The sequence below is a fragment of the Dermacentor silvarum genome, chromosome 5 (genome assembly GCF_013339745.2).
Source record: "Dermacentor silvarum isolate Dsil-2018 chromosome 5, BIME_Dsil_1.4, whole genome shotgun sequence".
NCBI lineage: Eukaryota > Metazoa > Arthropoda > Arachnida > Ixodida > Ixodidae > Dermacentor > Dermacentor silvarum.
Genome location: NC_051158.1, coordinates 70,294,705 through 70,417,355, shown reverse-complemented (window position 1 = coordinate 70,417,355; position 122,651 = coordinate 70,294,705). Strand labels below are relative to the sequence as shown.

General features: G+C 43.9%; 2 protein-coding genes and 1 long non-coding RNA gene across 3 annotated transcripts; 1 reads left to right on the top strand and 2 right to left on the bottom strand.

Moving 5' to 3' along the window:
• Positions 1–7,600: 7,600 nt before the first annotated feature.
• Positions 7,601–11,078, bottom strand: LOC125945849 (uncharacterized). Its single transcript, XR_007467160.1, has 3 exons — positions 10,437–11,078; positions 8,606–8,647; positions 7,601–7,782 (listed from the first exon to the last, which is right to left on the bottom strand). It is a non-coding gene; the product is annotated as an uncharacterized LOC125945849 (long non-coding RNA).
• Positions 11,079–34,419: 23,341 nt separating this feature from the next.
• On the top strand, positions 34,420–63,768 carry LOC119452445 (uncharacterized). The gene is made up of 10 exons (XM_049668168.1): positions 34,420–34,741; positions 37,191–37,372; positions 42,892–42,930; positions 44,266–44,298; positions 46,551–46,650; positions 49,927–50,033; positions 54,783–54,830; positions 57,155–57,190; positions 60,596–60,740; positions 63,674–63,768. The coding sequence occupies exons 1-10, from the start codon at positions 34,645–34,647 to the stop codon at positions 63,676–63,678; spliced, it is 792 nt and encodes a 263-aa protein (XP_049524125.1). The 5' UTR covers positions 34,420–34,644; the 3' UTR covers positions 63,679–63,768.
• Positions 63,769–73,345: 9,577 nt separating this feature from the next.
• On the bottom strand, positions 73,346–96,304 carry LOC125945708 (uncharacterized). Its single transcript, XM_049667959.1, has 7 exons — positions 96,298–96,304; positions 95,996–96,236; positions 92,031–92,193; positions 88,560–88,678; positions 82,322–82,493; positions 79,853–80,029; positions 73,346–73,540 (listed from the first exon to the last, which is right to left on the bottom strand). The coding sequence occupies exons 1-7, from the start codon at positions 96,302–96,304 to the stop codon at positions 73,346–73,348; spliced, it is 1,074 nt and encodes a 357-aa protein (XP_049523916.1).
• Between the last annotated feature and the right edge of the window lie 26,347 nt (positions 96,305–122,651).

The window sequence follows — 122,651 nt, the reverse complement described above, 5'->3', positions numbered from 1 at the left end:
TGCACTAGACTTTTCTTAAATACCACTGAGCTACTTTGAGTCTCATAGCATCACCATTGATGCCATATTGATGTAGTCCTTGCATACTAGAGGACAGGAGCAAACTCAAATGCAGGCACTTTTGTATTGCAGACCTGGGTCACCCAGGGATCAAAACCACTTTTAGATATAGCCTGTAATAAAACATATTATAGAGCTGCTAGCGGAACTATTATGCCAGTTTTTAAATTGGCTTAACACTCAAAATCAATACTCCTTCACGAAATCAACAGCTCAAAATTGATGTGGATGTCAAGACTTTCGGTGGACTAAGGACAGACAGGGACAAGTCGCTCGCGTAAGACAAACATTTATAATTGAAAAAAACTAACGACAAAGAAAACAGCACGAAACAAACAATATACAGCACGAGTAAATTCTGGAAATTCCCCAGAGTCCTCAGATATCAAAATTCATAAGTCCAAATATTTACATTAAGTCCCTCGACGTGGCCACGTCACCTCGTCGTCGCGGCTTCCGGCGACACGTCGTTGGGCCCGCCGATTCGTCGTAGCCTCGAAGTCGCTGTGTCCGACGTTCGGTCCACGGTTAGCCTGGTTCGGGGGTCAGGACGGTGGGGGGACCGAGGCGCCTGGATCGCCCGATCAACTCCGCTAGCCTGCGGATCGTAGCCGCAGGGAATCCGGGAAACGGTGCCGTCAGCCTGTAGCTGCGGCTTCCGGTGGAACGTCCACTCAGCTCGCGGGTCGTGGCCGCGGCAGCTGAAGAACAGCTTCCATTGGGTTGCCGCCGTCTCCGTGATCCACCCGTCCTGTTCGGCCTCCGGCTCCTTCTGCCTCTCGTCGTCCCAGAGCGTAGCTGGGCTGCTCTCTTCGGCTACGTGTCTCTTCTCTCGTTGGCCACGTAGCTGCACGCGCACTTTTGCGCTTCTTCTTCTGCTTTCATATAATGTATTCTTTTTATTCGGAAGCTCTTATTTTATACCTTCTTTCTTCTTTATTTCTACCACTGAGTCCTCGTGTCTTCTTGTTCTGGTTTTATCTTCTGCTTTTTCTTCTTTCTTTCTTCCTTCCTTTATTGGCTCATGACATATGCCCACCTTCAAGAGTTTTTCCATTTGAAAAACTGCTTCTTCCTCCTTGTATCGTCGTCTTCATACGTTGTTCCAGCACTAACTCTTGTTCTCTTCCACCATTTTTGTCATTTGCACCACTGGTTATCTTCCCCACAAATCACTTCACTTCACTTATTCACTGCACTGTACACATCGTCGAGTTCACTATTGAACACAAATAAGTCATTGTCGAACACTACTTTATCAAATCCCCGCTATACCACTTGTCTCTGTAGCACCCAGTGGTCCACTGCTTCACACCAACACTTACACCACTTAACCAACATTACTAAACTTACTACATCACTAAACACCGCTCCTATAACACTGCTCACAGTTACTAATGAGCCTTCACATGACTACACTCATCCACTCCGCCACTATATAATCTGCAACAGCGCAAAATACTCTCCGTGGTTTTCGCCGTAAGTCCCTTGTAGAAAAATTCTGCATTTTTACACACCATTATCTGAAGTATGCTCTTGTGATTTCATCTTTCACAATGCTGTCATCATATGAGTCCCTTTAGGAGCACTTTTCTATTACTGATATTTATACATGCCATGGCAACAATTTTCATAACTTTTGTGGAACCATTTCTTAAATTCTTCTGAACAAATATCCTGCTAACAAACATCCGCCCTTAAATGCAAGGTACGCTCTGACTCTTTCCGCATAAACTATTTTACGTCCTAAACGGCAGTGGTATTCCCAATCAGCTTAACTATTCGAACCGCAAAAGAATCCGTATTCTCTCCCTATTGGAATTCCATTTGATACCCTCAATGTTGTCGTAGTGCCTTCCTCTTGCGTCGCTGTCGAGACCGCCTAGGGTGCCTACTTCTCTTCTTAGTTCTTCTCTTTCCTGTGCCTGCACGGTTTCTTCCTGGCTTTGAAAGTCGCCTGTGTAGTTCAAGTTTCGCTTCCTTTTTCATTGAAGGACAATGTTTCCTGAACTCATGTTTGTTCATGCGCCATCTCGCTCTCAGCAGTCTCCTCATCTTTCGTCTGTACTTTCGGGATGTCTGCCTTCTTGAGCGATTAGTGGAGCTGCTGGTTTGGTCCTTGAACTTGAAAAAGTCACTTTTGAAAACCTTTTTCTTCTTTTGGGGGCATGCTTGGGATCTGCAGTTAAACACTCGTCGCTCTTGCTCTGAAACTTTGCGACGTTCTTCGTAGTCATCATCTTCAGATGTTCTGCTACTTCTCACCCCAAATTTAACTCCCCCTCTCATGGTTGCTTTGCGATGAGCAATGCCATAAAGAGTCGCCCATCGGTGCTTTCTTCGTGTCTTCTTCTTGGGTGGTGATTTCGTCTTTTTCTTTCCCTCGAAGCAATTTTTCGATCTGCTCTTTCTCTTATGCTTCTTTCTTTTCTCTTTCTCAGTTTTCTCTACTTGCTCTATCCCTCTGTCTACTGTCATCGCTTCCTCAATGCGCCCTTCTTTCTCGCCACTCGTAAAACTTGTGCAACTGTGGTCGTCTGCATCAGAAACGTCTTGCATGCTGGACACTAGCTTGTGCTCACGGGGATTTCTGCGGCGGAAAGTCATCATCTCTTGAAAAGCTTTGCCGCGGTCAAGCACTCTCCCTTCCTGCGCGACATCTCCAATTGCTCTGCTCTCAACACACACCGTATGCGGCGTTGCGGTATTCCCCCTCTCGTCAGTGTCCTTCGTTTCTGGGAACTGTTCGCCCTCATGAGCACGACCCTCTGGCATGTACACTGCACTACCGAAAACACACTCTTCATTCGGGTGCTGTACCATTTGCTCTCTAGTACGATGGAATTCGGTGGTATGGTCATTCTCAGCCTTACAGCGGTAGCTATTCTGTAGCAACAGTTCACTTGTGCAAGGCTTCTCTTCAGGCATGATATGACTGCTATGCATTGTTTTGACTACCTCTGGCATCTCAATCTCCCTCTCCTGGAACTGTCCCCTCTTCTCATATGCTTGCCGAAGTGTCTCAAGTTCTAAAGACCGAGCGGCATGGACACGGTTCATTACATCCTCAATTAGTTTAAGGCCCTGCTCCTTGCTCAGCTTCTTCTCGCGAACAGTTGCTAATATGCTGTCCCAATCCATCTCTAGACCACCAAAAATCTGTGACAGGGCCGGAGATGGTGGAATATCCTGGCAGGCTCGCCAAATTGTCAAGACTTTCGGTGGACTAAGGACAGACAGGGACAAGTCGTACGTTTAGGACAAACATTTATAATTGAAAAAAACTAACGACAAAGAAAACAGCACGAAACAAACAATATACAGCACGAGTAAATTCTGGAAATTCCCCAGAGTCCTCAGATATCAAAATTCATAAGTCCAAATATTTACATTAAGTCCCTCGACGTGGCCACGTCACCTCGTCGTCGCGGCTTCCGGCGACACGTCGTTGGGCCCGCCGATTCGTCGTAGCCTCGAAGTCGCTGTGTCCGACGTTCGGTCCACGGTTAGCCTGGTTCGGGGGTCAGGACGGTGGGGGGACCGAGGCGCCTGGATCGCCCGATCAACTCCGCTAGCCTGCGGATCGTAGCCGCAGGGAATCCGGGAAACGGTGCCGTCAGCCTGTAGCTGCGGCTTCCGGTGGAACGTCCACTCAGCTCGCGGGTCGTGGCCGCGGCAGCTGAAGAACAGCTTCCATTGGGTTGCCGCCGTCTCCGTGATCCACCCGTCCTGTTCGGCCTCCGGCTCCTTCTGCCTCTCGTCGTCCCAGAGCGTAGCTGGGCTGCTCTCTTCGGCTACGTGTCTCTTCTCTCGTTGGCCACGTAGCTGCACGCGCACTTTTGCGCTTCTTCTTCTGCTTTCATATAATGTATTCTTTTTATTCGGAAGCTCTTATTTTATACCTTCTTTCTTCTTTATTTCTACCACTGAGTCCTCGTGTCTTCTTGTTCTGGTTTTATCTTCTGCTTTTTCTTCTTTCTTTCTTCCTTCCTTTATTGGCTCATGACAGTGGACAAAAAGCATTTTTTTCTAGATGAATTGTTTATTGAAGCCAAACATTTGTTAACTGTACAGCCATGTGTGCCTTGAGATCAAAAAAATCCTAACGCAATCTACAAACTGCCAGCAGCTTGATACAATAACGAAGTTGAGTACTGAGAGATGTAAAGTTTGCGTGGCCCTAAAGTAAAACATTTTTAAAAATTGAAATAAATAGAACATAAATAATATACAAGCATTACAGTAAAAACCATTTAAAAAGTACTTGCTTTCTCTATTTGGTAGCCAGTAACTTAATAATCATGGCACTATTTGCATGAGCCCACTGAGATTCTTACTTATTGGTTAAATTATGTGTGCCCATTTTACTAAACGTTATCTACCTCTGAAACGAAATGGTAATTACAATAAGTTGTGCCATGGCAGCAGTTTATTGTGCTGTATTGCTTGTTGCACGATCCAGTTGCATTTTCTGCCATCATTACTAGGTTCCTGGGCAGGTCATTACATACCAAGCGATTTATTCACTATTACTAAAGATTTTTATCTGATAGACATTGGCCGTTAGTTACCTGCTGGAAGACTTAAATGGAACTGACATGGGGAAAATTTTTTTAAATTTTTGAGTGCTGCAAAACAAGTTAGAATGAAAGAATTTGCAAAAAATCAGATTTCATGCGTACATGAAAGAAAGCACATCGCTGCCTTGCCCGAGAACTGTTGTTGCACTCTGAATTTGAGCAAACTTTTAGCTATTAATTCTTACTGGTTTGAAATAGCAAAATAAACCATTACTACAAACATATGTTAATATGTAGTTTTTCTTAAACAGAACCACTCTGACAATAACACAGATTCCACTTTCCGGTGTATGTATGAAACCTAATTTTCTGTAAAATTTCTCACTGTGCCTACTTTTACTTCATCAAACAAACTTGAAATGGTATGCCGTCATGGAACAGTCTTGGCATGAAATGACCCGAGATACCTATGAAATAAAATAGTTAAGAAACACTATCTTTTGTAGAAATATATTAAAAATTTACTGTAAAATGTACTAAAATACAAAGCGCAACACTTGTGCAATTAATTATTAATCACAACACAGTAATTGTGTCTGAACCATCCAACCTGGGCTTTTCAGGTGACTAGAAACATCATAATAATAAAAAATGTTCGGGACTGCAAGTGCACAACACTTGAACTGTCCACAGACTTGAGCTCTTCTGGACACTTCAGGTCCCTTGCGAGAAGTGAGGCCAGAGTGTTCTTAATGTAGGGCCTATGTTTGTCCCAGGAAACTTCTGGACAGGTAAAGCCTGTAAAAAAAAAGGAAAAACAGCATGAGGTTTAAGATCAACGTTCCACATGCAAAACTATGACATACAGTACGCGCTGTTATAATGAAACTTTCATTTGTTTTGTTTATTCAAAGTTTTCACGGGTTCAATTTTAGAGAATGACCAGCTTTCAAAGTGGAGTGGCGCCGGAGGACTCCACTTAGTACAATATGCAGAAGGCAAACACGAAAAGCCCACTGTGGCAGAATAACTTCATGAATATCCTTGGTGTGAAAAATGTGAACGTTGCTTGCTTAGGAACAAAATGGTGGAAAAAAGACTTCATACTGTTGGTGAAAAAACTTAAAGGTAGACTACTGGCAACTAAAATTAGTTCTCTCAACAATCATAATCAAAATGTGCAGCACTTTATTGCACTTTTCCTTGCAGGAGTTGCTCCAAATACGGTTATGCGGCCAGAATTGAGTATGGTATATCTGAATTTGTTTTACGAGCTCAAATGATACTGGAGTGCACTTCTCGCATTATGATGGCCATTCTTATGCCTCTCTACTTAAAAGAAAATACTGCTTATAACGAGGATTTACTGCAGTTGCACGCCAACCTGGTTACACTAACACAAATAAATGCGAAGAAGAAATACGAAGAAATGCTCAGTCTTACAAGAGAAATATGCAAGTAGACTGGCTCTGCTAATCTTTTGAGGGTCACTGCCATGCATGTAGAGTGGCGGAAACAAATCATGTGGTCACTGACCATAAATATGAGGCGGCGAAAGAACATATAAATAAGCATACCTTTTAAGAATGAAGTGTCCCCAAGCATCACATTACAGATTCTGTAACCTTCTGCGACTTCTACAAATATCCTGATTGTGCTGTTGCCCCTTGGCTTCTTCTAAAACTGATATTTCTCTTTACCCTATGGTGCCCATCACTGAAGTAGGTTTGGGAGTATTCACCTAGTTTAAGGTTTTGTGAGTGTCAATACATTTTAAAAATGTGATTATGCTAGTTTGCCCTGCATGCTACAATAAACATGGTGTAAAACAACGGACACTAAGAAACCTTTGTCACTTTGTGACCTAAAAAATTATTTATCCATTTTTTTTCTTGAAAGGTCACTCTGAAGAACAATCCAGAATAAAAATATAACGCTTAAATTGGGGGACGTATTTCCAGAAAATATGTGATCCTCAAAGGGTTAAACATGAACACCTACAAAGCTCATTCAATCTTTGATAAATCTAAACCCAGAGTGCTTGAGCACTGGTTTATAATAACGCTGAAAACAGGCAAGTGCGTCCTTGAAGTAAGAAAGCAGGAGACATTTCCAACAATTTCAGAGTGGGAGCTGTGGACATGCCTCATGTTCTGTAACAAGCTTTATATAGTAGCTGCGAAGGGCCTATTGAGTACTGATCATTTTATGGGAACGTGAGGAAAAGTCAAATAAATACCTTTGTTTTTTCCACATCCTAGAATACAATGTGATAAATTGGATCTTAATAGGTTGAGTGCCTAGAATGAATGGACATTGCTAAACATAGCAATGTTGACAACGAAGTTGGCAACTGTTCTTATTGTTGCTTTGATCGAAACAACAAAACAATTATGCCCCGTAACTTAAGCTCCCTCTGCTGAAAGGCTACTGTCTGCCACCACATGGACCTCCTTCAAGACTGGAGCAACTTTAATTCAATGTGGTCTGTCGAAATAGGTGAAACCATTATGTTTTGCGTTACAGAATCTGGAGGGCCATTTTGATTGCTGAAATTTTGTGGAAGTGCTGTGCCTCGAGTTGAGCAGTAACTGCACTTGAGCATAGCTTCTCCACAATTCTATATTATAATCAACACTTTCAGGCTACTTAAGCACACCCGCTATACCACCAGATTGGTAGCATGTTCACAGATTCGTAGTTGCTTCATTGCAACTGTTCATTGCATGGACAGTCAAGTAGTGCAACTAATGTACCAATTCACCTAACTTTGTCAGTTGTAGCCACCAATCACTTCTGGCAGTTAAGGCTGCTTTTAAAATTTAGCACTTTAGTATGGAGGCGTTAGAGACTTGAGATCAAATGAACATTCATTCGAAATAGTAGGCTATTGTAGCACATAGTTGCAGACACAGGCTACTTGAAAGTCATTTGTTGTGCTAATAGCAAGCTGGTAATTCCAAGTACAAAATTTGAATGCAAAAATGCAATGGGAAAAAGGATGTACGGTACTTGCCTATAACAGCGTTGACCCTGATAAGGCCAAGAGCCTCTTTTTGCCTATTGGTGGTGGTGTTTTCGAGAAGTGAGTGGCCCAAGAGGTTCTTCTCTGTGAACACATGGTGAATCAAGGCCCTTGCAAACTTGCCTGGTCCACCATGGCAATCTGTGCCAGGATCATCTCAATGAGCACTTCTCCAACCTATGTGAAACGGCACATTTAGGTAAATATTAGTGAGGTAGTTTAACGATTTTAAGCACATTTACACAACAGCCACACTCCAAATAAGTCACAGAAATACTGCCTGCTCCAGACCTAAAATGTCAACTAATGTCACTAATAAAAACAAATAAAACTAATGCCATAGCTTGTTATCCTGTTAGGATGCCATGTGCTTCAGAAAAACAAGGATTTACCCAGTACAAAATAAAATAGTAAGTAAACCAAACCATCGAAAACTTTAATGCAAGTAGCATTTTTAGGATACTTCACATACTTTCGGGTGTCTGTCTCTAAGTATTTTCCAGCCAATTTGTGTCACTAGGTGGTCAATGGCCTAATGGGTAGGGCTGCTATGTTGAGGGAAGTGGGTTAATAACCATCTGATGGACCTGCTTGGATCACTGGGTATGTTACTCAGAGTATGTGCCATTCTTCAATGAACCTCTTTCACGCCATCTTGGGCAACTGCTGCTTGTGTTGGCAAGCAGCAGTAGCAGCTCAAACAGTAAGATAACTGTCGACGTTAATGCGATTACCACTACACATCAGATTCACTTGCTGTGTCCCAGACCTACTCAGCTGAATGTGTACATAAGACACAAAGGCAGGGTGTGCCAACTGCCCACCTCATTAAATAAATTAATCGACTCGCAAATCAAAGGCTATGCAAAATCGCAAAGGAGACACTTAAGGCTACCAGTTTTACTAAATCTTAAGAAGAATACCTCCCGGCAATACATTCTCCTGGAAACAGTGCATTTGATCATGGTGACGCTAGACGATGAATGGCCAAAGAATTCACCTTTCGCATTCCGGCTGTGGCGTCTCCAGGCTCATTTTGATTCTAAAAAAAGATGTCAGTATTAAAATGTGATGCCACAATAACTCAAAAGCAACAATCAAAACATCTACATGGACGATTAGGCCGACATAAATGGATGGATATAAATGACTGATTGAAAACATTAAAGCATGGCTGCTCTTGCCACTGGCAGTGTGAGGTGGGCAAATAAATTTTTAATTTCTCTCCAAAATTTTAAAATTATTTTTGCTCATCTACTGAACTGTTGTGACCACATCTTAAAGGTAGCTCGTTCATATAAAACAGTGTTGCATTTTTTTACTCCCCGTCTAACTGCTGCTACTGCAGTTTGCTTACTCTCTAAGTATTCCACAGAACTGCACCACGAACAAACCATTGTTCCAAGCTTATGTCGAGGCGTCATTTAGTTCACAAGGATACGCTCCCCTTTCACTCTCTCTCCTGTTTAGTGTGTGAATTCAAAGCAAAAATAACTTATTGACATAGCCGTCTACTTCTATCTCATAAAAAGCCTTGCTAATTTTTGACATTTGTCAATAACGCCTACATGCCACTGGAAGCACAGTGGGACGACACGGCAAATATGCCCAAGCATCTCGTTCCTTTACTGATTTTCGAACTTAGTTAAATCAATCAGTTACTGAAGGGCCAAAGGCTGAAACTTCACACGATGACGTTATTTTGAATGTTTCATCCCTCTAAAGCAGAACATAGAATCCCACAGAATCTGCCTTTTCCGCGAATATAGAGCGCCTACGCAAAGGCGTTAGCGCGAAGTGATAACGGCTGATAATGCGAAGTGATAACGGAAGGGAGATAATGGCTAAAAAAAAAGTTCACCGCGCACGTACCGGCGGAAAACAAACCACACATAACCTGATGATTTCCAGCATGCCATCAACCCTTTTATCTCACCTATCACATAGAATCACATATACGCCCTTGCAATTCTTTATTATTATCGCGCCACAGCGCGTGTCTACCGCACGGCGTGTCAGCGGACTCTGGGCACTCGATCCTGAAGCGAACAGCGCAGGCAGAATACATTCGAACGCCAAACGCCCGCGCATATTTTCGCCGATCCCGACACGCCATGTAGTAGATGCACGTCAAGGACGGCGTACGCGAACGGTACAGTTCGGATTATTTCACGTCGCATTGTTTCAACCAAAACGGCAAAGCACGAGCGCTCATTAATAAGGCTACTTTCAATCGGTGCTGGAACACCGCACCAAAAAAAAAAAAACGTGGCGCACACAACATGGCCCTGTTTTAGCTGGCTCCACACAGCTGGTCCACCAAAAACGGCAAAGCCCCCATGACCGCTCATTAATAAGGCTAATTTCAATCGGTGCTGGAACACCGTACCAAAAATCGTGGCGCGCTAATTTCAATCGGTGCTGGAACACCGTACCAAAAATCGTGGCGCGCACAACATACCCTGTTTTAGCTGGCTCCACACAGCTGCTCACCAAAACGGCAGAGCACCGAGCGCTCATTAATAAGGCTAATTTCAATCGGTGCTGGAACGCCGTACCAAAAATCGTGGCGTGCACAACATGCCCTGTTTTAGCTGGCTCCACATAGCTGCTTTACGTCGCCGCAAGCGCGCTGTGAAGTTAAATCGGGACAAAACTTCATGCTCAATATCACAAATCTAGTGCTGCACAGCCAATTCTCGCAACGGAAGGATAGTACGAGTAATGAAAACGAGCACAGAGGCGCGTGGAAGACACGGACGGGCTCTGTATGCACTTTTGCTGAAAGCGTCGCAATGAACGAGCAAGTGGAATTCGAAACACTCACTCACCTTCGATTTGGCTGAGTCGGAGGCGATCATGGCGATCTTCGAGGCAACGTGTAGCCCATAAAGAGCGAGCAACAGGTTGGAATATACCAAAGATGTCACAGCGAGGCAAAGGGCACAGAAAACGCAGCCAACTCATCACGCAACCCGCACACATACGCCGCACGCACAAAGTTCCGGAATGCGCCAAAGAGTCAACAGCGCAAGCGCGCATTCACACACAAACGCGCATACAAATCCACGCTTTCATAGACATGAATTGCAATATTTATTAGCAAATCTTGTAATATAAAGGTATTTCTTAACAATTTATGTGGTTTGCAAGAGTATGAAAGTTTTCTGCTTAGCTTCCTTGAGGAACTATTTTCTTTATCGGGGTAACGCAGTGCGCCGGCCAGTCACGTACGGAGCGCGCGGGAAATAGTGCAAAATTCAAACGTCGCAAATGTCGCGCCCTGTGTGCGCGCACAGTTTTCATCGTTTGTATTAAAAAGAAATATTTATTTTAATTCGTGAAGCAACCGGCGCGAAATGAACTATGGACCAGCAACGTACACAATTGTCGCTGTTCGTGCTTGCTAGTTTGACATCATGACAAACGGTAGACAGCATGCCGTCCCATTGATTAAACATTTGTACCTGTGCTTCTGCGCTATGATTTGCCACCGGCAAAGTATAACAGCGTAGATTGTGCGTGGTGGCCAAGCAGTTTCCCAGCACACTGGCCAGCACCCCGTCTCTACGTGTTACAGAATAGACCTAGGCTTTCATGTAAAATATGGACACCACGTCGCAGAGATCACCCAAACTTGTTTCATTCTATTGTGCGCTAAGGGCTACCAATTAAACGAAACGCACTCTTTAAAAACATATTTCTTTATTATGCTTACATGCTACTTTTCCCACCATCTTGCCCATATTGAACATGGAGGCAATGCCGTTTTCTGACACAGACAGGGCAATGGCCACTTACAATAGAAGCCGATGGGAACCAGGAGGTGCCCAATCATCGGTCATTGGTCACTGCTTGTTGGGACGTTTGTCTTGTGCTCCAATTTTGTATATATATATATATATATATATATATACAGGGTGGTCATTTTGAAGTCTTACGGAATTTTTAGAAATCGCCTGTGGCAGGTAGCTTAATTCTTATCATTGAGCTGGGTTAAGCGATGAGGCGGACATTAGTAGCAGGTGCAATCGATACATAGATTCAACTAATTAACAAGAAATCACTAATTAACTTCTTATTTTATTACTTTACGACACATATTGCGATTTACGAATTTGAGCCGGTGAGCTTGTCAGGCGTATCTACTTGGAATGAATTTCCAGAATGACACCATGGAGATATGCGCCATCAAACTCGCCGTAAAAATGCACTGTTGTTACTCTTACTTTGTTACCAAAAGGCTGTTTTATACAATAAAGCACAAAAGTAACTAAAACGCCCATGTATTTCGTCCCACACTTTGGGCAATAATATCTCGAAACTGGTGTTATCCTGGAAATTCATTTTAGGTGGATGCGTCTTGCAAACTCACCGGCTACAATTCATATATTGCAATGTGTCGTAAAATAATTAGCTGAGAAGTTCATTAGTCATTTTTTGTTAACTATTAGAATATTAGTTTCGATTTCTTGTGTTACTAATGTCCGTTTCTTTGAATAACCAAACTAAGCGATAAGAATTATGGTACCTGCTACAAGTGATTTTTTAAAATTTTCGTAAAGCCTATAATTTTGAACACCCAGTATATATAGAGGGTGTCCCAACTTTCTTGCACCGACACTTAAATATATGCAAATGCCGCGTAGCTGGACAGAACCAAGGTAATGTTGTTTGCCATCGCTTACAGATACTCAATTTTTTGCATTAGATAAATAATTAGATAATCATTATAAATAATTATTATTCAATTCATAATAAATAATTAGCTTCTCGGGTATTATATTTAGATGAAAAGTGTCAATCAGAAAATTATAGAGCAACAGGAAAAACTCCCGATACAGCTTTCTGTTGCCCAATACGCGGTACATAAAAGTGTTTTCCGAGCGTCAAAGAAGCCCGCGGATACACGCATAATGCCTCGAGCGGCTAGTCTTGCGGCAATTTTGCGTGTATTCGCGGGCTTCTTTCACGCTCGGAAAAAAAAGAAAAAGAAAAAAAAATCAATTTTCATTATGTTGCACGTATTGAACAATAGAAAGCTATATCGGGAGTTTTTAGTGGCAGGAGCGTCGAGTGCCATTTGTTCTTTGTACAGTACTTCCGGTTCACCTCCTGAGATGATCAGGAGGTGAAAATAAATCGAAAAAAATAGTACAGTACAATATTCACGAATTTCATTATAGATATGATATAGAGCATAAGTTTAGCTATAAGTTGAGTTACTGAAGTGTGTGGAATAATTAGAATTAATTAGCTAAGACGCCCGGGGACGCAATCCAAGTAAATCAGAAAAAAACGAAAAAAAAATGGTTCAGTTCAGAATTCATGACTTTCATTATAGATATGATATCAAAGCATAAGTCTTGTTGCAAGCTGACTTGCTGAAGTGTCTGGGATAATTATAACTAATTAGCTGAGACGAGATTAAAAATAAATCAGGAAAAAAAGAAAAAAAATAATACAGTGCAAAATCCATTGGTTTCTTTAGAGACATGATATCAAAGCATAAGCTCAGTTCAAGTTCAGTTACTGAAGTTACTGAAGTGTCTGGAATAATTATAATTCATCAGGAATCAATTATTACTGCGTACCAAAGCACAGAACACCAACGCCGGGATGCGAGTGCCAAAAAGAAACACCTAAGTCAAAGTTTAAGGTTGCCTACTCTTTTAAGCATGAAATGCTTTTAGCTCCCGTTGTCGGCGATCTTCAAGTGACCTTGAGCCAAAAGCCAAAGCTCTTATCCGGGCACTCAAAACGAGAACATGCCGGCAAGTTGAAAATGAAATTTAGTCACCCGTAGGCACGAGTACAACTGTGGTCTGGACGTAGAGTGCAATATAACGTACCGTACATGCAATAAATTGTACTTGATATAAACAAAACATATGAGCAAACAAAATAGTAAATGATGCCTGCTTGACACTGGCTTTGCTACACATCAAAAAAGTTGTCGCAGTTTCACCCGAAAGGCGAAGCATCAATTGCGATACCAACTTAGTAGAGAGCTATACGGAGTAAGGATAGTAGTTTTATCCGCTGTACAAACTTGGACATGCAGCAGCACCGGCAACACACAGCACTGTTGTCGACGCCGTCGGCGTTTTGCCGGCGTTCGCACAAAATGCGTGCGGCGTTGGTGACTGTTGCCGGAGCCTCTGATATAAATAGGCACTTGGTGCCGCAGCTAAACGTCGCCTCCCTTCCCTGCCCCCCCCCCCCCCCCCCCCACGGCCTTTCGTGCGTCAGAAGAAGGCGCGTTTGCTCTACATATATGGTGATTGTAAAGGAGGAAAGAGACGCCTACTTCTGCAGCCCTTAAGGGAGCACAGCGCAGAACGCGCGTTTGTTCTCCGCCGTGCGTTCACTCCCCGTGAAAGCGCGCGTCCCTCGCGCCCTTTCACTCGCACATACAGCGTTCGGCGGCGCGCGGCTACGATTTCATCTCCATTGACGTCATACGGAACCTCACGGCGACGGCGACGGCGACGGCGACGCCGACGGCAGAAATCTGCTTTAGAGTGTCCATATAATTGCTATCGCAATAAAACCACTATGACAAGTTGCGAGAACAAAACGAGATCATCCGAGCAACCAGTCAAACTTGAAAAAATGCAGTCTCTGGCACAAACCCTTTACTAAACATGCTAGTTACTCTCCAAATAAATTACAAAAAAATATTGCTTGCGAGTTCTTCCCAATGTTTCTTGACAAGCTGTAACTTCTATTACGCTGAAGTTTTATTGGTCATTTCCAATAGTAATGTTCAAAAGGCAGATAGATACAGGGGCAGATAAAGTGGGCCGATCCTGGAGGGAGTGCAGAAAGGGTCCAAGATCAATGGCACCCCTTCCATGTGGGCCGATCCTGGAGGCAGTGCAGAAAGGGTCCAAGCTCAATGTAACATATCCCCTGTGGGCACGGGGACCTGTAACGCTTCTTTGAACTGCCCCTGTCATACGTGGGACCCAAAGAGACAAAAGCAACAGCTCTTCCTGTGTCGAGAAAATGGAGTCTCTTATAAAAATGAGTATTGATATGTTGTTGGCATATTGTTGAGGAATTGTTGACACAATATCCTTTCAATAATGCCTGAATATTTATTGAACGTACACAACAATACCTCAACAATAAAGTTGTTGAGCGCTTCACAACAGTAAAGTCAATGACTAATTGTTGTTGACATATTGTTGAATAATGTTGAGTATTATTGAGAATTGTTGAGCAATATTGACATTGAATATATATCTGAAAGCAAAGCTTGTCGCCGTAAGCATCTTACGTAAGCAAAGGCATATCTTACGTAACCGAAGCTTGTCGTCCGATTCTAGTAAGCGAAGCTTGTCGTCCGATTCTAGCATGCTGATTCTAACGTGACGGCTTCCGAAGCCCAGGCGAAACGTCAGCGAAGAGCCGCCGACCCTGAATTTAGGGCAAACGAAGCGGAACGCCTGCGGCAGCGTCGTCTTGCCACAAGCTCGCCCAGTTACAACTCGAGAGATAGGCCTTTGGTTCAGGTTATGTGACACTCTATATATTTAGTGGTGGTTAAGTGAACAATAAAACAATATATATGTGTAAAACACATACACGTCTATGCGTGTGTGTTTAAGACATATATTCAATGTCAATATTGCTCAACAATTCTCAATAGTACTCAACATTATTCAACAATATGTCAACAACAATTAGTCAATGACTTTACTGTTGTGAAGCGCTCAACAACTTTATTGTTGAGGTATTGTTGTGTACGTTCAATAACTATTGAGACATTATTGAGAGTATATTCTGTCAACAATTCCACAACAATATGCCAACAACATTTCAATAGTCATTTTTATAAGGGTGTGCTTCTTCGAGACATGCCCTGGTTGAGCGCTGTTTAGAAGATGGTCATGATCCGTCTGTGTTCAAGCGGCGCATTGCCTGCTTGATCAGCTATAGGCGGTGACTAGGACAAGAGGAGCACGTGGGGCTACACTAGTGCGAGCTTTCAGCTGCTTTTCATTGTCCGCCTTAATTGTGCGCTACGTGCATCACAGGTATAATAACCGGCCCGTGTTCACAGCATTAATGCATCCTAATACATCCACTTCGCTTTTCTAAAAGCACGAAGAATAGCAGCAGAAGCTTGCATGCTTAGACACATTCTACCGCAGCGTGTTGCTCTTGCTTTCGTCCGCGAACGCACGCACACCCCGTATGGTCTCACAGCTTGAAGGGGGGTGCTCTCAGCGGAATGCACCAATAGTAGTGGCGTCGTGGCCGCGCATGCGCAAAAGGCGCACCTGGAGAAAGTCAGCAAGGTGCTGTTATGGTGAGCCTAAAATTCAACAAGGAAAGAGGGCAATGCTACCAGCTCGCTTTGCAAGCTGTTACCGTGACGCTGTTAACCGTGAGTGTGTGAGAGCAAACTTTATTGGGAAAAGCCAAAAAAAGAATAAATGAAAGAGACTCATCATTGTAACTCCCACGCACGGCTTACCATATTCTACGAATGTTTGCACTCAAGTGACCACCAGCAGCAAGGCTAGATTTGTCTTGGAGATCCTTTGTGCGGCGTCATTGACTCTACCGCGAGACAGACTGAGTGTTTGCGTTCCCAAGGCGAGTGTGCTTACTGGGGAGATTCGGAAATCAGCGGCGCAGCACTCTGTCGCAATGCCATTGTACGTTAGCACAATCAAGGCCATGGAATTACTCGAGCAGGGACGAGCAAAATGAAGCCGACCATCGAGGTCTCGAACCAAGTGAGCGACGCGACCACTCTTCGCAGACTCTGCCCTCGGAAGTTTCCGCTGATTGCGCCTGCAACGCATGGCACACTATTCCGGGATGGTCCAACTTATCATTCAAGACACTAGAATGATTCGAGACTAAGACATACTCTCACACTGCAAATGCATCGTACATATATTGTCCTTTTTTATTTGCGATATCAATTATATGGGCACTCCAGGCGATTTGCCGCTGGCGTCGTCGGCATCGCCGTGATGTTCCGCATAAGTCCAAGTGCTATAACGTCAGGGCCGCCGGCGGCATGTTGTAGGTGCCAGCAAAAGCGTGCGAAGGTGAGCGTAGAGGGATGGTGGCTAGATCGCACGCGTGCAAGGGAGGAAGGTGGGGCGAAAGCATGCGTCTTCCATTGCACGCAAGACTGCAGCGGGAGGGGCGTCTTCTTCTACGGCGTACAGCGCCGCTGAGTGCGGCCGCGCGGGCCCTACTTAGAAAGCGATCTGTAGTGCGTACAGAGTCAAGGTCCGTCGAGGGCTGGTGGCTTCATGCGCGCTGTGTTCTCGCCGTCAAGTGCGCGTTGAAGATAGTCACAGTACGAATGAGAATTCACTCACTGTTGCTGCCGTTCTTCCTCGTGACATGGTTCTGACAGCGAGTGTCCACGGTCATACAGTGAGATGTGTTCATGTTTCTCTGTGAGCGCGTGACAAAGTGCTGATGAATTTAGTTAGTAAGCGAATGTTTACAGCCTTTTATGCAGCTCATAAAACGACTGTATACCTTTATTTCGTATAGTTCTCTAAAGATTTGCTATCGTAATCGATGCTTCGCCTGTTGGGAAAGACGGTGACTTTATTGGTCTTCAGGGTGCGCGCCTTCGTCATCGTCTCCTGAATCTTGTGGTGAAGCCCAGCTCACCTAGCGTGGTTGTGGTCGAATCAGAGTAGATATATTGACAACTGCCATTGTCACAACGACTAAATTTGAGTTTGACTTGCTATGCAACATAATAGGTACCACAACCAAATCAAGCTGACTATCTGAAGAAACCCGTGAAGTTCACTGCCAGTTTTTACTCTCCAGGCACTCTTGTGGGCTTAAGGGCTATGCTACTGACGTTTAATGAAACGTCGCGCTTAGTGTTATAAAGTTTGTACTATTGCATCGTTGAAGTTTAAAGCGCGCAGAGTAGTAGAGTTGACATATACATTGGAACAAAATTTTTAATTTACCAGAAACGGAAATATATTTGATTCGAATATATAGCGTAGCTTTTACTTTACATAACCAAGTTAATTTGAAAGTTATCTTTGTGAGGCGAAGCTTTTGGAAAGCGGTTTATGAAATGCTATAAGTTCGCACACTTCATTCTCGGTCTTTGTAGAATAAGAAACTGGGGTGTGGGCATGTGATTTGTTTTGTAGCGAATGGCTCAATTGATTTAGTTTCTCTTGTAAATGGTGACCGTACGAGCCGATAGTTCATGCGTGGTGACATAATTCTTGTGCAGTTTGTAAGGTTGAAAAAAGACGTTATTCCAAGCAAGACAAATTTCTTTCCTATGTGTGGTCCTTAGGGAATGGCGTAGCAACTTGTAGTTCAGACTGGAATACGCTGCGGTTTCTAAAGCGCCTTACGTATAATATTTAAAATAAATTATTACCCGTATATTCATGCCTGTTTTGTACTTCTCATTCTGAGGAAATGAAAAAAAGTTTTTCATAAGTACACAAACGAGAAGCACATGTACTTTGCCTCCCAGTTTCGTAGCCCGAGACATGACTGTTCTAACTAGAACAACATATTGATCGTTTATCGTGCTGAAATTCATACTGACAAATTTTATGTGTTCACAACGGGACTGTCCTTAGAGTAAAAAGCTGCTAAGGCACTTAGCAGGGCCTGTTAAGGCCTATATTATAATTGACATTAAGAGAAAAAGGAATGGAGCTGGGCAGGCCACGTAATGTAGGATGTATAACCTGTGGACCAATAGATTTACAGAATGGGTACCAAGAAAAGGGAAGCGCAGTCGAGGATGACAGAGAACTAGGTGGGGTGATAAAGTTTGGAAATTTGCAGTCGCTAGTTGAAATCAGCTAGCGGAAGACATGGGTAATTGGAGGTTGCAGGGATAGATATTCGTCCTACAGTGGACATAAATATAGGCTGATTATGATATATAACAGTTGAAATAAAGACAGGAAATGACGAAGGCAAGCGATAACTGCGAAATTTGGTCCCAATGTCAGGGTTTAGAAAAACTCTGGCATTGGTACCAAATTTCTAGGTCCAATTTGCCAAATTGGGACCAAATTGCTTTCGTCATTTAGTTCTGTAGAAGAATAACTCGGGTAAATACACATCACCGTCAGTGTGGACCACCGCGACGTTGCGCTTTCTTGTGGTGGACGAGTTACGCCAAAATTTCAGAAACTCCGGTTCCCACAATGGCACCATTTTGTGTGCAATATGTGAGTTGAATTGCGGCCATCTTTTCTTCTTGTTGCTCGCTCTTGGTGGTTTCCCATGCACTTGGTCGTACAAGGACTCGCGGTACATCCGACCGTCTTTCAACCATCTGGGATGGAGGATTTTGCAAATTCTCAAGCCATTTCCGCTGGACAGCCGGAAGCCACCTAACAGACTTCAAACTTCTGGAACAAACTTCTGGAAGGAGTTGTTTCACAACGATGTAGCACGAGGGCACACGAGCACGACATATAGGGGCGGCTATCAGGGTGACGAGAAATGATGAGTGCAAAAATACAAACTCGAGTATTGGCACCAAAGTTCGCTGTCAGCGCTTGTCTTCATCATTTTCTGTCCTTGTCCTGGTGTGCACTGTAATTCACAGTAACATAGAAGACCAACTAGGCCTGTTTTAAATTTTGTTGAAATAAAGAAGCGCTGCCTAGGTAGGTTGTGCCTTCCAATCTCAGTAGTTGTAGTAGGTGCAATATATATTTCACATTGCTTCTGACATGTAATTTCGCCACCTGAATTTTAACTTGAAGCGTTCGTTGCCTCTAGCCCTGACTGTAGAAAACGCCTAATTATTATAACGAGCTATGTCCTGCCCTCTTGGTGGTGGCACTCGTGGGAGAAATTAGAGAGAGAATTCAAACTAGCGCAGGTAAAGTTCAAATTGCGCGTACAAATACATCTCGAAGATGATTTCGTTACAGTTCGGGATCCAATTTTTGCGCTGTGGCTCCCATTTAGGCGTCTTCAATTGCTTAAAATTGCAGCATGGAGGACGGCGGGTAGACTGCTTATAATCTTGCGCCGGTATTGGGTGACGGCAGTGGTTTTCTATACGAGGTGGAAGACGTCAGTTCCCTTTCCGATGTCGCACCTCAAACAGTGATATAAAGATATGTAGTCCGCTCTGGCAAGAAGTCTGTTATTTGTGAAGAAATGTCAGCCTCACAGCTGTCAGAGCCATGCCCGTCCTCACTCTCTTAGAAACAAACTTTGGCTATTCGTCCGTGTTCCTGCAGAATAAAATCCGAGGGCCGAATTCACGAAGCGTTTCATTCGTAAAGACTCTTGTCATTGGCTGGCCGGCTTCGCTAATAATCTGTTAAGCACCAGGATTACTTGAAATGTTCTGTTGCGGAAAAATTCCAGTGTCAGTGCTTTGTTTTGAATACGGGCCCATGCCTCATATTTACAATATCTCTTTGTTAGCGCCAAATAACAGGCATTTGAGCAAGAAAGTATTACTGGGCCCATAGACAGAGATAATATTAAGGTGAGTCATTAAGGCTCTAATTATTTTTAGCTATTGCAAGCTTAGATTAAATGCTGTGATTGGGCCATACGTACAAGAACGCGCATAGAGTGGCATCCTACTGGCTTTCCTCATCATAAATTTTTTCCAAAGATAACAATCATTGCTGGTTTTATTTACTATACGATGAAATGTTTCCAGCAGTAATAGCTATCGAAATTCACTGCCGGCACACTTGTGTTATTGCTCGCATTAATATGTTTATGTGTGTGTGTATTCTACATTTTGTTCCTCTGTACTATGATCCAGATATGCGACATGAAGAACCTGCTGAAAACGACAAAATATGGGCTTGCCGTCTACGACATCGATGCCGACACCGAGGCTAAACCGTGTCCCCAGGTGCTGTACACGGGACAGTACAAGCGGCTGAAGATGCTCCGCAAGCTGAACGACTTCATGGCGGCTTTCACCACAATAGCCGATTGCCAACTCGTCACATAGTCGACATTAAAGCAGCTGACGCGATATCACCTGCCATTGTGGACCTAATAGTGCATCGTTGAGGATTTCTGCCGCACACTTAGTACTACTTATGGTTTCATGCTTTGGCGTGACATTGGAGTGCTTTTCTTGTTTTGTGCTTTATTTTCGGACACGTGAGTGTTATAGTTTAAGAACGTCATAGTTAAGCGTGCTCTTGATTTACGCTTGAAAGCAGACTCTTGCATTATCCATTTATGTCTGTATCTGTCGTACGAGAGAGTGTGTTACTTTTCCACTCGACCGTATTCCGTCACCTATTTGCAGTCGTTTACTGCATGTGTACACTTATGTTTGATTGCAACATTTGCATCATTTCACCCTTGTCTGTACCTAAAGTGCCGCAGTGCATATGTGACGGTGCGCGTGTCTTCCGCTGCACTCAAAGTCAACATTAGTTTGCATGTTGGCATGGTCATCTTTCGTTTTTCTAAGTCTTTAGGAATTGAAAAAACCTGGTAATTGCGAAGAACTAAATAAAAGATGTGTTAAATACAATCGAATCAAGTAAATCTATATTTGCCTTGAAAACAAGCAAGGGTTCGTGGAAAAACGGTAAGCAAATCACAAGTTGATAATGCGACATTATCAATAAGTTTTGCATAAAAAATGCTCGCTTCAGGATTGTGTTTTTGCAAATCAGATCATGGTTAGCAGTTTTAGCTGCGAAATTGCGACAGAAAAAACGTATGCTCGGAAGTACCAATACTATAGAACTATAGATAAACAATCCACAACATTACTAGCATACAACAGACCAGTCGTGTCGCATAATCGAGGCAAATAAAAAATAACAAGGAAAAGTGAATGACATGAGTCCGTTTCCATGAGGTGGCGTTTTTTTTTAAGTGGTGTTACAAATGCCGTTGGCTTAAATTAATGGTAGGCGTGCAGCCTAAGAACTAATTGAAGTGATTCAGAATTTCTTTTCTATTCTTATCACCAAGAAGTAGTGGAGAATTGATGTCATTTTATTCTCGCAACAAGAGCGCGTTGGCCCCTTCCACAAGAGGAGACACCAGGAGCTGCTTTTCAGATAAAAATTCTGGTGTTTTTACGTCCCAATACCGGTGATCTCATTCTGAAGCGCACAGTAGTCGGTGACTCCAGATGAATTGTGACCAGCTGGAGTTGTTTGACGTATACCCGATGAACAGTACACGAGTGTTCTTGCATTCCTCTATCAAAATACGGCCAAAACGGCCACCGATATTGTAATCCCGATCTCACGCTCAGATGCGCAATGCTATAGCCACCTCGGTACCGCAACAGGTGCACCAGTTTTACGACGCCCAGAGAAACGCCGAGGGCAGAAGCCGACATGAAAATTCTTTTGCTTAATGTGAAGGTGTGCGTACTATCAGCGTCAAATGAAAGCCGAACGGCGGAGCGCGTGCCACAAGCATCAGAAACAGGATAGTGCGCGCCGTCCAGTCATCAGTGCAGACAGGCCCACACATCCGGTTTGGTAGCACAGCGCCACCCCACTGAAGTGCGATTTTTTTTGCCTGTGTTCCCACTCGGATTTTTGAAAGGAAGAAAAAAAAGAACAGAAGCGAAAATTCTGCAACATAAAAAAAAAGAAAACAGAAGCGAAACCTGCGCTTCTGAATGTTCCAGAATTTTCGCTTCTGTTTTCTTTTTTTTTTTCTTCCTTTCAAAAATCCCAGTGGGAACACAGGCAAATAAAAAAAAAAAATCGCACTTCAGTGGGGTGGCGCTGTGCTACCAAACCGGATGTGTGGGCCTGTCTGCGCTGATGAGTGGACGGCGCGCACTATGCTGTTTCTGATGCTTGTGGCACGCGCTCCGCTGTTCGGCTTTCATTTGACGCTGATAGTACATTCACATGAGGCGCATGGGAACAAGCAGGCAACTCATTAAAGAGCGCCGGATTGTTCGCTTCTAAATTTAAAATATATAATTAGGTAACGGATGCTACAAGTGCACAAAACAGTTCGTTATAAGGCTCCGACTTCTGCGTGTTGCTAAAGCTTCCTAGCGGTTATATAAGAGCACGCGCTCAGACGCCCACGCACGAGCGCGCGCACACATATACACACAAACGCGCACGCACTCGCACGTTTTTGCACAATGTAGTAGTTGATCAGTTTGCTAACATGATTACTGCAAAGCTAAATTACTGTAATCAAGTTAAATGATATCACAGAGCAAGTTGTTGCGCAAACAAGAATGCCTCATGCTTAAGCCATCTTCACAAAGGGCGTCAGCACGGTTATAATTTGTTGTCGAAACTTCTTTTGTACGTAAAGCTAAGTACCAAGATTACACGGAACTAAGGAATTCTAAGAAATTTGGGCTCCGGACTTACTTTTACAGAATATAACAGTGTAAAAATAGTGTGTTACTTCACGACCCCAATATCTAAACAGGTAAACAATCTGTCTTTTACATACCGTGTGCTGACGTGCATCACCATGTTTACTGGCTTACATCTTTCTGGGGTTTTGCGTGCCAAAACCAGTTATGATTATGAGGCACGCCTTAGTGGAGGGCTCCGGATTAATTTTAACCACCTGGAGTTCTTTAACGTGCACTACAACGCCAGCACACGGGTACTTTGGCATTTCGCCTCTATCCAAATTCAATTCCGCGACCTCGTGCTCAGCAGCACAACACCTTAGCTAACTAAGCCACGGCGGCGGGTTATTTCTTCGCTTACATCTCATCTGCAGCGAAGCATGTAGATACGTGGCCAGCTTTTTTCTTTTCACCAAAGGAAAACTCGCCCAAATGCATAACCACTTCGACTCGGTCCAATATTGGTCTGCCTACGGCTGGTTCCCAATTAAATTTTAGTTATGTATGTTAGTCGGCTGTTTTGTGCTAAGACCCCCTTGTCGTGCTCTGCGCTAGATATGTGTTTCAGCTGACGTCCAAATGCGCCCGTGCTACTTTGTTTGGTGTTGGGGCATGCGTTGGTTACTGCAATACCAGATATATATTTCACTCCGAGTGCAGATACATTATTAGCACAGATAGAGCTACGAATGGCAAAATCGCCGTAGCAGTACTTTGTTAAAGGCTCCAGGCAGCGCACCCACACCTTGTCATTTGCTTGGCGAGATGCGTTCACTGACCTGAATTGCAATTAAAACTCATACTTCGCATGCTAATGAGAAGGTAACTTGCGGTGCCTAAAATCAGAACACGCCATCACGTCAGCCGTTTCACTGGTTGAATCATTCAGCGCTAAATGTTCTGCTACATTAGGAGAAATTTGCCTTTTACTGTAAACAAGGCCATATTTCCCGAGTTCTGTTAAAATTGACAGCATTGGCTACGCGGCTAGGCGGACAATACCATGAAACACTTTCAACGATAATTGCTAATTAACCAATACATGCTAATTGTTCTTTATTACCAAATTTATTTTGCGTGTAACTGCGACGTTGACGTGGAAGAGTAGTGAAGTCATGTCTACCTAAGAAAAATCCAAATTTGAGCACCATTTTAGATGTATTCATACCCATTTTCTGCCTTGGCCTTCTAGTTGAGATCGTCCCGAACCTTTATAGGCAAGCTTTTTGGAAACGGTTGCCCAGGAATACTCACGCATTTCTTAGCACACTTTAAAGGGCACGTCGGAAGGGCTCGTCACCGAACCCCGTGGTGGCCGCTGTAGGTTATACTATACGCAACTCACCACTGATATCTCAGAGGCCACACGCTGCAGACGCAGCTACGCGCAGTTGTGTCTTGACCAGGCGCGCAACAATGACATGAGTTTGCTGTCTGTTTCAGATCGCAAATATATATATATATATATATATATATATATATATATATATCATATAAATAAGATTGACAATTTTGCATTATTGATATTGTTCTCGCGATGACGCAACACGCCACAAGCGTTGGTGGGTCCAGTTGCTTGCGAGGACACTGCATGACGACAGTATGGAAATGACAGCAAGCCCTTTTTCCACTGTTTCCTTCTGCATGCAGTGTATTAACATTTGGCCGACATGTTCGCAGCGGTCTTTACGGCGGAACAGCAACGTTTTTCGTGCTATGTTCAGAAAGCGTTTCTCGGCCCCTTAAGGGTCATATATCTCGAACGTGTTACAAGATTTATGCTAAGCTGACCCGTCTTCACTCTTCCTCGACCTCAATTTAGTAATTACATGTGTCTAAGGGTAGTAATTAAAAAGGGAACAATCATATTGCACTTATTTAGCAATACTATCGTTCAAATTTCTATTGCTACTAATGCCCGGCCTAGCCACGTAGCTTATAAATAAAAGTGGCATGGGCCTAAATGTGACGGTTTCTGTAAAAAGTGTTGCACATAAAAAGAAACACCTTGTACAATCGCTACGGAAAACGAATACTGGTCCTTCAGGCGCAAATGTAAATTTTACGATAACGTATGCATATCACAGTTCATAAAAAAAGTGAACGGTGCCCTTGATATAATTATGATGGTACCCATGCTGAAAAATTATCCTTAAGCGTAGAGTGCTATAGAAAAAAAATTGGAGCACTAGTGAGCCCAAGGCGCTATAACGTAAAATGATTCAAAACTGTTTTGATTCCAGTTTCTGCAACCAGCCTCCACGATTGGTCAAAACATTTTCGGGCCATTCCCAACTTCGCCTGTCTGTCACGCGACGTCACGAAAACTGCGATAGCTTTCCATCTGATATAACGTGTACACACTGATTATGCATGATTAAATCGCACAAAAGAAAAATAATCATTCCTGATTCGACGCCTTTTCACCATTAGCCCTCTGCAACTGGTCCAATGTTTTCTGGCTACGCCCACTTCGCCAGTCTGTCACGCGACCTCACAAAACCGCGAAAACTCACCACGTCAAAGTAACGTGTGCGCGAAAAAAAATGGAATGATATGCTGAACAAAACTGAAAATTTTTCTCAGTAGCCACAGACTGCCCCATTCCGAAAGGAGTAGAACATGGCTGCCCGCCGATCGCTCAGGCCCTCGCTACTCGCACCTGCCGGTGAGCATGTATTTATCTGTGCATGATAAACCTTTTTGCGTGGCAGTAAAACGTTATCGAGCCCTTTCTGCATGCATACGACATCACTCTGCCAACTTTTCCTTGCTGAGGATCCGTTTTAGCGCACTTTTCCTCTGCCAACAACCGCGCTCGTCGCTCGCCGCACCGTCTCTTATCTCCACACGGCTCTGACCTTTATGCACTATGCGTTCGCCGCTCAGTTTCTGTTGAAGCGATAGACCGCACATACCTTTGCCCGCTGGTGCGGCGTATATATGCGCTTGCTGCCAGCGTTTTGACAGTCGTTGTCTGCAGTCATTCAGTGTGATCTATTCATGTTTGTTTGTGCGCGCTCACACCACGCTTGTTCATTCAGTTAGTAATAGTCGGGCCACATTTTCCAACGCACGCTACACATGTAATGCTGCCCGGATCGGCAGTGCAGCGCTACAGGTGTGTCCCTTCGCACGCGCGCTGCCCACGGGAAGCGCTTCTCATCAACACCACCGTTTCACACGCGCCTTCTCGTGGTCATCGAGTCTCTCTTCATGTCGGTCTACTTACGCCGCAGCACACCTGCTTACTTAATCAGCTCATGTTTACTACAATTCATATTGTTACCAAAGCCGCTCACCTTAGTTCGTATGACATTGCTGTGTTGCTATCGCATTCATTGCTTCGCCCTTAGGGCGAAACTGTGACATTTTTTTTCACAGCGCTTGTAAGTGATCATGCACGAGGTCTTTTTTATAGTGATGATAAACATCAGACAAATTTCTCAACTGGCAGTGCGTTTTCCGAGTTCCAAGTAATGGATTAGATTTCCTCATCTGAAATAAAGGAAGCCAATATTACAGAAGAGGTCGGTTCAAGATGTCAAGACATTTTTGAATCAGGAAGGCCCTGCAACACTTTTAAAAGCCCAAATGCCTGCTGTACATGCATTTCCAGCATGTCAAAAAACGGCATAGTTTTGCTCAAAAGGCTAAGCATCGATTGGAATAGCAAATTAGTAGACAGCTATACGAAGCAAGGAAATTAGTTTTACCGGCGGTATAAACATGCAAACATTCGCTTACTAACTAGCTTAACAAGCCCGTTGTCACGCCCGCACAGGTAAACATTAACACATCTCGCTCTATGACCGCGGAAACTCGATGTCAGAACGCACTACTAGTAAGGAAGCGTGGTAACAGCAGCGAGTGGATTAAGCTTCGTGCTGTCTCTCGCTTGAACGCGAATTAAACATCGAAATTACAGTGCATTAGAAGCTACTGGCTCTGGATGTATTTGCCCACGTCGCAGGTCGCTTTCAACAATGCCCCCCCCCCCCCCCCCCCCCCGTGCCTCGTGCGCGACTGAAGACGGCGCGCTTCCTCCCGCCTTCCTCTCTCGTGCGCACGTTATTTCCCTGCGATAGTCGGCTGACCCTCCTAGCTTTCACTAGCGCATGCAGCGTATAGCGCGCGGCGACCACGTTATCGTGTTTGCACTTTATACGGAACATCACGGCGATGGCGACGGCGACGTCAGACATGCGCGTGGAGTGTCCATATAATTGCTATCGCAACAAAAGTTTCATCAAAAGGCTGTATTGTTGCCGCACAAGAACGGAAGCTACCAAAAGTAAAAACTTCAAACACACGCAAAATGACGGTTACTTTCAACTGGAATATTCGTGCCTTTGAGCCAACATTTCACTCTACAATGATGCAGCACGTTGGTGCCCAATAGCAGTAGAGCATATGTGTCATATACGTAGCGTATACTGGCGCGTCATGGTTGGCAAGCCTGTTCAGTTTGTGGATGGCGTCGTTCGTAGGTGGTTACAACACTTTTCACGGGTTCTGTCATGCTCATGCGTGCTTCAGAGTAATGCACCATTGCGTAACACTCCAAAATTGAGACGTGTTACGATGCATTTTATAAGCACTTATAAATCTACGGCAGCAGTAATGGATCCAATGCATAGATGACTAATAAAAAAATTAATAGCTGGGCTAGATTGTTTTTCGTGGCCTTAATTCAAACTGTGCCCCAGAACACGAGACACAAGCTAGGTGACATCAACATCACAAGTTAAAATTTCTGTTTTGATCGTGAAGAATGGGTGCTTGCTGACAAGAAGAGAACTGATACCCACGGGTATAAAAAAAAAAGAGGAAATGGACGTGGTGTTCATGCCTGATCCTGATACAAAGCACACATCCACATGTGATAACATAACAATGATCATGCTGACACAACATTCACCCAGATTTCTTACCTCTAGAGCTTCCATAATTTAGCTGGTCAGCCGATCTGCAATAGGACAGTTTCTTGCAATAAATGTGCGCCCCCGCCGTCTTTAGAATTCAAGTTGAGATGCACAAAGATTATTTTTCTTGTATTGTACTCGTCTACCCGGCGCCGTTTTCAAGGCTAATTTGCAAGTGGTGTAGGCAACAGAGGTACCACTGGCGGGATGAATGAAGCCAAGTCCGTTTTTATTCTATTTCCGAACTCCGTTTCAAAGCTGGTGGAGTAGCGGTAATGTGGGGTGCAGCCTAATTTGTAGAGTGTATACCTACTTACCTGCACACGAGTACACAGCATAAACAAACAAAAATGCATGCTTGCGTCTTGATCGCTTCACTACCTCGCCAGTACTATCTAACGCACACATTGAAATCTTTGTGAACGGAAGCCTGAGTCAAGCGATGTGCGACATCGTACATACAAATAACCGCGATACGTTCAATCGCACTCATTTTAATCCTATACAACGGGCAGCTGCACCTAATGTTTATGTTTGATCGTATGGTATTTGAGCGTTCATGCACTAAAGTACTCCTAAGCTATGCCACATTCAATAATTAGACCAGGCGGACTCACAGTGTCAGACTTCTACGGAGCGAAGTCACGAGAATGAAGGCGATCTATGACGATTGTGGTAACAAAAAGTTCGATGGCAAGTGTACGCACAAACAAGCACGACGCGTGTCTATATTTTAGGACTCCGCACTTCCTTCCTGTGTCACCGTGGCTTGGCCAGGAATGGGCGCAGACCCATTGACATGTAATGGTCAAATAAAGGAAGATCAAGGAGATCAAATAATACGTTGAATTAAATAAGGTTTTGCATTATCAGGTCAGTCTGCTTTACATATACCGATGAGCCGACATTATATGTTCGAGGTTTTGTGGCAGAATGGATGTCTTATGGCGCAAAACAGAGGTACGTTAAGTGGCACTATTTGTCGGTTACCATATACAAGGATTACAAGACCGTTCGCTGGTGTTTGCATTAGGGGGTAAAAATAACTGTCGTATATATGTATATTCCCAAATATATACGGCGAGATACCGACCAATCCAGCCACAGACAGCAGGAGGCACGCCGAATTCGGGAAAGGGGGCAAAGAACTGTTAGCTTTAAAACTTGCGTTGGAATTTCTATAATTCAGTTTACCCCATTGCCTCCTTGATTTCCGTTAGCTTTTATTAATTTTTTGGTTTACATTTGCATTGCCGAGTACTGCATTACACATTTCTTTATATCCGTCACGATTAGTTTTCTTCACACTTTCATATGTCTCTTTGTTCTGCGATTACCACGCTATGCGTGCTTATCCCCCGCAGTGGGTTTTGACCATTTTTGGAGATATAATATAAAAACCACGAAACTCGTTTAGAGCTTCGATTCCAATGTATTGCAAAAGTTTTTTATACGCAGAGTGTAATGAGTGTTATCCTATGAATATGAAAGTTAAATACGAGGGCACCTGCTCACATTTAAAAAAGGATTAAACAACGCCGAGGGAGGTAATGGGATGGAATGCAATCCGCATGTGTTGTACCAGGACGCATACAGAACACACGCATTAATTACACCTCCCTCCCCCCCATAAGTATCACTCGTAATAATTCATTCATGGCCTATCGCAGTGAAAATGCTATGCGTTGCATCACTGCTCTCTTCTGTGACAAAGTATAGCTTGCATAGCATTCCGTTATCGCAATACTTTCTCTGTCATGTGCAGATGGTTTTGTCTTTGTTCTTTGTTTTGCTAGCAAGAATGCCATGTTCTGCAAATGTGTTGTCTTCGGAAAGGTACTGGGTTGGTTCGCAGAACTTTGTTGCGATAATAATCATAGGGACATTCCAGGCGCGTTTACGCCGTCGCTGTCGGCACCGTCGTGCTGTACCAGGTGTGATGTCGTATAGATGTGGCCCGCGCACCATCCTTTAGAGGTAAAGTGATCTGTTGCGGCTACCAGGAGTGATGATCTGCATAGGCAAGGCGCATAGGTGCCTAATGTGCGCCGTATTCCGTGCTCTCCGCTGTTGGAGGTCACGAGAGCTGCTGAGTTCTGAGAGATCTGCGCCATCGTTGATTACGAGCATCCGCGGTCACGGAGTGAACGCCGTTCAAGTGTCCTTGTACGCCTGGCACCATATGTTTAGTTAGCAATGGAATGTTTGTTGTAGTTAGTACTATCCAAAAGATACCATCATTACTTCGCGTAATATTCGTATAATATGCTATGTCTGTCGATACTAGTTTACTCTTAGGGCGACACTTTGGGAGCCTTTCGTGAGCTTATAGGCCTCCGGCTGCGTGCCACTCCTGACAGCAACGTCGTGGTCACTCTGACCTTGAACCTGAAAACGCGACTGAGATCTGGTGCCGTTCTGGTTGCTTGGCTCTTGCAGTTTCTATTTGTAGGCGGGGGGTCTGCTGCGACGGTGAGCGGCCGGATGCCTCGGTGCCTGCGCACATGCTTTGTTTAGAACAGCAGAAGCGCTTATGCGTTTCCTCTTCTGACCAAGCCTGCAGGTTATTTGGAGACTCCTGGCTTCGGAATCGGACGAGTGAATGCTTCCAATCAAGTGGAAATTTACCAGTCTCCCATACTTCATTAATAGCCTGAAGACATGCGTCAAGCGCTACTCCCTCCATGTTCTTGAAAACCTCATGAGCAATACCGTCGGGACCAGGTGTTCGTTTCTTCGAAGTTTCAATCGCCGCGATTAGTTCGGCCATGCGGAAAGGGCTGGATACTTTGGATTTGGCAGTTGGGTCAGACTCGTCAATTTCGGGGCAATATATAGATCATGCGCGATAATACTTTGAGAAAAACGCTCTAGCAGCATGTTCTGGAAATTGTGGCATACTCTTCGTCGCTATGCTAACGCTCGCTGCAGGGTCAGGTCGCTTATGACCACGTTCCATTGTCCGAATCCGCCAAAGTGCTGTTTCCAATGCCAGATCCAGGATTCTCGCACCAGTCATACCATCGTCGTCGATAAAGTTGCCTTTCGTGCCGACGCATGTTTGCGTCGGCATGTTTGGGCGTCGATTTGCCCAATGTTGCAAAAGAGCGAGGTCCAATTGAGGTTGTTCCTCGTCAACTGTGTTTATATCTGTGTTACTCTGGAGCAGTTCTTGTGAAGCGGGAAGAATTTAGGAGGGCTCTGGGCGTACTTTATCATTCGATGATTCCCGAAACTTATCCCAATGCGTGACTGTTACTCGTCGTCGAATTTTCTTTATGAACATACTTTGCAAAACAATCACGATTGGCACATGATCACTGCCCCACGTTTCCGGTTCCATTCGCCACAAGAGATAGTACGACAACAACAGGTATTATTAACGAACCCAATATCGTCAATGCATCATGCCATGTCAATTCTATACGCAACACCTGCAAATTCTATACGGATGTTTCTATTCTACCAGACGGCGGGAGGGCATAATTCCTCAATACTACGCATAATTTCGTCAGTGGTCACCAGCGTTATTTATCTACGGAAGGCAGCGCTCTACTAATGAAACTTCAAGCCATCCACAACGCTGTGCAAAGTGCCACATCTAAGCTGCTTACAATCAAACAACGAGATATCTTCACTGATTATTTAGCGGCTATTCAAGAACTGAAGGAGGTTTACAAGGCGATGGAAATCTGCGAACGATACACACAATGAATAGCGATACAGCTACTTGAGTCAAGGTACACTGGAATCAAGACCACGCTGGGAACCCTCACAATATTGCTGTTAACCTGCAGGCACACTGCCCACCTAATCCCGATCTTCCGTCTATTCCCCTCCCACCTCAACCCCTTAACTCCCTCCGAGCCCGTAAAAAGTTTCTCCAGCTGGACACACGCGCTCTTATCCCACCGTGTTATCCCACCGTATGACTCCCCCTTCACTTTACTAGGGCGGAGCAAGTGCTTAGGAGGCTTCGGGACTGGGTGGCCTTTACACCGGCGGTGACCTCAACGTGGAACTGGTCCCCTTTACCACTGGGTGCTACGTGTCGATACTGCTCCGTCCCACTGATGACGGCAGATGCGTACCACGTAATATGGCCTTGTTCAGGCTTACAAACGGAATGCTCGCGTCTCGTACTGCAAGCCGATCTCAGCTACAGTGTCACAAACAGCAATGACCGCTGGATACATGATAACAGAATCCCCAAAACACTGCTTCAATTCATACACAACACATGCCTCACAGCATACATATGATACACATATACACATCAAGGATTATGGTTTAAGGCCAAGTCTTTATCGCAATGAAAAAAAATATATTCACCTTCTGCATGCGAGGATCTCTGTTGGACGCTTGCAGGTGCCTGCCTGGCTTTTGAATTTGTTTTCAGTCAGCTTAAATTTCTGTAGCGCTCTGCTTTTCTTGGTTTGGGGATAATTCTGCTCCCATTTATTAAAGAAAAAAAAAGATCGGTGTTGAGACCAGTAGGTAAGACACTCAGCTCCTCAGCGTGAAGTCGAAGGTTCGAAATTCGCCACCGCCAACGTTTTTACATTCGAATTTATTTTGTTTTACACAATAATTTATTTACATCCTTTAATCGTCTTACGTGACAGAAGGACGGACTGACGGATGGACAGGTTCCCTCGTTTGGCAGGCATAGAAATACTTACACATTTAAAACACAGCATACATAAATAATTCCTCAGGCTGTGAGCTCATTTTTTGTGAGAGCAGCAGACGTTCATCGCGGAAACAGTGGTTGTTGTTACCACGCAGCATGGCTAATACTCACTACTGGAATTTGGTCACACTGGTGGTGGTAATACTTTCATAGAGCAAGAAAAAAAAAGGGTGACAGAAACGCAAAAAAGCATTAGAAGAAGTAATGAATGATGAGAAATAATGAGATATTATAGTACAAAAAAGGTGCACCAGGACTGGCGCCCCTATCAGTGCAGTCTCCCAGACGCTAGAGCCATCTTGTGAAGAGATCATACCATGGTTTGTACTGAATTAAAATGGAACACAGTACAACACGGTGTAGGTCTGTAATGTTAGGAGGGAGATTGTGTGCAGATACTATCCAAATACATGGGGACGAAGGTCTTGTTTAGCTCAGTATCTACCGCACAGTATTCGACAAGCCAATAAAGAACCTAAATCCACTGACTGTTTTCTTTAAGCTAGGCCTATAATGTCTGCTAAAACGTAGTTAAAACTGCAAAAATATGTAAAGTTGAAGATTAAAGTTTACAATTCTGTAACCTAGCGGAAAAAGAAATGATATCATAACTGCACCCACTGTAAAATATAAAGCGGGCAAAATTGATGTGTTATTCAGAGGTCTAAAATGCTCTGACCTTGCTAATAAGACCTTTGCAAAACGTCCGTATGTATTGCGACAACTTCACGTAAGCTGTAACTGCATGCCATACTTGTCCACCTTTAGATGATCTAACAGATGTAGTTTACCAAACTGTAATATCTCTTTTGAGTGTAGTTACGGATGTGTACTCTTCGTGCTTCATATTACAGCGTTTTAGCGCAGAATCAACAACACGAATAAGTTTGGATTACCAACTAGCCTAAACCAACGCTTTTTACTTTAGTTTTTTTTAACCTGACCAAATGTCGGGGAGATATGTAAAAAAATGTAATGAAATAAAGGCCCTAACTCAAAGTTGTTCTTCATAAACACAGTAAGTAAAATTCACATTTTGGTTGTAAATGGGACAACTTCAAATCAGTTCAGCGGTTGTGTTATTAAACCATGTTTGCGTTACACATGCAATTGGAGTGGGGAAGTCGGTGCTGGTCCAGAAACGACATCCTTTCCAGCCTAATTTGAGTTCCGACAAACATTTGAGGAAAATTATGAAGAGGGAGAAGTGGCGGCCGGCAAGCAGGAAAGTTCCTGTCAAGAGCAGCTCAATCGCACTGAACACAATATCATTTACGTCCGCTTTCTATTTGTTCACTTTGGCTTTGGAAATACTTTTATACAATCGTTAGTACTCTAAGAGTTGGCGTGCACTGTAAAACTCCGCACAGCAGCAAAGTGGCGCGAAGGCATGAATCCAAATCCGAATGGCCGGACCATACGTAGAGTTGACTCAATGCCCCAGATTGTGAGGTTGAAAATGAGGATGTGAGCCGGTGACCACGCACGGACGCAGCAAGCTATATAGTAGTTTTGAGCTTTTAACTGCTGCCACGATAAGCGTGCAGTTGTTATCAAGCGAATGCATAAAATGTTAAAAAAACACAATGAGGGCCGAATGAAGTGAAAGGATTGTTGTCTGAAACAATTTGTGGAACGCACGTGTCACTGCTTTATCAGTTGCAGCATCGCAAACGACGTAGCTCCGCGGCAGATTTGCTGTAACAGCTTACGTAAAGCGCTGCAAGCGAGAACAGCTTCGAGACCTACTGCAGGAAGCAGCCGCCTCTACATCTCCGGCAACAGTTCTGGCAGGAAGGCATCTTTCGTCAGAACGTAGAGCACCTCGTTGTTCATCGTTGGATTCCGGTAGAGCCGACTAGACGCGGCATCGTGTGACTACAAGAAGCGTGGCGTTGCAGCAGGAATGGCGCAATGATAACAGATAGCGTGTCAGACTTTGTTCGTTTCTTTTTTTTTTGAACTTATGATAACACTTGTAGCCGCCCCTGCAGCTGTTTGTTCTGGTTGGCGGCTGCGATTTGTTTCTTCATAAGTAGATCTGGAACAAAAGAGGAGCGAAGGCACTCACTCGTTGCTTGATGTTTTGCGCCTGTCTGAGTGGAAGCATGAGTGTCCTGCCCATTCTCGTGGTCGCGACAATTTTGACATCACCGTTCTCCGTTTGGGCCAGCGATGGTAAGGTTACTGTGAACTATTTTTCGTCGATTTTCGTAGTGTACAAGAGACCTCTCCGTAGGAAAGGCTTTGAGTGTAGCGCTCATTTTCAAACACGGTGCTGTTATTAAACTGCTGTAAGAGGATGTTTGACTTTTTGTCACACTTGTTTATGGATTGACTTCACTGAGTGTAATAACTACTCACGGACATGTTTAGTTGTATGCGTATTTTTCCCTTAGGGTTACAACAATAGTGTTTTATTAGGTGCAATTCATTTTCCTTAGTATTACTCGCAGAGTACAATCTGTTACATATACAATAGGTAAGATATAAAAATAAGTTACATTTTATATGAAGTACATATATTTTACGAAGCACACCTAAAACCAGTTGCATATAGATTTCTCGTATTATTTTATAGATGTATAATATAGTGTGATTGAAAGACCTTGATCAAGCTGAAACCGAATATAGGCTTTGTTTAATTCACGGAAGCATATGTTGTTAATGCGTGGAGAGAAGCATGAAGTTAAAGCACTTTTTTAGAGAATTGTCACATCTGCAATGCATTCCTCATATATTAGATTGATTAGCATACAATTTACAGGTCTTCATTTAGCGGCGCTTTCTCCGGTGTAAAAAAGAAAGGACTCAAGTCATTTTAAAGACATTGATGACCATAGAAAGCTTTCGCACTCGTATTTGTTGGAGACAGAACTAAACGTGGCATGGTTATACCGCTGGTTTACATCTTAGGACGCCACGATTTTTCATGGGTGTATCTTTAAGTGCTAACTCTATACAACATGTCGAAGAAGCGTAATTTAATAAAGAACACGAAAATACGAAACAGTTTTCCTACGCATGCCATTTTTCTGTGTTCTTTGGCACTTCTGACATAGCGTAACATTAACAGTGTGTGCAAGTGCAAAATACAGGCTAACATTGCTCAGCTATACTCTAGCTGCCCTTTCTTTATATCTTTCGAGTCGTTTTTCAAGTTTGTTTAAGCACGCATTTTTTGTGTAGGTGAAATTCCACTTTAAGATGCTGGAGTGGATTAAGGCGCCGCTGGCTCTGACACTTTCTGACAGTAAAAAAAATCTGACTACTCAGGATTTGTCAGTATTTTCTTTGAAAACGGAACGACTCGTTCTGAAAATAATAAAAAAAAACTGTTCGATGGGGTCATACGCCCGAAGCTCTGTCTAACTATTTATTTTCATTTCAGTTTATCTCATATTTTCAATATACCTTTATTACTTAATGAAAACCGAATCATATATAAGGCCATGTCTTGAAGTAATTTTTTGTTTAAATATAAAACATACGTTACAGCACCACTTGGTCACATCATTTTCTTTGGGGACGTTGAACTTGGTACCCGGAAGGTGTGCTAAAGGTTACGCTATTTTTGTATTTGTACAGGATTTCAGCAGTCTCATCTGAAGTATCCAGCCGTATTATTTAGCCGGGTAGACATCTTAATCCTTCATTAAACTCTTTCCAGCTACCACAACCGCCATACATTATTCACAAATAAAACTCTTTGAATTAGTTATTGACACCTTTTGCGACATGGATCCGGCATTATTTTTTTCCCTTCATGACAGTTTGCTCTTCAAGGCGACCTGGTAATAGAAAAATGGTCACATTCTTTGTCACATCGTTTGACTGACGACGTGTCGCTAATCCCATTATGCAGTTACAACCAGTGCTAAGATAACATCTCTATCTGTAGGCAATGAAATTGTCCTTATAGAGAACTCTGCGAAGAGATCGACTACTACGAGTTCTGGGAGTGGCTCAAGTGGTGAAAGCGGTGAGGTCATTTTGTGGGAGGCAAGCTCCTGGGACTGTTCTTTATCCTCCTAAAACCTTTTGTACAATACATTGCCCATTGCCTTTAACAAGTTTTAGAAATTCACTCGGACGTGATTACGCAAAATATTCATTCTGGGTATGAAGCATTGTGCATGTGTAACCATAATGAATTGGTTTACTCGTAATCGTTTCATCCGCTTTCGAGAAAGTTGACACTAACTTGACCTATACCTTTGTGTCGTCGCAGACGGTCGAAAGCAAGCTTGAGATGTGTTTCGAAATCACTGAGATTGAGCGAAAATACCGGACGCGGCAGCAACATGCCAATGTAGTACACGTAGTTCCATCTTCATCTCAACGTTTAAGCAATGCAGCTTTTACAACAGTGAAGATGAGGAGATGAAGGAGATACTAGAAACACGGAGACGCAGCTTTTGGCACCTAACCGTTGTGCTTAAACTTCTAAAATCGTTTTTTTTTTCATGTTCGTAACATAACAGTGCACAATAAAAACCACATTGAAGAGCGATTACGGCCCATACTGGTTTTCTGGTCTCAGGAGGATATATAGCAGTACCGTCGATGGTTTAGATTCGCCGGGTTATGCAGCATTTAGCGAGTAACAATTCAAATTTCCTTTTAGGAACCACTGCGGACGTAGGCGGCCCTTCAAGTGCAGGAATGACCACTCGCTCCGCGGAGACCACAGCTGGAAGGGCAGTACCAGCGAACAATGTCACCACCATGGAACCCGAAACAACAAGACTAGCTTCAGACGACGGCTGCATAGAGAGTGCGATTCCCAACATTATGAACATTGGGCAGGTAAAAACAATCACGTCACCGCTTCTTCGATAATATTCGCTTTAAACTTCCAACCAACCAGATATGCATAGTACGTGTTGTTTGGTAGTTTCATAACCTGCCAGATATATTATCGAATGTGGATTTAAGAATGTGGCGGAACAGTAATGTCGTTATCTCGAAAACATAGAATGAGAACGCCACTTTTCCTCCCACTTCCTTTTTACCCTTGCCACATGATCTGTCAGGTGTAACCCAATAAGCCGATAAGCTGCACGAACATAGAAACTACGCAAAACAGCAGTGTTCTTACCTAAAAGAATATGTAATGTGAGAAATGTATATCTCTGTATTATCAATAGCGAATATTAGCGAAACAAAATCACAACTTGAAGTCAAGAACATTCACGCTAATATGTCGATGTCTTATGCAACATTTCGCGAAAACTGTGATGACGCAATGTTTTTAAAGCGGTATGCTGGCAGGTTTGGCGTGAGAAGTACTGAGTGAAACGAATTTTGCGCGCAAGAAGCGAAATATTTATGTAGAGCAGAATTTTTGCCATTGGATAACAACTTTTCGAGAAAAAAACGCATTGAAAAGGGAACAATGAATGAGCTCTGAATGTAGGGGTGTATTATGAAAACGGCAATTAACACTTAGTACGAACGGTAATCACACAGTTTTCATGTGCCCAATTGACTTTTATTTCCTTGTGATATCCAATATATTTGCATTTCGCCCTTCTCCTAATTCATAAATATGATTCTCCACAAAGTAGGTTTTCTTTTTTGCGGAACTAATGACGCCTGCGATTGTCGTTTATACAAAGTTCTATCTATTGGATCTAGGTAGCCGCGGAGGCCACGTTAACATCGTAGACCGCGTAAAACGTAGCAGCTGCGCCCATAACCAGTGAAGGGGTTGATGGCTGAACCTCCATTAGCTTCGCTAACAGCACTGCGGAAAGATTAGGTGTAACGGGTTAGAGAAGGATTTATTACCATCAGTTCGCACAGTGAATTCCACCTATATAGAGTGGGCACGTATGTAGTCGTAGTATTTGGGACAGTTGTACACGTAGATAATATCCAGGCTTTCCTATATGAGAAAAACATTTTATTAGGATGCAAAGTAAGGGGAGATGTAGGTGTGTACAGCTCGTCCTGCGTATAAAAATAAATCTTTTGCAGCCACTTAGTTGGAGCTCACTCTTTGTGGTTGCCCGAACCATATTTAAAGTCGCCTTATAAAAGCCACTGTTTATGCTGCAGCTGCTTTACTACAAATGTTATGGGAGTTTGCATGGGTTGCATGATTCATTACATTTAGTGATATCCAATTATTCATGAATGAGTGTGAGTTGTCAAATATCTATGGATGCATTATTTCCCTAAATATGCGTGAGGACAATAGGAGTGAATTGTGGAACACGTCAAACGAGCACTGTCTTGTACTAGTGCAGCTGGAAACCTCATCAGATGATATATCATCATCATCATAATATACGTCATCATAATAAGCCCATTTTCATGCCCACTGCCAGGACGAAGGCCTCTCTCAGCAGTCTCCAATTACCCACGTGTTGAACTAGCTGATCCCAAGTAGTGCGTAAAAAGTTTCTAATTTCATCGCCCCTCCTAATTTTCTGCTATTATAGACCGTGCTTCCCTTCCAATGGCACCCATTCTGCACCTCTAATAGACCACCGGCTGTCTTCCCTACGCATTGCATGGCCTGCCCAGGTCAATTTGTTTCTCCTAATGTCAGCTAGAATAAAGGCTACCCCCTTTTCTCTCTAATTTAGAACACTGTATGCCATTCTCTTAACGTTACGCTTTACATCTTTAACGCGATAGCGTTAAGGGTCCCGTGTCGTAGAAAATGCAGCGTTGGCGTGGATGTGCGAGAAAACTTAATTCCGTTACGAGAAAATTCAAACACAAAGCCCTTTGCCGCATTTCTACCACATCAACAGCGGCGCGCCCGGGTAGGCTACTCGCGAAAATGTTATCCAGATGGCACTCGCATCCTCGGCAGCTCAAATTGGGACTTGGCCTGTCTAATGCGTTTTGGACACGCGCGCGCGTCGGGGCAATAGCAAACAATTTAATAAAAAGAGGTCCTAGGGCCTTCACATTTTAATATAAGACGACTTAATTTGCCCCTGGAAAAACGTCTTCCCAGCAATGCCTCACTGTTGAAAAGTGAAGCCGACTTTAAGGAGATAGGTGTAAGCTTGGTCTTTGTAAGCTGGCTTTCCCACGGTACGGTTGCAGTGAACCCTACTCAAAGAAAAATGTGATGCGAACGGGGCCGATAACGCTATCGCGTTCCAATCTTCAAGGCGAAGCTTAAGCGTCCTATAATTTTTCATTGAATCTCTACTTTCGTGGCCCTGAATTTATTTTGAAGATGTTTTGCTAACCCCCAATTTTCAGCTTCACATGTTGGCACCGATAAAATGCAATGATTGTACACTTTTATTTCCATCGATAGGGATAAGCTCTCGGTCATAATCTGCTAATGCCTACCGTACGCTCCAACCCAGTTTTATTCTGTGAATTTCTTTCTCAGCAACCGGGTCCCCTATGACTAATTGACCTAGAGCAGACACTCCAGAGGCTGACTAGCTATGTTGAATTTTTGTTCCCTTGCGAGGCAATTGAGCATTGCGTTTGTCTTCTGCATGTTACTCTTAAACCATACTGGTACACTTTCTCGGTTAAGGTTCACAATCATTAGTTGCAATCTGTCCCCATCGTTATTCAACAAGAAAATGTCATCTGCAAACCGAAGATTGTTAGAAATTTTCGCCGCTGATGTTCACTCCTAAGCCTTGATTCCAGCCTAAGAGCTGGAATACTTCTTTTGTAAGCATGCAGTGAATAGCATTGGAGAGATTGTCTCCTTCTCTGACTCTTTTCTTGATAGCTATTTTTTTCACTCTTCTTGAGGAGAATTAAGCTAACTGTGAATTCTTTGTAGACATTTACTGTACGTTCTCGTATGCTTCTTCTACTTCGTGATTACGCAATGCTTACAGAACTGCTGGTATCTCTACTGAATCAAATGCTTTTTTTCATTTGCATTTGATATATTGCGCCCTCGCCCAGATGACACATTCACACATCACCACATCGTTTATGGACATCTCTTTGCCCATCCAGTGAGCGGTGAAAGCTAGCGACGTAATTCGTAATTTTACTCCCTAATGGTGGACGCTGATAACAGTCGGTAATGGAGAGGGAGAAAATGTTCTCCGTTCATTACAATAGGGCGCACGAAAATAACGCGAATCTTGTATTATCACTTGCGGTACTTTGGTCATTATCCACCACGTTTCAATTTCTTATCTACGTCTAAATGATTTACGTTACAGCGCTAAACATTTATCAGGTAATAAAATGGCCTCCGTTTCAGGTGTCGTTCAAGCTGGGAGGTGTTTGAATGTGTTGGCACTGATGTCAGACGCGAGGTGGCAGTGAGGAAGCGAGGCTAGCGCCCAGAGCTAGAGCACGAGTTTTCGCATTTACTTACAAAGGCTTTCTCAAAATATGTGCTTGGGGTTTGGCATCGAAGAGTGAATGGCTGGTGCAGCACTTGGTTTCTTGTTGTGAGCCAGTAGCTCTATTTACTAATTTTATGTGTTAATATGGTGTAGGCATTCTACCTCAAGGCGATGCATATAAGATTGGAAGAAGCTTTTCACACAAAATAGAAAAATAATACTTGGTTTTTCAAAGCAACGCTTTAGAGCTCGATGTTGTCGTCGTTGTCAGTGGGCAAGTGACGAGGATTGCCCAACCTCTCAGAAATAAACCCACTGTGCGCGGGCAATGTGTTTCAAAACTTTATTGCGTGACTGCTGCAATTTGAGTGCCCGACACGAAAGGTTATATTACTCAACAATAGCACAAAATTGGCAGCAGGAAACATGTAGTTCTTGAATTAGGTGACATCCTGATGCCACCATTGTGTAGCGTTTGGCAATAAATTCTCTTGACGTCCTTCGTGTCTAGCCACGTTGACGTGTCTATATATATAAAAAACACTTGTGCGGGGTGCATGTTGGACAAGATCTAAAGCATTGACGACGTAGTATTTTATGTTATCAACCTATGTTATCAACCATATGTTATCAACCGGCAGTTGAAAACATATGACTCTTTTCTCAGTGAACGTGCAAGAGCAACCATTCAAGGGAATTCTAGCAAGCACATTGAAGCGCAGGTAAAGGTAGGCGTACACGAAAGCGCGCTCAGAGTGCCAGCAGGTTTTCTTTATTGAAGTAAAACGAAAACGCAAGTTAATTTAATCACCTAAATTTGACAATGTATTCTCTTTTTCTCCAAATAGTAAAGAAACAGCGAATAGTAATGCAAGAGTAACGAAGTAGCAGAAATGAGGAAAACCAAGCAAATATAGCTGAGAAGAATAAGGAAGTGAACACAAGGAGCTAGTCTTTATTCATTCGTATCTTCACAAAAGGGGGAAACCATGCCCCGCTGTAGTTCGATGCATGCGAGATCACATAAATAAGTACGGTAAGACCAGGCTCCGCAACATAGACTTAAGTGGGGCTTTTTATTTGGAGTGCTAAGTGGCTCGTTGTGAGAAAGGAAAGGTTGGCGCTATCTTCTGCAGCCCTTGAGGGAGCACGGCTCAGACACATTGCAGTGCACCCCCCCCCCTTTCCTCCTCTCTTTGCGCATGCCTATGCTGCTCAATACTCAGTACGCTGAGGAACAAAACAGCTGAAGAGGCACACCAGCTGACGATCTGACTCGAAATGTGATCCGAGATAGTACGGGCACCGAAACAGGGCGAATGGTCTTCCTCGCTCTGGTATACTTGAACATTCGAACCTTCCTGTCGAATGCTGAAATTCGGTTCAGTTCCCAAGAAAAAAAAAAAATACTGAATCTCTAGAATGCCAAGAATGTCTAAATGACCGAGTTTTGTGCGAGCAACAAACCATATTTTTTTCAATTACATAAGGAAAACACAGGAAATTGAGTAAATTATTGATTTAAGGGAGTATATTACAGCTCCATTACCCGGAAATGCGGGTGGTGATGGAGAACTCCAGCGCCGACGATTCTGCTATTTCTATTTCAGTATTTTTACAGGTTGCATTTCCTGGTCTTACGCGGCTGTTTTCGCACTTTGAATTTGCGTAAGAGATGTAGGCAAATGTTTAGCTCTATTCCTTGTTTTCTTTTGATACTTTTGACAACGTAATTACAATTGAAAATTGCACCTAGTTGATCTCTGCCATCGAAAGGTTATAGCGGAAAGTTTGTAAACGAGATATGAGTTTCTCGCAGAAGCGTCTTGATGTTGTAGTTAGCTTCCAACGAAAACATATAGACTGTCGATGTGTGTTTTGCATCAGTATTTTGTTTTGTTTATGCGGCAACAAAGCGAGAATAAAAACCTAATTTATTCTTTTTCATTACATGACCATAACTACTCATTTTATTACGTTAACAAAGAATGTTTTAGATGTTTGTCTTTTTTTCTTGCTTATCTACAGTGTCTTGGAGATGACCTCGACTTGTGCGCTGGAAAAACGGTAGGTTACTTTCATGGCACCTTATGAGATAATTCGATTATAATGTTTTACTAAAATAATATTTCTTGTGTTGTAGTCGATTCTTGCTCGATTTGTGGTATTATTAAAACTTGATATTCGTTATGAATATAAAGCAAGTGGTGTTGTTTTAGAGCACCCCATTCAAAAACAGCATTGGTACTGCATAGCTACTAGTGTACATGATTTTCAATTTGAGAAAGTATTGCCGTGCAAGTTGAAACTCCTTATATTCTAACTTCCTCTTTATGGCAGACGAGGTACTCTAAAGTACTGCTCTTGTTGCTCATTTCAAGAATGTTAAATTCATTATGAAGGAGCGTGTGGTTTATGGTTTGAATGCACTCGTAAGGAGAAACTACTAAACGAAAATGTTCTAGCAAGATCAGAAATATTTATCAAAGTTGGCGGAAATGCACACAGAAGGCTGGCGTCTGACGCGTAATGTAATAGTGTCAAAGTTTAATCATCAGTCATTCAGGAAACCAGCGCCGGAAAGAAAATATGGCCCCAAAGAATTACTCTGTAAGAGGACATTCCAGTACAAAATATAAAAGAAAGCATTTGCTCGTTGCAGAAGAGAACCTTTTAACTGAAGAAGCACACGACAGAAGCAAACGGGACAGGAATACAAGAACAGTAGGGACCATCTAAAATAACGCCATAGCAACTGTAAATCAGAATTATTGTTAAAAAGGAAAGAAGAACAATAACACTCCTTTAAGACCTCCTATGTTTGAGGGTATTTGATTTTAAGGGACTTCCAGATAAGTGTTGCAGCCAATTGAAGATATACAAGAACAGAGCGTGTAAACTTTCCGAATTTACTCCTTGCTTTAGGTAATAAATAACTCTTTGCTGATGCAAAACGAGATACGTCATTATTGGTGGTCGGCTAATAAAAAAGATTACAAAAAATAACAAAAATGAATCAAACAAAATTTACACATAAGTTCAATGGTAAGCTTAAACTACTCAAATAATGAAATGATAAGATGTTCATGGCGAAGTGCAGGTATGTCACTACAAAATTAGGTTAAAGTGGAGACCCGCATGGGGCATTTAGAGTGCGTTTTAGTAATGCTAAGAGCTGTATAGCCGTTCCCGCATGACATTATGGAAGGCAAAAGCTGATGTAACATGCTGTTCGGTAGATCGCTGAACTAATGTCGCGCCGCGCATCACATTTGAGAACTAAGATATTCTACATTACAAGTATTTCTGCGCTAAGTGAACGTTTCTATAGATTTCTTCATAAAGATACAGTATTTGTATACAACACTATTTCTGATATCTTATTCAATTTTTCTCTTCCAGACGGCTATCCAAGCCTATTTGTCACTTGTAAGGGTAAGTTGACGCTTTCTGAGAAATGTTCAACTAGCTTGCACTGATTTGAGAAATAATTTAGTAAATAATAAACCACTCCTTTCTCGCGCGTTGCGCTTAAGGCGTTCGAAATAGCTGGAAAATCAGGACATTTTTAAAAATAACTTCTTCTTTAGCAAATCAAGGCAGCTTGAGCGCCGAAACACTGGGACCAATTAACGGAACATTTTTGACAACAGCGTTGCGAGGATTGCGGCCACTTTCTACTATGGCTTTATGCCGACAGCACTACTATAGGCATAACAATTTATCGGCTTTCCAGCTGCGCTATTCTCTATAGCGGCTGTTAACGTGAAACTGCGAGGAAACTTTTAATATTCACCCTTGACCATGCAACGCTTACAATAGCCTGCATTGTGTACGGCTGTTTCAGAAGTTCACCTTGCAAAAACATAACAAGTACCCGACAAAATGCCGATCTGTCAACAGAACACACGTGGTGAGCAGAGAAAAGAAAGCACAGGGCGATGAGACGCGGTGCATTCTTTTCTGTCATCTCGCGGGGTGCGTCGCGGCAATGTACATAATCGTCTTGCGACTATACTTCCTTATGGCGGTGAGCGAGGGTCTATGACCATTTATAGTGAGGCATTTCGGGACGAGAAGTTAGGGAGTGCGTCATTGCTGTCACACCGCACGCTCCGCGCTCGCATTTCCGATTAGTCATCCTGTACATGCAAAAACAGCGGAGGATAGTGTTTTAATTTCTTTTCACCTTAGCTGTTCACCCCGTGGGACAATAATCGTTGCAAAGTATCTCTTTATATTGTGTCCTACGTTGTTAATCTTTCATGACGAGACAATTTGCGCCACAAGACTTTGCGAATATTTTTTTCCCTTGCACGGAATGTGACGGCAGCGCCACCGAATATCCGTGACGTCATGCTCTACAGCTTCGTGCACTATGGCGGTTCTGCTGGCCCACGGCGAAGCTTTATAGGTCGCACTTAGTTCTCGTTCAACAGCGCGGCGACTCGCATTGGTCCTGCGACAACGTTGGTCGCAAAGTGACCGGTCGCAGAGGGTCGCAAACGGTCAATTTTTTGAAAAGCGATTGTTTTAGGCCAGTCGCTAGGGGGCTACTGCATTTTTTATTGACGAATATCATTAATCCCTCTCTCGCTTTAGTGACACGACTTATGTAGCAGAGCTGGGGAATGAATCGCCAGCCACAGTTAGTCGCACGACGTCTGTAACTCGCCGGTGTGAATGCGCCTTTACATACCATATTCTCGGCTGTTAGCTGTAGTCGCAGAAAAAAGTGCATGTCACTTTCGGGCCATAGTGCTGTAGGGCGACGAGCAATGATTGGAGTAATGCTTTAGGAAGCATGCATGGACTATTTATGACAAGTGATAGCGGAACAGCAAAAAACTGAAATAAGAGAATCAGATACCAAACGTAGTATTAGGCTCAGTGCCCCTATTAGTAGCAACAAGTTAGTGCGATTAGTCATTGAGTTCTACCTACAACAGACTATTCTTTGCGCTAGTGAGTGCTCATTTATTGACAATTTATGCAAGAAAGTGCTTAGATCAGCGCAATTAGTCTAAATTCGATACAAAGAGAGGAATAGAACAAACATTTCCTAGACCTAGGGCTAGCCGTGCATTAGAGAGTGAGAGTGGAGAGTCCTTTCCCATGATGATGAGTAGATGCCGGAGAAATAGTTCTATATCAAGGGCGAGTTTATCATAATGGGAAATTGAAGCCCACCTTGCGTTGGTCAAACCTTATTACCTATTGCTTATTATTTGCTTTACTAAACTCCTTCTCTATGTACGTACGCTAGAAAACCCATTCATGAGCTATTTAGCGCTGTAGCAGCAAACAAATTTTCGTAAAAGAAAGAATCATGAAAAAGGGGGCATATACGCAGTCATTATGCAGTGGAAGGTGACCCTCGGTCGGAAGAAAACAAGATAACCTATCCTTGTCAAGCCATAGAGGGGTGAATGTTGTGTCGTAATAAGTAATAAATAAAAAAATATGGTTAGAGTGTCTTAATAAGGATAGCTTCTTGTTTTTTAAAAAAAGATGCAAGATGCATTGGCCCGAAACACTAGCAGCTCCTCTTACTATTGATTACGATGAACTATGAAGTTCGTAACACAGCGTAAAGCGAGACATGCTGCTCCAAAGCCCTATTTCAACGTTATACATGTGGTTTGTTCCCTATTTCAACGTTATACATGTGGTTTGTTATTTTGCAGTGCACGGCGAAGGGAACCTTCGAAAATATGTCGCCATTAAACAGCTTGATTGCTCTAAGGGACATCTTTACGGTCTTGTTCAACAGGTTTAGCCCTACTCGTAAGTATCTATTCATGCAGACTATATATTTTCTCGTAAAAGGTCACTCGTGCTAACGTAGAAACTTTTCGAGAGGCTTAGCGCTCATTGCTTTTGATAAGTTTACTCCTACCCCTTTGTAAATAGGGTCATGTGTTCATACAGCCCACATAGTACAACTATGTGCGCATTACGTAAAAAAATGTGCATTACGTGCGATTGTCTACATGCAATGAGTGAGCGGTCACTGTCTAAATGCATGGTTCAGTGGTCACTAATGAGCGCCCAATCATGCACTTTTCATGTTTTTGATGGGAACCGCTTTTTTACTGTAATGTATTTACATTACCAAGTTAGCGCTCAGCACGCGACATCCCTAGTGTATCTGGATTATCGTTAATTCTGTCGCCATTTATAGCGAGACGTGTCTAATCAGAATGCGCGCATAACGACCAATAGTGCTGCAGACTGCAAAACAAAAATAAATAAAAAAGGTAAAAAACGCTTGTAATTTATATTTTAACTAGCGATAAGTTCTCAAAATGAAAAAAAAGCAAATACTTTCATTTAGTTTTGTTTTCATTTCATTTTGTTTTTGTGTGTTCTCTACAGGATTTTACCAGGTTTTGTTCGCATACGGTTCGCGCGACTATAGTCGTACGGCACTGTTTCGCATTTCACTGGGCTTTCTGTTAGGCTTGAAAAACAAGTTTTATGTAGGACGTATTGGCCAACAGAGTCTGTAAAGGAGTACGCTTATCTAGGTAAATTAATCACAGAGGAATTTGATCATGAGAAGGAAATTTTCAGAAGAATAAAATTGGGTTGCATTGCATACGGCAGGCATCGCTAAATCCAGACTGAGAGCCTAGCAATGTCGTTGAAAAGAAAAGTGTGCAATCATTGCATTCTACCGGTGCCAACACATGACGCAGAAACATGAAGGATAACAAGAAAGCTCGAGAACAAGTTAAGAACCGCACAAAGAGCAATGGAACGAAACATGCTAGGCCTAACGTTAAGAGACAGAAAGAGAGCGGTGCGGATCTGAGAGCAAACCAAGATAGCCGATATTCTAATTGAAATTAAAAGGGGAAAATAGAGCTGGGCAGGCCATGTAATGCGTAGGATGGCTAATCGGTGGACCATTAGGGTTACAGAATGGATACCAAGAAAGGGAAGCGCAGTCGAGGACGGCCGAAAACTACGTGGGGTGATGAAGTTAGGAAATTTCCAGGTGCAAGTTGGAATCAGCTAGCACAAGACAGGGGCAAATGGAGATCGCCGGGAGAGGCCTTCTTCCTGCAGTGGACATAAATATAGGCTGATGATGATGATTGAACAACGAAAACCTGGTTCGGGAATTTCACAGGACGGTCAGCAATTTTCTCATTGACACTTTTTCTCTGTATATGATAATTAATGAAGTTGAAAACTACTAATAAGTAATTATGTAATTAGGCGAAAAACAAACGAATAGTCCAACTTCCTCCAAGCGACCGCGAAGATCCTTACCTTGGTTGTGTCCAGCTACGTGGTGCTAGAATATTTCTAAATTTTGGCGCAAGTTACGTGAGACACATGCTATATAAATAATAACAGATATAACACGATAGGAATTATCAACGTTATTATAATTGTATAGCGTATATTACTAATGACGGTATAGTTAGAAATTTATTATATATGATATGTATATTAGACGTTATTATTATGCGTATATAATTAAATTGTTAAGTTATAATATACGATAATAATCAAATGTTTTGCATTTGATAGAATACATATTATAAATGATGGCAAACGGAGAAAAGAGGAAGTAGCAGAAAACATAAAACGATATGGTAATATGCCATACGTTTTCTTACACTGAACACTGTCAAATATACACGCGAGGAGCAGCGATTACGGTGGAAAGTACGGTATATACATAACGAACCGGCTTCAGCCATGTGTTTAGCCGTTGTTGTGACTTAAGTATTTGTCATCCATCTTGAAACGAGTTCGGCCCAATAAATAGATCCTTAACTCATACTGTTGATACGGTTTTTTTAGCGTTACTAAAACGTGACAATGTAATAAATCTCTGAAATCTAGTTTCTGAATACGCAAAAAGTCAGGCTTCACACAACCTCCGCCAAGTATATCGAACAACGGCATTCGAGAACGGACAGAATAAGTATTGGATCGTACTGAAACATCTGATGTTTTTAGCAATTTTTAACTTCTTCCTAAACTCTTCTCAATTATGAGGGTCACCCACTGTTGTATGTTGAGCATGTTGGCACTCGGAAAACATTTTTAGCGCCAGCAGAAGAGGATGGATTTAAGGCATACGTGGGCAACACAATGCAATACTTTCAACAAATTTATTCGCAGAAAAAAAAAACCATCATTATACAACCATGCACAATAGCGCCACACCTGATCAATATATCAAATTGAGTTATCGAAAAAGGGCATTTCTTTATCGTGCAGGTCGATAGACGGAGTGCTTACACAGCTTTCACCACTCCATTTATTAGCTGTGCCTCAATTATTTCGCGCACATTTTATGTCTGTCCCCTACCTGCGCAGGACGGCACACTGTCTTAAAAAATTAGTAGTCGTGTGAACACAAGAGTTGTTTTTTAACCTCCAGAAAAACCATAATCTGTCGGTTGACATAGCCTTGGCGAAGATTTGTGGTTGGGTGTTGCAAAAGCCATGGAAATCCTTTTTTGAGTGTGAAGAGGCAGTGGTGAACGAGTTGCGGCTGCCCTGCGGTGATATTTACGTAAGAGAGAGAGGGGGAATGATGTCTTATTGACCGTTCAAGAGAACATCGTTTAAACGTGAAGAAATACCGTGACGGTCATTTGTTGGTTGATTGTCACTAATGTGGCGGCCCTCCTTTTTTTTGGTGATTGTGTGGTTTTTGGTCAGGCGCCGGTATAAAGATTTTCGCGAAATTATTGAGGGAGACGCTATCAATCGGAGAGATCAAAGCTGGGTAAGCAGTCCGTCTGTCGGTCTGTAGATAAAGGAACACCCATTTTAGAAAACTCAGTTCTACATACACACTAGCGCCACTAGCATACTAGCACACTACATGCACACTAGCGCCATTAAATATGGCGCTAGTGTGCATGTGCATACTTTTTTCCTGTGAATAAATTTGTTGAAGTTAGTGTTTTGGTGTTGTCCGCGTCTTCGTTCCGTCCGTGTCTGCTAGGGCTAAAAATATTTTCCGAGGGTGACCGATTAAAAAAAATATTCCGCGATGTTTTGCTCAATGATCATACCTCTTCGTTTCAGTGGCAAGATGGATAAAAAGTATAAACTTCAAACCTGACGGCAGTGACTTGAGCGACAACATATGCCGCGAACCAATCAAGCTTGGCTTTCCCAACAGCCTTGGAAAGGTAGGCCGACTAGCAGTTCTTAAAGCGTTACGTTTTTCTTTGACAGACAGACAGATAGACATATATGTAGATAGATTAATATGTAGATATATGGATCGCTATATATATATATATATATATATATATAGATAGATAGATAGATAGATAGATAGAAAGATAGATAGATAGATAGCAAATCAGTTTCGCGGAATCCCGCAACATTCATGATAGGCAAAATTTGTTATCCTCCCCACTGGGCCACGTAGGTACTAAATAAACGCCTACCAACGTCTCTCTGAAAAACAAAACGAAAAGACAACTTTGCAGCTGCAGAAAAATTTGTAATAATTCGGGATAATTGTTCGGTTCATATATATATATATATATATATATTATAAGACCGAGACCGACCGAGCTGTCAAGCGCTTTTTATTCCAAAAAGCAAACGCCCCAGCTCATGCGCGAAGAAGTAGAAGAACAGGGAAGGTGATGATGGCTATGTACAAATGAAAAGGACGAAGTACGTTAATAGTGCTTACACTAACTTCCCCCCGTCATGGAAGCGGCCAGCCTGGCCGCAGATTACAGATTATCTAAACGGGGAGTGAAGGGCTTTATCCGCGAGACGTGAACAATTTCGGCATTCCGGCGGCGCCGGTCAGTGACGGAGTGTACTGGGCGCACGAGATAGTTCATTGCAGATGTTTGCTGCACAACGGTGTATGGGCCAATATAGCGTTGAAGGAACTTCTCACAGAGGCCTGGAGTTCGGGCTGGAGTCCAAAGCAGGACTTGGTCTCCAGGGTGAAAACGGAGGTCACGGCGTTTGTTGTCGCAGCGACGTTTGCGCTTAGCTTGAGTAGCTTCCGTGCTTTGCCGGGCGATTTGACGGCAATGTGCAACTCTGGCAGCAAAATCTTCTGGAAGGGACGCGGTAGGCGAAGAAGGTGCTAAAAAGAATTCTCTGTCAAATATGGTGGAAGGAGATCTTCCATATACAAGGAAGAAAGCGCTGTAACCGGTAGTCCATTGAATAGCAGTGTTATAGGCGAATGTCACAAAAGGTAGAATTTTATCCCAGTTCGTGTGGTCAGGCCGGATGTACATGGAAATCATGTCAGACAGCGTACGGTGGAAGCGCTCAGTGAGGCCATTGGTCTGCGGATGATAGGTAGAAGTAGATTTGTGCACGGTATCAGTGGCCCGAAGAACTTCCTCGAGAACTTGGGAAATAAACGCCTTGCCACGGTCACTCAGAAGAACGCGAGGAGCCCCGTGGCGCAAGACGATGGAGCGCAAGAAAAAGTCAGCAACCTCAGACGCGGTACCGGCTCGCAGAGGAGCAGTCTCGGCATATCTGGTTAAATGGTCGACCGAAGTGACAATCCAACGGTGACCAGAGGGTGTCAAAGGCAAGGGACCATATAAATCAATGCCAACAAATTCAAAAGGTGCGTCCGGGCAAGGCAGAGGTTGTAGTAAACCAGCAGGAGGGGAAGTCGAGCGTTTTCGGTGCTGACATGACGCACAGGAGGCAATATATTTGGCCACCGTTGTGGATAGGCCAGGCCAGAAGCAGCGGGTCTTGATGCGGTCGTAAGTCTTGTGGAAGCCTAAGTGGCCAGCCGATGCGTCGTCGTGAAGTGCCTCTAATACGCGCCGGCGAAGGCAGCGAGGTAGAACGGGGACCCACCGGTGACCTGTTGGGTAATAAACGTAGCGGTGTAGCACGCCACTTTGCAGGCGAAATTGTCGAAGTTGGCGTCGCAAGCGGCTGTTGGGTGGTTCGGCGAATCCACTAAGGCGATCCATGAGAGTTCGACAGTAGGAGTCGGCCCGCTGAAGCAAGACGAGATCAGAGCGTGATGAAAGCGTATCTAGGTCCAGGGGCGTTATCGAGAGCTGGTGTGAGGCAGGCGTAGCATCGGAACGACGTGGTGGGGAAGGCGACGGCGCGTTACCGGGAGAGAGCGAGGAGCTTCAAATATTAGACCTGAGGCGTTCACCTACTGCCTGTGCCCCAACCCCCACCTTCGACTTGCGCGAGATCGTAAAGCAGGAGTTGACAGCGATGACTACACCCACCACGCATCTTGCTCCGGTAGCGCGCCCCTCACCTACCTACGCGGATGTTGCTTCGCTCCCTACCCCGCACCTCCACCACTTTATAAGACCGAGACCGACCGAGCTGTCAAGCGCTTTTTATTCCAAAAAGCAAACGCCCCAGCACATGCGCGAAGAAGTAGAAGAACAGGGAAGGTGATGATGGCTATGTACAAATGAAAAGGACGAAGTACGTTAATAGTGCTTACAATATATATATATATATATATATAGAGAGAGAGAGAGAGAAGGCAGGAAGGTTATGCAATTGAGCGTTTCTGATATGCTGCTCAGCAAGGGGGTAATGAGTGAGAGCAATGTGAATATGTTCGCCAAGCTGGCATACATGGTGGCTTTTTTGTTTGTTTATTTTTCTGACCAGCTGCATGGGCACGACACACGTAAAAGCGATAACCCACTCTGACCCTGACAACCGAAAATATTTTTAAAGCCAAAAGCTATTTATTGTACATCAGCTTGATTGCTTTGCCTCTATCTTCAAAAAGTGTATGAGTCTGTCAATTTGCCTGCTTTCCGGAAAGCAATCCGGAAAGGAGAAAAGAATTAATGGAGAAACCATCCCTGATGATTGTCTGTGTCATACGATGCATTTCTGAAAGGCATAGACAACATGAACGTTTAGACATTCTTCTTATTCCATAAGTGCTTTTTTTAAGTGTTGTTCAATTTTCTTTGATACTTCTTCAGTCGCATGAATACTACCCATTATAGAAAGTACTGGCCTATGCGTATTGAAGTACGAGACATACTTGCAAGTGGCTAGATTGACCGCTCTGGTGAACACGTGGTCAATGACAACACCCCGTCACGTAGTGAGCACTCGGTTCGCGATGCTTAGGTTGACGCCAGACACTTACTCCATGTAACGGGCGAACCGCTGGTTAGCCGGATTCGAGAGCTGCACGCTGATATCCCCCGTGAGGGTCATGGGGAGCTTCCTCTTCCTCGAGAAGTGCAAGTGTCGCCACCTAGAACGCCCATGAACGCCTTCTTGAGTATGTTCGCTTCTTTCAGCACCTAGCGCGCCTGAGCTTTCCGAACCCTAAGCCACACCGCCTGTTTCTGGCACGCGCACCCCTATCGTCGAGCGGACCAATGCAAGCGACCGCATGGGGACGCGAAGCGGTGGCTTTTCGAGCTGCACTGTCTCTGGGGTCGGCTCACATTTTTCAGAGACAATATCACCATGTGCTTGAACGTGACATTGCTGTCACTTCGGTTCCGACTAGACAAAGAAATGCTTCGCATTTTAACAATCGGCGGATCCCATAGATTTGTGCTTCGCGGAGGTGGGTGCTAAGCAGAACTTTCTTTGTTGCTAATGAAAATGATGATGATGGGCCCTCAGAACACGGCTCGTTACCTACTATGAGAGATGGGCCAGGAGTGAGACAAGATGAATGTGTGATTGTATTTTAAATCAAATAAAGAGATTTAGGGAACCATTTAAAATGGCCTCAATTTCAAACGTTTATAGAATAGGGGTACTAACGAATAAAGTAGGAATTAGCCTGACATAGGTACGTTTTGTTCGTTCAATAAAATCCCAAACAGTGTCAAACACTTGTGAATAAAACACAGTTCCGAAACCTCAAGGTAAAGTAATACTCCGACGCCTAAACTTAAGCCTAGCTTACTAAGCGGCGTTGCCTCTGTTGTGTTTAAACGCACCTCGCTCAATGCACGTCATGGTGCCCATTTGTTCGCTTCAGTTTCCAGTTTTTTCCTTTGGAGCCGATGGTATTTGTTTCTGACTTTTTCTCTTCTTGCCTGTTCATGATTGAAAGCTCAAAAAAAAAAACAAGCAAGAAAATATAACAAGAGCGCTGTTGTTTTGCCTGTGTCTTTTTTTGCGAGGTACATCATGAACCTACTGCGACTCGCCCACTTATTTATTCTTATTCAGTACCTTGTCGCTTGTTCTGCTTGTCTATTCGTGCACATGCCCAATCGAACATGCCCACTGTCCCAAGTTTTCTAATCCGGCATGAACCCAGTGGCACACACCTACTGGCGCATGTTGCATACTCGGCAAGACAGCAGCCACCGACCAGCAACCCCAATGCTGGGGGATAACGCTGTATGTAGCGCCACAAAAGTCAAGGTAGCGCTACGGAGGCCTCCGCCTAGCATGAGTTTGATGTTTGTGCAAAACAACATTATGCATATTGAAACGCGTACAAAATGCATTTGTACAAAAAAGAATGGCCTTATAAGACGGTACCCACAATAAAGAGTTATATACATACATTTACCATCCAGGCGGGAGCCCGTACGGCCCAGGTCAAAAAGAACAGGTGCACCTCAGTAATGGCGGCGCTATGAAACAAGGAAAACTTTCCCCTTAAAACAGGCAGTCAGAAATATATGCGGTGCGGGACTGCATATCTAATCCTTGAAGAGGAAGTTGGACTAGCTTTTTTTACCGTGCTCACTACATTCCGAGGGAACACTTATTAAAAGTAACCATGCAAATCGTGCATTGAATTCGTAAATTTATTTGCCGGTAAAATTGCCAAAGCGTATAGTCAGGGTAATTTTCGCTACAACTATTGATAGCCTATTCCAAAGCACTGCTTTTGAATTACATGGCATTGAATGGGAAGCATCCATTTTAGTACAAACTGACTCTGTATCTCTTTCTAGTGCCTAGGAAACACGTACAAGCTGTGCGAAGGTGGAGAAATGGTTGATGTGAGTAGAATGTTTTCAGTTATCCATGAAGTGTCGAAGCCAAATATAAATATTGTGCAGAAATCCGAAAGCAGGCGCAAATGTCTGAAATCAAAATTTGTAATCTACCCGACAGTTGCGCAAAGCTATAAAGGAGGTCTATACGTGTATCTTCAAAAGATGTTTGGCAGCTGAATAAACATATGTTTAGGACTAACTATTTTCTTCTTTCTTTCTGGCCTGCAAATGCGCATGGATTTCCTTCGGGATTTTGTGCTACTGTAGAGGGGAGGAAAAATTTTCCCTCTCGCAAGTTTTGGGAGCTTAGACAATTACACAAGCTCTGCACAGCACCTCCTTTCGAGTTGAACGGAGAGCGCTTATCTGACAAGGTGGAAATTCTCCATGTTGTCCCTCCTTCCAACCACCCGCATCAGGTTTCACGCAGGTGGCCGCCCGATGGTAATGCACCTACGGTCCTTCTGTCCCCGTATCCAGATAGTAAGACAGAAGCACACAAAAAAAAACGCGAGATTACCTCATTGGAGATGTGGACTACGCATTCCATGAACCTGTTGTCCCGTGAGCTGTATAAAACGTTTTACGGTAGTTTGTGCGCGAGGTCGGCTTCACATTCAGGCCATGAGCTTGTTAGTTTTTTATTTAATGTTTTTTGTGATCTTCCCCACTGAACCTAACACACCCGCCCAGACCACTGTGCCATCCTTGTTATTAAGGTTCATTTTCTCTTATAGTGCACTCATGTTGCATACATACTTATGTGAAAAAAAATAAACGCACTAACTTGTGATATGGAATTACTATAAATAAAGCAAACGATAACCCCTCCAAGGTAGGCAAATGTTATATTTAATTAGGTACCGTTTATCCTGCTTTATGACTGATTGATTCTTTACTACTTAAATGCTACCCAAAAGTTCCAGGAAGTCAGTCGTGAAAAAGAGTGTTGACCATAACGCCTAATCGACACTGTCTCCTTCAAAGTAGTCCCCTTGAGCATCTAGACACTGATCCCCGTGTTTCTTCCGTGATTTCATGCGTCCATGGAGCTGCAGTAGGGTTTCCAGGCTCTCCAGGCGACATTGCGTTGAGGACAGCCTGCGATTCCGACTGGATCTCTTCAACAGTGTGAAACGGACGTTCTTTCAGGCTCAACTTGAACTTTGGGAACAAGAAAAAAAGTCACAAGGGGTGAGGTCAGGTGAATAGCGTGAGTGCGGAAGTGCTGTGATTTGATTGGAAGTCAGGAACTGTCGAACAACGATGATGTGTGAGCGGGCGCGTTGTCGTGATGAAGAAGCCAGTAGTTCTTCCACTCCTTCGGACGCTTGTGACGAATACTCTCTCTTAAGCTCCTCAAAAAGTCACAGTAAAGCTCGATATTCACGGTTTGTCAAAGAGCTAAGAATTCTTTGTCAGATATTCCATGAAGGTAAAAAAAAACAGTAAGCATGGAGTTAACATTCCCAGAAACTTGACGTGCCTTTTGCGGCCGCTGAGAATTTGACGACTTTCATTGCGACGACTGCTGTATGGTTTGCGGATCGTAGCCATAAAACTATGTCTCATCCCCAGTTATTACACTAGAGAGAAATGCGAGATTGTCTCTGACCTGTTCCTTCAGTTCTGTACAGACAGAAACACGGTGCAGCTTCTGTTCATCACTGAGCAGTCTTAGCACAAATTTTGCAGAAATGCGCCTCACGTTCCACAAACATCCGACAAAATTCGCTGAACTGTGCCGTACAACTGTCCTTCTGTGTCGCAGACATCCTTTATAGTTAGCCTGTGATTTACAAGGATAGCCTTACGAACTTCCGCTACCGTTGCCGGGGTTGTGCTCGTTGACAGGCGTCCAGAACGTTCGTCGTCGTCAACACACATTCGACCCTCTTTGAAGCGCTTAAGCCATAAGAAAGCCGTACTTTAGCTCATGGCATTGACTCCAAAAGCTTCCTATAGCATACCATGAGTTTGTGCCACAGTTCTGCAAAGTTGAAAACAAAACTTGATGGTTCTTCGCTTCTTGAAGTCTGCCATACTGGTTGCTCATAAGAAATGCGCCAAATCAGCGAAACATGCGTTGCAAAACAACACTTCGCAAAACAGTACTTATTCTTAGATGCAAGTCGATCAACACACTGATCTGCAAGGCATACTGCTAGCCACATCTAGCGGCGGAAATGTGTACCACACTCAGTTTGCCCGTGCTTTTCAAAATTCCTGAACCTTTTGGTAGCACCTAGATACGCACTTATCGTTTGACATTGACGTCAACATTTCGTGTTCTTCAGCCCTTATTACAAATGATTTTATCGATACAGGTTCCATTTACAATGTCATTCGCTGCAGCAGTTGCGGTAAGTGCAATTTTAATAGCGCTTACTTTCGCTTTGTATTCATACGCTGGGTCAACGTTGGAGGCAAAATGTGCGTGCGCGTGGCAACCCAACCTAAGAAAAAATGTGCATGAAATAGGGAGTAGGAACATGCTATGAGAGTTAATACATTATTCAGGTTAGTTTTACCTAAAACTAATCTGAGCAACTCAGATTAGCTTTACACTAACCCTAATTCAAGATCAACACTTATTGTTTAATTGACATCTTGACTAACAACTTCAAAGCAAGGTCATTAAAATAATTGTAGAGCGTATTCCAAAACCTATATTTTTGCTATTGCTGTAATAATTTGTCTTGCTTTCTTTATTTCGCAAAGCTACAGGCAAGACTGTGAACTTAAAATGTCGCTTCTTACTGGGCACTGGTGCGCTCGTTAAGCAAGCACCTTCAAAATAACTGAAAATAAACGATCTTGTTAGCAATGACAACAAAGTAATGAACAGGACGGGATAGTCATCAAAGTTGCCCAGCTATGCCATAGATAACCTTATAACACAACGTTTGTGTTTGGATTGACGTTATTTCTACACGTACTATACGAGTAAGCGGTTATTTCTGAGATATATTTTCTTTTCGCTTCCCACCAATGACGAAGCCCTAAACGACGTTTTTCCTGCAGCGAACTTACTATCCTGCTCAATATAAGGTCCAACGCGTTAGAGCCAGTCAGCCAAATTAGCTTCGAGATCACACGGCGGTGCCGACATACGAGAAATTGAAAAACACCGTTTCACTGGCTAGTATTTAGATCATCAATTATTTGTTGCAAGTCCGCTCTGCGATGCTACCTCGAACGGCCTTGGGTCACAGGCTCCCGATTTTAAACCCTTATTGAGGTTGACATTACGTCGCTGCGTATCGCAGACAGTCATAGAACTTAGTGAGTGCTAAGTGAACATGCTTGGACATGCGGTTCGTCCTGATTGCGTCTCTGTTCTAATAGAAAACGCTTGACACTGCGACCTAATAGTTGCTAATTTAGTAGCAATGCTCCGAGTCTACATCAACCGCGAAACTGCTGCAATATTTGTTGTTTGGTGGTGCTAGGTGTAAATTGAGGTTTTCATTCCAGAAATACAAATAGGAAGTTGAAGAAAAGTGCAAAGCTCTCATTAGGCACTGCCATTTTATGAACCATTGCATGCCTTTCTAGACCAACTAGAAAATGTTATCTTCCTACATGCGTCAAGTGCCAAATAGCGCGAAACATTGCATTGTCTTTCTTTTTGTACAATTTTGATCGACCGGAACATCGGGCTGCGGGCATCGTCCAGCAATATGGTATTGAAAACAAAATAACTTTTTATTTAGACACAATGCGAGCTCGCAGGCGCCGGGCGCTCTTTGGTACTTGCAAACATTCAGCTAATAGGTTTCGCTTGGGTGGAGAAATCGTCAGCTTCTCGCCAGGCCACAATCACGTCAACCTTAATGGTACATTCGACGGGTTCCTACGCCGCTACGACGAGCGATGAATAGGACTGTCGACATAGGAGCCAGGAAAAGCACGCCACAGCCCAACACGTTCAGCTACATCCTTATCAATCGGAAAAGCAACGTGATCAAGATTCTGGTGGATGCCAGTCACCCTCCCAACTCGAAGGTGGGAGCACCACCGAGCAATGCGAGCTGGAGCATGGTAATCTGAATAAGCCAGACAAATGTGTTCCTAGCGCGACCAATGAAATGTTACATCCCGCTCGAGAGCGCTCTAGAGCGCTCGAAAACTACCAATCGAATGCACCATAACTCCGCGAAGTACTGGCCATTCTAAGATATCGCATCGGTGCAAAGTCTCTACAGCCTTCACGCTCGCTTCAGTGACAGGGAACGCAAGGTCAAGCGTATTGTATTAGAGAGACATTGACACTGTGAATTATTCGAAGGCGTTTTTTTATATATATATATATATATATATATATATATATATATGAACGAGAAGAAAGGGAACCGAGGGGCCCGATTTTTATTAATCATATAAGAAGCCAGCAAACATTGACACCAAAAACAACATAGGGGAAATAATATATATATATATATATAACGCTTAAAATCAGCCCAGTTTTTTTCAGCTTTCGTTCAATTTAGTTCAACATGCAGGGGTGACTAAACGTATCCGTGAGTTATTTAATGTTTGTCATTGCCCTTCCACCCGCTTTTTACATATTGATTTTACCACGAAATTTGCGAGTGCATCACGATGACAGAAACCCACTGAATTTTTTTTTTAATGGCGGCTGATTCAAACGTCCGGTCATACAGTGCAGAACATGTGGCGAGTTAACAGTTGTTCACTGCCGTTGTTTACCACGGGCCAAAATTTAAGCACACCTGACAAATACAGACTGTACGCTTTTGGTTTTTCCAGATTTTTTTTTCATGAAGGAGAGCTCGCGTTTGCTTAGTCTTGTCAAGTACGACGCCCTAGAAGCGTCGAGTGGTTACAGAGAGCTCTTAACTTCTTTAAGAGTTTTCAAAACTGCCGGAGGGAAAAAAGTAACAAAATTTTAATATGTTCCCGAAAACAACAGTCATAAATGCATCATGTCGCGGAGAAAAGCAATGCTTGAACGGATCACTTTCACATATTGTGATGTAAAGCGCAGAACGAGGGTGGTAAAAAATGAGAATGTTGCTGCTGAAATATATATTCTAATGTTTGCACTTGCAAATAAGTTCCGGTAAAGTACGTTTTGTAGCGTTGTCACTCGTAAAACATTTTAGAGCTTTATGAAAGTTGACTAATTGACTGAAACAAGAAATTAGTTTGTGGTCATTCAAACCGGACTAAAGCGCACGCTTTTTTTTTCATTACAACATCTTGCGCTGGCCGGAGCGTACGATGGTAGTTCGATGAACGTGCGCATGATTAACTTTATGAATTATTGGAAATGTTATTCATAAGCCAGCACATATAGTTTTCTGTCTGATCAACTCGTAGCGAATTGCGTAGGAAGGCTTTTCAGCAGAGGAATACAATTTCAGATAAATGTGACTGGTGTGAGAACCACTCCTACCTAAGGAACCGGTGGAAGAGTTTTGGGAATGTTTATATACACTCACACTACATAAATGCCCTCACCGTGCCTCTGTACTTTTAAATTCCTGCAAAATATTCGGCTGTGTTTGCTGCCTTGATAATAAATGCATATCATGCTGCTTTTTAAAAATCTGATTGTTGCTCCATACCCGTGCTTTTCCTGAGAGTCTACTTGTTGCCAGTGTAATGTTTTCTCAAAAGTTCTTGCCTTCTCAAGCGTGTGGTACAAAATGGCACTTCACATATATTTTGCTCAGACCAGTTGTTGGTTGGAACGGCTCATATCTCGGTTCCCTCTTACGTTGTCTTCTTTGAACGCGCAGTGTGGATTCACCGAGCTTGCGACCACAGCGCCGATAGACACGTTCCGTACCATAGGTTGTGACATTGTAAAAGGCTCTCAAGCCATGTTCGGAGTGATACCATTCATCGGCTCTTCGACTTACGAAATAGCAAAGGGTATAATTTGTAAGTATGCATAACGCACACCATGAAAGGTTCTACGTTTAAGGGAAATATACTGCGTTTCATACATAGCAGGCTACACTGTGGAGGCTACGCAAGTACACGGTCATAGAAGGGAAACTGCGGACGTTTTGCGGTGAACTTCTATAGCAAAAATTAACGTCTAATCTCGCTAATTCCTATTGTAGCCTGCTATGGATGATATATATTATACCTGAGCAACATGAACCCTCCTCGAAGTTTTTTTATCTGCATGTCCATGTGTGTACAAACGTGAGTGTCCATGTGTGTCATTTCTTTACATGTGCATTACTTGTTCGCCTTCCTTTTCATGTTTCTCTCTCCCCTTACTTATCCACCAATGTGGGGAAGCAAACAATGTTTTATTAAGTTTACCGTCATTTCTTGTCGCAAAACATGGCTCATACCCGCGAGAAACATAGGCGAAATTAGACGTGTTGAAAAGTACGCACACCAAGGAACAACAAAAAAGCAATCAGAAAGGGGCGGTAGCACAATTTAGGCATAGCAAAATTTGGTAAGGGTTTACGTCGCAAAAATAAATAAACAAATAAATAATCAATATATAGCTCGGCCAGCATCGTAGGCAGCGTAACCTTACTATCACTTCAATAAACTTACGCAGAGCAGCTACATCAGATCTAACTACATCAGAACTAGATCAGCTACATCAGTACTCGAGAATATGTCCGATGATGATAGAGTTAAACCTAAATTACTAATCGTATATAGTACGAGAAACATTCTGCAAAGGGAGGACAAGTTGCCCTGCTTTTCGAATCAAACTTTTATTTCTTTGTAGGTATAGGAAACGCTTACAATCATGGTACGGTCGCCATTCATTGCCACCATGGTATGGCCATGATAATGATGATGGAAGGATTAATTTTAAACGAAGGGATTCCACAGCCCACCAAGCTCGTTTTGTTGAATTTTGAAGTGTATCTTAATGTTGAAATGCTTTTTGACAGTACGAAATATTGTTAATGTAAATAAAAGTTGGCTTTATTGCCGTTCTTCCTTTGCTACGTGCTTTAGGTTCGTCGGTGACACGCGAAACACACTGGGAAGTTCACAAGACCTCATTCAGGGTGCATGACGGGCGATAAGTTCTCCACGGCTTTAATTTGAAAGTACAAATTTCAAAAGACTACCGGCTGCACAAGTGATTATGCAGTTATTGCAATCTCGCTAAAAACGAACGCCTACAGAAAAAAAATACACACACACAAAGAGAGAAGTTATCTCCTTTCCTGCTCTGCATATAAATTGTTGCACGTTATTTGAAGTGTAGCAACTTCCTTTTCAGCTATACATCTGTCATGCGCAAGCGATAAGCTAACAGTGTACAACTTCTAAACAATTCTCTTCATTCTCAAATGACGAAAGCATTACAATACTTAAAACAGTTTTAAATAAAATTAAATTATGGGGTTTTATGTGCTAAAACCATGGTCTGATTATGAGGCACACCGCAGTGGGGGATTCCGGAATAATCTTGACCACCTGGGGTTCTTTAACGTGCACCTAAACTAAGTACACGGGTGTTTTTGCAAATGATCCTATTTCTAACTAGAAATATGATCAAACGTTGTTTTTACTTCAATTGTGACTGATTATAGAAGCTCCAGAAATAGTATTTAAAACATTTCAGTAAATTTTCCTGCAGTGCGCTAAATAAATGCCTTCGTTTTACGAATGCGCGAATATTAGTAACTTTCAAGTACCAAATCAAGTATTGTTCGTTTTGATTGGATCGTCAAATCAAATTGTATTTACTAGTATGTCATTACGCGTTTCAATCACCGAGCCAATATTTGAAAGTAGGAATATTTTTCGAAAGTTTTTTTTTGAGAACTACACGTCATCAACTCCGCAAGATCAAACATGAAATTGAAGGAAAATAATCCCACCCACATTAGACATAACGTATTTCAGCACACTACGCACCCCTTCAGTTCGCACGACTTCTCTAGATAAGCACGATCGCTCCCAATGAAATTTTGTTTAGACACGCGTCATTCAGCAGTGGATGTTCATTGGTAATATTTATAGATGCAGCACCTGTGTCTTCTCATCCGATTGAATAAGAATACGATTACTGTGGCATGCTGCACTAAATAGTGGCACCACCTGTCGAAACAATTTCAGTTAGAGAATGAGTGATTTTTTTACTTTACTGTTGCCGCAAGCCATATATAAATCTCGCCGCGATTCTCATATATTATTCAGCGCCCACGGTTTCCTTTATATTAAACCGTTAAAGCATGCCAATTTATTATACTAAGTGCCTCGATTTTGCAAACAATCTGGTTAGTGGTTTGTAATGCTCCCTTTGCTCGTTTTATAATACACGCTTTGTTATCTGCAATGTAATGAAATAAACTTTATATTGTTGTGGATAGCAAGAGGTCAAAAGTGCTTGATAATAATGGAAAGAAACGCCAACATTTTTGTGCGATAAATTAAGAAAGTACACGACTTCCGATTTCTATTCCATTCGTTTCTTGCACTATAAAACATTGATTCGATTCGGTGTCAGAGACTGCTATTTGCAGACCACTACGTCTTTTATAACACATGCACAGAAAAACAAGGAGCAAAAACAAGAGGGGAGCTACGCGGAAGGAGGCAATGCAAATGAAGGCTGAGGTCTTGCTTTGGCTTGAGCACAATGTATGAATATGCAGGGTATCTTTATATGAGCGCAAGGGAATTCCACTGCTTGCTCTAGTCGTTTTACTATTTCGGTCATAAAATTGCCGTATTCTCTCCGCAAATAGTCGTCTTCAAATTTCATGAATGGCGTGCATGCAATGTGAGGTTCCTAGCAATGATTTTTTTTTTGCGTTCATGCGTGCCTGAAGCTGTGTTAAAATATTTCTATACTTGTGCTCCTTTTATTTTCCACGCAGGTTAATCTACCTGGACTGTACCACGCTATGTTTATGAAAGTTGCAATCCGTAGACCAAGCAATATTTCGCTAATAAAGCGCAGTGGCAAATTTCATGTCCATGGCGTTCCTCCTTTCTGCAGTGACATAAAAAAGCTGCATTTGCGCCTGAAAGGCGAAACATTGATGGCGATAGCAAATTGTTAGACAGCTATACGGAGTAAGGTTCGTTTTTTTATCAGCTGTATAAACTGCTGTGAACATTTGCTTGTTACCTAAATTAACAAGCACGGTGTAACTCGCGCAAAGGCAAACATGAGCACATCTCACTCGGTGACCGCGGACAGTCGCTGTCCGAAGGCTGGCGTGATGAAGCGCACCTGCACCGGCAAGCGGATTCCCCTTAGTGTTGCCTCGAGCTTCAACGCGAAATAGGCGCGCGAAAGCACAGCACACGCGAAGCGATACGGGTACCTTCGAACTTACCCCAGATTACCTCCAAGATAGGAAGCGCGTGGCCCCGCTCAGCCGCACCATGCACAGGAGTGACCGGAGTATAGATGCGGAGACGCGTGATACCCTGACCCCCTTCCACTCCCCCTCCAAGAGTACCGCACATCTTCCGGCTCCTCCTGTCACTGTCTCCCTATCTACTCCCTTTTATCACTTTCCCTTTCCTTTTACTCCCAGTGGACACCAGGGAAGGGGTGTAATAAAGTTGTTCTTGATCGTTGAATGCATCTGTATGTGGCCTAATGCATGGGGTAGAACATCCGACTATAGCACCGTGAGAACTCGGTGTGAATCCCACACCAGACACACTTTATTTATTGACGAGATTGGGCAGACTGCAGACTACACGTTGATTTTGCCTGATTCAGGCAAAGAGCGCTCCGCAATGCTGCACATTCACTGCCGTCATCACACACACGGACATATACTTAAGTCGTTTAGCAAAAAAATTAATAAATGAGGCTTTGAAGCGCGTAAATGTAACTGGGTCTCAGTTGAACAAACTATTCATAGTTTATTTACACCGAATGTACGAGTAGATGTTTCTTACCGAACTTAGTCTGATCGGATGATAACAATAAATTATCATTAAAAGCAAACCTACTGGTGTTAGTGTTCTTAAATGAGCTACTTGTAATGTCTTTAAAATACAGTTGGGAACCAAGAAATATATGAACCATTATTGCTAAATTGTGCCGGATGAACTTTCTGACAGTTGAAATATTGTGCTGATCAAAAGGCGGGGAAAACTTGAGATGAAGATACGTTTTGCTTTATTCTGCGTATGCTGCACACAGGACAATATGCACAGATATGTATGCACAGATATGGATAATATGCCGATATGTATTACCCCAAGCGATTATTCTATCGTTAATGCGAGAATAAATGAACGAAAAGCACCGGAAAAACAAACCATATGAAGAAAAGTACTAGCGTTACATTGTAAGCGCACGGGTACCACTAGCGGACTTCAACATTCATGAGAGAGACTTCAGACAACTCTTTATGATGATACCCAGAAATGAAATGAAATCGCAAACGGAAATAGAATGTTGACCTCGCGTTAAGGAAAAGAGGATTAATCAGCGGCTTTTCATGTGAATACACGGCAAAAACTTAAGTTTCAGATGGAGGAGGAGGAGGAATGAACGTTTATTGCTAGAAACAGCGAGAAAGTGTTCTTTCTTCGCCCTAGGTGGGCGGCTCTCTCAGTCCAGAAAGCCATTGGCTAATGCCGCAGCTCGGGCCCGGTCCACCAGACTTCGCTGATCCTCCAGGCTCTGTGCCGTTAACATTGCCTCCCACGTTTCTTCGGTGGCTTGTATCGCTTCTGAGGCATCGTCTGACTGTTTTTCTCGCTGTGTGGGCCCACCAACACCATGTGTTGTAGGGTGTCTGGTACATCACAATATCGGCATATGTATGAGAATTTAGTGGGATGCATCCGGTGCATGATAATTCCATGGATATAAGTATTTGCTTTTAGTCTAAGGAGGGCGGTGGCTTCTTCCTTGCTTAATTTTGGATGTGGTAAAGGATATTCTCTTCTTTCGAGTCGGTAATGCTGCAGTATTACGACGTAGTTGATGGGAAGGTCCTCCACCCGCGTCGATTTCCGGATCCCGTGATGGAATATTAATATTATGTCACTACATTATTTAAATACGCCGTTGAGTGCAATATTTAGCTTGATTACTAGCGAGGACATAGCCTTACCAGGTACAGATATATCTAAATTGTCAGCATACCGAATGTAATGACATAGGTCAGTGAAATAAAAAAAGCAATGTACGCTATATTGAGCACTGTGGTACCCCTTGGTTAATTCTTAAGAAAAGAAATGTAACGCCAGTAGACAACAAATTCCTTATCAGACAAGTAACTTGTTGACAAGAGGTAAGAGGAGGGCCATTTATTCTATATGCTTTAGTTTACGAAACAGAACCACATGAACGATAGTATCAGTTAGGTCATAGCAAGATCCACGAAAACAAAACCGGCGAATGAACTGTCACCAAGTCACTTAATAAAATCAGACAGCAGATCTCCGTTAGTAGAGCTTCCAATTCGAAAATCGGACTGACGGGATTTAGTTATGGGTAATGTTTCTAAATAGTTGCTTAATCTCATCACAAATGGTTTGATCGCAGGTAAACGTATTTGCGTGAACCTAGAAAACAAAAATTGGCAGTCACTTTAGCATACGCTAAAGAGGACGAAGGCGAAAGCCTACGCGTTCACGAGACATTTATTAATTGACGTTGACTCTCTCATTCGAATGCTTTGCGTATTTTCGACCCATGAGTCAACTTCAACTAAAGGTCTAGGGTTCGAAGGCCAGTCGAACCAACCCACGGCCTTTCGTGGGAGTCGAACGAGCAACCATTGGTGGGAATCAAACCCACGACCCTTCGTGTTAATTAGGGCGATGTTAATTAAGGCACAGTTAATTAAGGTAGATGGTGAGGCAAGGTCCAGCCCTTGCCAATTTGCAATTCTACAAGAATTACCAACTCAGAGATTTGGCCGGTTCGCTGGAATTTTGGTGCCATAACACCGTAGTCCCAAAAAAGGTCGTGGGTTTGAGGGCCTTAATTAACGCTACCCTAACCTCACTTACCAAAGGTAGTGGGATGGCGCGTCAACTTTCGAATTCGACCTTCTTCGACCCTCGACCTTTGGTGGAAGTCGGACACATGACGGAGCTCCCACCAAAGGTCGATAGTTCAACCTTGGCGGCATCTCAATTACTGCTCACGACCTTAACGCAGTGTGCCGTCATTAACGGCGCCGTAATTACCACGAAAGGTAGTGGGGTTGAGTGCGTGCTTAATGACACGTTAGAACGGTCGTGGCAATTGAGTCCCCCAAGACCATTCGGACACCTACGCAGGTTCACTTAATGAACCGCCCATGTCTCTAAATTGGACGCCAACTTGAATAATAACTTTGGTGCATGGTTTGGCACTATAAGTTTAGTGCTACAACTCCGGACCACTGCTACTCATGGATTACCCGTCTACCTCCGTAGTTACCATGAGTAACTTTTTCACAAAGAAATCAAAACGACAAAGAAACTCAAGGATTCGCTTACCGAAGAGGTGTAGTATATGTCTGGTTGTTGCTAATACAGTAGTGGCGGTTGTATATAGCAGATGGCACAATGAGGCAGTTTGCCAAGTCGAAGTTAGTTTTATCAATGTACGGCGGGAGGGCATCTTTTGCGAATGATGTGTGGCTTATAACGGAATGGGTCAAGATCGGGAGGTGTCTTGTGACATCGAAGCAACGGTCTTGAAGGCCAAACTTCTGTGAGCAACACTCGCACGTACAGACTAGGCTGTATAAGATTTTAGGTAAAGCTGTAGCACGAACAGCTTAACTGCTCTGACTGGCCACATAGTAGCGGAACTGCTTTCCTGTCACATAGCCAAGTATTTAGCCTAAAGCATTACTTGATTGGTTTACTTCCATTATTACTGTATTTTATTGTTTACTGTTTTGCGTATTATTTTCGCACCCCTGTATCACTGCTTTTGCCCTCCAGGATAAGATAATTAACATAAAAAACGTCCAATGACAATACATTTCAAGTGTTACACCCGGATATTCATAGCTACACAAAAACACGTACAATCTTCATTTATAGCTAAAGAAGCCGCAGTTGGGTTGTTGTGTATGTGGCCTCACGTGCCGAAGTTAGCTTAGAAAGACGTCATTATTGTTCAGCGCTATATCAAGGTGGAACTCCTCTAAGCGTTACAAAAAGTACTGCCAATCGCCACAATCTACTATACAATAGTATATTTTACTATAATACTTGTTCCCATGAACTGGTTCCGTGTTCAGAAGTAAGAACTTACGTAGGCCATCACGTCATGACAAGGTGGTTCACTACGTTCCTGCTTGGGCTGCGGCGTCCACGCGTCAGTGCATTTGAATAAACACGCGAATTACACTTGTTTATTGTTTATTTTGATGTCTGCAATCATACGTAGCCTTAATGTTGCTTAACAGTTGGCTAATTTCTGTCTGTCAGTCTCCCGTGACCTAATTATACCATCGATGAAGCCAGGTCCGGGACTACGGGACCACGTTGAGCTTGAAGTATTGTCACGTTGTACTGATGGTGAATGAAAAAAAAAGTGCCAATGCTGTGAGTCAAGAATTGAACTCTTTATTGAGCGAAATTGTGCCCTCTATAGAACTAGACAGACTCAAATCACAACGAAGCAGCATGCACAATCGCCGATCGTCAGGAAATATGATTCTGTGGGTTGGACGCGTCGGCCATTCATCCATGGCTCATCGACCCTTCCAGCGAAATCGCTTGTGATCGCGGAAGTTGTAGAATGTGCACCGCTATTCATGTCGCACACGCAATCTGATTACACAAGGCTCGGCTATGTAGCGACCCGGATCATTGGAAAACATCAGGGACCATGGCGGAGTAAAGTTGGTGGGCCTGGGCCTGACATTCAGGGCATTTTAATACACTCAACATTTATATGTTTACATTAGTTACTAGAACGTATAGGAATGATGCAGTGAAGTTCACTTGAAGTTAAACCTGCCGATCTACACAAAGCGATTGTCTCGTCTCTTATCCCTTCTTCGTCCCAGTCACATCGCCTTCCCCCAGTCAGATGTGAGGACATGGGTGACAAAATTTTTGGCCTATCAGGAGGTCCGCAGCTCTTTTCCTCTGAGGGTTGCTTAGCCCAAAATATACGTATGTCACTCGGCACCAGCAGTGAAAGAAGGCAACACACCGAGGACGCACAATGACCTCGTCTTCGACACGGGCGTGTCAGTTTGGGTCCCTTGTTAACCTACAAGTGCGCCGGTGTTCAGTTCGCTTATTTCTTAGTCGCCTCAGACATGGGAAGAAAAAGACAAAGGTACACAGGTCATCGATAGAAAAGCCCGCACCCCTCTCAGCCGACGTGCGTTGACTCGTTGCGGGCTTGGCAATTAGCTCGCCCTCCTTAGACTTGGCTTGGGCTGCTTACACCGGCTGCATTAGCTCGCCATGATTTGCTGTGAACAGCCGCGTATCTGTGCCCCGTGCCATGGGTCAGTGACCGGTGCCGCGGGACCAACGCATGATCACAAGATCCCGTCCACATCCACGAAGAGTGCTCGCAGAAAGGCAGCTCATCGGTGTTCTTGAAGCGGGAAGGTTTGCGCACGCAAGACAGCGCGCATTGTCCCCGCTTTCCTCCCTTGCGAGCACGAGAAGGCACCACCGCATCAAGCCACCGCCCTTCTCGGCTCAGCCTCGCTAGTTTTCGCTCGCACCTACAGCATATAAGACGCAGACCAGCTAATTGCCATCGCAATAAAACGCATACAATTTGGTGCCCCTCGACGCGACACTGTCCACTTGTGCGCCTCGCAAATAGACCAATCGTGATATTACACTCCGCTACCGATACACACTAAGTGATTGGTGCAAATGCGTCCGTTTTGCAGCGTTTCGCAGTCATGACGAAGCCGAAACAACAACCCACAAATCAACGGAAATATTAACTAACCAAATCAGAGAATCCCAACTATGCTCCGAACAGTCAGCTACGGTGATCGGTCGCGATCAGGCGCCGTGACTTTTGTCGTAACGTTTGCTTAGCCGCTCAAAACAGTTCTTTCTAGATGCTTCTTCGGGAGACTGCTTTAATCATGCCGCTACGACTAACTTGAAAACAGGTATTGTGGGGTACGGTGTCGTATGAGATGTGGAGTTTCTCCTTTTAGTTTAAAAGCACGTTCCGCTGTGCCCATAATACATACTTTTTCTTGGACGCGGTTTCCTGACGATTGAAAGAAAGCCCCAATTGTCTGTATAATATACCTACCTTTAAATCAGGCAACCGTGCACTAATAAGTAATTGCCGCCTGATATGACTTAAAAGCATTAAAAGCATATCCTCAAAACTACTTGAAAATGTAATCCTATCACACCTAGAAAATGTCAACTTTTATTGCGTTAGCAAAGGACTTTCAAAGTGGAAATAAGGGTGTCTGTTAAAATAAAGCACGGGAGGTCGGTCACGTGGTAGATCTTTCTCGTGAGAGGAAAGGAAACCGAGGGGCACGATTTTTATTAGTCATACCATAAGCCAACGAACAATGATGTATCATAAGATACGAATTATATAACTAACGCAGTATTATATATATATATATATATATATATATATATCGTGCAAGTGACGGTGGTCTGCTCCCGACCACCCTTAGTTGCACTCCCCTCCTCAAAGAGGCTGGACATGTGTCGCGTCAGCTCTTTAACAGCGCTTTGAAATGTGCATGGTCAACGGGGTTTAAATAATAGATCCGGGGCGCGAAACTGGTGCGACGTAATGCTAACTCATTTAACTTGCATTAAACGCTAATAGCCACAGATTTTCCTCTCCTGGTCAACATGAATCCAGAAAGTTGCTTTCAAGAAGTTGAGTGCGCTAGCTCATCCACGGCCGCGCCTGGCGCGGTGAGTGCGGGCGCACCCGCCCTATTAACTTAGAATTGCTCTTCAGCAGGTACAAAGTCTATGTGAACCAAGATGGCTTGTGGCTTCGTGCGCGCAATGGTCTCACGCGCTTAGTGTTGGATATCGCGTAAATCGCAAGTTTCTTGGACGCGTTGAAGCAACAGGCAGCACGAGGTGCTCGCTCACCGCTGCTGCCGATCAATTTCACGCCAGCGTTCTAGCGGCGAGTGTCCCAACTCATCGAGCGAGATTTGCTAATGTTTGCCTGTGCGCGCATGACACTATGCTTGTTGAATTAGTAAGCATATGTTTATTGCCACATTTTTTCATATGCTAAAACCTTTGGAACGGCTTACCCGAAAATATGTTGGCTTTTACATACCGCATAAAATGTCACGACAAAGTAACGATACACCTTGCTAACCAAAGTGCCCATTGAAACATGCCTCGCTTACCCTTTTTTTATTGCGATAGCAATAAATGGACCCTCGAAGCATATTTCTGCCGTCACCGTCGCCGTGAGGTTCTGCATAAAGTCCAAGCGCGACAAAACCGTCGCCGCATGCTGTATGTGCAAAGGAAAGCACATGCAGCGCGCCATGGATGCGCGCTTTCACAGAGAGCGAACGCACGGCGGAGAGCAAACTCGACGTCTCCGTCGCCCGAAAGGCCGTCGGTGGATGGAAGCGAGGGGGGGGGGGGCACCGTTGTGCTCCGGAACCAACTGCACATTTAGCGACCAGGCGCAAAGGGATCAATCTCGCGCGCGAAAGGAGGAAAGTGGGAAGGCAGCACGGGAGGGTGGGGGTGCCGCTTCTATTCTGCCAACAAATGCGCACTTGTACTTTGCGCTGCTGCGAGCGGTCGTGCGCACCGTCTCTTGAAAGCGATCTGCACACAGCTTTTACCTTTGTAAGCGCTTCGCATTTCGCCGCTCAGTTTCTTTTCAAGCGATAGACCGCACGAACCTTCGCTCGCTGCTACTGCGCTTGCTCACGCCAGCGTTTTGACAGCGGTTGTCGAGTGTGATCTATTCATGTTTGCTTGTGCGCGCTGACACCATGCCTGTTAATTCCGTTATAAGCGAATGTGTCCAAGTTTACACAGCCTATGAGGACTACTATGCTTACGTCTAGCTCTCTACTAATTTGCTATCGCAATTGATGCTTCACCTTTCAGGCGAAATTGCGTCCTTTTTGTTCTAAGCGAAGCTTATATTGCCTCACTCGTATCGGCGTCGGTGTTGGCGTACGAAAAAACCTAAGCCGCGAGAAACTAAAGTTGCTCATCGGGCTGCGGATTCGAACCACCGACCGCCAGGTTGCGAGACCGCCACGCTAACCGATTCAACCACTGTTTGTTCAACATATACACCCTTAAAGCGGGGTTTCATATACATGAAGAAGTACATGCGGGGACCGCAGCTTGCACGCGCGATCACGCCACACCCCCAGCCAATCACTGGCGTCCCCTCGCCGGAGAAGGGAAGGGGTGTGATCGCGTGTTCGCTCGACTCGCGCCTCCCGTTTCCCGCCAGTTCAGGCCCGGCAGTCAGATGGGGAGGCCGCGTTCGGTTCGCTCTGCCGAAGAGCAGGCTGCGGTGAAGGTACGGCAACGGTAGGGGCCCCGTGAACGTGCTCGTGCTCGCTGGGCGAATCCAGAGCTTCGGCAATTTCAAGCTACACCCGTCATAGTGTGCGGGAACTTCACTGTGGACATTTCTAAACCCACCGGAAAATGACTTCAGAACGTCTTAGTCGAACGTGTCTATCTTACGTGTGAAACCCTACCCTACCCGCCTCCACCACTAACAATCACTCGTGCATTGATTTAACATTCTCTAATCGTCTGTGTAAACTTACCATGTCAAAACCTCTCATTTTACCATAGTCGCAATAAAGCAATCATGCTCACATGTAAACTGTAACGTCAATTACTGACAAAACGTTTCTCCCTACTGTGCACCAATCCTGTCCCCACTGTTAGGTGGCGAAACTGCCACGCTTTGGGAATGTGTATGAAACAGTTCCACCAACCCACCGGACAACGTCAGACTGCAACCTCAACAAGAAACAACCGTTTCTCGTTCACAAACAGCCAAGTCTGTTTAATGTGTCTCAAACGCTCAAAAAACTAACTAACCCCTTGACTAGGGTTGGACAATCTTCGCGTGCGCCCCTGTTCCCTGTAGGCGAGGGCTTTAAATTCTTTTTTTTTTTGTTTTTGCCGCTTGCTGGATTACCCTTACTTATATGCCTTTTGTGTTTCCTCGTACTCACGCTTCCAAGAGCCTCGTACTGCCTTTTTTCTACATTTTGGTGGCAATGTGTTTTAGCACATTTCTGTATTTCTCACTTGCCCATGAAACAACAGAAATTCAACTCTTTTTGCATGTTCGAAAAAAAAAATACGTAAACAGTGATTACAACGTAATGACCGACGATCACATAGTTGAGTCATTCCACAAGCACTCTCTTCAAATACCAAGGCAAGATTACCAAATAAGCATAATATAAGTGAAAAAAAGACACACTGTATGTATGTGACTGAAATAACAAAGGTTAGCTACACTATAAAAAGACAGAGATCTACACAACAAAATTACAGTATCCTCCCCAAATCGTAGTAGACGATCAGGCATCAGGTTGTTTCCTTACGCGACGCACTGCAGTGATTGTCAACACTTGCTAGGAAACACTTTCGCAGTCCTGCTTGTTGGTGTAGTTTTCCATGAAGTCCGCCAGCTTACGGAGCAGCTTCAGCCTATTGTACTGGCCCGTGTATTGTACCTTTGGGCACGGGTTCGAGGACTCGTCCGCATCGATGTCGTACACGGCGAAGCTGAATTTTAAATCTTTGACTCGCTCCTTGAAGGCACACATCTGCGTCAGGATGTAGAGTACACATAACTTGAAGCATATCAGAGAAAATGGAAATTAATTCAGCGTTAGGGAGCCATCCTGGGTCCTTCTGGAAAGAGTAATTGCCGTCCTGCATAAGCAGCTATGTTGTTGACAACAGAGTGCGGAATGTGTCCCGCTCTTATTTCCATTTAGTGATTTAGAAGCAAGCTGATGGAATTAGCTGTTTACGGCCGGCTCGTTTGCCTGATGCGCATACGTGTGCCATTACTTTTATGATCAATAATTTATAATAAACATAGAGTTGTTAGTCAGCGCTCATCATGACGGTTTCACATTCTCTGTGTTGGGTTGTTCGCGCTGTTTCTAGCATCCCTAAAAATATCTACCTAAATTTCTTAAAAAAATTACTACCTTGTCGCACTCATGTGATCAGTGCTATTACTAGGGATGGGTGGTGGTCTTATCCAAGTTCAATAAGAAACGTTTGTTGCAACGGAAATGTCTTGTTTTATTCTTGAACCAGTAGTTTTATTAGCATTAAGAGATGCAACTGCTATTTCTCCGGTAAAGCTCTTTTTTATGTATATATATATATATATATACATATATATATATATTACTGGGCGCTCACGGCAAAGCGTCCTTGGTCGCTTGTCTGACAAAAAAGTGTGGCAAAACCCCTCGTAGCTGATTGTCGAAGTTGGCTACAGCATTTTTTTCGTGTGAGACTGCTGTCTTTTTCCGCTCCATCCGGTGATTTACGGCAAACTTTATACGCGCAATTTGATTAGACAATGCACATATCAGACATTACACATATGAAATTCTGGGCTTTTACGTACCAAAACCACAATTTAATAACGCAGAATGCCCTAGTGGAGGACTACGGAATGATTTTGACCACCTCGGTTTCTATAAGGCGGAGGAGGAGATTTTAGTGAAGAGAAAGAAGACGAGGACGGCTGGGACAGCGTGTTTCTATAGCTTGCTACTACTCACTGGGGTGAGGGGAAGTCGGAGACAGGTAAGAGAGAGGTAGACGGCAGGTGGCTACGATCCAATAGAACGAGGTACAATATACACTTTGTCCAATACACGGATTTGCACTACACGGACGCACGGTACGTCAGAGTAATCGTTTCACATAAAAACGTTCTTACGCAAACAACTTTCGCACAGTCTTCACATCCCATGACCTGAAGACGAGCGTCTGAGGCTGTCTCACACAGAAATTTTATGAGCGATATTTTGGAGCGTTGTACATTGGTTCTTTAGGGTGCACCCAATGCCCGACACTATCCCGGCCACGACGGTCGCATTTCGATGGGAGCGAAATGCGAAAACACCCGTGTACTTAGATTTAGGTGCACGTTAAAGAACCCCAGGTGGTACAAATTTCCGGAGTCCCACACTACGGCGTGCCTCATAATCATTTCATGGTTTTGACCACCTAAAACCCCATAATTAATTTTTTTAATGCACGACACACAATAGCTTTTGCATTTCGCCACCGTCGTAATGCGGTCGCCTCGGCCGGGAGTCGAGCGCGCGACCTCCTGCTTATCAACGCAACGCCGTAGCCAGTAAGCCACCACAGCGGTTGATTAGATAAGCGTCTTTCGCCATACGCGCACGATCGGCGATTACATTCAAGAAATTTTGATTCAGTAGGCGTGGCTCGCGCCGAGCAATATAACTTGATAACAGTGATAACACGACCTGCCGTGGTTGCTTGGTGGCTATGGTGTTGGGCTGCTAAGCACGAGGTCACGTGATCAAATCTCAGACATGGCGGCCACATTTCGATGGGGACGAAATGCGAAAACACCCGTGTACTTAGATTTAGGTGCACGTTAAAGAACCCCAGGTGGTCGAAATTTTTCTAAGTCCCCCACTACGGCGTGCCTCATTATCAGATCGTGGTTCTGCCACGTAAAACCCCATAATTTAATTTTTAAAGAGTGATAACGCAGGCGAAATCAGATATCCTTCTGCCACGTGCGTGGTCTCTGTTGACGCACACACAGTGCACTTGGTAATCATGAACCATCTCTTTTCGTATTTGCCCGAACGCTGCGCGCGTATGTGTGATTTGAGAGACAGATGAATTTTGCTTCTCGGAATATGCCTTTCCCTTGGGGCTATAGTGTCACGGAGGACGCGCGTTTCTCCGTTTGTGTCTAGCAGACCTGCACTACGCGGCCGCAGATAAATACTCCTGAATAAGATACTATCGCTCTTTGTTTCGTATCGTAGCGGCCACAGCACTGTGCTCCTTATTACAAGATCGGCGGTCCAAATCGCGTGCTCGACAGATTTTTAGTACAATTACATGGACACTCCAGGTGCATTTCTGCCATCGCCGTCGCCGTGAGGTTATGTATGAACTCCAAGGGCGATAAAATCGTCACCGCGCGCCGTATGCTGTATGTGCGAGTGAAAGCGTGCGAGCATGAGCTGGCGATCGCGCCTCAAACTCGCGCACGCAAGAGAGGGAAGCGGGAAGGAAGCACGCCACGGCCCTTCTTTCGCGCGCGATCGGTCCTTCGCGCGCGATCGCATGGGCTGCAAAGCTCTGGGTGGAGCGTAAGGAGGGGGGGGGGGGGGGGGTATTCTGCACCACACGCCCCCCCCCCCCCCCCTGCCTCTGTATCTTGAAAGCCATCTGCGTCGGGGAAAGAGTCCACCTTGCGCTGTGTTTTCGCGGCTTAGTTAGAATTGATGCGAGCGTCACGCAGGTCAATTCGCTCGCAGCTGCCGCCGCGCTTACGCACTCCAGCGTTCTCAGAGAGTCCGCACTCATCGAGTTAGATGCATTTGTGTTTGTAAGCCTATGTTTACGAGTTTATACGTCCGATAAAGCTACTACCCTTAATTATTACAGCTGTCGACTAATTTTCTATCGCAATCAATGTTTCCCCTTTTGGTCGAAACAGCGCTTTTTTCTTTCTCTATTTTTTAAATGTTCAGTATTATACTATTTTCCCATTGCTCTTTGGCAGTAGTTGTTTTCAAAGTATGCTTCACCACCAGACCTGACACCGTCGGTTTCTGCCAAGGGGAGCGAAATGCGGGACGGGGGTAGATTCTGTTTTAGCGGCCGCTGACCAATGAAGTCTTGACACCTTGTCACTGCGAATTTTTTTAAAGTTAACATATTCTTTTGCAGATGATACTTAAGTTCTTTTTCATGACTGGGTGGCGCATACGCAGGACGTGTTCATGTGGCACCTACTCAAGTCTCCGATAAGCGTGGCACTGCACGGCAGAGCGCCGAAAATTCTCTCCGAAACGACAAACTTTATGCAACGTGCGCTACATTGACACCGGCCAACCACCACTGACGACAAAAACGACCGCTTCACCATTACGGACTCTGTATCGGCCGTTGTGATCTAGTTTGGAAGTGTAAGCGGCGCACGAGAGCCAAGTGCACCATCCCCGCAGTACTTAGGCATACTCACATTGGAAGCATGAGTCGCCCGCGAAAAGTCTCCAGATTTCCCTCTCAACTCACGATGAGCACAACGCTCGGCCAAATACGAAAAAGAAGCTCTCGTTGACGATCAGACACGAGCCTGACGTGATTTCGCTAACGTCACACTGCGCGCGGGATACGATACACGTCGCAACGCGATACACTGTGTTGTGGCACGAATAGCGAAAAATAAAAAAAACTTCCCCATTTTCTCTATTTGACAAATATACACATATAACACGCCACTTACACTCGACAAAAAAAAATTACCGATGATTACGATCGCGATAGAGCGCCTGCTCAATATGTTCTTTTTTTTGTTTTTTTTTTTCGCGATATAATGGCTGGCGCAGACAATCTGTGTCCTTTGGCACGTTGCAAAAGGAGCGAAGTGCGGCACGACTGAATCGCTAATCTTGAGACCGGAAGAGCCAGTGTTTGGGCGACGCGTGGGCGCGATTCACAGCAGCCCCCGCCGACAAACCTCCCGGTGACACGTGCTGCTGTGGCGCCATCTCTTAGCCATCGTAGCCACACTACGCTTTCCTTCTCACGTTTTCGCCATACCCTTCTCCTCTTTCGGCCTCACGGTTCCAGTGCATCATCCCCGCCGCTCTCCTCCTCGCGCCTTTCATGCCTGTGGCGCTCCGCGTTCGCTCTTTCATCCTTCGCTGCGGGAACGCCCGCCTAAAAGCTGCGCTCTAAAAACAAGGACTCTTATGAGGTTTAACTCACCTTAGCCTTCAGCGCCGCTTCCGTGTCAAATGTAAAGACCCGAGTACTGTCGTTGACAAAGGCAGACTTATAGCTTTTATTATAGAAGTATGAGGTTTGAGTGTTGGAAAGGCAGACCTTTGGTGCAGAGGAGAAAGAAACGAGATGCAAGCTTGAGAGTTGAGGTGACGAACACCTATGGCAGAGAGCTAAAATTGGTTCAGTCACGTCTACAGGCGCTCGTTTACTCGGTTTAGATTCAATCTATAACTGTAGAAGGATAACGTGCATCTATGTGCTAATGCGTTCTTCAGTGTGGTGAGGACTGCGTGTTTACTTCGAACAAAGAAATATGGGGTCGAACACCGTCGCCCAAAGGAGAGCTTAATTTTTTGTTGAACTCAAACAGTATTGACACAAATCTTATTATCGAATGCAACACGTTAGAGCACAAACAGGAACTAAACGCCCAAGCAGGAAAATACGAGCACTCGAGGCACCCACACACACGATATATATATAGTCACGCATTAGCATGTCACGCATATATTGTCAGCTTGGGCAAGCAGTTCTATTCTACTTCGTCGTCCTTCACCTCTTCCATTCACCCTCCGAGCCATAGACCCATTCTTGATTACCATATATATATATATATATATATATATATATATATATATATATATATATACGAGAAGAAAGGGAACCAAGGGGCGCGATTTTTATTAATCATATCATAAGGAGCCAACAAACAATGACACCAAGGAAATCATAGGGGAAATAACTTGTACTTACTAATTCAATTAAGGAAACTGATAAATTAACATAAGTGGATGAAAATACAACTGTCCGCAAGTGGGGAACGAACCCACGTCTTCGTGGGTTGCTCTCACCATTGAGCTACCGCGGAGCCGTTTTCCCATCCACTTTCTGGGGTATTTATGTTTTACAACTAGAACTCACCCTGGGAGTGTTAGCCAGCGCCACCACTTACAAACCTACGGGCGGATGTGGAACATCCTTTCGGCCGCAGGCGCCAAGAGCAGGTGATCTTTTTTGGGTTATGGCAAATGGTCAATAAACCCACATATGCTACCTGAAGGCATCAATGTTGCCGGATTCAAGCCCTCGTTATGTAATGAACAAGAAGAAAGGGAACCGAGGGGCCCGATTTTTATTAATCATATCATAAGGAGCCAATAAACAATGACACCAAGGACAGCATAGGGGAAATCACCTTTACTTACTAAGTCAATGAAGCAAAATGATAAATTAACAGAAATTAAAGTGGATGCAAAGACAACTGTCCGCAGGTGGGGATATATATATATATATGGTAATGAAGAATGGGTTTGAATAATCAATAATGGGCTTTAAGTTGAATATTCGTTGCAGTGATAATGTTTTGGTTGCGTTTGTCATTTCATTACGTAATTCTGCATAGAACTGAGCCGGACACAGGCAATTTTGTAGGGTGGTAGAGATGGCTATGCATGTTAGAAGCCGGTTTGTTATACGAGTGCTCTCCTATGAGCTTGGTGGGCAAGACAGCAGCAACAGCCACGGTGACTGAGGTCCCGGAACATTCGCTACAAAAACTTTGCCTAGGTTTGGACGAGAATTTGCAACTGGGAGCTTGAATATACAAACCCGATGCTCTACTTCACACCGCCGTTTCCGTGCCACGCAAAAATGGCGTCGGCATACGCACTGACGAGTACGCTGACGCGTACTTGCTCCACGCTGATTTCACAGACGTGAGACGGGGCATTAGTGGGTGGCGATGAGGGCGAGTGGACGAGAGTATGAACGGGAGCTAGTACCAGTGAACGTGAGCACGAACGTCAGGGACTGTCGATGAGAGTGAATAGACGTGAGCTCGTACGCGAGCAAGTGCAGGTGACTGTGAGTGCAGTCACCTGCATCGAAGATAGATGATCATCGAAGATAGAGAATAATTTTTTTTAAAGAAAGACCACAAACGCTGTTAGAGCACAGTGCGCGAGTAGAATGAGGAGGACGGAAGGGCCTGATTTGAGTCAGGTGTGTACTACACCAATCCAATAGGCACGGAAGCCAATGAAACAATTTTAGAATGGTAAAGTATGATTTTATGGTTTTAAGGAAAGGGCTGTACTTACTGAGTGCGGTGCTGCTTCCGTGGTTTCGTTGAATTTCGTGCACTTCTTGAAAAGGTCCCTGTTTTGGTCTACGGGAGCTTTTGACGTAAACCAGCGGCCCTTCAGCGTCACTGAAACAGCAGTCGGAACCGTCTGAGTCGCATTGAGAAGTTTTTTAAGGAACTTCCTTGAGTCCGCCTGTAATGTCACGGAAAGAGAGACACAAAGAGAATGTATTCCGCATGCACGCGCATACGTGCGCATTTACAGTGAATTTATACAGGGAACTTTGCGGGTACGTGTCGTGAACCCGTGTCGCATATTTTTCTTTCTGTGGATGATTCCACACGCGAGAGAGAAAAAAAGAAGGGGGAGGAGGATGGCACGACCTTTTTTTCGACGAAGACGACGACGCTCAAACGCGATCATATGGTTCGTATGAATGCATGCTCTGGAAGTGTGGCTCTATGGCCTGTAGATGTTTTCTTACCGCTTCCTGTATATGGCATGATATACAACTCAGGACCTGAACGCAATGTGTTGAAACGCGTGAAAAAATAGCCTGTTAGACCTTCAGCGAAAACATTCTTTTTTCAGTTGCATTCTGGCATTCTCCCTGGGAAGCTATGGCTGCAAAGTAAAGGCTTCTTTGTTCCGTGGTCTGTTAACTGCATCATATGTAACAAATATGAATCTATCCAGCACATCTTCCTGGATTTTACTCACGTACTTTGAAAAAAGAACTGCCGATAAGCCCTTTCGGTATTTGTTTCTTGCCATGCGCAGACGCAGAGGGAGTGCCGGCTGACATGATAATGCTTTTGTGTATGAACAGTGGGTGGAAAACGCGCATGGATGTCAGGAATGCCTGCGTGCAAGGTCGGCGAGGTAATACCTAATTGAAAGTCTCACGTACACGCGGGATGCCCTAAAGCGCATGATTGAACCACCACAGTGGTTTCAGGAGCTTGATGTTTTGGTGTCAGTGGTGGTCTCTTTGAAGGCCTTTTAAATTAGCACAGTCTAGCCAAATTATGTAATAATATTGTAGAGCACCAAGTGACCTGCTTTGTATTTGTACGGGTGTATGTATTCTTGTGAAGAAGGCAATAAAGAAAAAAAAGGCTCCATATAAAGAAAAAAAATCACAGCATATCCACGGGGTGAATGATGATGAGTGGGCGAAGCTCCGGAGGGAATCATTGGGTCTCCCGCTTAAGGGGACGCCAGCACAAACGCGTTAGAAATGTGCAGTACTCTCTAGTAAGGGGGAGCGGCCACAGCGTCTTACGCAGCCATTTACACATGCCGGAACGTGCACCGCGTTTGCCGACGCCATCACATGACTGCTGAGAGAGTATACCCCCCGTATTCATAAACGCTCCTCGACTTGAACTTGACTTGCCACCGCCTTGGGCAGCGCGTTCGAAACGCGTTGAAGGTAAGGCGGAGAGGCCACAGCGTCTTACACCAGCTTCTTACACGGGCCCTAACGCGCTAGCACAAACGCGTTAGAAACGCGCTAGAAACGCGGCCTTTTGTTAATGTTGGGTATTTATTGCTATCGTGGTGCGTGTGTCCATGTCCGCTTCGTGCCGTAGTGGGCTAACGCCGCGCGCTCGGAAGCGAGGGGTCCCTGGTTCGATTCCGCGCTACGGACACAACTTCGGAATTTTTTTTCTCATTTTTCTCAGACTGGTTACACACTACTACTACGACGACGGGGTCGGAACGGGTGCCGCATAAGGAGCTTCGCCCCTAAAAAAGGCTCTATGACCTAGTGGTTACCAGGCTCGCTTTGGGATCGGGGGTACGCGGGTTCGCATCCCGCCTCGACAAGAAAGTTTGTTTTCCTTTTGTTCTTGGTATCACCATTCTTTTTTTTCTTCTATGTTTTGCGGCGTGGTCGGTTGTGCCCCGGTGCCGCGGTGGAAGTCGCGGTGCCGGCGCCGACGCGAAGCGGCGGACGTTTCGGTGTTGCTACGCTGCGCTCCGCAACACCCCAAATGAAAAAAATACTGCTCCAGTCAGGTAGACTGCTCCCTCCCGGATAGTGAGATTATATTTGGATCATCAAAACAGTGATGCGTTTATTTAGAAATACCATCGATCCATTAACAGCAGCCACAGTTGTGCCTAGTCACCACCAGCCCAGCATGTTCTCCGTTCCAACGCCGGTGGCATTGGAACGGAGGCGTCCCATGGTCCCATCCTCCTCGCCATTTTTTTCTCTCTCGCGTGTGAAATCATCCGCGGAGAGCAAAATACGCACCCGGGTCTTATTGCAGAATCTATTTATTCCCACCTTCCTGAATTTTCATTCCACATACGTATACTTCCATGTGGCTGGAAATGACGCCGTGCGGTCGGGTGCTGTGTTCAACAAGTACGACAATGGTTGGGCCGCTATTACCTAGCCGTGCTGTTAACAGAGGTAACCCTCTCACAAAGTATATAAAACAACGAAGAAATTAGTGAACTCGTACTTACCAAAGTGGTGTAGTAGGTCTGGTTGTAGTGGCTGCTGTAATTATGTATAGTAGGTGGCACAATATAGCAGTTCGTCAAATCAAAGCTGGCTGTATCACCGTATGGTGCCAAGGCGTAGTTTTCGAACGATGTGTGGCTGATGATAACGAAATTAGTAAGGTACGGGGGTTTTCTGTAACATATAAGCAACAATTCTGGATTTTAGGTGGCCGAAGGTCGGCGAGAAACACTCACAATAAGTAGTTGGCCATATGAGATGTTAGTTGAAGCTATAGTGAAACTTTTCTCACGAACCACAAAGAACTGGAACTCCTTCCGTTTAGCATAGCGAAGCATTGGCCTAATGTGTCAACAGATTTTTTATTCTTACCATTACTAACTGTATGCTATTCTGCGTAGTGTTATTGACACCAAAGTGTTTTATGCCGCGGTCCGCTATCAACTTCCTGTAACGGATGAGACGTCGGCGCGAACGCGTAAAACATGCTCTCCCTTGACAAAGATGGCACCGCCATCTAAGAGCGGTGAAGCGAACTATTGGATCATGACGCCACACGCGCCGACAGTGAATGCTTCGGTAGTCTCAGCGCAGCGGAGGCTCCAACGCGGTGTAGCCTGGTGAAGGCGGTGTAGGCCTTCTGGTGAAGTGACGAGGCAGTTACCGCACATGGTTTGTCTTTCGCGTCCGATTTAGGCCTGTGACGCCAGTCGCCTACAGAGTGCAGCTTGAACATGCATCAGCAGTGCTTATACACGCCGCCTACTGCTTCGCTTGCGATAGCACCAACTAAGAAAACTGCTGCGCCAAGCAGCGCAGAAAGGCAACGACATCAACGGGCGAATCTCGCTTTGGTCCGGCGCAGAACGCCGTGAAGCAAAACGCCTAGCTCCGCGCGTTCACCATGCACACTGTGAACTCTACCACTCGCATTCCTGTCGCAGCTCTATTGGTTGCCCAAAACACCACGGAGCAAGACCAAAATTTATAGTAGATGTAAGCATGAAATGGCTACCGGCAAAGCAGATTTGTTGGAGATGACACCAGCCACAATTTTAACATGGGTGTAGAGCATGTTTGCAACGGCACACCCCACCACAACACACCACAACACACCGTACTGTGCACTGGTCCAAATGGACGCTCCTCAGATAGAGGAAGAAAACCGGCTGAAGGTGGCACGACAGGTCGCGAAAGACGACAGGGAGACAGACTGCACTGCCCAGCTAGGAGAAGAAAAGCGCCTGAAGGAGGCGCCACGCAGCGTGTCGCCATTTCTCGAGGTGATGGAATACCCACGCCGCGGAACTCACGGACTGCTGACGTTCAAAAGAGCGCAGGGCAACCCTGTCTCAGCGCCAAAAGATGACAATCAAGTGTATGGTGCCCTTTATCTGCATGTAGGACGACGCTATTGGCAAATGACAAATAAAACTTCAGCGTACTAGAAGTTACAGCTTGAGTGATATTGTGAAGAAACATTAGAAAGAACTCGGACGCAATGTTTTTGTAACTTGTTTGGGCACTAACTAGCGTATGTAATGCGGACCTGTACAAAGGGATGGGGGCGAGAGACCGCATGTACTTAACTTTGGACTTGTTGCGCGGATGATCTTGTGTTGTTCTCACAACAATGCCTGGATGTTCTCGTTTGAGTGCCCGGATAACGGCTCTGGCTTCTGGTTTAAGGTCACTTGAAGGTTGCCCGACCACGGGAGCTAAAAATATTTCATGCTTAAAATGCTCGTGCCTTAGCCGAATCGGCTGGGCAGCACAAGGCGGCTCGGCCACAGGGCGCCACGCTCCAAGCAAACCTGCAACACGGCCGCCGACCCGCAAATCGTGCACCTGTAGCTGCATCGGACAGTGAGTTCGCGAAGCGAACATGCAACAGCTTTTGTAAAAACAAGTTTAAATTTCGTGTTCTACTGATTCCTACGAAAGAGGGATCAACCATATTTTAAGCATGAAATGCTTTTAGCTAACGTTGTCGGCGACATCCAAGTGACGTGCGTGACCAATTAGGCTTGTTGGTGTGTCACGGGGAGGGAAAGAGATGGAAAGAGGGTTGGCGCGAGCTCAGCCGGCCGGTTTCCCTCACTTCAGATCAGTTTCGGCGCCTGGAGGGGAAGACACGCGCGGTGCGTGCCACCGAGACGCAGGCTGCGTTTGAGCAATGGCGCCGCGAACTCGCTCGGGAAAGGACTTGTCGTCGACGTGCCGAGTCTAGTGTGAGGGCTTCCGAAGCCCAGGCGAAACGTCAGTGTTGTCTTGCCCTCAAGGAACCCGACAACGGTTTTGCACGCCTCGGCAACGCGAGCGCCAACTTCCCCTGTGCGACGGCCACGTTCAACGCGAGTTTCTCAACCGGAACTTCGGAGCCAGCTGCAGTGAGTGTGACAGGTTGTGGTTCGAGCACAACGTTGTACTCGTCAGTGCAATTCGTTCCGAGGAACACCGAAGAAACGAAAAGCTTCGTTTACCCTCGTTTTAATTTACCCTCGGGCTGCTGATTGTAATATTTTTGTAGACTCTCCTGTGTTGTCTGTATTTCATTGAGGACAAAATAAATAAAACGATAAATACAACCGAAACACTTATAAATATTACGTCCAGATATTCGTAGGTATCGCAAAACATGTACAACCTATTTAGTGCTAAACAAACAGCCATTCACTGATTACGTCATTGGCCTCACTGAAATATGGCTCTAAATTACCCTTGACATGACATTTGCTACCTCTTATTTTTCTGCAAAATATAAAAGTTGAAATTGTCCAAGCTGTACAAAAAGTCTGGCAGGCGTCTGACAACACAATATAATTAAAAGTGGAGCATTTCTCGTAAAATAAGACAACGCAGTATAAAATTAAACTACCAGCTGTCCGCGTCGGAAGCCTACAGCTGTTACTGAAAATTAAACGTGCGAAAATTTTATACAAACAAATAGTTTTTTAGTGAACTAGAACTAGTAAATGTTCTAGCTATATTTCACTGAAGACCAATTTGAGCCGCGCATATTACAAGAACTTCGGGAAAAAAACTGAAGCCCAATGCAGTTCCAACAATTTTCTCCCACCGACGTGTCGTGAAGCACAGGAAGCCCCCTGAACAGTGGCATGAACCTCGAACTGACAGTAGTAAGTGATTGCTGCTGCTTGCTCCTTGTCCTGCCTCTAATAATTTCAGCAATAATGATCTCGGTCGCTTAACGACGCAGCCAACGACACTATGATCTTTTATGTAGAGCCTGTCGCGACCGCATGAGTGCCCGCAATCTACAATGCGTCGGCAATAGCCCCCCCCCCCCCCCCCAGTCAAAATAACAATTTGAACTATCCTACTACATAATGTAACGGTATGTTGGTGTTAACTATCCAAATACCTTATCCAGAGGGGTTTCTTTTGCCGAAAAATATAGAATGCCTTCTCCCATAGGCATACCGAGTCTTTGTTAGGCTTCATTGACACCGACGCCTAAAGAATAATCTGTAAATACCTTTCCTCAGCTTCTGTTATTGTGGGCGATGAGTGGTTGCCGGCACCGCTTCATCGCACTGAAATTGCGCAACCGTCCTATTCAATGCAGAAATCACAGCGCAAAAGCTACTTTGACATTGAGACAAACACATGGACGGACGATGAACTCGCCAGTAATTCATTATAAGAAGGCACGCTGAATATAATACCTGCGGTGAACATGCGCGCACATGCAAGAAACAACTGCCAAACACAGAGCGATTTGCCACAACCAATACTAGTTCAGATGCACAAAGTAAAGCAGCGTATCATGTGGCAGAAAAAATAATTGGAGTATAGAACTCGCCTCAAAGCTCCTTTTACATCAGTGTGTGTCATTCATACGGGTTTAAGACGAAACCAACCTCCTCATAAACGATGCCCTCAGCATTATCCATGCTGTTATCACCATGTTTCAAAATTTTCTACGCCACTGGGGCGCGCAACTGGCCCAAAATCACGCGCCTCCTTCGAATTCTGCGGCCCGTCCGCGGGAGCCCATGCGCAATAGCGTGCCGTGCGCAGCGCGCGCAGCCGGCGGGCGAGGATAATCGAGGAGGAAAGCGCGGCGGGGACGAGAGTGTCGCTACTTTCAAATTATCAAGGGGTTTTAGCCGTTGGTAGGGAGCCTACATGCAAGCGCTGTTAACAGAGCTTGCATGTAGGCACCCTAGCCGTTGGGCGCTCGCCGCGCCCTCTGTGTGCCGTCAGACCAAGGGCCTGAATTGTCCAGCGACTCGGCTTGTCGCGGTCGCGCGCGGCCACCGCTCTTACAGGCGCGCGTCCACCGTTTCCTGGCAACCGTCACAGCTGGTGCGCTCGCCGCGCCCTCTGTGTGACGTAACACCACGGGCTTCGATTCTCCGGCAACTCGCCTCGTCGCGGTCGCCGCGCGGCCAGCACTCCTGCCGTTGGGCGGTCGCTGCGCTCTCTGTATGACGTCACACCCTGCGCTCGCGTCGCCGCAGTCATAGTTGAGGCCGCAGTTTTACCCGTTGGTTGACCACAACGTCTTTCCTTTCTTAATCTAGTGGGAAACCAATAAGTTTAATAACAACATGTCTAACTACAAGCGAAGCCTAAGCGCAGTCGGCGGTCTGTAGCAAGCGCTACTCGACTAGGTTTAACCAGAGCTAAACCACAGCCCATTTTTCTGGTGGATGGGATGGGATGTGATGGACAATTGGCTCAAGAAGGCAGGACCTTCATATATATATATATATATATATATATATATATATATATATATATATATAATGAAGGTCCTGCCTTTTTCAGGTTGAATACTCTGAAGAAGGCAGGACCCCTGCCAAAACATTAGTAAATAAAGTATCTTTCGTGTGTGCCGTACTGGGGGCCTTCCTGTGTCTTCCTGTGCCGTACTGTTGCTCATCGTCTTGAATTTCCATCTCCGGCATTCCACGTGTTTTACATGACTAACTGTAATTCTACGTGACAGTGGGTTTCGTCACAACTCTCAAAGGCCCCAAAAGTTGTGTTTGGGATGTTCATTTTTTCTTTACTTTATTGGAACTGAAAAAGCCAACTTCAAGCAGGCTTTATTTGCTTGAAGTTGGAGCAAACTTTATCTAGCATTAAACACATTTTTATGGGTGTTCTACAAATAAGTATATCCTTCTGAGTGTGTTTCGGCCATTTATTTATTGTACCAATTTAACAAAGCACTTTAAAAAATTTGCACTTATGAAACCATTTCTTTTTCTTCAAATATAACTCAGGAAATTACGGACCAATGATATGTGATCTCCGAGCAAATACTTCTAATGCAACACAGAACATTGGTTGTCTTGCTTCATTGACCACCTCAGTCACTACAGCAATCTATTTCATGGTTTCATACCTACCTAACTACAAAAAGGAAAATATGCAGGCGTCTTTGGTATAACACAGCACTCATAATGCAGAACTTAACGGATGAAAATTAACTGGTAACCTTAAGAAACCAAGGTGAGCCTTCACTTATTCACAACCAGCTAGCTTCACGCTCAGGTGGCTCATGAAACAGTGTGGTTTGCCAAGAACCTTAGTCGAACAATGGCGGTGACTGTCACGCTGCCGTGCCTCGTGCCACGACAACACCCGCATTCCTGTTTTTGCTCATGCCACATCAACCGAGTAATCTCGATTAAACCAATAATCAAATAATTGGAGAGTCAGAATTGCACCGCACAAAGCATTAGTACTAATAAAATCACCTCCAGCGCTTGTCGAATTAATGCCACATTGATACAGTTTGGCCTGCCGAGGGGAGAGGGGGGTGAGGGTAGAGCCCCTTCTCAAAAATTGATGGCTCCCCCCCCCCCCCCTGACTTTAAGCACTACATGTAAACTGAGCAATTTGACACCAGCCATTTTGGTCTACATAACCATTTTGACAACTAGACCTTTATGACAATTACTTTCAAGCTTCCCTTGTAAACATTGACCGTAAAGTTTAGCAGTAAAATGTAATGAATGTAATCCGGGTAAATGTTCACAATTTATCTGCATTTTTTGTTGCACAAGACGTCATCGTCAGTCGATAATTTACCGTTAGTGACGTGATTTGAGTAAATATTGTACGGTTTTATTTTAAAAAAGTGATGGACATAAAAAATGCACCCTGTACTCGAATTGGGAAAACAGAGTGGGACCCGAGCTTAATCTTCTTCTTAACCCAGGACTTGGTAACAGTGGGCGTATAATGTCGCCTGTTCTCACCTATCGTAGTCGTCAAGCACTTTTGCAATCATCTTTGGTATGTCCGTACTTAAGATACCCAGCACCAGGCCGAAATCGTCTTGAACTCCACTGAGGCTCTTCACATGAGTCCTTAAGAACTATGAAAAAAAGAAACGAAATAAAAACAAACGAAGTAAATGGCGAAGTAAATCGCTGTAGTAATAGGGAGCGTACGATACACATGCAAGGTGTGTTTCTAAAAGCATTGAAAGCTGAACAAAATTAAAAAATATTCATGGCCACGGTGAAAAAAAAAAAGAGAAAAGTAGATACAAACGTCACGGCTGAAGGTAGTTCGACTGCCAATGCTTCCCGTTACGAAGGTAATTTTTGTGGTCAAGAACAGGGCAGCGGTACTTTTTAGCCCCGCCTCACACGATAACACAATAGTTACGAAGAAGCACATTAGAATCACCATAATTTCCATTGACACCACTGCCACTGCAATCTACAGCTGGATAGCTTGAGGGTCTGTTCCCAACCCTGCGAGGAGGAAAGCGAGCGGATGGCGACATTTCACTTCGTTCGAGGCTAGTTCCTGCTAGCCTCTAAAAAAATTCTAGGATGGAATTCTTGTGACTATCGTCCTGCGACTGTGCTTTATACGCTACACGCTAAGTGTAGGACCAACAAGTCAGTTGACGTTATTAACAAAATGTACAAAATATATGGCACTAATCAGGCTCTGCTGCTTTAATCACGTTCCATATAAACACCGCTGTTTTGGTAAATGAAAATCGCATTTCACCGTAGGCGTGGGTACGCAAACGTTTGAAACTGCTGCTAATCCCCCGATTTATACCGGAAGACATGTCGGATGCACTGACGGATTGATTGCGCAATATTCACATATGAGTGTAAAAAGTTAGAACGTATAAGCAATGGGAGCGAAATAGCTGGTTAATTCTAACAAATATTTACAATCTGTTTTGAAAAAGCCTGTCAAGGGCCGTTTTCTGATACGGAGTGCAATCTATTGATAACACGTGAGGGTGTCGTGGCCGTGCTACTGAAAAACTGGTAAAAAGCGTACGGAGCTGGACTTCATTCCGAATTCACTTACATGGCTTTGCACTCATCAGTTACCTCTATCCTTGACCTATATTTTTAACCGGTGAACTGCCTGTCGCCAAGTTCCTGATGACCAAGGTAATGTTGTTTGCAGTCGCTTGGAGACACTCACATTGTGTTTTGCTATCCGCCTAATTACATAATTAGTCTCAATTAGTCAACTTTTCAAATATTATAATTAGATTAAAAGTGTAAATGGTAAAATTGTAGAGCTACATGAAAAACTCCCGATGCAGTTTTCTGCTGCTCAATGCCTGCAACATCAAAGTGTTTTACCGACCATGAACGAAGCCCCCGAATACACGCAGACTGCTTCGAGTAGCCGGTCGCGCGGCTTATAGGACGACAATGTCATGCCACCAACCATGTTTTCGTGAACGGCATGTCAATGATTTCGCAGCTGTGACTCAGGTGAATGATTTCTACTGCGTCGGAACACGTTGATGTTCTTTCTTATGAACTTTTGTAGGGGATTTGATAAACTTGTTCTCAAAATAAAATCTTTCGAAAACTACCACGTGTAGGGTTATAGACGTTCATCTTTTAATATATAAGTGCGTCTCTCACTGAAATAAAACAAGTTGATCTCATAAAGAACAGTGATTCAAACGTGCTTTGTGTCGCCTCGGGTGTCCACAGGGAAGGGCCGTTGATATTTCACATTTATATGAGCGATTTCGTCGAAGCTCAACCGGGCCATGTGAGCATTAGATTATTCGCGGACGAATGTGTAATGTTTAAAGAAATAGCGCCTGCATCCTGATAAAATGTACTACAGATTGATACGAAATAAAGTTTACTGCATACTGCATTTTTTAGAGTCGATGCTTGATATATAGGGAGCGGGGTTAGGGTGTGTGTGAGTGAAAAAAGGCGAAGCATCAATTGCGATAGCAACTTAGTTGAGAGCTATACGGAGTAAGGATAGTAGTTTTATCAGCTGGATAAACTTGGCCATGAAGCAGCACCAGCAACGCGCAGAACTGTAGTCGACGCCATCGCCGTTTTGCCCGCGTTCGCACGGAACGCCCGCGGTGTTGGTGACTGTTGCCAGGGCCTCTGGGGGCGGCTCGGAGGTTTTCGACGAGATCAGAACGGGAAACTCGTCGACCAGCGTCGGAAGTTTTTACCACCTTCTCGCCTCGCAACGTTCTTATATAAATACGCATTTGGTGCCGCAGGTAAACGTCGCCTCCCCTCCCTCTCTCCCGTCATCCCCCGGCCTTTCGTGCGACGGAAGCGGTCACGTTTGCTCTCTATATATGGTGATTGTAAAGGAGGAAAGAGACGCTTAATTCTTCAGCCCTTCAGGGAGCACGGCGCAGAACGCGCGTTTGTTTTCCGCCGTGCGTTCGCTCCCCGTGAAAGCGCCCGTCCCTCACCCCCTATCACACGCACATAAAGCGTCCGGCGCGCGGTGAGGATTACATCGCCGTTGGCGTCATACGGAACCTCACGACAACGGCCACGATGACGCCGACGGCAGAAATCCTCTTTGAGTGTCCATATAATTGCTATCGCAATAAAAGCACCACGAATTTATCGGAACAGCGACTGTTTTTCGCACTGCTTTCTCGTACAGTAGGAATGTTCAGTGCGTTTTGAGCAAAAACTCGGCATTGGATGGCAATATTTCATCAGTTCACTACAGAAAACACGTTTATTTAACAAAGAATTGGGCCCAGATCATTCACAACACCGCCATGCTCATTTCAATGCGTGCCTCCGACTACCCATCGACACTAATGCGGTGACGGTGCTGACGCCTATAGCCCGATCTTGAGGCCAATAGCAGGTTGTTTTTGTCTTAGTGTACGGAAGGTTTTACGACAAATCCTGGAAATCACCAAGTTAAAAAAAGCGAGCTCGCGCGCAAAGCTCACAGATGACAAATTTTACACCAAAATCAGGGGTTGCGCTTCTGTAAAGTGAATCTGTCAGAGAATATAAAGCGTAATAATTTCAAATTTAAGTTGACAGGCTACGTGTAATCGTTACGCTGCTTGCGAAGGCTTTTCAAAGGTTCTGCGAATTAGCGGTATATTTGAGAGTGGTATATAACACATCCATTTTCTCCTGTTTAGATTTGTTCAAAGGTGCTGTCTACAGAATTGTGATACTGCTTTCTGTTTCAGAGTTAAAAAGTTATGTCGATCCTTGTTTATTCATTTTGTAGTTATTAAGAAGAGGCATAACTAAAATAACTTCCCGACCTCGGTAAAAATTGTAAGTTTGACCTTCATTTGCAACAAACCACAGATTTGGTGCAGTGGCTGCCGAGGAAAACAAGTTATCCGTCCGTATGTGTACGTACACAGGTAAAGTTTCCACTTCAGTGTAAAGGTTAAAAGGGCAAGAAAAGTAAGCATACATACTTACCAGCAATTCGTTCCATAATCGCGATGCCGCCGCCGGGCTGGTAAATGAGCGAATGTTATGGTCAAGACTTGCATAGTGGGAACATTTGTAAGTATTCCACAGCTCCTCGGTAATTCTTTTCTTATCGTCGCCATTGCTGAAGATCGATAAGCCGTTACTGGCACTGAATGAGAAGGGACACAAGTCAGATGATTAAAAGAAGCAGCGCGCTACTTCAAAACACGCAAATACATCTGAAAGAGCGATTATTTATGCCACGTGATATAAATATAAATATATATATATATATATATATATATATATATATATATATATATATATAGATTGAACGAGAAAAAAGGGAACCAAGAGGCCCGATTATTAATAATCACATCATAAGAAGCCAAAATACAATGACACCAAGGACAAGATAGGGGAAATTACTTGTACTTACTAATTGCATTCAGGCAATGATAAATTAATGGAAATGAAAATGGATGAAAAAACAACCAGGGTTACTTCGAGTTTTACAACTCGAACTAACCCTGGGAGTGTTAGCCAGCACTACAACCACCACCAGCCATGTGGTGGGGCTGGCTAACACCGCCTGGTGGCTGGTGGTTAGCGCTGGCAAAACTCGGCACAACTGGCAAACTGGCAAAACTGCTAACCAGCCAGCACCACCAGCCACGTGGCGCTGGGTAACACTCCCAGGGTTAGTTCTAGTTGTAAAACATGAATACCCCAGAAAGTGGGTGGGAAAACGGCTCCGCGGTAGCTCAATGGCAAGAGCATCGCACGCGTAATGCGAAGATGTGGGATCGTTCCCCACCAGCAGACAGTTGTTTATTCAGCCATTTTCATTAAGTTATTATTGCTTGAATGCAATTTGTAAGTACAAGTAATTGCTTTCCCCTATGTTGTCCTTGGTGTCCTTGTTTGTTGGCATCTGATGGTATATATATATATATATATATATATATATATATACAGGGTGTTTCGGCGAACACTTTCAAAATTTATTTAAGGTTGCCTGTGGCAAATAGCAAAATTCTAGTTATTGAGCTGGTCTACTCGAGCTGGTCTACTCGAAATTGAAATATATAATTGTCTAATTAACAACAATTCACTAATTAGATTTTAACTAATTAACTGATGGCCCATACTATGCGGAGAAATGCATTGGCGTTCCCGTTAATTTTGTGCTTCAATGCATAAAGCGATGTTTTGTTAAGAACCTAACTGCAACGCCAATACATTTCTCCACAAAGTTCGGGAATTAATATCTCGAAACTGGTGTCATCCCGAGAATTCATTCCAAGTGGATCCGCCTTGCGAACTCCACGGCTACAATTTGTAAATTGCAATATGGGCCATCAGGTAATTAGTGAAAACCTAATTAGTGAATTTTTTGTTAATTAGTCAATTATGCATTTCGTTTTTTGTGCAAATAATGTCCGCCTCTTCGAGTAGACCAGCTCATTAACTAGAATTCGGCTATCTGCCACAGGCAACCTTCAAGAATTTTTGAAAGTGTTCGCTGAAACACCCTGTATATATTAAACGACAATCATAAAAATTGCCGGTGGCAGACAGCACACTTCTAGTGCTTCAACTAGATTGCCTAAATAAGCGGACGTTATTTATACAATAAATCGAAATGCACAGTTTACGGGATAATCACCGTTCACTTCTCACTGCTCCGCCCACTTGTAACCGCGTCATTCGCTGCAGTCCGATTAGACAAAGCCGGACGTCCTCATCTCCTTGAGAGAGGATGTGACGCGCATTTTGCGTACGGTGTTTAGTCTGACAACGCGGAGGAGGCATAGGCAAAAGTGATTACTGCCCCTCTTTCACTCTCGGCTTTAGTAATCGCAAATCGCAGAAGTCGGAACCGCTATCAAAACACGGAACAGCGCACTCTGCAACGATGCTAGCTTATGTTATACCGAGATAAGAGAGGAGCTTCGCACCGGTCGTCACTGTCTTGCATGCGTAATCGTGCGAAGAGCCATTAAGCTTCGCAGTTCGATATCTCCAAGCACGGATATGCTAGAATAATTCTGCCAAGGGGAACGCTGTAGCAACACGACTTCTAACTTTTCAATGCAAACGTGCCTGCTTAGTGCAGCAAGTCAACAGTTAATTATGCAATTTGTGTTAATTGAACTGCTAACAGCGATAACTATCATCGCACTGTGTGTCTCCCTCGCCAGGTAACTTCTGTGTAGAGGTGGTCATCACGTACGAATCCGCGCCTAATAAAAAAAAAAAAAAAACTCGCAGCTTATCTATGATGACCCCGTACAAAGCGACCCAAGACGCATTGAGCTACTATATATATATATATATATATATATATATATATCGGTCCGTGTTAGGTTGTTGTTGTGAAGTGATAAGGCTTCTGTCGAGCGGCGTCTGCGTTATCGGTCACTGAAAAAGCCGACGGCTGTGGTGCGACGCCGAAATCTCCTATGTTACGTTGGTCACACATTAAAGAACCCAGTAATGCTGAACGTAAAGTGGAAGTAGTTTTCTGCGCATCTCCGCATTCCAATCCGGATCTATAATTGTTTATTGTTTATTGCATGCACAAAAAAAAAACCGGCTTACATGTTATATACAGTATCAGGAGGTCCCAGAGTAAGAAACTGCCAGGGGGACCAACTATCATTAGTGGATACATAAGAGTATTAGAGCAGCAAGAAGAGGGCGAACAAACAAACACAACAAAAAACGGAAAAAAAACGCGTCAAAAAATACCATTCGTAGGGAACAAGTTATAATAAATAGAAAACAATTAGGTATTAAAACAGCGCTATGCAATAATATCACAATAAATAATCAAACGCAGGAATATCTAGTAATGCGCAACTAAAAATTTTGCTCTTCTACATATCAATGAACAATCCAAATACAAATTCTTTTACAGAAATATGAAGCCTAACGATACAATAATAGAAGTAATGTAAAGAAAATATGATTATGAAAATGTATATATGACAAATGAAAAGATGGTTCTGCTAACAGTATTCTTTTCATATTGTGTTTAAAAAATTGCAATGAAAGAGATGACTTAATATTAACAGGGATGCGATTCCAAAGTGAAAATACTCAGCATTACGCGCACGTTGCTCTCCAAATTACGCTAAGGCGCTGCTGTTCCCTACATTCTTGGGTACCTATGTAGTATGTATGTAATGTATGCAATAAAACAGCGCTACTGTATACTCATAGTTGCGTCCTGAGGTGCGGCACAATTCTGCTGCCGGAAGTGAAGAAAATACAGCTTTCAAGCGGGATCACCAACGGTTCGCGGGGCAATATATATATAAATATATATATATCCATTGTGTATGCGGGGGCCGCCGCAGCCTTGGTTATTCAGCAGAAAACCGCACTTTTGTCAGTAGGTACAATATCGCTGGTGATTCCAGGCGATAGCCCTTCACGCTAGGTTCCTATTACTCGCGGTTTATCCAGTCTCCACGGGAAGCATTGTGACAGTGGTTCACTGTAATGGACCCAACAATACAATAAGCGAGAAATGGAGCTCGCAAAGAGAGAGAAATGATGCTACGAATATATCCGTGGTAAAGAGACCGCCTGGGCGCTTGATATAGTTATCGACGCCAATAGAAGGGTGAAATGCATCCGCAAAACAGGTGACAATTAAAACGTTTTCACTATATACGATAAAACATCGTTGTAATTTTTGACAATATTTATTCACCTGACTTTTGCACATCTGGCCGTCAGGACGACACTGACGTGTTCCTGGTTTCATTCGCTTTACACAGAGCGGAGTGGAAAGTACTTTTTTATAGCGGTTGGCGTTCGAAGATTTCTTGGATGATGCTTATTGAAGGATAAGCATTAGCGATAAGCTGCAGTTTATGCTAGGTGGAATCGATCAAAGTGGGCTCGGTCTTTGTACTTTGGACGCAGAAGAAGCAAGCTTGAGGTGCGCGAGAACTTACTGGGCGTCGAAAGCCAGGCCCAGCCTTGTTTTGTTCCCGCCGGTTCTTGCCATTTTAGCAACGTCGAGAAATTCTGTGGTCACTCCTGTAGGGGTCCATGGTACGCTGCAGGGTGGAGCTCTGCATAGAGAGTCCAGGTATATCTGGTCGCAAATGCCGTCACTAGGGAGCGCCGACTGCTTTGAGAATTTTTGAATGTTGTACGTGCAGATCAGCGGCGGTCGTTGTACGATGGGTGGAACTGCGCAAAATGCGAAAAGAAATAAACTATAGCAGGATGGAAAAGCTCGCGAGTTGCAAACCTTCCATTATTGAGCAACGCTCAAACTGACAAAGAGAACAAAAAGAGGACGAGACAAAAAGAATAAGACAACCTTCGGTTTATTTAAGAGAAACCGAAATCACTTTTATTGATTGTTCTTGAATGGGTAACGAGTATAATACACATAATTCATGTTTTCTTTTTTACTTACTTTAATACCAGCTGGTTCCAACTAAATGTTTTAGTTGTTAGAGCTACCCTCGTCTCGTTGTCGTTGGTTTGTGCGCTACATTACACTAACTAAACTAAGAACTCCAATTACTTGCTAACTTGAACTTAATAATTGCCACTGAGGTATTACCGAAAAAATACATGTATTCACTGATATTACGATCTCGTAAATCTTTTCAAGTGATAAATAGACAAAACTTACAAACAATAAATGTACCAATGTACATTGGTGTTGCTGTAAAAACATTGTCATCGGCACAAATACAAGCCGGAGGAAAAGGCCAAGAAAACTACGAATACAAATGTGAAAGATGCCATTATTGGAGATGCATTTCAATATGGGACAATAACTCCTGTGTTAGTGCTTTTTTGGGGAAAAACTCTATACTAGTGATATATTGTCCCTGGAATACAGGATTTTTAAGCAGTTGTCGAGTAGCGTTAGCAGTCAACTAGTAGGGCAATTACACACAATGGTCACAGATTACTTTCTGCGGCAGTGAAGGGAAGCCTACGGAGGAGAGAAGTGCACAAGCAAAACCACTGCTTAAAAAGGTTCCGCATTCTGTGCGCGTTAGTTTAAGCTAAGGAGAAATCATAATAAACCTGCATACAACAGCGAGATAAGACAAAATACACCAGTTAGAGTTTCATTTGACATATTTTTCCCTTCTTCCTTCTGCGCTTGCGCAAATGGGATACCGCCGCACGTGGAAGCAGCGCAGATTCCCGCAATTCCTGTTCGAAGAAAGCGCTGTCAAAAGCAGCCGAGCTATTTGGCTCACTAACATGTGCACAGAAGCTCCGCCACAGAAAGTTGCCGACGAGTAAAGGAGCGTAGCCTCTAACAAAAGTGAGGAGTGCCGAGATGTAGATTTTATACGCGATGGGGCCAAAAACATTTTGAGAGTAGTTCTGTTTTCAAGGAAGTCATTTATTTATCTTCATTTAAACGCTGCCACTTTCCGAATAGTCCCCTTGCGCATGGATATAGTGCGCCCAGTGTTCCTGCAAGGTTGCAAAAGTTTTGGAAGTATTAATTTCCACCTCCGGCACCTCCGGCAATTGGTGCTTGATTGTAGCAATCGTGCCAAAACAGCGACCTTCACGCCGTGCTTTTAATTTTGGAAGGAGAGTGAAATTATTCGAGTTTAGGTTGCGTGTACAAGAGAAACCATGTCGTTTCCGGCGACAAACTGGCCTCTGTGGAGCGCTCTGTTGCAAGGTTCATTGTTCTTCTACAGCATCTAGATTCTTGTGCATCACAGCTGGGGCTGTTATCCCCAAACGATTTCTCTGAGAAGCGCTAAAACTTGACTCTAAAACGCGCCGTTGAGCGCTTGGATATTCCGGGTGAATTCCTTAGCCCATGCTGTTAATGTCGAAAATGAACATGAGCGAGGCTTCTCAATCAGCGGACTTGCCCACGCTTTTTTTTTTTTGTCTTGTTGGAAACATTGTGTGTTTTCACGGTGATGATTCATGCTTTGTTTAAGCGTAGTACCCGCACACCGGAAGTTCTGTCCACTGTGATGATGTTCGAAATGAAAGACAGATCATTGGTCAGGTTTAGGTACCGCAGACGGCACTAGGTCAAAGCTTACTTCAAAGGTTAGCGTTGCAACAGAATTGCTGAAATCAGGCAGGAAGCGCAGCAGTTGCTCGACTCGTATAGGAAAGAATACAGAGTCCCAGGAAATATCTGCAAAACGGCCGGAACAGTGGGAGGGCTACCTTGCAGCGCAAGCTGACAATATCGAAGGTGACAGTGTCCGAATGTTCATAATTTCAATAACTTTCTTCAAAACAAAGCTAGTTTCGAAACATCACGAGACTACATCACAGTGACTTTGGTTAGGTCCCATACACGGGGGACATTTTTTTTCTTGCCAGTGTTGATGCCGCATTCATAAATTACGTTTCACGCAGACCATGAGGAGTACTGAATAATATACGCTGCTGCCTACAGGGGTGGGACTGTCCAAAGTAATTTTGGCGCAATTTCTGGAGCAGGTCAAAATGCGTTTTGGAGCAGTTTGGAGCAGGCAAAATAGCATTTTGGAGCAGCGTGGAGCAGACTAAATTTCATTTTGGAGCAGATAAAATTTCGTATTGAAGCGGTTTGGAGCAGGCCAATATGAATTTTGGTGGAATAATGGAATACGGCTGCGCACTTCGAAACCACGACGAGACACAGAATAAACCAACAGGAAGTTCGTAGTAGAAGCGCACTTTGTAGCTATAGCGTACTAGAATATGGAAGAGTGGGTTGAGCGGCGGCTCGGCCTATGCTATCCTGCAAAGCCGGTAAGATTGGTTGTACAACGATCAAACTATATATTCCCGTACATACGCTCATGACGATAGCGGAAAATGTTCTCAAATTATGCGGTCCAATCGACGCTGTAACGTAACTTCTGGGTCACCAAATGTCACTGCAGATTGAGAGAGCCACAATCATACCTGGGCTGGTATAATGTAAAATTATTCCGATCTGTTTTTGCTGCGATAGCAATTATATGGACACTTCAGGCGCATTTCAGGCGTCGCTGTCGCCGTGATGTTCCATACAAATTCCAGGGGCGCTATAACGGAAAATGATTCCAACCTGTTTTGATTCCGAACTCCTGACGTCAAATTTACGTAACCACCGACGCAAGCATCGGGCGGTGACACGCAGCGTTGTCTGAACAACCCAATCAAACACTCTCCTATTTTATAGGAGGTCACCTTTGTTCGCTTTCAAAAGCAATAACATTGTATACACTCAGCGGTTTTTCTGATCTAATTGGCTGACAAGAGGCGAGGAGCACGCTCTAGTGGAGAGGGTTTCGATGGGGCCGAGCCAGCACAGTGAAAATAGATAACCGCATGAAGAGGGTAGTGCCGGCTTCTCCGATTGGTCCGCTTCGCCTTACTTAGCTTGCGGTGGCTGGTCGAAAATTGCGGCGGCATGCAACGGAAGGATAAGAATGCCGCGAAAACGAATCCTCAGCAAAGAAGAGATGGCAGAGCGATGTCGTATGCATGCCGAAAGGGTTCGTTAACGTTTTACTGCGACGAAAAAAGGTTTATCATGCACAAATAAATACACGCTCACCGGCAGGTGCGAGTAGCGAGGGTCTGAGCGATCGGCGGGCAGCCATCTTCTATTCCTTTCGGTATGGGGCAGTCTGTGGCTATTCAGAAAAATTTTCAGTTTTGTTCAGCATAATAATCCATTTTTTCGTGCACACGTCACTTTGACGTGGTGAGCTTTTGCGGTTTTGTGAGGTCGCGTGACAGACAGGCGAAGTGGGCGTAGCCAGAAAACATTGGACCAATAGCAGAGGGCAAATGGTGAAAACGCGTCGAATCAGGAATGATTATTTTTCTTTTGTGTGATTTAATCATGCATAATCAGTGTGTACGTATTATATCAGATGGGGACCTATCGCGGTTTTCGTGAGTTCGCGTGACAGACCGGCGAAGTTGGGAGTGGCCCGAAAATATTTTGACCAATCGTGGAGGCTGATTGCAGAAATTGGAATCAAAACAATTTGAAATCATTGTACGTTATAGCACCCCAGGGGTGATAACATCGCCGCGCGCCGTATACTGTATGGGCCAGTGAAAGCGTGAGGATGAGCCGACGAGGGTGAGCTGACGATGGCGGCTCAATCTCGCGCGCGCGAGTGACGAAAGCGGGGACGAAGCGCGCCGTCTTCCATTGCGCGCACAGCACCGGGGGGGGGGGGGGGGGGGGTGTTGTTCTATACTCCGGCGACTGCTGCGCAAGGCGCAGCCGCGCGGGCCCTATCTTGAAAGCGATATGCGATAGGGACATATTGCGAGTGCTGATAGCTTCGTGTGCGCTGTGTTTCGCCGCTTAGTTCGCGTTGAAGCGAGGAAGCACGCACATAGGTGAAATCGCTCGTTGCTGCCGAAACGCTTGCTCACTCCAGCGTTTTCACAGCGAGCTTCTGCGGTAATCGAGTGAGAAGTGTTTCTGATTGCTTGTGCGCGCGTGACTCCATGTTTGTTAATTTGGCTGCTATACCAATGCTTTTTATACGGCCCATAGAACTACTAGCCTTGCTTTGTATAGCTGTCCACTAATTTACTATCGCAATCGATGCTTCGCCTATCAGGCGATACTGCGACTTTTTATTGCAAATCCGCCATTGGCCCTTTGTGATAGGTCAAAATGGCTCACGCCTTACCCATGCATATGGGCATAATAACAGATTGAAATAGTTTTATGTTATAGCGGCCTTGGGGACACAGACGCCGGCACGCTTCACCCCCCGCTGCTTCGCATGCCTCCGAAATATCTAGTTCACTCGCAGCGCTCTCAGCCTGCTTTTGTTGTTTTGCACCTCATCTAGGGAGCGCTGGGCCGCTCGGCCCACTCAATCGTATTCTAGCACACTCTAAACACAGCCGCCCTAGCCGTTCCGACAGCAACGATAACAGCCAGCAGTGTCCATGCGCGTGCCGGCCGGAAGCGCCGAAAAGTCCATCGTAAGCTGAAAATGACAAGAAATTCTGCGGGAGGTGCCATATCGAGGTGTGCGTAATGTTTATGGCTGCACTTTTTTTCGGAGAACGAATCCCCTCGCTGTTCGCGGCCACTGCCGAAGCCGTTCTGGCGCAGCGTGGCGCAATTTCGGTCAATTTTCTGTGTTTGGCGGAGTTCGGTGCAAGAATTTGCGTCGGTATCAAAAATGCGGGATTGGCGCAGGAGTCACACCCTTGGGCCTACGCTGATCCCATAGATTTCTGTTACTAAAGCTTTTATCATCAAATGTGGAGTAAAAAATACCCGGTACGAGTGCTTTAAAACGCTTCCAATATTCAACACATAGAACAGCGGCCGTGAGCAGAAACTAGCTGAGTCCACCAGTGAGCCAGCTTTCACTGTGCTCTCGCCGTGTTGGGACTCCCACCCTTTTGAAAGCGAAGCTTTCTTTTGTATGTTCCTCCGACTTTCCCGCTGCTGCTATTGCTGCTGCTGCTGGTAGCTGCAGTCTTGCCAAACAGATCTTAACCAATTCACGGGGCGTATTGAAAGTGATGTCATTTGCAGATGTGACGCGCTATGAGAACGGGTTTAGGTGAAGCTGAGGTGTTCCTGCTCAGTGATCATTTGCAATTAGAGGCCACACGACCCAGCTGAACACATTTTCACTGGGAACTGCCTTGTTCAATACAATCTCGTTGCGTTCAAAAATTCGCATGCCACGCATGACGAAGATGAAACGACCACGATGACATGAACTTGACTGTACGACGACGGCACAATCAGAACAACGGAATGGCGGCCACAACATGACAACCCAGGAAGCACTGCGGCAAAACGGAGACGATGGACAGATACCGATGTTACGACGACGACTGCGTGACAAAAATGCGAAGATCTCAGTGACCTGACGTCGACGGAAACCACGGTCTGATAATCATGGAAATACGACGGCAGAATGACGTCGATGGAACGGCTACGACGGCATCACAATGATGGTGTTTTTGGTGTTGGAGCTAACGTCGCGGCTTACGTGCATCATCTGCCGCCAAAGGCCGCCTCAATCAATTCGCACTATATCCGGCGTTTATGGGGAGTTCCGGTAGTTGACCGGTAGTTTGTTGAAAGCATAGTTCTCGGCGACAATGACGCTGGTGGTTGTTCCTGTACGATCGGTGCACCAATTGCGGGGAATTCACTTGGAGATGGGAAACCTGGAACATTGGACAGCCCGCTTGCAGGCAGCCGAGAGTGCGCTCGCTCGATCGGTTCGCATAGAGCAGTGTCTCTCCAAAAGAAAAAAAAGAAGGATTCCTTCATCAAACACAGTTTTTGCAGATGGGCAGCCGTTAACGCGGCGCCCTCAAAACTTAGATGGATACCGTCAGTAGCGAGAACGCAAGTAGAGGGCAACCATATATATATATATATATATATATATATATATATATCCTCCAATAAGCATTTTCATATTTGTTGTTTACGACTACACATTAGAAGGAATCTCCAGTTTACCTGTCGTCGTGGGTGGCGTCTTCAAAGTTGAAGGCGTCTTCTTGGTAGTGACCAGTGGGCCCGGCGGCTCCTTTTCGGATGCTATCGGCGTGCGGGCAAAAATTGTTTTTGAAACACAAACTTCCACGCAAAAAATCGCCAAGCACAAGAATTCTTTGAGCCGGCCTATTCTTTATAGTTACCGTTTGCCTAAAAAAAGTTGTCGCAGTTTCACCTGAAAGGCGAAGCATCAATTGCGATAGCAAACTTGTAGAGAGCTATACGGAGTAATGATATTAGCTTTATCAGCTGTATAAACTTGGACGTGCAGCTGCATCGGCAACACGCAGAACTGTTGTCGACGCCATCGGCGTTTTGCCCGCGTTAGCTCAAAATGCGTGCGGCGTTGGTGACTGTTGCCGGAGCCTCTGATATAAATAGGCACTTGGTGCCGCAGCTAAACGTCGCCTCCGTTCCCTCCCCCTCCCCACGGCCTCTCGCGCGTCTGAAGAAGGCACGTTTGCTCTACATATATGGTGATTGTAAAGGAGAAAAGAGACGCCTACTTCTGCAGCCCTTAAGCGAGCACGGCGCAGAACGCGCGTTTGTTCTCCGCCGTGCGTTCACTCCCCGTGAAAGACGCGCCCCTCGCGCCCTTTCACTCGCACATACAGCGTTCAGCGCGCGGCGACGATTTCATCTCCAAATGACGTCATACGGAACCTCACGGCGACGGCGACGGCGACGGCAACGGCGACGGCGACGCCGACGGCAGAAATCTGCTTTTGAGTGTCCATATAATTGCTATCGCAATAAAAGAAGGAGTAGCGCGAATCACCCCAGATGCCGAGCTCTCCTATATAAACATAATCTCGTAAGTTATTCCTGTTACTTATTAGCGGCCGCGAGTGGTAACTGACGCGGTTTTAAAAAGCAGCGCTACGCGAATATGTTGTCACAGAATCCGTCATTTAAAGATGTCCGGGAGAAATAAGTCCGACAGCACTCAGTCCCGACCTCAAATGAGCAGTACTACTTCTTGTTTCCAAAAACCTTTCCAATTTGCATCCGATGTTACAAGTACAATAGGCTATGGAAACCTCTAATATTTCGAGGCCATTTCGCGCAGTCAAAAGGAAATGTACAAAGTCACTATGTAGTCGACCAGAATACTCCAGGATTAAAGAAAAAAAAGACAACCTGCATTCAGGTTCTCGTAATTGCGAAGCTCGAAAATCCTAAAATCCGTTTGGTGATTACTATCCAAATATCAGAGTAATAAAATATACGAAAAATTATACGTATGAAACCACGGATGAGCCAACACGTTCGTTTGGACAATAGGTGAGTGCTTTCAACAAACGGAGATGGAAAATAGTAATGGTGGTCATTACCGTACCGATACTAGGTCAGACATGGCTTCGTTCGTTTGAAAGACCCTTATTTTTATTTCTTTTTTTTTGCTTCAGCTGAGTTCAGGTAAATCCTTGGGTACACAGGAGCACACCATGCTGGGCGTTAGTGTGTGCATTATCGCGGGACTAAAGAACATTAGAGGTCACTGGGGGTTGCCTGTGAAATGCATCTAAATTCCTAGGACTGAACTTTTCGGGTAAATTGTATAGATTTGGAACTGGGAGCACGTCAGTACAGTGTCGCATTTAGTTATTATAGGTCGCCCTACCTTGGTCATTTGGGGTGGGAAATACTACCTGCTACCCATTCGACAACTGACTACCCAGCACCCATGTAGGTAGGTGGATGGTTATATACAAATATACATAGGTACAAACACAGATAGATCGATAGATAGATAGATAGATAGATAGATAGCGCCGAAAATGCGTGAAGTACTGTTAGAATGCTAAAACATTAATTACATCTCAATTAAAAACATCAAAGCAAATTTCGTATTTATTTATTTATTTATTTATTTATTTATTTATTTATTTATTTATTTATTCATTTATTTATTTGGCAACACTGCTGACTTCAGTGGGAGTCGTTGTAGAATGGGCAGCAAGCGGTGATTACATCATGACACGTCTCTCAAACTTGAAACTTGAACTTCAGCCCGGTGGTACGTGAGTGATGTCTGCTTATTTCATATAGTATTTCGTAGCATTTTTTAAAGCAGAGATATGCCGAAGCCGGTGCTATTCTCGGTATAATTGCTAAGCAGAATATTTTCCCCACCAGCTTGGCTTTCATTTTACAATTATGAAATGTTCTTCAAATTGAAGAAGTTCGGAAGGTAACAAGGTTTTTCTTTTTATTTCTCCGGACATTTTAATTTGTCGTGAAAGTAATCCATCTCAAAAGGCCGAATCGCGCTATACGCCCTCGATGCGATTGTATAAAAAAGTCACTTGTTTAAAATGTACGCATACTGTATATATAATATATCCTGCATGAACCTACAATCGCGTCGCTTTCGGACGTTTTGACATGGGCTATGGCACAGTATGCGTGGAAAAGAAATTGGAGCGTATTAAGTGATGTTGCGTAACCACACTAGTCGATAATAAGCAGACACCAACTCACGTGTCTCTTTCAAAAGATACCAAGTGACAGCGAGTGCGACCACGCCCACTGTTAGGATTGCGGCAATACCGGCCAGGATCGTGAAGGCGGACGTCTGTCTGCAAGGTATAGTATGCATAAAACAATATAAGTATTTCTTAAAATTAGAAGAAAAAAAGTGTTTCTAAACCAAGTCACTCCTACGATAACAATGATAAGAATAAGCGTTAAACTTCACGAATTTAGGCGTTATGCACGCTTTTCCTGAGAACGTGATTGACATTTCGCAAGTAGCACAAATCTTAGTGTTCGAGTCCTAGCGTCCGCTGCGAGGAGTGGCGATGTCACCAAAAAAAATTAAATTATGGGGTTTTACGTGCCAAAACCACGATCTGATTATGAGGCACGCCGTAGTGGGGGACTCCGGAAATTTGGACCACCTGGGGTTCTTTAACGTGCACCTAAATCTAAGTACACGGGTGTTTTCGCATGTCGCCAGTGACCGATAAGTGGCCGAATGACAGCGGAATACATAATTACAGATTGTATATATTTGCTTTTGGTGAACATGCAATGTTTTTATATGCGGTGTTCAAATGACTTTACAATTGAACATAAACATACTATGCATGATCGTACATGTATTTTTTTAAGGATTTGCAAAAAAAAAAAAAAAAACATTTGCGAAAGCGCACCGTTGCGTTTACTCTTCCTTCATGGTGCGTCAAATGTGTCCTGTGCTAGACTACCGACGCTCCTTTAACGAGTGTATTTTCCATTCTTATGTACTCTTTTAGCGCACAAAGATGTCTACGCATTTCAGACTGGTGTGTCGGTGGATCTCGATGACAATGGCGAGTTATTATCTTGAAGCTTTAAAAAGCTGTCTTTATATAAGAATGTATTAAGAACCGTACGATGGTAGAAATTGTTGATTAAAAATTTGGGCAACCATTACTCGTTCGGGCACTACGAAATGTGAAGCTTTTTGTTTGGTAGTCTATAGGAGCACTCGCAAACCGTGGTGACCTTATGAAGCGAAACGCACACCATGGTTTCTGAAGATAAATGACACCGCATTGTAAACCCTTTTTTGACGCCACAATAAACAACAAAAAAGTGTTTATTTTCTATCCATATCTGCAAAACAGGTCGAGAATAAGCATAATCCTTGAAAAGAAAAACATACTTTGCGGTAACTTTTTTAGCAATAAAGGGAGAACACCACGAAGAAAACTGGAAGTCGGCTTTAACCCAATGCACCTATGGCTTTATTTGGAAGATGTCCAGACAGCCTTCTTCCTATGTGAACTATTGGTGCACATTTAATTTGCTTTATACCACGTACGTGACGTCATTGCAGTCAGAGCTCTTGCATCGGCATGTCTCTTCTGAGCGTACTTTCAAAAGAAAGCTACTCGTGCGCCAAACATCTTCGTCGTTCGGCGCACCTGCTTTAAATGAACAAATAAAACGTGCTGCACTCAGTGTTGGCCGAAGGCATTTAGCCTGAAAAATGATTTTGCACCAATTTAAACTTTTAAATTTTCGCAAAAGTGTTCCAAAAGCCGGGTGAATTGATGATTGAAAAAAAAAAGCTTTATTCCGACCTGACATAACAAATTAACAAACCAAAAGGGTAAAAACGTTTCGCCGCCTATGCAGCTGGCATCTTCAGTGTGCACTGACACAAATGAGGTGAGATCCCGGTATACTTATCGTATACGCCCTTGTAAACGTGCGGCAGGGGGCCACGGCTAGTGTTGTACGCCGACGGGTCACGACGCATGAACCACGATTCCAGGAGTTTTCTTTTCCCATCATCTGAAAAGTCTGTTTAAAGTCATCTACAAAGTCCGATATGGGGATTGTGACGCGACCAACATTAACAGATTGAAAGAACACAAAGAAGATATTGCCAAGGCCACCCATGTAACACGTTCTAAGACGGAACTTGAACACTGCTGGACGGCAGGTCGACCTTGACAATGCGACAATGCGATGAGCGATGACACTGGCCCGAGAACAAAAGTGGGAGGAAAGGAAACTCCTGCAATCCTGGTTCATCTGCCGTGACGCATCGGCGTGCAACACCAACCGTGGCCCCCTGCCGGACGTTTACAAGGACGTGTGTGATAAGTAGACTGAGAACTCCCCTCACTTGTGTCAGTGCACGCTGTAGGTGCCACTTGCAGAGATGGCGAAACGTCTATACCTTTTTGGTTCTGAATTTGTTATGTTAGGTCGCAGCAAAACTTTTTTCAATGATGTTATATTTTCGAAGGTGCAATAAAACATACATCTACATCATATGACATGATTATTCAATTCATCGATTCACCGTTTGTGGTTTTGACCGGTGATATAACTGATGTTTTCTTCGGCGGAATACCAGGTCAGGGCGGAGCAAGCCCAATGTGCGACATCGCTGACCTCAATGCGCGATATGGAAGTACCCACGTGCTCTATGGCGTGAACCCGAGAACGTATCTGTGAAGCGATAACTCATTGCACATTTTTTTATCGGTACTACTCCTGGTCTGGAGGTCACATTGAGCGCTATTTGGGTGTGTAGTAACAGCTTGTCGCTCCTAATGCAGTCCTAGGGTACTGTTTGAGACACTGCCTTAGACAGTAGTGCCTTCGAGATCGGCCCCCAAAAAGGGTCTGGTACCCGGCTGCAAAATCCCGTCTACCTCGACAAGAATGCTTCGCATTATTGAGGCTGATCATTATCGTAAGAAACTGCGGTATTTAATTACGTATTGATAAAATGATTTGCCAGTGAGACTTTGAGACAACGAAAGTGTCGTAAAATGGTTTAGGTCTCTCTTCTTCTCTCTTTTCCGGTTGATGTGCGTGAATATTCCTATACAAGTTACCGCTTTGTAGCAAACATTTTAAAATACACCCGTTTTTTTTTTAGTTACTCCATCGTATCTTTATATACAACGACGATTTCATACATGGTAACAATTTTGTAATCTGGCACCGTTTACTACATGGACGTCATGTGTATTAATATAGCTGTGGATTAAGCGTGCGTGTGTGTTTCCCATGTTGGCACTAACCGAATCAGGCGTTCACCATCAGTACTTAACCTTTTTTCTTCCTCTGTACTGTTGTGTTAATGAAAATTAACGTGATCATGCTAGCCCATTGCGCAATTCATTTGTCTGTGAATAAGAACGTGGTTTATCCTGCTTTGTGTATGTATAGCTAGTCAGCTCTAATCTCATCTTGCTCTACGTAGCGAATGTCCAGACAGCCAGTATAGAATCATGCGCACGCAGTAGCTGTGAGCATGATAATCACGGCGTTTTTGTCTGCCAAACCAATCGTTGTAACTACAGTGCTAGTGTTTGCGATGCTAAAGCAGCCCGGAGCCAAAGGAGGCGTTAGTGCGATTCCTAATATTAATGGAAGCTCGTTGCCGTAATTGCGCACGCAATATAATGCGTGCGTTTGTTGTGTATGTAGTACATATATCTAGGCAGAAACGATATACTCTTGCACTAACTATAATTTTGGTACAAACCTACGATAACTGACTCGGCCAGTTTCAGCCCATCACGCCCGTCCTGTCACTCACTACTGCGCGCCTCTCGCGATATAAAGCTTCTCGGTGTGAACGCGCTATAAGAGTGGTGTTTTTATTATTGCAGAAGCGTAATTTACTGCAGAAGCGTAATTTACTAATAAAGTTAAAATCAATCATCTCTCCAGTGTCGCTCCTAAAAAAATGGATGTTTCACGCTCGCAACATGCCACTAGATATAATATGGACCGAATTAAAAAAATTGCGGCAGAACGGTAAGGCGTTAGCATTGAATCAAAATAATGACTCAAGGTATTTCCACCGTCGAATAGAGCTGTCTATGAGTCGTGTACTGCAGCGGTGCTCCTCTTTCGCGCTCCCAAAGAACACTCGGCGCCATCTTGCGCCACCAACACGAAACCTGTACGTGACCTCCAAAATGCGTGGTGCGCCAGTGTAACGCCGAGAAACGCGTCACGCGACGACCGGGCTCCTCTCTCGCGCTTCATTCTGAACATGCAGTAGCATCTAGTGGCGCCGCCAAAAAAGTCACAGGCCTGCGCGGCACAGTCACAGCGTAAGCTGGTGGAGCAGCTCAAGAGTAGCTTCCATTTGGGCACCACGCACAACAGGGTCTTCACGGCACTCTGTTCACCTCGTTTTGACGAGAACGATCTGAACTTTCCGCCCGGCTTCGACGGTGAGCTGCGGCTTGTAATGCGTTCTGCACAGCAGTCTGCTGAGCACGATCATGCCTTACACTCTAAGAAAAAAAAAAGGGTCAAAAGTGAGTCACAGCAACGTGACTCTCTTTTTCGGCGCCGAGACCCCTTTTTGCGTGAGTAGAGTCACAAAATAATGGTCAACCCTTTTGTATGAGTCAATTGACTCCCAATGGCTTGCGAAGAGTCGTCGTGAAAGACCGCGACTCCTTTGTGACTGTGCAGCAGTTGACGAGAGAAAGATTAAAATGCAGAAAGAATACGAGATAATTTTTTTCTGGCTTAATTTATGCTTGCTTCTGGTTAAGCAGACCCTCAGGGTTTATGTCCTGGTTGTAATGCAGTATCTCAGTCTTTTGTCCCATGTTCTGCAATGTTGATTTTCTTTGACCATGTCTGTTGACAGCTCGCACGCTTAAGCGATAGATGGTTTCCTGTGCTAAGGAATACCTGGATTTGTCACACTGGATTCTGACCATTAGTAAATCTAAAAAAAAGGATTGGCTATAAACAGAGCACATCAAGGAGGTAACAAGTTAAGTTCAGTGGATGCACCCAACAGTGCTTATTGTAAATGTAGTTCTGTGATGCAAAATTAAATTTTGAGGGTTTATGTGCCAAAACCAAGATCTTATTATGAGATATACGGTAATGGGAAACTGCAGATTAATTTTCAGCAGCTCTTTTACGTGCCCGGAATTCACGGTGCACGAGCGGTTTTGCATTCTGCCCCCATCGGAATGCGGCAGCCGCGGTTGTAATTGTACCCGCGACCTCGACCACAGCCACTGGACTACCGCGGTTCGTTGCGTTTCGCGACCAGAAAGAAACATCAGCGTACACAACACTGCTTTTGAGCCCCCTTATAGAAACATAAAAACAAAAAGTCGCAGTTTCGCCCGAAAGACGAAGCTTTGATAGCTATAGCAATGTATTAGACAACTGCACGAAGCCAGGTTGGTAGTTTCATCGGCTGTATAAAGTGCAGTTAACATTCGTTTACTAATTACATTTGCAAGCATGGGGTCACGCGCGCACGTGCTAACATGAACAGATCTCACTCAATGACCGCGAACTCTTGCTGTTACAGCGCTGGCGTGATGAAGAGCGCCAACAGAGGGGGCCGAATGCTTCCGCTGCCTCTTTCCTCCAACGCGTCTTCGAAACCTTAAATTACGCTACCTCGGCTCACCCCGCCTTTGGACCCACCGGAGGTTACCTCTTATCAGAGCGAGCGTGGCACAATACCGGTTTAGAGCAACGGCAACAGGAGACGCGTGCTAAACCAACGCCTCCCTTGCCCCGAAAAATTATGGGGTTTTACGTGCCAAAACCAGTTCTGATTATGAGGCACGCCGTAGTGAGGGACTCCGGAAATTTGGACCACCTGGGGTTCTTTAACGTGCACCTAAATCTAAGTACACGGGTGTTTTCGCATTTCGCCCCCATCGAAATGCGGCCGCCGTGGCCGGGATTCTCCCTTGCCCCGGCTTTCGCGCGTGTTATCAGGTTTCCTCCTATATATGTATATACATTGCTTGCCTAGCAAGCCACTATCCACCTCGGCTCACCCTGAAACACTTGCTCTCACGCGCGCAGTCAACGGCGCGGGATAGTATCTTTTCGCACTTGGAATTCATACGTAATTAAGTTCAGGGCAACGCCAAAAGATAAATTTCACCGGCTGTGTCCATATAATCGCTATCACAATAAACGTGAAATTTTTATGAAAAACCAACCTCATTGGTTTTTCAGGCCATGAGCCATCGGTGAACGACCTTCCAAGAAAATGTGTGGATAAATCTCCGCCGAATATTTACACCCGCATTTGGTGACAGCGGCACACAGACGCAAGAACTTGTGCCACAAATGCAGTTCTGGTAACTTCATGTGCACTAGATTATACTGTAACATGGGCATCTGTATAGTTCTACCTTACATAGAGTGCAGCTGCACCGTCATAGTTAAGCAAATTAAGCGCAAATACGGCGCGTCTTTATCACACTTCGAGCATGCTCCGAAACCCTATAATAGATATGTCAAACGTAATCAGACTCAGACTAGCGAATTTTGCTTCTGTAAAGTGAACGTACCGGGTACCTCAAGACGCATGTTTAAATTCATGGCTGTTTTATTCGTGAACATTATGTACGTGAAGCAAAATTATCAGTGAGCAAAACATTTTTTTTAACGCGAGGAAAGAAAACCGAAACTTGTTCACGTGTTGTGCGGCCCCAAAGAGATCCAAAGCCGAAGCCACCGTACCGAAGCCATCACAAGCACGGCGCCATATTGTAGTTGTGTTGCAACAAGCGTGCGCGAGCTCGCTGTCGTTGTTGAATGGCCTGGAAAGCGCTGCGTAGGGGCGAGTGCAACCGAACGTTACAAATTACGGTGGGAACTTCTCTCCGTGCTACGTGATTGCGACGACAAGGACGGCTAGCAGCAGCGTGTCGCCGATTTCGTCTTTGCCGACATCGAACAAGTGCAGCTCGCCGGAGCGGGGCAAGCACCTGAAGTGTTGCGGTCTGCACAGGCGTCGTCTTTCATTGTGATGTGAGAGATCGTAACGCACAGAAACTGCCAGGTGCATACGAAAGCCTACCAGCAGGGAGTGACTGTGCATTTTTATCTTAACGTCTCAGGTGAGTATATCAGCTTTAGTTCGAGTTTTCAAACGGCGCGTACTCGGCCCTTCCGGTTTGGCTACATATTGCGCGACGTTTCTCTTGGCAGTTACAGACGTTTACTAGGCATGCGCGCGGAGGCTATTATTACTGCATTTTCTCTTTTGTGTCTTGTGTTTTATGGCAAAATGGTTCTTTCATTTTTATTTTTACGTTAGTATATTGGTATTTGTATATTTGGCAAGCAGAAATGAGTTCATTGCAAAGTTGTACCTCCCAGTGAGCTGCTTATGAACCCAACCAAGTTAATCCTGTCTTGGCTATTGTATGTATAAGAATTTTAAGTACATACAAGTAGTTTTAAGTAGTTTTTAGTAGGTAAGTACATACAAGTAGTTTTAAGTAGTTGGCTTAATCGCTGTAGAATATTTTGTTGTAAAAGTAGAATTCTGTGTATTATTTTACTGCTTCCATGCAGAAATATATTTTTTTGTACCAAGGACCTCTGACAGCATTGAATGACATTTAATGAAGTGTGGTGCATTCTACTAATTTAAAAAAAATTGTCTGTCATGTATCAAAGATTAGTGTACCTTCTTGGAGAAACAATGTTGTGATCTCCTACTCTACTGCGGTTGTCCTGCATATTTCTGTAATTTTGAAACGTATTTTATTTTAGATATTGAAGAAGCGGCAACAGCCACAGGAAGTAGCCATCTTATCCAGCACGTTATAGGTGAGAAATCGTAGCAGCCACTTTGGCATATCTCCTTAGCAGTATTATGCTATTTGTTGTAATTTTTTTGTCCTCATTCCTGCCTTATTCATTTTAGTATTATTGTGCAAACGGTAATACGTTTACATGGAGAGACAGTAATTGCTCAAGGATGAGATATGGCTGGAGGAGACAAAGACACACAAGCCTCCTTTGTCCGTGTATCAATGTTGCGCAGTTACTCTGTCGTTATCTACCAACAAGCCAAAATTTCTCATCAGGTATGATTACTAATTCTCTGTTATCACAATTTCATCAACGCAACATTGAAAGGACATATGTACGCACACAGGAAGACAGACTTCAAATGATGAAGAGCCATAGAACAAGGAGCATTGCTGGAGAATATTCTCCTCCTCGACAAGGAGAATAAGTCCTCTTGTCGACATGTTGGCTCCAGCGACATTCCTTGTTCTACCACAATTTACCGTTAAAAGGAACCATTATTGCTTTTTTTGAAGTATTATGCATTATGCAATAAAAATTAGAAGGGTGAAATGTCAAAAATGTGAAAGTTTTTCTGTATTGTAATGCTAGAGCCAAGACAGGCAGAAAAACAAGAATGAGATTTAGAGAAGCACTTTGTTAGCACTACCTGGCTGGCCAGCTTCATTTGCAGCTTGCACGTTATTGCATTAATGACCATAGAAATTTGTTAATTGAATTAGCTTGATGATATACTTATGTTCAGAGATGTTTAACTTGGATTAATGCAGGTTAAACAATATACAATGACATTTTAAGATGGCAGGCTTGCAGTTGACTAGCACACCACTTGATGGCATGAGCTCAGGTTTGGGTTGCATACTCTTTTTCGTCTTTGCTGGCATTTTCATAAACATAACTTCTTCGTTATTGTTGGGGCTCTAGTTGTGTTGTAGGAGCTAACTGTTTACCTGTATTTGTATTGGTAACCACGTTACATAGACAACTGCTGTATTTTTGTAAATTACGGCATGGTAGGACTTAGAACATTTGTGCAAATTTGTTGCAGGTAGAACTTGGCGGCTCCTGCTCCTGCCTTCCGCCACCACCCTGTCCTGACTATGTCCACGAGAGAGTTGGCAGCCTCAGTGAAGATGCCAAGCAGGCTGATGGCAGACAGCAAGATGCAGGTAAAATACATGTAATCCAGCAGTGTCTTCTTGACTGAAGTAGCTTGTAGTCACTCAGCAATGAACTTGGAAGTAGTTTCACTAATCCATGCCCCACTATTGGTGCAGCAATGCTCAAGTCCACGCAATTTGTTTTAGCCGCCAAAAGGCTATGTGGATTAGATGAACCATGATGCACATTTTGATACTAGTGGAGACCACTTATACATTTTTTTCTTGCTTAACACAAAAACTACTTTGATAAAGCTTTACCAATTTGAAAGCAATACAGTGTGCTCTCGGAAGTGATAATTGGCATATTTTTACTGGGACTGCCTCATTGTTGAACCTGCGGATAAACATACACCAAAACTTAGTTTTCTGCGAGTTCCTCATCTTTGCGCGCTTCTGCATGAGATATATTTCTGAAACCATTTTGTGTACACAGCGCATGTCCTGAGCACTTGGATCACGTTAGTTTACAGCTTTTGCTAGAAGCCATTTCTCTGAAAATAAAAATAGGCCTTTCTGCCCATTTTTAACGGCCCATAATAAACTGAACAATAGCCATTGATCAAGGAATACAATTTTAGGTGTAAGGCCTGTTCATTCTCCTGAGGAAAACTTGTTCTGCTCTCACATTGAAGAAACCGGTATCTTGGCTATGCCTTTTGGTGCCTTAGAACAAAATTCACATAGAACTTACGCCAGTAAAAAATTTTCACCTAGAAATATTTCACAAAATGATAATTTGTCTGATATTGAATGGCCTCTTCTTTCTGGGGTTTTACGTGCCAAAACCAGTTCTGAAGGGCCTCCAATTTTTCAAAAGGAAATCCCAAATGGTCGAGTGCCAGGTTGGGACAGTTGTCATGCAATAGCCTTCTTAGAGAAATGGGGCATACGGAGGGCCAAGTAATGTACACTTGACATTACGTTAAGGTGAAATTATTGATTCACGCAAGACAAAATGACAAGCATTCCATCCTATAAGCAGTTCCTTACGTTTATTTATACTTTTTGCACATTTATTTACCTTCAGTCTGGTGACCTGTGTCTGTATGCATTATCTGCTATATGTAGATGGTAAGCTTCAGATTTGTCCTATGGGGAAGAATATTTTGGTGTTTATAGATGTGGGCTTCTGTTTTTCAGGTTGCTGCGAAATTTTACCCGAGCTGTGCCACACACTCGAGCCAGGCCTCTTGGAAAGGACACATAATCTGACTTCACGCGTCGATGTCAGAGGATGCCAGGGATCAAGGCAACCTGTTGTGCCCCAGCATTCAACGTTTGGTGACCCTTCTACATGTTTCACCTATTTCGCAGCTGTACCTCGGCTGCCATCTATCCAAACAGCATCGACAGCTGTGCCCACTTGTTGAACCATGAGCAAATATTGGCATGGAGTGTTCCCTGGGCTTGATGTTCTGTTTTCTCTTTAGGATTTGTAGCAAATACGCCTGTTATAAGTTGCGTTTTTAGTACTGACTTTTTAATATTTCCTTTCTCTTGGAATTCTTAGCATCATCTCCTGCTATTATATCTGTATGTATGCCCAGTTTCTCGTAGTTCTTTTGTACTTGTGTATGTAATTGATCGGAGTCATGAGGTTGGCAGAAAACCAGATGGGATGATGAAGTTAGGAAATTTGCAGGCGCAAGTTGGAATAGGCCAGCGCAAGACAGGGGTAATTGGAGATCGCAGGGAGAGGCCTTCGTCCTGCAGTGGACATAAAATAGGCTGATGATGATGTAATTGATAGGTTCTTAACTGCTGACTTACATCATGTATTGTTCATTTGTTAATCTGCACTGCTGTAAAATGTTCAAGAAATTTAACTTAACTAGTGCTCTATGGCAGGATAAATTCAAGAGCAAAATAGAGCGCTCCTTTCAAGCACCCATTATTTTTGAAAAAGGAAAGAACCTAGGAGCGTGAAAACCCCGGTATTATAGAAGGAAAAGCTGGCTGCCCATCATAAGTGTGTTAATAATGTTAATGATACCAGTGGCACTGGTGGACGTGTGAGACATGATACCCTTGGTATTCGTCAGTGTGGCAAATAGGCTTGCCACACTTACGAATGCCAACGGTACTGTAGGTTTCATGCACACATTGGTTGTGTTACACCTTATAAGAATTGCATTTCTCGAACATGAAGGTTTACAGCAGTGCTTTAAATGACAAATATATTTCCTAATTTTCAGAATTTATGAATGGAAGCATAGTGGTACAGATCATGTAATAATTATTTTACAGACTATATGCCTACAGATACACGCTTCTTCTGATGACATAGCACCGACATGTGGTGGCGGGATGTATGTCTTTATTTCAGATTTAGATATTGCCTTCCAGGCCTGGGTTAGTCTACTACATTGAGAGTCCATGTACTAGAGGAAGTGAATTAAACTAAGAATCATAAACATCAATATATCTTGTTCGTGACACTAATATGACAATCGGCAAAGTTCCTTGTGCATTCATTTCCAAATTTGTGATATATTTTATATGACTAATTTCATTAACGTGAGAACAAATATTTGTTTATTGTCAACTTAGTTGATGTCGCCTATTTGCACTCCATTCCCTTGCAGGCTAAAAATGCAATGTAATGGGGTGTTTCAGGTTTTGAGCACTTAATGTTAAGGGACGCAAATGGTGGCATACAACACAAAGCAAGAAAGAACAAGGGAATGCAAGTAGGACATGGGGCTTTGTAGGCAGACACTTTGGTGTGTTATTTCTAAAACTCCCTGCGGTCTGCTTGAAGCCATTGTATAACGCTTCGGTAGAATACATTGGCAGCACTTATTAAGGTGAAATGCTGCTCGAAACAACTTTTTAAAATGATTTCTGTCAGGGATTTGAAAAAAAAACTGCAGCATAGAGTTTTATATGTAGATTTTAAATATGTCAGTGGTTCTTGTGTAGCTGCTATATTTTTTTAGTTATGTCCTACACAGTGGCAAAGTATCTGCGGGCACCTTAATGTATATAACAGTTTCACAAGAATCATCATGCTGTATCTTATTCAACTCGTTGTAGACCACAAAGTGCCGATATCTACCCAAACAGCATGTAAAATTATTGAAACTATGCCAAAAAATAGGACACTAAATAATTTTGAAAGATATTGCAATATCAAGTAGATATTAGCATTCTACATACCTTGAAGAGTATGTATGCCAAATTTCGTTAGTATCGGACAATGGTAAGTGCACAGTTATTTGCATGGGATTGTGAAAAAATGATTAAATTGTACTGAGCTTTACTTGCATAGTCCCACTAAGTGTACATGTTTAGATAGATATCGGCACTTTGCCATCTACAAAGAGCCAAGTTAGCACAATGCTTTCTGTGAAAATTTAATACAGAAGAAAGTGCCCGCAAAGATCACTATACATGGTGTCATTGTTTAAGACATAACTGAAGAAATGTAGCAGCTAAACAAAAATAACATATACGAAAATCGGCTTGAAGAACTCTCTAGTTGGCCTAATTTTCAAACCTCTAGTACAAAAAATTAAAAAATAAACATTTCGAATAGCATGTCCCTTGAACACAAGATTTAATAAACAAAACGTGTCCCTTGCTATAGTCACCTATAACATAGCGACCCAAAGTTGAAGGCAAGTCCTCTTGTCTAAGCTACTCTGGGCTGTCTTCCCTTGGGCTGCTGTTAAGCACTGAGTTTTCCTGCATTCGCCAGAAGTGCAATACGAAAACTTTTGTGAATATGCCCTAACAGGAGGAAAAAAAGTTCCCTGAAATGCAGATAAGACTATCACTTTGTTCAACATTTACAAGTTGAATCCATATCTTTGTATTGTGTGTTGTACTGAATGTTTCAGCGGTGACTCCCTCTAATTATTGAAGATAACTGCTTCAATACAGTGCGGCAATCTTTGCTAACAAACATAGCATTAGAATTGCAGTGCATAAGAATTTCTGCTATGTAAGAAATAGACTAGTGCCAGATCCCCAAAAGCAATGAGGGAATAGATTTCTGTTCCACACAGAACTGTGCTACAGGGCTTACAAAAGGCTTTGTGGCAAAGTAATATCTGAAACAGCAAAGCATGCTCCACCAAGTATGGTAACAAATATTTCAGGACAGCCTATCTCAGTTCTCTTACAAACTAACCATATGTTCAGCACTGACTAGCTTCAATAATGCAATGTCAGCATTCTGCTGAAGTTTACTTGCTGAAATTATTATACTTTCATTGTTGTGATTTTGCTTAAGAAGACATTCGCAATTATCACGCACTTGTAATCTCTTGTTAGTTTTGTAAATACTTGCCAATTATTTTTTCAGCCTATGGTTCTTGGTGATAGAGATATTCATTGAAGAAAGAGCTAGTACATTGTACTTAATTATAAAGGTACTAGTCATTTGTAGATTTTTGTGTTATGCAGTTGTTCTGCCCCACAGCTGTTTCTTGAAATCTGAAATAATGTACTCGCCCTTTATCTTAGCAATGTACAGTGGAATCTGTATGTCTTGTTTAAAATACTGCTGATAGACCAGATAGTTAGGCTATTTGTTAATTGTAAATTATATCGATGATAGTGTGGGACCATAACAGGATTGGCGTTGACTCACAACTGTGCCCAGCTACATCCACACAGCTGTACCATACAATGTGCATGTGCTCAGAAGAGCTAAATGCCACAGAGAAGTAATGGCCACCAAGGCTTTTACTCGTTGTGTGTGATCTTTTAAGGGCAGATTATTCGCCAGATGTAATTTATCCTCAGTAAATACATAAATCAGTTATGTGAGGTGTCTTATTTTAATGTTGCAAATGTGAAGTTCTTGTGATCTTGCTTGTTCTTATTTTGTTTCCTTTGTGAGCATGAGTGATGTAGGTTGCCTCGACGCAAATTCTAAAAACTGTTTCTTCGTCACTGATATTCACGAAAGTTAATTTACACATAACTTTCCCAGTTACTAATATCGCAGGCTTCGAGTTCAATTTTCTGATGTTTGATGTTATGTTTATCTACCAAGTCGGGTTTTTTTGTACATTGAAACATATCCACCCATTGCACAGTGGGAACCCAAAGTATGAATATCTGTTCTTTCTTTCTACCTTGCTCTGGTGTTTTCTTAGTTTAGCATTGGTGCAATGGTCTGTCTGCACCTGCAAAAAAGTAGCAAAGTAGCTAAATTTAAAGGTCGACGAAAAGATAAAAATACCAAGCAAAAATACCAAGCCGTATATTGAAAAGTTTGCATACAGTTAGAAGAAAATGCGACATCCCCCTATGGTGTGAGAGTTGCTTTCGGCATCAAATGAACTGCATAGCATATTTTCTAGAGTACACAACAAAGTAAAATGTCACTCTAGATAGGAGCGGCTGTGGATAGTTCAGCACAGAAAATGTTTTATTTCATGCACCATTAATGTGGCTTATCATCTGCTCCTCTTGTGTGGGAACACATACGTTGAGTAGACCAGCCTTCACACCAATGTTACCTTAAGGGACACCAGAGAAAGGTAGAAATAAAAAACAGACATTCACACTTGGCTGCCTACTGTGCATTGTGTGGATGTTTTACTGTACAAAAGACTGCTGGTAGTAGATAATCACAAAGACTTTAAGAATTTAAAATGAGTGTTATGTGTCAGTAAACCTTCTGTGACCTCGTGTGTCCATAAAAACCTTTTTTTTCTGTATGTGCCAAGCCATAGGGAGGCTTTATGTTAGTCAGTCATGCTTGCCAAGTTAAAAATTAGAACAAGAAAGATCACAAGAACTTTATATGAGTGACATGCAAATGTGGCACCTAGTGTAACTTAATGCATTTACTGAGAGTAAATTACAGCTGGTAGCTAATCTGCTCTTAGAGGGGGACTTGTGATGAGTAAAAGAAGCCTTCCTCACGTCTCTACTTTCTGTATGTGTCTTTTGGCTCTTCATGCATCATGTGTATTGTATTGTTACAGCTGCATGTGTGCAGCTGGGTACAGTTTAGTTATCACCTGGTCTGCTTCCTTCCTTGTCCTCATCATTCATGCGCTATCTTTGTCGTAACAAAATACAGCTACCTTTGCTACATATTTTGCCAGTGTGTTTGCTTTATGGTAAATCTTGTATTAGTGCTTATTGCAATCAGTGAAATTGTTGGTGTCTTCAAAAACCTAGTGCTGAAAAAACGTGTTTATGTCAACTCAAATAAAAAGTTATCTTAAATATTGCTGTGTTCTTTGTAATATTGTCGGTTAAGATTTTATGCACTATTGCAGATTGTATGAGAGAATAAAATTGATGCACAACTGTTTAATATGGTGTTTTTCAGATCAATTTTCAACTCAAGCTAAGAAACATACATTAGTTGTGTGGGGAAAGTGTCAACAAAAGTACCATAAGGTAAGACAGCTGTTTTTACTGTTAAATTGGATTATCGATTGCCAACCAGTTGCTGTCTGCATTTTGTACTGCATAGATTATGTAATCTCAGTTGGAATAGTGTTTTTATTGCACTTCTTTATCTGGTTCTTTTTGCACCAGTGTAGCCCTTTGTTATATTTTATGTGTAGTTTATTTGTATAGAAGGTTAAATCCTAAGTTCTAAATAAAAATACGTCTGAGAGAACAGTGAAATAGGTTTAGCTTAAGAACCTTTTGACATTACGAAATTATGACTTGTGTTGGGGTGAATTGAACTTTTGTATGAGTGACATACTATTTTGGGGTGTCATTATGGTTCAGAGTGACATTGCACTGTCATGCACATACAGCTGCAAGGTGCATATTGGGTGTTTCTTTAAAACTGTTTTTCTTGGTTGGCCATTGATTCCAGTTTAATAGTAAAGAGAACTGTCTTGTGTTCATGGTGATTCTCTGCTGACTGATACATTTGACACTTCCAGAAGACAATAACAAAGAGTGATGGAATATTCACTTTTTGTTGCTAACCTGCCTTGTGCTTTTTGGCAGATTAGCTATGGATTCATTACTATTCTATATTGTCTTTTCACGATAGTCACTTTGCACTGTCGGCAAAAGTTTTTGATTTATTTTGAAGAGCGGTTTGACGCTGCCAGCCAAGAGTCGAATGACTTACATGGATTACTTAGTTTACTCTGTTTGCAAGAGTCAGGAATCTTCTTTCCTGCACCAAGCACTAGGGGTAACGCGACCCACACTAATGGAGTCATCAGACTCGTCAAGAATGGTTACCTGACTCCTTCCGCAGTGGTCTTGCGACCCTTTATCTTGAGTCGTCTGACTCATCTAGAATAGTTAACAGACTCCTCAGGAATAGTCATGTGACCCTTTATCTTGAGTCGTCTGACTCACCTAGAATAGTTAACAGACTCCCTCAGCAGTAGTCTGGCAACCCTCTTGAGAGGGTCTAGGAGACTACTAGAAAAGAGTGTGCGTGAGGAGTCAAGTAACCACCTTTGTATACGTCACAGATAGTCTGGGACTCTCTGGCGAAAGATGAGTCGGGTGTCTCCCCCAAAGTGTGTCATATATGTGACAAGTCCAGACTCTTCGAAAAGAGTAAGGGATACTCTTTTTTTTTCTTAGTGTGTACAACTGCAACTTACATGTCGGGAGCGCCGTCGTTTGCAGGTACCTTAACTAGATGGCGCCACCATACTGGCGGAGGCTCAGCTGCCGGGAGGCGCGTTGATTGCGCGCCTCGTCTGAATCGCATATCGTCGCTCTGCGCCGGCGAACGCTGCGCTTGCAGGCATCTACCTAGATGGCGCCACCATACTGGCGGAGGTTCGAGTCATCTCCCCTGCATTCGCCTTAGGGTATTTTCCGCGGCCCGAGGCAAGCGCTTCCGTGGCTATGTGGTGAGTATCCGGCTCCCACGCAGCGGGCGCGGGCTTGATCCCGGCGGAATCGGGTACTTTTTTCGCGTTTCCCGCGATAGCGGTGACGCGGCGGACGCCTGCTGCGGCTATCATCGCGTACCCGAAACGGCTATTGGAAGGAGCCCATAACAGCTTACGCTGTAAACAGTTTGCGTGTGACCTCCGAGACGAAAAGCGCAGCGCGCCGGTGCCTGCGAACGCTGACCATTGTTCCTTCCCGTATCGCACGCTCAGTGGCACATAATCAGCGAGCCAAGCTTGCGGAATGTTCTGCGAAGTAGTGGCAATACCCTGTGCATTCGTGATGCAGGTCGATAAAGCGTTGGCGTGAAGGCATTCACTGAAAAACGGCACATACCCAGTGCACTTGTGGCGCAGCCTGTGAATGCATCGGGTTGCTGTCTTTGAGGAAACCTGTGACTTGGGCTCGATTCCCCTCAGCATCGAATATTTAAGGGATGGTTTCCTTCCTGTAGGATGACATATTCCCAATAGTACATGCTAGTTACCCAAGTTGGCATCACAGAGGGCCATTCAAGAGCGCCACACAACCAACTTACCATACCTAGCGACCCAGCTGGCACGAAAGAGCCAGGGGTGCTATGCAGGAAGCGCCGAGTTTGGCGAAATTCGGGATCTTCACGTAGCTCTGGCAACGCCCCAAGATGAAAGAACTAATGGTAGTAAGACAAAGTTTGTCCGTCGGCACGCCTCAAGTTTCATTGGTTATCTAGATTCACTCTAGGTGGCTATCATCTCTTGGGCGTTGCCATATGGGCGGTCGACAACTGGGCTCACGTGATCAACGGTCAGTGCATGTCGTACCTTCTTTCACTTGTCTGTCGTTCCACCGAGCGCATTATAGGCACAAGCATGTTATCAAATAATGTATTTAGAACGATAATATTAGTCACTTAAGTGTGTTATAAGCCTTTTAAAGTTTACAAGATCTCACTGAATGTGCATTAGACTAATTTGCCGCTTAATGCGTTTCGCGCGTTATACCACGAGGGGACGCTCGCCCTCCTCTTTCTTCCTCTGC

Bases quoted from the DNA above. Each gene is read 5' to 3' on its own strand.
- LOC119452445 (XM_049668168.1), top strand. From the start codon at position 34,645: ATGTTTTGCGCCTGTCTGAGTGGAAGCATGAGTGTCCTGCCCATTCTC. The intron at 54,831-57,154 runs GTGAGTAGAATG...TTATCGATACAG, and splicing joins AAGGTGGAGAAATGGTTGAT to GTTCCATTTACAATGTCATT. The intron at 57,191-60,595 runs GTAAGTGCAATT...TTGAACGCGCAG, and splicing joins CATTCGCTGCAGCAGTTGCG to TGTGGATTCACCGAGCTTGC.
- LOC125945708 (XM_049667959.1), bottom strand. The intron at 88,679-92,030 runs GTAAGTATGTAT...TTTTTTTCATAG, and splicing joins GATTATGGAACGAATTGCTG to TTCTTAAGGACTCATGTGAA. The intron at 73,541-79,852 runs GTAAGTACAGCC...ATCCTGACGCAG, and splicing joins CGGAAGCAGCACCGCACTCA to ATGTGTGCCTTCAAGGAGCG.